We start from the raw sequence: 138,923 nt of genomic DNA on the forward strand, positions 1-138,923 counted from the left end.
ATCCGGCCAGAAGATGGTCGGGCCCTCGTGCTGCTTCAATAGTGGTAGTAAGCGCTTCTGTAGGCACTCCTTAAGGTAAACCTGCCCGTTTACCGTGCCGGTCATCACGAAGGGGGCGCTCCGCTTTCCGCAAGAGCAGATCGCTTGCCACACCATGTACTTTTTGGCAAACTTGGATAGTTTCTGCTTGCGAATCTCCTCCGGAACGCTGAATTTGTCCTCTCCGGAGAAGAACAACAGGCCCGGCAGCTGACGAAAGTCCGCTTTGACGTAGGTTTCGTCGTCCATTACCAGGCAATGCGGCTTCGTCAGCATTTCGGTGTACAGCTTCCGGGCTCACGTCTTCCCCACCATGTTTTGCCTTTCGTCGCGGTTAGGAGCCTTCTGAACCTTGTATGTACGCAGGCCCTCCCGCTGCTTGGTCCGCTGGACGAATGAACTTGACAAATTCAGCTTATTGGCGACATCCCGGACCGAAATTCTCGGATCACGTCTAAACTGCTTAACTACGCGCTTGTGATCTTTTTCACTGACGGAGCATCCATTTTTGCCGTTCTTCACCTTCCGGTCGATGGTTAGGTTCTCGAAGTATCGGTTTAGTACTCTGCTGACCGTGGATTGGACGATTCCCAGCATCTTACCGATGTCCCGATGTGACAACTCCGGATTCTCGAAATGAGTGCACAGGATTAATTCACGACGCTCTTTTTCGTTCGACGACATTTTTCCAAATTTACGAAAAATTGACAGTGAAGCATGGCCAACGTGATCTATACACTCTTATCTGATTATAAGCGAAAGCTGAAGATATAATTCCTAAAAATTAAATTTCTACAGCGTTTTTTCCGTGATGCAATTTGATGTGACACACCCTTTACTTGAAGGTCTTAGGCTACGGTAATATTGGATCGGAATACATACGAAAATTTTATTGTACGGAAACCGACGGAAAGAAACATACTAGGTTCGAGTGGTCCACGCTATCCCATCCCATTAAGCATTTCTGTAGGTAGAACCGATTTTGCTTCAGCACTATGATTTGTCAAGAGATAGGCAATAGGCAAAAATCGAAGATGAACCAAAATACGTGTAAGAAAAGCAGTTGTCAAAAATTAACTAAACATTCAAAATAGCCGTACTTGCCAGCATAAGTGAGACATGAGTACCAACATAATGCCACAAAAAATCTAGAATCGAATATACGTAAACCGCGTAAATTCGAAAGTCGCGTTACTTTTTGAACAGACCTCGTACACCAGTGGTTAGATAATGTGAAAGTCATGACCAAAACAAAAGAACAAAAATATAATCGGATAATCGAGTTTCTACTGTATCTTGTTCAGGTGAAGGTGGAAGCTAGCCACAAATGGCTGCCACAATGGAGCTCATTTCTTTCATCTCCCTCACTCACCCCTCGCCCTAAAATCAATAATTTTGCGAAACAGTGTGAAGAAAATGATCGTTTTCGCACACTTCCCATCAAGTAATATCAACCAAACTCTAATCGATTACTCACAAAATATAAAATTTTCATCTGCCGTCGCACTGTATAGTGAAAACGTCGGAAAACTCGAGCTAGTGCTCTAAAAGTAAAATTTTCATTTTCCAATATCCACAAGGGTTTTGTTTGTATTGGTGAAATAAAATGTTATTCCTGAGTCATGGCGTTTCATGTCATAAAAATCAATAGAATAAAATTGTGTCGTGAAAACACTTATTATTTTTACGTTTAATGGGTCTATAATGTAAGTCTTAGCAACTTTAACATTGGTTAAGCAAACTGTATTGCAGAGCTCGGAACACTGCCACGGCTGCCTATGCTTCCAAAAATAGTAAACGGAAAAGTATTACATTCAATCAAAATGCCTCGGCGTGAAAACAATATGATCAACGAAGGAAAATATTAAGGAATTATGAACATCGAGTTATTATGCGGAAGAACTTGTTAATACCAAAAAAGCCCCAATTCACATGTGCTATAAATTTGCTCGCGTATGATTAGAATTTTACTTCATATTTGCACATTCTATATATATTTATATTTGCAATTGTTCATCGGAACACATCGTTCATACATTTTACTTTAGTATTAAATTGTTATTTTTTTCAAATGTTTTCTATGACTCATGTCAGTGAAGCGCCACACAGTCTGATAAGTGAATCGATCTATTAACGTGTGCTTTTCTCTTCTCTCACAAACACTATTACCCCATTTTTACAAGTGGTTATACCTATACTACTACAATGAACTTTTTGAACCGAATAAATTGAATTCATTTAAAATAGTAGAGTAGAGAGTAGGTTACATTATAATTATATCTGTACCTACCAATTTCAAAACCGGAGGTAGCAAATTTTCAAAAAGATTCACATCTTACGCTACTGGACAATAAATAAACAAACAAACAAACAAATTTCAAATCTAGTTTTAGGGGGAAATTTTTAACCTTATTTGAATAAGCACTAGTTATATCATACATTATTTGATTTGAATTTGATTTTTATGCACTAACCTTTGAGAGGAGCGAGTTTTAAAAACTACATAGTAATATTTAAAATATCTTAGATTTGCACTATTTTTATGTTTTTTGAGATATCTCTAAACATGCTTAACCAAACATCAATGCCTAAAAGTTCGGCTGAAAAGTTCATACGGTTGACGTCTAGATGGCTCCTCTTGCAAAAATCTACTTGACAATCAAAAAAGCACCATCTTTCAATGGATACGTGTCAAAATTTGACAATGATCGGTCAATTGGTTTGTGAGTTACTGCATTGAGAGTGAAGCAACTTTTGTTATTGTGAAAAAAATGGAAAAATCACAAATCAATGGAAACGATGGCAAAATTGCATGAATTGGGCTTCGAATTGTTTTTGCATCCACCGTATTCTCCAGATCTGGGCCCGAGCGACTATGTTTTGCGAACAGAAGAGAATGCTCACTGGCAGAGAATTTAAGACCGATGATGAAGTGATTACCGAAACTGAGGCCTATTCTGGAAAAACCGAAAAAGTACTATAAAATGGTATCGAAAAGTTGCAATATGCAATATTGCGCTGTATCGCTCTCGAAGATTATGTTGAATAATAAAATTGAATTTTGCAAAAAAAAAATTTACTATGTTACCTTATAAACTTTTCAACCGAACTGTTATATACCATTGAATGGATAATTAAACATTTGTTTGAGGAGTCGTTGGTAGACATAGGTTTCATTTTGTAATTTGTGAGAAACAAGAATTTGAAAAACAGGTATTTTAAAGCGTTGTCACGTCACAAAAACGAAACATTTTTTGAGTTTATCAGATGAACCTAAGTTCAAACATTTCTATACTTGGGTTTCTCTGAGCAAACAGTGAGGGTCAACAAACCACAAACCACGACTTCCGGTTTGCTGATAATAGTATTGAATTACAAAATAAATATGAAAAACCCATACGATTTGGGTATTGGTTGCAGATGTCTTACCAGCGGAAGACGAATATCGTATTCCGATCTCATTTTCATTCAAAACGGATCTAAAAGACCGGAAACGGTGTGAAATCCTTCAATACGATCGTGACTGGTAGTGTTGGCATATATCCATGGGTACGCGAAGAAGAATGGAAAAAGAGATTAAAGTTTGATAGTAAGCAGATAGGATTCAAGCGAGAGGGAGATAACACTTGAGTGGTAAGTACTTAGTCTTAGAGCGACGCGTGTGGAGTTAGACAGAGAAAGTGCACATACAAATGTACACGCAAACGTCAACGGTCAAAGTCAAAGACATCTTCAACACGCAAACATAAACGCCCTTGCAAACGGATGTATACAAAGAGTTTATCAAAAGATTCTGATAGCAAAATCAAATGTGTTCCCCCTGTAGTAAGCGCCACTCGATGAACCGGGCTTGTTCAAGCCACAGATGGCAAGCGCCAGAGTAAACGTGTTAAACAATCACGGTGTAAAAACTGGGGGTCGGTTTAGGACAACCCCGACTTTTCCCAAATATGCCATGTACTATAGATAAAAGGTAGATTCAATTTATATATCTTATTTTGATGAACATACCAGAAGCAATTAAAATTGTCTTGTTTCGCAATATTTCACAATCTAAATGAACATTGAACTCATTTTGCATACAGGTCAAAAATATTTCTTTTCTGTTTTTGAAGCAATTAAAACGCAAAACGGCACTAAAACGCTAGAAAGAGACACTACTAAAAAAACGGTAGAAAGCACCGTTCTTGAGATACGAAGCGGGGTAGCTTCAGGACCACCGGTCGCGTTAGGACCACCTTCCTCTATAGGACAGACTTTTGGAAGAGGAAAGGGAGATCTCAGAGGAAAGTAAGAAGTATTCAGAGTAATAAAAACATGAAAATTTAGCTTGCTACAATACGGTGAGATTCTCATTTAATACAACTTATTGATTGTGTGACGTGACAACGCTTTGTGGAGACTATTTTTTCGCATAGAGCGCGTTGTCACACCACAAAATGCATGCCGATTTTTGCAAAGTTTTTGGAATTTTTTGAAAAACTGAATATACAGGAATCCACGTTCATCTTTTTCTTTCACAAATCATAGAACAAAGTTCATTTGTATGTTTTGGAACGGAACTGAAAATACAACATTAATGTTCGAAAGTCGGAAGCCGCAAGAAGACAGGTGTTGTCACGACACAAAAGTATTGGGCTGGCAACAAGCGAATTCAACTGTAAAATATTCTTCATCTGAAGATTCCATTAGGAAATTTTCTCAATTTAACTTTTAAATCGTTTACTATTTTGAAATCGTGTGATTTATATTAGACTGTCAAAAAAGTCCTGCGGTATTTCCGCGAGGTGTCGTTGTAAGCGCGTAGTTCTTGTTGTATTCATTGTATCGAGTCATACTATAGCTTGTTGGAAAGGTATTTTTTTGCGCGCTATAAAATAGTCCTTGACAGTGTTTTGTTTGGTTAAGTCGTTCGTGAGTTATAGTGTCGCAAATATGGAGCGAAATAAAGAGAAAATCCGACATATTTTACAGTACTACTATGACAAAGGCAAAAATGGGGGGTCTTCGCAGCCACTTGGTTACGCGTTCGCTTACTAAGCGATCGATCGTGAGTTCAAACTCAGGGCCCCCCAATTGACCATCTTTGTGTTGTTATAGAATAACTACATCCACGCAACCATCATCAGCTATGGAGATCGATCCACGGTGGAACAAAGATCAATTCATCCATACAACTGCTCTGCTCTGCAAGAAACATCGGGCTGCTGTTCTATAAATAACCCAACAATGATCAATATCAACTGTCTCCGCTGTCCGGTCTGCTGAACAATGGAAGAACAGATAGAATACCCTTACGCCTAAATGGCTACTACAGTGTAATTTACCATAATGTAATGGAACAGAAAACCTTACGCCTAAATGGCTACTACTAACTACTGTGTAATTTACAATTTATAGAAACATAAACATATGTACATGTACACGATAAAAACCCGGCTCTGTTACATATAAAATGCTAATGAGCCTGATAAATAAATAAATGGGATAAAAAAAAAGGTGAAAATGCATCTCAAGCTGCCAATAAAATTCGTGCAGTTTATGGACCCGATACAGTTTCCATTTCCACCGCACAACGATGATTTCAACGTTTTCGTTCTGGTGTAGAGGTCGTCGAAGATGCGCCACGCTCCGGAAGGCCTGTCGTCGAAAATTGCGACAAAATCGCTGAATTAGTCGAGAAAGACCGGCATAGTAGCAGCCGTAGCATCGTCCAAGAGCTGGGGATAAGTCATCAAACCGTTATTAACCATTTGAAGAAGCTTGGATTCACAAAGAAGCTCGATGTATGGGTGCCACACACGTTGACGTAAAATAACATCTTTGACCGTAACGACGCATGTGAATCGCTGCTGAATCGCAACAAAATCGACCCGTTTCTGAAGCGGATGGTGACTGGCGATGAATAGTGGGTCACTTACGACAACGTGAAGCGCAAACGGTCGCGGTCGAAGCCCGCTGAAGCGGCTCAGACGGTGGCCAAGCCCTCATTAACGGCCAGGAAGGTTCTGCTGTGTGTTTGGTGGGATTGTCAAGGAATAATCTATGATGAGCTGCTTCCCTATGGCCAAACGCTCAATTCGGACCTGTACTGCCAACAACTGGACCGCTTGAAGGTAGCACTCATGAAGAAGAGGCCATCTTTGATAAACAGAGGCCGCATTGCCTTCCATCAGGACAACGCCAGGCTACACACTTCTTTGGTGACGCGCCAGAAGCTCCGGGAGCTCGGATGGGAGGTTCTTTTGCGTCCGCCGTATAGTCCGGACCTTGCACCAAATGACTACCACCTGTTTTTGTCCATGGCGAACGAGCTAGGTAGTCAGAAGTTAGCCACAAAAGAGGCCTGTGAAAATTGGCTATCCGAGTTTTTTGCCAATAAGGAAGCGAGCTTCTATAATAGGGGTATTATGAAGTTGGCATCTCGTTGGGAACAAGTCATCGAACAAAACGGCGCATATTTGACTTAAAACAGATTGATTATGAACAAATGAAAATTCAAAAAAAATACCGCAGGACTTTTTTGACAGCATATTAGGAAAACGAAAAAAAACTGATTTTAGTGAGCCAAAACGTTGTCACATCACGCTGGGATGGGTCAGTTGTTTACTTCTCACGATTGCATGCGATTCGTAAGGCCACATTTTCGCACAAATCTTTATCTAGTATAACCACAACCTTAGGCCGCGGTTGCATTGGATATGAATTCGTACGTGAGTGCAGCCATATGGTCAAAAGCTGAAATAGGGCCTGGCAACTGGTTTGTTCTTTACTCTTCAGGGTTGCCGAACAACGCGAGAATAAACCTCAGAAATATTATAACATTAAGAAACCTGCGAATTTTTTAAAGATTTCTGAAGATTATTTTTCCACGCTCATAACAAATGTTTGTCGAATCATATATTTTCTGAATAGTATCATTTGGAATACAAAAATGTTGAATATTCTGCAATTGTTTATTGCTTTATTAATTAAATTGTATTTTTCTGTTTTTTTTTTGTCATTTTTTTTTATCCAAAATATATATTTTTATTAGGCTCATATGGCGTCAGCCTAACGGGGCCGGGAGTTCAATATTTTGACAATGTTTGCTTACAACTATGTTAGTAATATGTAACCGATTACTCGCGGTTGGCTCGAGGTTAGTATCACAAGTGTTCTCATAATTGGGATGTTGCAGTCTTCAGTGCTCTGTACGTGTGCCCGACACGGGATACTTCCTATTGGGATGCAGCTGACCATTAATCAGCAACGCCCCTTTAGTCTGCACCCCATATCTAGCGTGGTGCGTCTTTCTCGACTCGAGGAATCCAGGATAGAATGATCACTAGCCGGCGCAATCATCAGCTCGTGTAGAGTTGTCATGAGCGGTACAACCTTTGGCTCTTGTTGAATCATCAGTGGACTGCACAACCTTCGACCCGTGTATCTGTAAAGAGTGTGTGTATGTATTGCCGCGACTAAGTAAAAGTTTATAGATCGGATAGGAGGGATATGAAACAGGGACACAACGAAGGAAACATCATTAAAAGTTGACATCGGCGTTTCTGAGGAACAGGTATAGATGGAGCAGAAGATCAGGATCACGGCTACCTAAGATATCCTGGACGGGGATATCCGATTGTCTGCCTCTGGAGAGCTGAGAGCGGCCAGCATGGAACCGGATACACGACCAGACAACATGCTCGATGTCGTGGTAGCCATCGCCACAATCACATAGATTGCTTGCAGCGAGCCCAATGCGATAAAGATGCGCGTTTAGGTTGTAGTGATTGGACATAAGCCGAGATATCACGCGAATGAAATCACGACTTATAATCAATCCCTTGAACCATGCACTCGTCGAGACCTTAGGGATAATCGTGTGTAACCAACGACCGAACTCATCTTCACTCCACATGCGCTGCCAACTTTCGAGCGTGTGCTGTCGAGGAATGTGGAAAAATTAATTATAAGTAATTTGCCTATCAAAAAGTGTGCCTTCTGAAGCGCCCACCTTAGCTAGCGAGTCCGCTTTCTCGTTCCCCGGTATCGAGCAATGAGAGGGAACCCATGCTAAGGTAATCTTGAATAATTTTTCGACCAAAACACTCAATAGATGTCTTATGCTTGTTAGGAAATAAGATGAGCGTTTATCAACTTTCATTGAGCGGATTGCCTCTATTGAGCTGAGACTGTCTGAAAAAATTAAATAATGGTCGATGGGCAATGTTTCAATGATCCCTAGTGTGTAGTATATCGCACCCAGTTCAGCGACATACACGGAACAAGGATTTTTGAGTTTGAAAGAGGCACTGGAATTTTCATTGAAGATGCCGAAGCCAGTGGACCCGTTTATGTATGAACCGTCAGTAAAGAACATTTTATCAGATCTAACTTTCCCATATTTTGCCGAAAATATCGGCGGAATAGAATCGGAGCGTAGGTGATCTGGGATTTCATGGATTTGTTGTCGCATGGACAGATCAAAAATGACAGAAGAATTGCAAAAGTATGGGAAGCAAACTTGGTTGGAGATGCCTGGTGAAGGGTGCACGTCGTGGGTAAGGTACTCATGGTATAAAGACATAAAACTTGACTGAGGAGTCAGTTGGAGTAGATTTTCGATCACCAATGGATTCATGATCTTGCAACGGATGAGAAATCTGTAGGATAATTCTGTGAACCGAAGAGTAAGTGGGGTTACTCCTGTCAAGACATCGAGACTCATCGTATGTGTCGAATTCAAACACCCCATGGCTATACGCAAGCAACGATCCTCTCCAGCTTGAGAATATGAATCCTGGCAGCCGATCGGAAGCAAAAACTGCCATATTCTAACACTGATAATATCGTTGTTTTGTACACCTGAATGAGGTCTCCTGGATGGGCGCCCCACCATGTTCCGGTTATTGTTTGGAGAAAATTGATTCTTTGCTGGCATTTCTGTTTCAGATTGTGTCTTCCCCAGGTACATTTAGAATCAAAATATACACCCAGGTATTTGAAAAACTTAGAGTGCATGATCGTTTTGCCGGATAGGTGAAGCTGGAATTGGGCGGGTTCGTGCTTCCTAGAAAAAACGACCATTTCAGTTTTCTCCGTAGAGAATTCGATACCCAGCTTAAGGGCCCACGTGAACAGATTGTTCAGGGTATCTTGCAACGACTTTTGCAGAACGACGGGATTAGTACCCGTGATGGAAATGACTCCATCGTCTGCAAGTTGTCTCAGCGTGCAGTCTCTAGTTAGACAATCATCCATATCATTGACTCTAGTTAGACAATCATCCATATCATTGACGTAAAAACTGTACAAGAGGGGGCTTAGGCAGGAGCCGGTAGGCCCATAAAACTGTAACGAAAAGATTTCGAGCTGCCATGAGAGAAAATCATGTGCTTTTCTGACAGTAAATTGTACAGGAAATTATTGAGAATTGGTGAAAGTCCACGATTATGAAACTTCTCTGAGAGAATTTCCATGGAAACTGAATCAAATGCCCCTTTGATATCGAGAAAAACGGAAGCCATTTGTTGTTTGCGAGCAAATGCGATTTGGATTTCAGAAGATAGCAGCGCGAGACAATCATTCGTCCCTTTACCTCGGCGGAAGCCAAAGGTAAAGGGACGAATCGTGATGATAAAATTCTTTACTCTTGATGGAGATTATGTTCAAACGTAAAGTGAAAAAAAGAAAGTTATTTTTCTCTGACAGTCTAGGAGCTTTTTACCCCAATCTCATACTATTTGGGCTATGGTATACAACAGCCAAAGTAACAATAGAACTATCGAAAATATATATTTCTTACGATAAATACAGATTAATCGCTATATTATTTCTATCTTATGACTAATAGGTAAGTTCAATAACTTGAAGAAAATTGCTAATTCTCACTTTGGCTTTGTGTAAAATTTACGTAACGCGCGAAGGGGATCGGGGATGCGTTATTTATCACTTGTTGGGTATGTCTTGTCATTCATAATGGTGAGGGGGTTCAAAAACGGTATTTTAACGTTATGTGATTTATGTATCATGCCTCTCACAAAATAACATTGCACCAAACTGTACAAAATCATGCCTTCATATCTAGGCTCTACCTATGAAAAAAAAATCATTTCATGAAAAATTGAAATAGCTTTAAAACGTCAGATTACCATCAATTTAATTATAACCTCTCGTATCGAAAAATCACCAGAAAATTACCGCGTCACAGGATTACCCGTTGATTTTTTCCCGTTCCGCCTTATGACCCTGTGCAGATTAGTCGCACCAATGTTCCATCGATGAAACGGAATAATAGACAGCCTTCGTGTCCTCTCTCACGCTGATTGAATTAACACTTTGGTTGTGCATACTTGTCGCGTCGTTTCCCTCACTCTCGCCCCAGCAGGCCCTCACCAGTAGCTGCGACCATACCAGCGATAGATTCGATTATGCTGATCCTTTTACGGCACTGTGAACGTTTCACGGATAACAAAAGCAAATTTAATAGCACTTCGTCGAGTAGCATATTTTCACTCACCCCTTTTTCTTACGGATACACAACAGAGCACTTTCGGAGGGGTGAGAACATTCTGAGACACACACAGGACTTGTGGTGTACGGTTTTCGAGTACACATAATGATGGGTTCATTTGCAGCGTTATTGTCGCGTCTTTGTCACAATCTTTGAAGATTTGGACCCTCCTGTGGAGAGGCGAGAAATCCCCTCGCAAATTACGACGAATCTCTAAAGGATCGTTTGTAAACATTTAGATTAGAAGAAATGATACGTGACGAAATCACAGTATTGTTTTTATTTTTCTTTTGTTACTATGATTTTGTCATTTGTTATTTCTGTGTTATATACATTTGCTGTTTTTTCGCTACTCTTTTGTTTACACCCATCTCTAATATTCATACAATTTCCCACCAATAATTAGTACGGAAGTTCATCTTCGCCTTAATCTCACCCTCAAATAGCGTGTTTGATTACACCGAGCGTCAAAAGTACAAGAGCAAACACAAATATTTGCGCAACAAATTCAATCGATGTTCGACAAAAGCTGAACAAATAACATGAGTTTTCCACCAGAGCGAGGGAAGCGTTGGAAATCTGATACCTAGACGATAGCATCCTTTTCTTGTCCCTTGCTTGAAACAACCCGAGCACGCACGGTCGGCGGCAGATTCCGACCACATTAAATGATAGACTAAAACCGAAACGGGGATCTCCGTGGCATCATTTAATCCAAATTAATATCAATCTAGGGATTAGAACTGCACATTACGCCCACGTTTTCCCCCTCACAATCAGCTCATTGATGATACAACTTCAGAAGGCATTTGATATCTGTGGAAAATGAACGTTAATTTCTTATAATAACGTTTTTGTGAAACATAAAATAATTGAACGTAGAAAAAGTTCGGATAAGATCATGGTTGATAACTTCAAAGCATGGCCAAACAAGGTGTTGCTGTGTGTATGCTGGGATTGGAGCGAGTCGTCCGTTATGAGGTTTTACCACATGGGCTAACGGTCAATTCAGAGTTCTACTGTACTACTCTACTTTACTATAGATTACACGAATCGATCAGAAAAAAACGGCCGGAACTGATGAACAGAAAAAGTGTTGTATTCCATCAAGACAACGCGAAACTACACTCATCTTTGATAACGCATCGACGATCGAGAAATCTTGTTTGGGAAGTTTTGATGCATCTGCCGTATAGCGCGGACCTCACGTCGCCTGACTACCATTTGTTTCGATCTCTGAAGAATTCTCTCGATGGAAAAACATTGGCCGATATAAGAGTTTTTTTTTTTTATCCCATTTATTTATATTTAAGGCTCATTAGCATTTTAGCCGTAACAGAGCCGAATTTTAATCGTGTACATGTCACATGGTTATCATATCTATAAATTAGCACATTACACAGTTGCCATTCGCCAGTATTCCTTCTATACCATTACATATGGTACATTCACACAGTAGCCATTTAGGCGTAAGGGTATTCTTTCTGTTCTTCCATTATCCAGTTGGACCACCGGACAGCGGAGACAGTTGTTTGATCATTGTAGAGTTATTTATAGAACAGTAGCCCGATGTGTCTGGCAGAGCAGAGCAGTTGTATGGATGAATCGATCTTATTTCGACCGTGGATCGATCTCCATCGCTAATGATTGTTGCGTGGACGTAGCTATTCTGTAACAACACAAAGATGGTCAATGAGGGCCCTGAGTTATGAACTCACGATCGATCGCTTACTAAGCGAACGCGCAACCAATGTGGCTACGGAGACCCCCAGATATAAGAGTTGTCGAGAACCACTTGAAAAAGTTTTCCATCGAAAAGTCACAGAAGTTCTACATGGATGGACCTATGAAATTTACATAAAAATGATATGTTATAAACAATAATGACTAATATAACTTATGCATAAAAAAATGGACTAGCTTCGGATGGCGATGAAAACAAAAAAAAAAACTACAGAAGATAATGCAAATGAAACAATGGATCGTTTATCAAGCCTTCTACACCCAAAATTAATTTTCTAGCACATGTTTTGTCATCCCGATTTATTACATTAAATGAACCTAAAAACAACAAAAACTGTCATGACTCTCAGAAAACCATAACCCATCGATATATGGATATTTGTGTGTGTACGTGCGTGCTTCATAACCCGTACGTAAAAATAGTTCATCTCCGCTAAGCTGAAACCCCATTTGTATCTGTTCCCGTGTGCATTGGCCCTGTAAAGATGCAACAATCGCTATTTTTTATGCTTTGATTGCCGATTGTTTTGTGTTGCAAATCATGCAGTCGTAATGATAAATATTAGGTTGGGGAAAAAGAAATGTCGTATATTGTCAATATATGGCAAAACTTAAACATATCTTGTTTTGTACTTATCACATCGGGTCACATCGGGTAAATAGCCGTATATGTTTAAAGACGACAATCTGTGCTATAAATGTCGTTTTGACAGTGTTGTGATTGTCCTTTTCAGTCTCAAGTTATAGCGCGTCAAAGATGGAGTCCACCAAGCAAGAAATTCGCCATATTTTACTTTTTACTACCTGCGAGGTAAAACTGCAACGAAGGCGACCGAAAAAAATCGTGTAGTTTATGGACCCGATACTGTAACGATTCGCTCAGCACAGCGTTGGTTTGATCGATTTCGTTCTGGTGTAGTGGCTGTCGAAGATACACCCCGTACTGGTAGGCCAATCGTCGTGGAAACCGATAAAATCGTTGAAATCATCCAAGTAGACCGGCATGTGAGCACTCGCTCGATTGGCCAGGAACTGGGCATAGACCATAAAACCGTTTGGAACCATTTGCAGAAGATTGGATTCCAAAAAAAGCTAGATGTATGGGTGCCACACGAGTTGACACTAAAAAATCTTTTAGACGAATCAAAGCCTGCGATGCATTACTGAAACGGAACGAACTCGACCCATTTTTGAAGAAGATAGTGACTGGTGATGAAAAGTGAATCACGTACGACAACCTAAAGTGAAAAAAGTCGTGGTCGAAGCGCGGTTAGCCGGCCCAAACCATCGCCAAACCCGGATTGACGGCCTGGAAGGTTTTGCTGTGTGTTTGGTGGGATTGGAAGGGAATCATCCACTATGAGTTGCTCAACTATGGCCAGACCCTCAACTCGGTTCTCTACTGTAGGCAGCTTGACCGTTTGAAGCAAGCGATTGACCAGAAGCGGCCAGAAATGATCAATATTAAATAAAGCGTCAAATTTCGATCAGAAATACGACATTTCTTTTTCCCCAACCCAATATAAACAAGGAGGGAAATATTTACTCTATGGTATTAGTAATAAATCTCTACTGAGGCAAATAATCAGCATTTTTCCAAGCAGTTAACATTGTTTGTATTCTGTCATCAATGCATTGAACTGACGCTATGGTGAAGCAGATGTTAAGGTTGTGTACCAAAAAATTATTTGGGGAATACCAAGTTATTCAATAAGTTATATTAAGTTATTAATTTATTCTGGTTCACGTGCCAGTCGCAAAACTGCTTACAACTAGGATTGCATTTGCGCTTATCTTGATCATAATGAAGCAGTCTACTCTTTGCAAGGTTGTAGAGTTTATTTTGTTTATTTAGTCACCAATAAAGTAAATGTCGTTCTGGAATTTTGTCCGTGACTTGGTTTCGCTTGCCAGCAGCAAACCTTTCTCCACTCCAGCTGCGCTTATCTCGAGAAAAAGTATTGTTCTGCGAGCACAAGAATGAATTATCAAACAATTAATGAATTAAACCACAGCGTAGTTCTACGTCAACAATGCGGTCGTGTTTTGAACACAACCTCCTATATATTTTGTTTAATAAAACAAAAACGGTTTTGGATACCAATGAAATTCTTTATTCATGTGAAAGTACATTTGATGCCATTATGTATGGAACTCGATTTCTTTTGCATGGCCACCACGGCTTGCAGAAGTCTGGACACTGAACCTAATTTTCGACGGTTTTCAAGCATAAATCGACCGATACTGCTGCAATTTCACGTTCGATATTCGTACGAAGTTCATCAATCGTCGCTGGCTTGTTGGCAACTTGACGTAGCCCCACAGGAAATAGTCTAATGGCGTCAAATCGCACGACCGAGGTGACCAATTGACCGGGCCATTTCGTGAGATAACATGCTCACCAAACTTGGTTCAATTAATCGATTGTTAAATTCGCTGTGTGGCTTCGCCGTAATTTCTTCGGGATGCAACGGTGACTCATGGAGTACGTGTGGATTGCTGCCTGACCAATAACGCATATTTTGCTTATTGACGTAGCCATTCAACCAGTAATGATCTTCATCGCTGAAGATTATTTTTCGATGAAAATCCGGACCATTTACAAGCTGTTGCTCAGCCCAATTCACGAACATACGACGTTTCTAGTGGTCAAGCGGCTTCAGTTCTTGCGTCAATTTGATCTTGTAAGGATGCATGTCAAGATCTTTTCGCAAAATTCGCCACAACGACGTCACAGAGATGCCCAACGCTTGAGAACGACGTGTGAGAGAATGATTTGGGTCTTCCTCAATTGATGCGCTAGCGGCAGCAATATTCTCGACGCAACGGGCACTTTTTTGTCTCACTGGCACGGGAACATTTTGTACTGTGCCTGTGGATTCAATTTTTCTCTACTAGACGCTCGATTGTTGTTCTGGCAGGACGATTATGACGACCATAAATTGGACATAGCGCTCTTAAAGTTGAGGCCATTGACTCCGAATTTCGGTAGTAAATTTTAATAATCTCGACACGTTGTTGGATCGTATATCTTTCCATTATGAAAAGGCAAACCTTACTGAAGAGAAATGTCAATCGAGCGAGAAAAAATATGGCGTTGTTTACTGTCCATATCGGTCTACTATAGTAGCGTCCCTATTGAAATACCTGTTAGATAAATTTACCATCACTATAATATTTGACAGCATATGTAGTCTACGTTGGTTTGATGGAATGAATATATAAATAAATAAATGAAATAAATAAAATTCAATAATTATCCAGCTAGCTTTTTTTTTTGTTTTAATTAGTATTCAGTAACATTGAGTATTGCTCTACATAGATTGACGATTAATAAATAAATAAATAAATAATAAGGGCAATGCAAACAAGCATAAAAAATGCAACTGTTTAAACTATCATTACATTTTTACTACAATATGTATGCACTAGCGCTAAATACCTTCAACATCGTATTATAACTTTGCCAAACAATGATAATAAAGCTCAAATTATGGCTAAAAATTAGACATATGAATTCAATACAGACATTCATACAGCGTGCTTCCGTGGTCGAGTGGTTAGCGTCACACCTAACATGCCGGGGGTTCGGGTTCGATTCCCTTATAACTTATAGAAATGACACAAGTAATACTACGTTGAGACGGCGAAGTTCCTCTAGGAACGTTGGTGCCATTTAAGAAGAAGAAGAAGAAGATCTATACAGATTTTCTGGAGAATAACTAAGATAAAATGATTTTTTTAGGTCGAAAACACAGATTTTATTATGGCAACCCTGCCACTCAGTGTCGCATTAGAGGCAATTGTGATCTGTAATTGGACATATCAACAAACACAATACAATGTAAGAAAACAAGTTAAAACAGGAAAATTACTGGAAATCTAACAAATAACCATTAAAAAATTTGCAAAATACACAATCTAGGTTGAAAACACTAATAAAAATTTATCGTGTCGTAGAAACTTGCACAAAAGATGTTCACAAAAATGTCCGATTAGAGGACCAAATGTCCAACTTTTCGTGTCACATTACAGGTCTGTCCAATTAGAGGGAAATCATTATATTATTTCTTCTGATTTGATATTTCAGAAAATAAAGAGAGATACACCCTGATGGGAACATTATGAAAACAAGCTTTCGTACAAAACGAGCTTTATGTCGCAGGGGTGTCGCGCAAAGCAGATCTGCATGAGCTTTCCCATCGGACAGCGATTCGTCGACTGCGAGGAAATAAAGACTCGATGAAAATCAGCTGTCAGCTGTTTGCATCTCTCTCGTCCGATCTACTGTTTAGCTTTGCCTCTCTTTCTTCACTTACGTTTAGCTGACGGACTGCTTCATAATTTATTTTTCTCGCTATCCATTTTGAAAAGCAAAAGTTTTACGTGTTTTGTTACTCCCAAAAAATCAAAGATTTTCCTCGGAAAAGTGAGGAATAGTGATTTTAATTTAGTGCTGAAAGTAAGTTAACTGATGTGAGAGTATTTTCCGATAGTCAGTTTGTTCGATAACGCAAATTAATGGGACTTTTTCCACTGGAAAGGTCTTTTTTCCTCTTCGTTTGTGCATTCTTTTGTGGTGCTTCCTGCATCATTCGTCGTTATGTATGTGTCCGTTCTGTTTTGTTTTTCGTGCCGTTTCCCTTACACTCACTGGTTGCGTATAGGTAAATAGTAGCATTCAAGGCAGAAGGCAGGAGAAGCGCCATCTGCGTCTTTTATTTGTTGGAAACCGTGCGTTGGTCGAAATGAATGGACGATTTTTACATTACAGACGTATCAAAACAGATACTCAGTGCTGCTAGTAATTGTAATGAATAGCAATTAAAAGAGTGATAGTGAGTGGGTAATTGGTAGTACACGGTTTGCATTAGTTTGATCTCCGGGTTCAAACAGATGTTTCTCCGATAGAAACGAATATAAGATTTCGCTTGAATTACTCCTACTCCAGCTTTATTTTGTGAATATCAAACATTGGTATGACGATTGTGCGATGCAATTCAGTAACAACCTATCATTGTGCGGTAATTATCTTATAATACATCTCTACACTTTCACTTGGCATCACTAGTTCTGTTCGAAAGTAATTATTTCCTGTGAAGTGTGTTTTGTTTTCGTCTGTGCGCTGTGTGGAAAAACAAAAACATTTGATGCTCGAACCGTGCCATGAATGAGAAGAAAATTTGTTCGCCATTGTCTGCATTAAGCGTGTCGAATAATATATTCTGAATTTCATATTGGCTGGATTGGACTTAAGTTTGCCATGTACTGATGAATGAACAGATAACCTATTGCTAGAACGTCACCTTACGCCACAAACACTATTTCAGAACACTGAAATTAAGTTGAACCGCAAATAACTGGTCGCTGGCATAGTGTTTACAAATAAATAATTTCGTCTCTGATTTGTCATCGACTAGTTGTCGGCATCGTCATCGTCATCGGCTATTTGATGGTGAAATGTGTGAGCGAACAAAGACCTTTTTTGGTTGATGCTGAAAGCCTCGAGCGTCTGGAGAACGAATTGAACAGCTAGCTGAGGGGATCGCTTGGATGAAGCAATAATCAGCGTGTTTGTCGTAAGTACACCGAGAATTAGCAGATGGAATTAATGTCGACAAAATGAGCAGAAGAAATGCTCACTCGTTGATATTTTGTTCGGAACGTGCAGGTCGGCTCGTGATTCAGGCCAAGCAGAGAGAGCACTCGCTTTTGCGCTGTTCCCTGCGATCGCTCCGTTACGATTCGGTTTGTTTTGTTTGGTTTCGGATGGGAGAAATGACATGGATTTATTTAGTTTAGATCAGACAGAAGGCCATATAGTTTTAGTGTGATGCATTTGATTATATAAATCGGTTCATCTTTTTTTTGAATTTTTTAAATATGTTTATCATGTTTGTTTCTTGGTAGTATCTAGGGAATACTTAAGTCCTATCTAAGTTAAGTATGGAAAGAATTCAAGGATTAATATCCTTCATTGTTGTTATCTGTCGCTTTAATTTATGATCATCTCAGACTTCAAATTTTTTATAAGTTTTCTAATCCTACGATATTTAATGTTGAAACTTACGATTCAAAGATCCTCTGGATTTGCATTGCCCGCGATATCTTCAGACAAATCTTTTTTTTTTATCGGACACCAAACAACTAATATAAATTAATATTTCTGAAAATCTTAATTCTATCGGATTGCCGACTCGGTCTTACACCGATTGTTGCTACAGCTCAAAGAACTCAGGCGTCGTGGGCTTTCAATATCCACCATATGGTCTTCAAGATATCATCCAGGTACCTCTCCTTGTTTTCGCCTGCAGTTCTTGCGTATGAACGCCACCGGAACGCCATTTTTATTGTGGACCTGATTTTTCGTTATGTAATTTATTCTGCGCGCCAAATCGGGTGGCAGTTGCCCCAACCCTACCATTTTTTTTAATCCTTATGTTTGACATGACCTACATATGATGGTAGCCACTCAAAGTAAAAACAAAAAAATGTGAATATGTCATATAGGGTTGGGGAAAAAGAAATGTCGTATTTCTGATCGAAATTTGACACTTTATTTAACATACTTAAAATTATCCAATTTAAGTCAAATATGCACCGTTTTGTTCGCAAACTTGTTGCCATTTAGAAGGCAACTTCATTATCCCCCCCTCCTTATTTGCAAAAAACTCAGACAGCCTCTTTTGAGGCCAACTTAGTATCACCAAGAGCGTTTTGCATGGACCGGAAGAGATGATAATCACTTGGAGCCAGGTCCGTACTATACGGTGGGTGCAATAGGACATCTCATCCGAGGCGGGTCATCAAAGATGTGTGAGGCCGAGTGTTGTCCTGGTGGAAAACAACACAGTAGAGAATCGAGTTGAGGGTCTGGCCATAGTTGAGCAGCTCATAGTGGATGATTCCCTTCCAATGCCACCAAACACACAGCAAAACCTTCCTGGCCGTCAATCCGGGTTTGGCGATGGTTTGGTTTGGGTTTTTCGCTTCAGGTTGTCGTACGTGAGCCACTTTTCATCACCAGTCGCCATCTTTTTCAAAAATGGGTCGAGTTCGTTCCGTTTCAGCAGTGCATCGCAGGCGTTGATTCGGTCTAAAAGATTTTTTTGTGTCAACTCGTGTGCCACCCATGCATCCAGCTTTTTTTTGGGATCCAATCTTCTGCAAATGGTTCCAAACGGTTTTGTAGTCTATACTCAGTTCCTGGCCAATCGAGCGAGTGCTCAAATGCCGGTCTACTTGGATAATTTCAACTATTTTATCGGTTTCCACGACGATTGGCCTACCAGTACGGGGTGTATCTTCGACAGCCACTACACCAGAACGAAATCGATCAAACCAACGCTGTGCTTTGTGAATCGTTACAATATCGGGTCCATAAACTACACGATTTTTTTCGGCCGCCTTCGTTGCAGTTTTACCTCGCAGGTAGTAAAAACGTGAAATATGGCGAATTTCTTGCTTGGTGGACTCCATCTTTGACGCGCTATAATTTGAGACTGAAAAAGACAATCACAACACTGTCAAAACGACACTTGTAGCACAGATTGTCGTCTTTAAATAGCCGTATAGTATGACCCGATGCGATAAGTACAACACAAGATATGTTTAAATGTTGCCATATATTGACAATATACGACATTTCTTTTTCCCCAACCCAATACAGGTAATCTTCGATATAACGTACATTTCACTTTCAAAATTGTACGTTGTATCGAATTGTACGTTATATCGAAGCATAATAAAGTACTCACAAACGTAGTCTATAATACATTATTGTGTTGCTGTTTTAGTCAAGTTAATGAATAACTTCAATCAGAAGACGAAGCCAGCCTTTCTCATGATGTTTCCCTTCGTACTGTTGATTAAAGCTTGATTCATTTAGAATCTGGAATCACAAAACCAGCTGTATTTCGAGATTGATTGAAGGTACAAAACTTGTTTTAGCATCACAATACAGATAATTAATTGTTTTATCAGAAAAAAAAATTGAAAAAAAAATTTCCTTTACACTTTGAAAAGGTGTACGTTATATCGAGGTAAAATGTACGTTATATCGAGTGACGTTATATCGAGGGTACGTTATAACGAGGGTACGTTATATCGAAGTTTCCCTGTATTATGAACAATGTTGTGAATCAGATCCAATCTCTTCAAGTGATGTAGCATCACTGTAAATAAATAACAATGTAATATTTTGACCATTTTTTTTTAATCGAAAGAAAGATGTTTGATTAACCCAATGACGGCCAAGTTTAAAAAAATTGTTTGACAAAAACAATTGGTGTAATTTCGATTATTGGCGCTAAAGAAACCTCAATGTTCATTAATTTTTTTTTCTCATTTTCCGGTAAATTACTGTTAGAAAAATCGAACAAGCACACTGCGAACAAAAAGTCACTTTAATTAGTAAGCTATCATTTGTTCAGGCTGTCGACCTGTAAAAACTTTCAAAGTCAGGGAATTTCGTCAAAAATCTGAAAAAAATTAAATTCCGGAAATTAAAATGTTGATTATTGCATTAATTAGAAAGTTAATGATACCAAAAAATGTATTCGACTCGTTTGACTCTATAGGTTATTCAGTAGATGTTATCTGCATTTTCTCTAGTTGAATTTAGTCCTTTCGAAGGGCACAAAAAAGACGATTTTTACATTCGCGCTGTTTTTGTTGGTATTTGGCAGATACAGAACATCGCAAAATTAAGTATACACCCCGTGTTGGTTTGTCATTCTTGAGTTTTTCGGCGCTAAGAAGTAAATAATTAAAAGCGATTCATATTCATCGTAAAATTTATCCTTGGGATGTAGTTTTAGTGTTAAAAAACAAACATAAACAAAAAAAATCTTCAATCCAGACGTTCCAAAGCACAGCCAGCACAGCCTGCAAGCGCCGAGCCGAGATGTTTGGTCACTGTAAACGGAATGCTCTCCCAGATCTCATTAATCGTCGTTTCGAGTTTTGCTTCGTTCCTTGGATTTTTTTTATTTTAATTTTTAGACATTTCTTGATTCCTCACTATAGATGCACAATAGTGTTCAAATCCGGAGATTGCGGAGGTGTTTTGTGTTGATTAGGACATTATAGAGTAGACACTCTCCTACGATGAGATCAGTTTGCTTCGGGTCATTATCCTGTTGGAAGTAGTAATCACGAAAGAGACCAAATTTCTGCACGGGACACTGTAGGTTATCGCCGAATCGCTGTTCCTCTTCCAGAAGTCGCAATCGTACCATACATTATCTGGCTGCCGCCGCCGTGTTCTACTATGGGAAACAAATGCTGAATCGGGAGCACCGAACTCCTTAGCAGTGTTGCCACATTTTTATCTGTACCAGAAGGGTAAACAATCTTTCTCATCTGTACTTTTTCTTTAAAAAATCTGTACTATTGGCAGTAGATGAAAATCATAAAGTATGAAATAATACCCATTTACCAGAAAATATTCTATTTACTTACTAACTTCATATCTAGATTTACTTACTACAAATACATGCATGAGGGACAAATCTGTTCTCCACATCAAGCTTCACAAATATGTTTTGTTTCGACTCTACTCTCCGTAGCTTCGCTTTGACTAGAACTGCTTCGGCAGTCGCCGCCAACAAAAAGTGACTTGACTAGAAAATGAATTGACTAGCGTTGACTAACGAGGATGACTGGTGAACTAGTCTAGTCAGTGGTTATTTTTATTGACGCGACTAATGAATACAAATCTGCCTCTTCATTCAACTGACTTCAATCCACACTTCCATTTCTCCCTGACACTAATTTTATACCCGCGTACGAATCTTTTTTTTTTTACGTCCATATAAAGAGGAACGAAAACATGATTTTCTGATGCAAAAAAGAAGTTTCCCCATCAATGGACGGTTTATTGTCTACCCATCGTGAACTCAAACCAACGAACTTAGAGATTTATCAAGTAGACTATAGAGGTCCTCGCGTTAGTACAGGGTTTTCCAACTTCAAATTCCGAAAGTAAATTGAAATAAAACACACTTAGAATTCGAATTTCGATGAAACTTTTATTTCAAATCAAGTTTGGTTTATGCCATTATGTGTGAAATACAACATCATTCAAATGTCCACCTAGGGCTTCCTCGCACACCTTAATCCGGAACAGGCAATTTTCGATGACTTTTCGGCACATATGGGGCGGTATCTCGGTCATCACTTCACAAATGTTGTCTTTCAAATGTTCAAGAGTTTGCGGAGAGTTGGTATAGACACGGTCTTTCGCATAACCCTACAAAAAAAATAGTCTAGCGGGTTCAAATGCAAAATTCGCCACAATGATGTGTTTGACAAGCCCAATTGCTGAGCACGACGTGGAATCGAAACATTCGGGTCATTCTCCACACTGGCAGCAACAGCAGCAATATTTTCGGCCGAACGCACATTACGATGATGCACAGGTTTCACAATATCCGCTACGGATCCAGTTTGTTCGAATTTACGCACTACATTAGCGATTGTGTGCTCTGTAGGCTGTCCATGACGATCAAAATCCGTCCGTAATGCTCGAAAAACTTTTGCCGGTTTTTCATCATTTTTATAGTATAAATTAACACGTTGTGCGATGCTTAAACGATCCATATTGTAAAATGGCAGACATTCAACTAACGATATGACGCTTTGGTTGACAGCTATGTCAAACGGTTGTCAGCGCAGGGCTGTATACTTTCGGAAGCCCGAAATGGAAAACCCTGTATTAGTAAATAGCGTACAAAATAGCGCACACACACTGTACGCTATTTTATACGGGTGAGTAATTTTCGTGTTCGATACAAAATAATCCAGCTCACCTGTAGCGTACGTCAAACCACGTTGAACTCAAACATCGATGCATGCACACGTACATGGGAGAGAGAAAGAGAGGAACGAATTCGTTCTGGGGGAAGTCACTTCAGAATGCAATGAAGACAAAAGGGAGATAGCGAATAAACGCCCGACTGACTGTTTAGTCGTTTTGGCGGAGAAACTGCGTGAAGAAGCCAAAAGTCATTACTAACTGAATACGGATATAGTCAGTCAGATAGTCAACTGACTATCCTCAGTTGACTATGACTATGCAGAGCCCTGATACTGACGAAAAAAAAAGATATTTCACATGCGGGAAAAATCAGTACCAATCTATATTTTTTGACGAAAATCTGTAATCTGTACCAAAAATAACAAAAAAATCTGTACCTTTCCAGAAAAATCTGTACGTGTGGCAACACTGCTCCTTAGGTCTGTAAACATATGCCTTAGCAAACTGTAGTCGTTTTTTCATATTCATCTTTAAGATGAAAGGCTTTTTACGGACAACACGACCTCTCAGATTGTTCCTGTATGCTACTCTCCGGACAGGTCTGCCAATGCACCATTGACAGGTCTGCCAATGGTGCCGGCTACTTCGGTAGTCAATTTAGTTGTTGGTTTCAGGGTTCTTCCGAAATATTCGCACAATTACTCGTTCATCATCAGAAAACAAGACACGTTTGTGTTTTCTACTCGGGAGATTTTCCATGGTTCCTTCTATTTCCTGCAATGTCTTTCCACGACAATTCATACTTATGATCATTGTACGTGTAACAATATCCATTTATTTTCTCTAACTTGCCATTTTGATAGAAACTTTTTAAAACATCAATAAACAACAAAAGCCAACACTGCCCAAATAGTGGTTGAGTGTTGACACCAAACACTGACGAAAAAAGTACGCTAATTCGCAAAGAATTTAAAACATCGGTCACTCACAATTTTGTCTGTCAGTAATAGGTCTCAGCGCTATATTTACATTTACCCTTCAAAATCTAGAAGATGTGAATGTCACAAAATGAAAAATATAGACTAGGGTTCATTATCTCAAACAGAGTAGAATGTGGTGTCATCAGGTAGTCGGAGCATTGGTGTAGAAATCATAACACCATAATCTATCATAACAAACAGAATCGTAATGAACAATCTTTTGAATATCATATATATTGCCAATGCTATAACGTTACAAAATGTTCTTCAAACATCAAAGTGAATGTTTTCGATTAGGCTTTATTTATGATCAGGCAACGTTCATAACCAAATATTCAAACTATCAAAAGATTATGCCGATGTAAACTATTGTAACTTACTCATGTAAGTACATTCACTCTTGTACATGAGGAATGACTGAAGGTATGATGTTTTTGTATGAACATGTTCAGGTAGATTTTTGAACTTTCCTATGCATCGTTTGTACTTCGTCGGCAACCCAACGATTTACATAAGCTTCTGCTTCTCTTCGTTTCTCTCGAACACCCAAATTCAGTGAACAAAATGGTTGTGTTCATGTTTAATGTATCCTTACCTTTATGGGTGTGAGAGATGCCGATCGGCAAAACGACCAGTCCATTTTGCTACGATACACTCCTTGTAATATCGGTTAAATGTCCAGCCAAACACACCACACATAAAGGCAACGAGCAAGCGAAACTGTGTGGGTGTTACGGCTGGACGGGATAGATGTACATAAACAAAAACAGAAATCCTAAGCGTCCAAAGCATAGCATATGATTTTTGTTGTTTGTTTGTGATGCGGAATTGACTCGTTGGTCGGAGGTGATTACAGCCTTACAACAACGAATACACAGATACCTTGTAAGTTTCTTTAGGAAGTAACCTCGAGCGAGGTCAGTCGGCGTTTGGAAGTTTGTTTTGAATGCGTGTGTTGATGCGGGAGTAAATGGACGAGTTAGTGATACCAACGGTCACCATTCGTGTTGAGCTGATTTTACTCTAATCTGTATGTTTTTGTTGTGTGCTCAGTATCGCCATGTGCTATGTTTGAGACTTAATCTTTAAGGGATTCTTAATGTTTCGAAATCGTATTCCTTCAGTATGTGGTTTGTTCTGTATAGATAATAAACTTTGTTCTTTATTTCTACCATTTCCGCAGATAATCAGGTACCACAGGGCACACCGATAAAGAGAGAAAAGCAAATCTATGAACGTACGAATACATGCATGTATTTCTTAATGACAGAACTGTACATATAGTGATAATGTGAGAAATAGTGAAAAGAAAGAGGAAAAGACAACACCAACCTCGGAGCAAGAAGGGATAGCACCAAGGGCTTCGTCATCTCCTTTTCCCACTGCATCGTTTTCCTTGTTGAACAGTGCTTTTCACCGTGCGGGAGATAGCCGACAGAAGTATTCCAAGCTTTGCTGGAGTTAGAAGTGCTTCTCAACAGCGATTTTGATTGTTGATTTTTGTGATAAACTAGTGTGTTAAGCAATACGCATTGCCGAGCATTTTACCGTATCTTCAGCGATTGTTGTCGACATCTTGCAGTGCAGCTGGACTACAATAATACTAAATGCATCGATTCGAACTTGGTTGTTGCTACTAACGTAGGCCTATTGACTAAATCATATTTCAACTGACACAGGAACGCTAAGCAGCAATCATGCTATTCGTTTTTCACGTTGAAACCGGTCGAATGCTGACCTTCGAGATGGGCCGTGCGATGGGAGAGTAAGTACAAATAGCGCATCACTATATCATTCGATGGTACTTTGAACGGGAAAACATATTTAATTACAGAGCACGTTGCCTAAAACAAGCCATCCATCGGGAACACGGCCTCCCGTACGAAAGCATTGTGCTGCTGATCAGTGGGGGCGAACTGTTACGAGATTCTAGCCGCGTGTGCAATTTCTCCTGTGGCACAGACACGAACCCAATCTACATGTTCAGTACCAGCCCGTCGGATTCCAAGGATCAGCCTCATCAACCCTGGCCGAGTATAGAATCAGGTAAGCGCACAGTGCGTGGGTCGTCTCTCAAATTTGGAATACATGAAAGCATTTCCACTAACATCGAAAATTAAATTGTGTGATATTCTCTTGAAATTGAAGAAACGGAGCGCGAAAGCTCACCTTAATCAGAATGTTCAACATGTTTTGAAAGTGACATGAATTATCACTCCTCTCTACCAATCGTGAATTTAAACCCTTGGGGCTGGCAACTTCTATTGGATCTGTAGTAGCCATTTTGTTACAAGCCAGCAATGCAATACGCCACACTTTCACTTTTGAACCATCAAATTCTTTCGTTTGTTTTGCATATTTGGTTCGCTGGTTCAAGAAGCTTATTTTCATTTTCTTGATTCATAAATAGCGTACCAGTTATTGATGACTGACACGACGACATCTTAGTAATAACAGTAACAAGTTATCGGTTACTACCAACATGTTAAAGTTTTATTAACTTTTATAAATAATCAAACAGTGCAAGGTAGCGGTTAAATGAAGGCCGACGAGGATTCGTATCGACCTCTCTGTGAGTTCTTCCTCTTCCTAATTTGTCGTTGGTAAACATTTGAGCTGATCATGCTCAAGATGTAGCTTAAATAAACATTTATATAATACTGAATTCTTGAGTAAAAGTCGGATTTTGGTTAGAAACAGCTAGTTCGTTAGTCATTAATTTCGATAAGCATTTGTTTTCGGTTGTATTTTTCTAGTAACATAAAATGGTGCCCGTGTTGCCCTAATGATTGGAGGGAATTTGTTAAAATTTGCCTACCAAACGACCTCATCGAAATCAAACAAAATGTATGCAATTTATGATTGTTTCGTTAAGAAACAAATGACGTCTGTATACTCGACCCTCCGTTTTCCAGATATGACAACACTCAAGTTTGCGAATGTGATCTAGTCAAACATATTAACTCTTTGCAGTCGTTTGTCTGTTCTCAGTTTGTTTATTCAGCAATGTATCTGTTCACACACACGACGCCACACCTGAAAAATTTCTCTATTGAAAGAAAAATTTTAACGCTTTCGCGTGAGTTCTGTTACAATACTAAAAAATTTATTCAAAAGTTTCACAATATATACATGGTTCCTTAAACTAAGATTGACGAGGAACATCTCCTCTCTCTCTCTTGAAAACCGATAACATATCGGTTTCGTTTAGATCATCTACCTTCCTTGTCCCTTCTTCTAGCGTATGGTAACGTGCAGTCTGAGACGGCTGCACTACCCTAAGAAAATACCTTAAGTTTATAGCACCTCGTCGGTGCGCCTATCTTATTCTTGGATTTCCCCTTTCCATCCTTCGCTCTAAATAACATCCTTTTATTTTATTACACCCTGCTGGTGTATCTGGCTGAGCGCAGCTAGGGATGGAAAAGGGTAATAAAAATGCATCCTAAATGATGCATGCATTAAATTGTTTACCGGACGCTATTTAAATATTCGTCCATTCTGAATTTATGACCGGCAATAATTTCGAACTACAAGCGTTTTCTAGCCTAACAAAACACTTGAGCTCTTACATCTTTTAATTGCCTTACATTGGTCCTTTCTAAACGTTTCTATACCTCGCTTGGAGGTCTTTTCTAAATATAATCTCAAATATTGCTTATCTTATGGATCTGTAACTCGATCCGCGATAAGCCTCAGCTGTCCGTAACATTCCGGACTCCGTAAATCTACTACATAGATTTACTCAATTATAGACAACTATCACGGTTTAAAATAATAGGAATATTTCTTGATTCTTCCTGAACTCTATTTAGCCGTATCATGTCTAATAACGAAGGCGGATCATCATTTCTTCTATTATTTTGTCTATTACTTCTTCTCTTTAATTTTATGTATACGTAAATTCCTACTATTATAATCATTGAAATAACAGTTATGGTACCTCCAAATGTATATACGTGTTTCTTTTTTATAAAATCGTCTTCAGGTATTACTGTATCCTTTATATCTACCTTTTCATATGGATTTCTACTCGAGATAGTTGTATTCAAATTTTCATTTATGTTTGGTTTTTCTAGTACATATGGTAGTTTCTGAATAGGTTTAAAAAATATTCTAGCTTCCCCGTTATGTCCAGATATTTGGGCATAACGAATAGTTTTTTCTGTTAGGATCTTACAATCTGGGAACAGTTCTATGATCGCGTTCTTATAAGGCGGTGACATGGCTACATTATTACAATGGATTATTATCTTGCTAGGGTCGCTCGTTGTGTACAATATAGAGTTGATCTTATTCAATTTTGTTAACATGGTGTATGGTTCTTCCATCATCTTTGTTGAGCATTTTTGTTTTATCGTTTCATGAAGTAATGCTCCAGCTATGCAATCTGGAACTCTGGTTAATTCTGGCTGATTTACCACATAATGACTTTCATTAAGCTTTATTAAATTTCCATCTGGGTAAAAAAATTCATGTTTATTATTAATTGCTATTACATGGTGATCTATTTTTATAACACTTCCATTTTCAGGAATAGGGATTACATTGAATACTTCGAAGTTTTCCTTATTAATAATTACATTTTCCATTATTATATTTACTGTTCCATTTTCAATTTTAATGTTGTATTTAACTGCAAGTGGGTCTCTAAGGATTGAGTATCCTTCTGGTAATTGCTTCTTTATATTTTGAATTGCCTTTTGCATTTCATTTTCGGCTAAAGGGTGAGTCTTAATTATCCTGTATTTTCGAGTTATGCCATCAATCAATTGCAAAGCTAACGTTGTGGTCTCAAAACATTTTCTTGCGAATATATTAGTTCTTTCTTCGGAATACTTTCCCTTCAAAGATAACATTCCTTCATTTAGTCTACGAATTCTTACGCTTAATTCATCTCCCATATTTTTGCTTCTTTGATTCAATAGTCTCATGGTTTGTGAGATATCATGAAGTTTTTGCTCTTCGTGAATACGCAAAGACTGTACTTCGTCTTCCACATCATTACTCCCAAATAACAGATCTTTCAAAAACCCAAGTATTCCACGACTCCTTTTTGATCGTGATAAAAAATTTATTTCTTGTTTTGCATTGTTACATTGTCGTTCTATCGACATTACAAGTTCTGTCAAAGCGCTGTCTTGAGTTACATTCCCCATGAACTTCAAGGTTCTTTCTAAGTTCGAATGAATAGAGTCTAGCATAGAAATATCGTCGTTAGGAATTAAGTTGGATACAATATTTGTCCTCCAAATTCCTCGCTTTACTATACATGACCCAACATGATCAAACATTAAACCCCCTTCCTCAATAGGCTGGATGTTGACGGCATTTGTCAAATTTACCAGTACTAGAATTGCCATTGCGGTTACGATAGCCTTTTGTATCGTGCCGGTATATGGTCTTATTTTACCTATGACTTTCTTTTTTGTTTGTGGCTTCGGTTTCAATTTTGACGCCAGCTCTTTTACATGCTCGATGTTAACCGTTTTTCTTACTCCCCATTCTTGAGGATTTCGCGGTCCCTTAATTTCCTCTTTACTCCCTGGGGCACTTTTAATTACTCCAACAAAGTTAAGAGGTGGTGAGGAAATAGTGGTATCTTTTGAGCTCTCGATTTCATTGTTCTTACTTACATCTAATACTGCTAATTTTACAGCTGGTCTAGTAATTTCACCTTTAATTGTTTCCACGGTAGCGGATCTAACTTGCCCATCCATATTAGTTGTTGTTCTTATCACCTTGCCCTTATGCCATTTACCTTTCTTTTCTTCATCGGCAAAAACCACGATATCCCCTACCTTTATAGGTTTAGTCTTCTCCAACCATTTATTTCTTTTAGTTAGGGTTGGGAGGTATTCTTTTATCCACCGATTCCAATATCCCTTAACAATTGATTGCGCTCTTTTCCAGTGTTGACGAGTTGCTTCTGCTTTGGAAACGTCGTCGATCGTAATGACAGCTTCACCAGCGCAACCTAACAGAAAGTGATTAGGAGTTAAAACCTCATCGTCTTCTGTATCTAAAGGAATATGCGTTAACGGGCGATTGTTAATGAGGAATTCAACTTCGGTTAGTATGGTTCTAAGTTCATACTCTGGTATGGTTTCTTGTTTTTGAGGTAAAAGGCTTTTAACTTCTCTCACCATTCTTTCCCATACTCCACCGAAATGCGGTGAAGCGGGAGGATTAAAATGCCATTTGACTCCGTCGTCTGATAGCCTTCTAAGAATTTTCTCAAATTCGTTTCTTGCTCCAATGAAATTAGTTCCATTGTCGCTGAACAACTCTTGCACTTTACCTCTACGATATTGTAAATTTCGGAAACATATAATAAAAGAGTCTGAGCTCATATCTTGTGCTAATTCGAGATGTACTGCTCTTGTTGTCATACAAGTAAACAAACATCCCCAACGTTTTTCAGTGCGTCTTCCAATAGACACGCCATAAGGGCCGAAATAATCTGTGCCTGTATACGTGAATGGCTTACAATATGGTGTAGTTCTAGAACGTGGTAGGGCTGCCATCATTGGAGGAATTGGCTCCGCAGACATATTTTTACAAAATTGGCACTTCCTTCTAACTGTCTTAATAGCAACTCTGATGTTTGTTATCCAGAATTTTTGTCGCACTGCCGCTATGGCAGTCTCCAGGTTTTTATGTCGATATTTTTCGTGATAATGACGTAATATCAAAGTGCTCACATAATGCTTGTAGGACAGAATGATAGGTGTTCTGGCTGAAGTTGGTAAACAGTTAGCGTTCTCAATACGTCCCTTTGATCTCATTATTCCATCCGTGCAAATTTCCGGGCTAAGTGCTCGAATTTCACTTCCCTTATGAATTTTCATTTTATTTTGTAAGAGTTCCATTTCTTTGGGATATGACTCCCATTGAGCCTTATATATTAAAACGAGCTCAGCATAATCCAGGTCCTCCTTGTCAATATTTTTATTGAAGCTTTGGTTCCTGCATTTTGATTTCAGCCAATCGATATATTTGAATGCAATTGCAACAGAACGCTTCAATCTCACAAAATCCGAACACCAATTTATGTGAATGCTTTTCAGACCACTAAACTCTTTCGATTGAATAGTGTGCAGTGGTCTTAATTCTTCGTCAGTGTCGCTTCTCTGAACTTCATTTGGCCAGTTTTCTTCATTATCATATAAGAACTGTGGGCCTGTAAACCAGATTGAATTACTATTTGATAATTTCGTAGCTTCATCCGCTGGATTATTCCTACTATTCACCCATTTCCACTGGTTTACGTATGTGGTTTCTAATATTTCTCCTATCCGTAAGGCAACAAACTGTTTGTACTTGCGTGGTTCTGAACGAATCCATGCTAATACAGTTTTGGAATCTGACCAAAATACTACTCTATCTATTGATAGACGTAGCTCGTTTTTTACTGTCTTAGCCAATCTGCTTCCTAATACAGCGGCTTGTAATTCGAGTCGTGGTATGGAAAGCATTTTAGTTGGTGCGACTCTTGCCTTGGCAGCCACGATATTGACATCAATGTGTGACTCATATACACTCCTTAAGTATACTGCTGCTGCATAAGCATTCTCAGATGCATCAACGAAGACATGTAGTTCTCGTTCTTTTGGGTGAGAAGAATTGGCATATGAACGTGGTATTCTTATTGCTCTTGCTTCTTCCAGTTTTGTGTGCCAGTTCTCCCATTTTTTCTTTAGTGCTGGGTTTAATTGTTCATCCCATGTTATTCCACTTTTCCAGAGCTCCTGCATTAGAATTCGAGATTGAATTGTTATATGTGATAATAAACCAAGTGGATCGTAAACACTCATGCTTTGTGAAAGCAGTTTTCGTTTCGTAAACTCCTGTGTAACAGGAATATCCACCTTGTAGCGAATAAAATCCTTTTTTGTATCCCAATACACTCCGAGTACTTTTTCATATGATTCCTCAAATTTTCCTAATAAGTCTTCTTTAACTTCCGTTCTATTTTCTTCCGGGATTTGTCCCAATAGCTCATTACTGTTGGATATAAAATTTCTGATATTGAAGTGCCCATATTTGTGAATGGTAATAACTTCGTTCACAATTTTTGAGGCATTTTCTAAATCGTCGAAACTATCTAGGTAGTCATCCACGTAATGGTTGTTTTGAATGGCCTCTACTGCCTGAAGATGACTTTCTCTGAATTTCTCAGCATTTGTGTTTTTAACAAACTGTGCGCATGCGGGCGAGCAGGTAGCTCCAAAGGTCATCACTTGCATCACATACACGTCGGGATCTTCGTCAAAGTTTTCCCTAAATAAAAACCTTTGGGCATTTTGATCTTCCTTTCTTATTTTAACTTGATGAAACATTTCTTTGATGTCTCCAGTTATCGCAAATTTTCCTTCTCTAAATCGTATTAACACTCCAAATAGCGACGTCGTTGCATCCGGGCCTTGTAATAAATTCGTGTTTAGGGACTCTCCCTTAACCTTAGCAGCGGCATCAAAAACAAGCCGTGGCTTTATGGGCTGTTTATTTAGGTTCACAACTGTAAAGTGCGGTAAGTAAAATATTTTTGGATCACGTTGCTGCTGTTCTGTGGGAGTGAGTTTTCTAGCGTATCCCTTGGTTTCATATTCCTTTATTTTCTCAACATACCATTTACGTAGACATTGATTTTTACGCATTTTTGATTCTTGACCACGTAGTCTGTTCATGGCTGATTGATAGCTATGCGGAAATTGTACATCCTCCTGTTTCCAAAGCAGCCCAATTTCATAACTTCCTTCTTCATATTTCAAAGTGGAATTCATGATATCAATCGATCTTTTTTCATCGTTAGACATCAAGGTTTTTACAGGTACTTTTATCCCGAAATCTTCTAGGCTAAAATAATTTTCCATCATTTTATTGAAATAATCTGATGAATCAATTTCGTCGTTCATCAGCACGTGTCCTTTCAATTTTTTATGTTCGTTAGTTTGCCCGAACAAAACCCATCCGAGTTTAGTGTTCTGTGCGACTGGTTCATTAAATTTACCTGATCGCGTCTCCCTACCGCTTATCAAAAACGAATGCGGTAAACCTAACAGTATTTTTGGCATAGCATTTTCATATCCTTCGAGAGTTATATCTTCTAAGTGATTGTATTCTCGTCGTAATTCATGAATATTCATTGACTGTGAGGGAAGAGATAATTCCGACACAGTCCTCAAATTATGTATGTTATAACGTTGATTATTGCATCCTTGTATACTTAGGGAAATTTCTTCACTATCTAGTTCTTGCTGAGTTTCGCCATTAGTCCAAACCAGCGTTAAGGGGTTGTTACGCCCTTGTGTTCCAAGTTTATTTTTAATATCAGCGTGAATCAAACTTACTGATGACCCAGGGTCTAAAAATGCGAAAGTTTTAATTTCCTTTTTTCCGCAGCCCAATGTAACTGGAAGGATTTGATACAGTATTTTGTTCTCTTTATTTACATGACAATTAACGCTTTCTGTATTATTAAGGTTAGCATCTCTCTGAGTTGCTCTATGCAGTAATGCGTGGTGTCTAAGTTTGCATCCATCGATTCCACAAGGCTTTGCGATCCTGCAATCTTTTGCCATGTGGTTTGTATAATTACAACATGCTAAACATAGCCTGTGTTTAAAAATAAAATCACTCCTTTGTTGAACGTTCATATTTTTAAAAATTGAACATTCTGATGTCTTATGCTCGTTTCGGCATGCGAAACACTTTGGTAGGCGCTTCGGCCTATATTTTTGTTCCTTTACAGCATGTGTATTCAGATATCCGCTCTTATGAGGTTTTTCTTTCCTCTCCGACTGTAGCATCGTGGCCAACTCTTCTTGAGGTTTTAACCAATTATAAAGGTCCTCTAGCGTCGGTATAAATGGATCAATTATATCTCTTGTTTTCTTTGTATCGGCTACAAACTTGATCCATTGATGATGCAAGTCGTTTGGAAGTTTTAAAACTAAATCACGAATCAATCTAGGATCATTGAGATATTCATCGTGTTTTAGTATTTTTATATTTGTCACGAAACAATCAAGCGATGTTACAAAATCAATCATTGTTTGGGGTGATCCAAAATGTGGATTCCTCGCATTTAGCATTTCCTTCAATAAATTCGAATAAATGGTTTCGGGATTTCCGAACCGTAGATTTAGTTTTTCCATTATTTTTGGAACATTAGCTTTATCGATTAAAAGAGCGCTCACTAATTTCAGCGCGTCTCCTTTGAGATATTTCTGTAAACGATTTATATTTTCTAAATCGGAAAAGTTTCCTTGAAGGGTAGTTTCTTCGAACGTTATTTTAAATCTAGGCCATATCTTATATGACCCATCAAAATAGGGGAGGTCTAAGAGAGATTGCCGGTGTAACAGTCTATTTGAATCAGGGGTTTCTTCTCTACCCTCGTTCTTAATTTTAAGAGTTTCTACTAGAGCCCGCATAGATTCTCTATGGATATTCATCATCTCTTCTATTGGTGTTGGTTGTGTTTTTTGAAGTCTTAACAATTCGTTCTCTATGGTCTTGCATTTGGGGCATATCCATCTTTCTGTTTGTTTAGGTTTTTTATTTAGGCCTGCGCATGTCAAATGGAACCATCGGTCACATTCATCGCACGCGACTAAATCGTCCCTAGAATCAGGCTCATTGCACAAGCGGCAATTGCCATTCTTATTCCTAATGAATTGATAAGACATGACTAAACTAAAATGGAAAAATCACACCTTTTTTGTTGATCCGGTCCTATCTCCGTCTTTCCGTGTTGGTGCTTGGGCGATTCTCTCCTTGTCCTGGGAGGCCTTCTGGCTCGGATGTTGTTGTCACCTCTGGTGGTGCTACTGCTGGTGCTGCTGCGTCTACTGCTGCTTAAGGTTTTTGCTGGTTAATTCACTTATATTTGTCTCCGTTTGAAAGGAACACTTTTGGCATCCACTGCCGGTTTCTTAATCAATTCACAATGTTTATTTCGGTTGAAAGAAACACTTTTGGCATCCACTGCCGATTGAAGAGTTCGCAAATTATCTTTGAAAAAGACTTTTTATTCGCGATTAACACTGTTGGCATCCACTGCCGATAAATTTTCGCGAATTATCACTTCTCGCATCCACTGCTGAGAAGAGTTCGCGAGTTAACTTTGAAAAAGACTTTTTATTCGCGATTAACACTGTTGGCATCCACTGCCGATAAATTTTCGCGAATTATCACTTCTCGCATCCACTGCCGAGAAGAGTTTCACTTTTGGCATCCACTGCTATTTGAAGAGTTCGCGAATTAACTTTGAAAAAGACTTTTTATTCGCGATTAACACTGTTGGCATCCACTGCCGATGAATAGTTCGCGAATTAACTTTGAAAAAGACTTTTTATTCGCGATTAACACTGTTGGCATCCACTGCCGATAAATTTTCGCGAATTATCACTTCTCGCATCCACTGCCGAGAAGAGTTTCACTTTTGGCATCCACTGCTATTTGAAGAGTTCGCGAATTAACTTTGAAAAAGACTTTTTATTCGCGATTAACACTGTTGGCATCCACTGCCGATAAATTTTCGCGAATTATCACTTCTCGCATCCACTGTCGAGAAGAGTTCGCGAGTTTCACTTTTTTCCACTTTGGAAATCTTCACTGCTCCTCTCTGGAGCCACCATGAAAAATTTCTCTATTGAAAGAAAAATTTTAACGCTTTCGCGTGAGTTCTGTTACAATACTAAAAAATTTATTCAAAAGTTTCACAATATATACATGGTTCCTTAAACTAAGATTGACGAGGAACATCTCCTCTCTCTCTCTTGAAAACCGATAACATATCGGTTTCGTTTAGATCATCTACCTTCCTTGTCCCTTCTTCTAGCGTATGGTAACGTGCAGTCTGAGACGGCTGCACTACCCTAAGAAAATACCTTAAGTTTATAGCACCTCGTCGGTGCGCCTATCTTATTCTTGGATTTCCCCTTTCCATCCTTCGCTCTAAATAACATCCTTTTATTTTATTACACCCTGCTGGTGTATCTGGCTGAGCGCAGCTAGGGATGGAAAAGGGTAATAAAAATGCATCCTAAATGATGCATGCATTAAATTGTTTACCGGACGCTATTTAAATATTCGTCCATTCTGAATTTATGACCGGCAATAATTTCGAACTACAAGCGTTTTCTAGCCTAACAAAACACTTGAGCTCTTACATCTTTTAATTGCCTTACATTGGTCCTTTCTAAACGTTTCTATACCTCGCTTGGAGGTCTTTTCTAAATATAATCTCAAATATTGCTTATCTTATGGATCTGTAACTCGATCCGCGATAAGCCTCAGCTGTCCGTAACAACACCGATAATTTTTCTATTTTATGTAGTCGAAAATCAGGACTGCATATTGGGGACTGTTTCGGTAGATACCACACGAAAGAGAATTACTTCATGCATTTTTGAGACATTTGGCATCGAAAAAAAAATTCATTGGTACCCTAACGTATGGTACTTTTTTTTATTCTTTATTTGAATGGCTTTCAGCCTCCTGGGCTGGCTCGCCTCTTTATCGATGGCATTGCCGCAAGGTTTGAGATCAAATTATTGCACATAAAATTATTACATAAAAGTTGGACTTCAAGTGACACAAAAATAAAACCATATAAGCACATATAAAACCTTTTTCAAAACATAATTCGGTAAAAAAAAACTTGCTGTTTGCTTGTTGAGCCAGATGACAAGGATGTTCTCGAACCATGGGTCCAGGCCAATGGAGAGGAAGCCGTGCCGTTGAAGATGCCAAAGTATTCTTATGCCCCTTCATCGTGGAGAGGAAGGAACAAGGATCTTCTTGACTGATCAATTGTTCACACACTAAATCTTGAAAAATAGTTCGGCATTTTTTAAGTAGCAGAAAAGCGCTGCTATTCCCGCTGAATCGTCCTCAAGACATCTTGTATACTCCCGCTGATTCCATGGAGATTTCGCAGATCATCATATTTGGGGCAACCACACTGGAGTTGTGAGCTTGGCAGTGGTCGCAGAGTAGATGGAAAGGTTCTCTGTTGAATCCATGTGAGGCCGAGCAGTGACCGGTCCACAGTCTGGACAGGATTCGTTGTTCTCTCATTCTTTTCTCGTTGTTGAACCTGACAGTCGGGTGCTTTATCTGAGAAACTGCCCTCTCTCTGCTAACCACCTCTCGGTCCAAAAGGTGCGAAAAGAGTTGGTGATCCTCAACTTCACGTCGTCCAGCGGCACCTCCCCAGTGAAAAACGGTCCGGTTTGATCGATTCCGACAAATCGGTCGCCCGCTTCATTCCCTGCGATGCCGTTGTATCCGAGGACCCACATGAGCAGTGTCGGGCAATAGGTACTTCCTGATGGCCTGATGGATGTTTGAACCTGGTCGCACCGATGGCATCAATGGCGCTCGCAGAATCGGAGACGACAACAACGGCTTGGAAGATGAAATTGTGGTTGCCTCGAAGATGCCCGCCACCTCGGCCAAGACCTGGCAGATATCTGTTTATGGCCGGAAATTAGACTATTATTACTATCGCTTACCCCAAATCCAACTCCTTTTTGCCTCGTATCCCGGAAAAAAACAAAGTCTCTGAGTCTCGATTTATGACAATTTTTTTTCGAGATGACAGTAAATCTCTACGCTTCATGCAATATTAAGTTATTTGACATCATTTTTTTCGAAAACACCATTTTGTGACCAATATTCTTCAGAATTTTTCCATACTTGACGATTGTCGAATGTCGAATTCGAACAAAAATTCATTTTTTCGAAAGTAGATAATATGAAATCAAATGTTCAAATCTTTTTATGCAATGCAACTAACGGATTATTTACACATTTTCATTATTCGGACAACGACTTCGATTTCTGAAGTGTAGTGACGGTTCTCCAAAATCAATAAACTGCTCTTCTAATGAAAAGGTTCGGATCATGCCCGCGATTGACTCATGTTGATCAAACGATGAACGATGCGAAGGCGTTTGCAGCAGAAACGAGGACCGTAGAATTCTCCTGGGAGCGCGAAAGTTCTCCCTCTCCAGCAAGGCGTATCAATTTCACCACATAGAAGATTGCCAACAAAGGTGGTATGTTGAATACGCTTACGTCGCTCAAGTGTATCCATTTTCAGTAAGCGAAATCTAGCTGAAGGTTCCGCGGGTCACGCCAAGGCAGATGCCTGATTGCTCTACGGCTGAACCACTTTTGAATCTATTCAACCCTGATAACTCCAAATGTGCTGGATGCGTTGTTACAGATACGTTTTCAATAATTGGTCGAACAAGAGAACAGTAGAGTGATTTCAGGCAGTAGGGATCAATGAAGTGCCTACAGAATCTTGAATTGAACCGCAACTGACGATTGACCTTAGTGATCAGCGCAGATTAGTGTGCGACGAAGATGAGTTTATGGTCGAGAGCTAGGACCACGTCGTTGACCCGACTGTCTCTCTCTAAAATGAAATCATCGATCATGTAGTCGAATATAATTGGGTGTCTTTTTCGATAGAAACTCATGATCACACACTTAGTTATGTTGATGGTTAGTTTATTCAGGCGGCACCAATTCACGAACTGCTCGAGCAAACCAAGAAACCAAAAAACCATGAATTATTAATACAGTAATCGTTCGCTAACTGTTCCTGGTTTAACTGGTCTGCGTTTTAACTGGGCTAACGTTAACTGGTCCTTAGACAAAGAAGGCAGAATTTTGTAAACAATCGACGCCATATTCAAATGGAAGATTTTCTGTGAGGGGCATTCGAATATCATTTTGAAAATTAATATTATTTTCGCATGACAGAAACATTGATTAAATTACAGAAAAATAGTTTCCTCAATTTATATTTCTTATCTGTTGTCACACTCAATGCGAAACTTCCATTGGAATCTTTTTGTTAATCCTATTACATGAACAACGCGAATCAATCCATTCATTGAAGTTCCCCTCGATTTTATTTGACGTATAACATGCCGGACCAGTTAAAACGCAAATGTCGATAACTGGTCCTCCCTTTTCGCCCAGTGAATGTTTGCTGTACTTTCTAATATAATAAGCTGCTGGAAAAAATCACATAGATATTGAAACACGAATTTCATGTATCGCTGTTCATAAATGCACATGAAAAACCTTATTAATAAAATCGTCCCTATAGAAATATCAATCGATCGATCGCCTTTTTTTTATTTCGTTCATTCAATTTAGCTGAAACCGATAGAAAGTCATCATTTTACAGGGCATTCTTAACCTCAAGTTTAAATAGCTAGCGATATTACTATTGTCTAGAACACTGCCTGGAGTGAGCCTGGAGGCCCATCAAACATAGGCAGCTTCACAGCTATCCATGTCCTACCATTGATATCATTAGAATAGATAGGAGATTTTCTAATCTGTAAGGATTTTTTTCAATTACTGAGGAAAGAAAATGTGCTTCTTTTTGAAAAATTTGGAGATTGTATGTTTGAAAATATGCTACTCAACCGACAGTGCCGTGTGCAATAACTAGGACTAGGACTAGGACTCAACCTAGGTTCATAAAGTATCATGGTTTTTAGAAGGGAAGCATGTTGGAACACATGCGCAGGCCCTTGTTGAATTAAGGCGGGTTAATCGGGTCTCCTTTTTTTTGGAGCAGATTAATCAATGGAATACAGTAGTATACGAGAGCTAGTTGCGGCATTGGCATTTGCATCATTTGATCTAGAAGTTCATCCTTTTTCATAGTTTCTAAGAAGCGTCTCTGCGAAAAACGCATACTTGTTGTAATAAGTTAATTCGGTGTATTCGTGAAGCTCAATGTAGTGAATTGGGTAAAGGTCACGAGTAGCGGAAGATGGTGTTTACACCGTTCCACAAAAGCGGATAGGGCTCCGGCTATGATGTTCTGAATGTCTTGCGTAACAGTGGTCGCGAACACGATTATTTTCATTAAAGGTGCATTCATTTGACATAATCCTGTGGTACTATATTTATCTAGCAATCGAATTGAGGTTGTGCTAATTGAAGAAGCTGAATGATCGGGAAGCAAAAAGTTTCTTTGGTCTCTAATCCAACTAACGCATGCATTAAAAAATGAACTAATTTCGAATGGCGATTAAAATCAAATTACAAAAAATAATTCAATGAACCAGATTTTCTGGAACCGGAGTTGGCCGGAATCTTAGCGGAATCTTAGCATTGGCCGATGATAAGTTTGTCGGCATGTTCTCCACTTCTTTCGCAGCATTGGCGATCAGCTGCTTCTTCGTTTTGGCCACGAAATTATTGTAGTAGATTCTTCGTTTGAGGTTCCCCCAATCTTTTTTATTGATCGTAGTTGGGGGATGTTAGGAAGATGATCGTCTATGGTATGACGTTAATCTTCAGCCGGTCCATCTTCTCCAGTGATCTCTCGGCAAGCCCCGAAGAAAAGAACAGCGTTTTGGACATTCTCTTCCCGCTGATCGTCAGCCACCGAAGGACCATCTTCGGGAACTTGGCGTGGGAGATATATTTGACGCAGAGCATTACAATTTCACTTCAATTGACACATCGTCACTCAATAATGAGCCTATCGCCTTTTTCGCCACGCAAACACTAGTAAGTTGAAAATAGCGCTATTCTCTCTCCATGCTCAATAAAGAGAATATCACTTCACCATCGTACACTCTTGTTTCATTTCACGTTCATTTCTTTCATTTCTCACACTGAAGCGAAGTTATCAAAACGTAAAATGAAAGGTTCTTATACCGAATGAAAGTGTCTTATTTGGAATGAAAATTTTGCTCGAACCGTACTCACTGAAACTGATGAAAATGACGATGTGAAAGAATATACAGTATGCCAACAGGCGTAATCAGTTATCGGCGCAGGTTGTATGATTGATATGTCCTCATATGCCTCTTTAAATTCCACTTTTTTTAAAGACGGTCCGGAAAAAATTAGTTTGGAAAAATGAAATCGGATGAAACTATTGTCCAGGTATTGTCCTTTCAAATGCTAAACTAAAAGTGACATATAGCCCATTCAAATGATAATAAATGGGGCAGTTTCAATCGTCAAGTTAAAGCGTGTGCTTTCCAATTTAAAGGAAACGACGGCAGAAGGAAAACGAAATTGAACAATCGATGTTTAAGTATGCGTAGTGAATACACACAATCGAAATTAAAATTGACTGAAGAGAAAGAAAGAAGTAAAAACGTCTATATATTTTAGTTTCAAAATTGGCAAGTCCTGATTTGACGTCTTCGCTTACCACCTTGGTGGGGTACGTAAAGTACTCGGTCCCCTGCCACTCGTTGCCGTCCAACGTCCAGTAAGTCGCGTCATCAATTGTGACCACGACGTCGCGCTTCGCCGGACAGATCACTTCATCAACACCTTCTATCTGAGTATTGCCAACTGCTCAGATACGGCCTGTCTCGATTGACGCTTTCGCATCAAAATGTCCATTCTGGCCAGGTGCTTCTTCTCCGTTCGGACGGTTGCTCCGACTTTTTGGCCCAATACGCGAAACGATAAGTCATTGCTCTCGGTCTTCCTTTTTAGTTTCTGCTGCATTTTACGGGTGCACAGCACCATAGGGCGGCCGAAATCAGTTGCCCTTATCCGGCGGACAAGAGGTGCCTCACGATATCCAACTGCTTCGCTGCCAGTACGAACAAAGCATCGAGCGTAGATGCCTCACTGTTTTCGCCATGGCTGCTGCGAATCAGCAGGTAAGGGCGTCGATGCATTTTTAGAAGGCATAATGAACGTTGGATTTAAGGAAAATTTAGTCCATTGAATTATGTATTGTAGTTTTTCCATCGTCATCCGAAATTAATTTTCGTTGCTAACTGCTTTACGATTGTCCGCGTTCGTTTAATTTTTCGCCTAACTGCACGGCGTATTGAAATGAATAGTCTAGTCTTATTTTCTCACAAAAGTGATAGAGAGCAGATGAGTGTACTGATCGAAAGATCTTATAAGATAACTTTTGTATCCCATGCAATGCTCAATTCCTTTCAATTAGAAGGCGGATTCCCGTGGACCACAAAATAGGTATTTTTTCATTGATGAGTTGCAATGAACTCTACTTGATTTTTTGAAATTAACCGTATGAAAATGAATAACAAATAAGGTCGAACTATAGATTTATGCATATCGTTCCGAAGGCCCAATTAAACTTTTTTTGATGCTATATTCGACATCAGAAATCGATAGGAATATAGAAAACGAAAGAAAAATATTAGTTAACGAGATTAATAGAATCATTCCAGTCAACAGCAAGTGAAGTTAATGAAAAAATATTTGAAACGAGTTTGTTCGGATCGAAGAAAGAAACTTCCTTGTTAATCGACCTTTATTTTTTCAGCCGATCAAAGCTGTAATTTATTTTATGGTTTATCAAAAATTACATTTAAAATACTATTTTTCCTTACGATTAGTGTTTCTTTTAATTCTTTATTCCTCTTCCTTCTTTCTTCCTTCCTCTATTTACTCTGTACGTGCGGACCGACAATTTGTGTCATACGTTTGCTCCAAATAATTCTCCGTGCGAAATGTTAAATTCCTGTTTGTTGTACCTGTGTCATAAATATTGTTTCAAAGCATGTAAATTTCAATAGAATTTATGCTTACAAGATGTCTATGTGTAATCTCCTGAATTCTATTATTTTCGTATCTAATTCAGCTCTATAGAAACACTTTCTTCTCATAAATTTCCTACTACCAATAACTTTCCACTTTTGTAGTATTTCTTTATTTTCTTCTTCTGGCAACTCCATCTCTCATTCTCAACCTCTCTTCTATCTCTGTCAACCTTGTTTTTTTTACAATCTTCACTTCACATACCGTGCGGTAGTAGATCTGCAGTGTTCCCAACAGAGTTCGAGTTTCCAAATTTCACACCTTTTCACACTGTGTTCAGAAGAATAGTATTCTGATTTTCGTAGTGTGATCAGAGAGCTTGTCTCACGGTAACAGGATTTCATTGTAACAATGCACTCGGGTTCAAATATTGCCTTATAGCGAATTCGTTTTTAAAACTGAGTCAGTGCCAAACTGACTCTGTAATAAAAAAACGTTTTCAGTTTCACGAAAGCGGTGTTTTGTTGGTGTGCGTTATATAGTCTGATTTGTTTATATTCGCGACGATAAATGTACAGTGTCGACGTCTAATGGCGATATTAATGCTTGGGAGGTAAATTATTCTCTATCAGATCAGCAGGGCCAAGTGCAGTGTAAAAATATAAAAGTTTGAATGAATGTTTTCACTTCATATTGTTTTATTACTTAAAACATGTAGTTCTGACACTTACTTAACCATTTGTCGATGCATTTCCTGGTTTTTCCACAAATAATTACTATTATAATATAAAATCATCATTAGCCGCAGTTTTCGTTCAATATGTTTCTGTGATATCGAAAAAAAACCTCTTATTTCATCACATGAAATAAATATTCGATACGTTAAAGTAAATTTTCATTCATAATTTTGATTTTGAAAGCAGGTTTATTCCACCTGAATATCCATCATTATTTTCGCCTCCCAATGAAAGCACACGTAGCTTAATGCCGTCTGCTCGAATATACTTTCAAAATCAGAATCCGAATTGGATTACGATTCCAATAATACAAAAGCAAAAGCAGCAGGTTTTTCATCTTCATAGTTTTTATTTTTAGATTTTCCAAAATATACTCGGAACTTGACAGTTCGGTATAGTTGTATTGGTGAACCCGAGTGCCAACCCGTGAAACATCTCAGTGCGAAACTAACAGCTTTCGGGGCGAACCAGTGCGACATTGAGTGCGAAACTGACTGAATAAAAAAACGTTTTGACAGCAGTTAGTGCGGCACTGAGGTTGAAACTGAACAAAAACGAATTCGCTATTAGAGAAACAGAATTTCGAATCAATACGAAACAAAGAAACAATGTTTAATAAATTAATTCGAGTACAGTAGAACCTCGATTATGCGAGTTTCCTAGTAATTCTATAAACCTTTCCGAAATTTGTCAGTGAGTGATAAAGTCTTGCTCTTTTGTTTTGGTCATGGCTTTCACATTATCTGATCACTGATGTGCACAACCTTACAAATGGATAGTTCAATAATTTCTGTATTAATAAAACATAGTTTTCATGCTAAAACATATTTTTTTTCGTGTTTGTACCTGATTTTTAGCCCTTTATTGCGTTATCATCGATTTTCGTTATACGAGTTGATCTAGCCCGACTATTTCGCGGATAATTGGGGTTCTGCTGTCCTTATGGGCGACAATAACCCGCTGCTTGTGGGAATGAATTGTTTATGAATTTAGACAGCCTTTCGTTGAACAACAATTTTCAGATTATGGGACGTCTGTTGAACGATTATTTCTGTTCTATTTCTCCGTAGACAACGAACTGAAGGCTCAGGTGGATAGATGCCTGGATCTGCCAGCCGAATACAACACGGTTGTGAGACGAGCCCAACTCGCACATAAGTTTAACGAGATGGCAAAGGAGGAAGTGAAGATCTGTGTGCAACTGGTTTACGAGCAGCATCTGCAGCAGCAAGGATGGGCTGCTATCGTGGCCAACATGGAAGACGTTGTGGCGGAGTTTCAAGAACGGTTCGCTGTTTTCGAGCGAAGCTACGAAGAGCACAAGGAACAGTACAGTGAACAGGGCGATTTTTTACCTTCGTACGTGTGTTGTGCTTTGTTCTTGTGTGATGTTTTTATTTATCGTTTTCATCATTCGTCCACAGATTTGGCGATGTCCTAGAAAAGCTCGCCGATATTCCGATTCTGTCGACATTGATGAAGAATGCAGACTCGCGTCCATTTGGTGCGTTCGATGAACTGTGTGCATCCGCTGGCAAACTGAACATGTCGACCGGAAGCAATAATTCGAGCAAAAATGAAGCAACGAGCACTAGCGTTGGTAGTGGTGGCGCTGCCCCAGTGCCAGAAGCATCAGCGAGTGCTGGATGTAGTGAACAAACTTCAGAATCGGCGGAAGGAGCTGCGGCGGATGTCAAAGAATCGGTTTTATCCGAAAACGACAAAGTAAAGTGTATCTCCTTGCTAGATTGGCTCTCGGCGTCTGAAGGACAGAAAACTATAAAGCGTATCGCGCAGGAATGTCATCATAGCTTGGATCAACTCGAAAAATTTACCATGCCTGCGCTAAGAGAAAACGTCAAAAAGGCAGTCGAATTATCTCAAAGGGTAACAGCAGTAATCATTGGATTGAATGTACATTGGTTTCATGTCTTCTTTAATTTCACAGGAAGATATGAAGGAAATTAAAGGTCTCGGGCAGCGGCTAGGCGGACTTGACCAATTGATGGTTGAAGTGAAGCAGTACGAAAGAGAACAAGCTGTCTTGGCTCAATCGTTTCAGCAAAATCAGATCCGAGCGGGTAGTCTGGGAGACATATCAATTCTACCGGATTTATGTGCTACCCATCGTAGTCAGCTAGTGGTACTGTTACAGAATCAGAGAAATTTGCGCGATATTCGTCGTCGCTGTACGAAAGCGAAGGATGAATTGTGTGCCAACTTAGTTCAACGGCTTCGGTATTTATGAATGTGTTTAAATAACGCCACAGGTTAATTTATTATTTTTTATATAGCAGATACATTATGCACGTGGAAACTAAAGTGTTCGAGCTAGACAACAGTTTGCTGTTCTACCACTCCTGTCTGAAGCGACTGCAAAGATATCTGGGGATTATTGAACAAATTCAAATAGCACCTTGCTTGTACGTTAGTGCTGTTACGGAAGTGGTTCGTCGAAGGATGTTCTCTGGTTCTTTCCTAAAAGTAGGTTCCCCGTAAAATTTCCTCTTACACTGTTTTTTTCTCTCGATATATTCCATTGTTTCATTTCATTTGCAGTGGGCTTCGGATTTAGCGAGCCGTCTAATGACAATACACAATGATGAAGTTGTGCGGCGACATAACTTTACCACACAGTTCGAGGGCCACTTTTTGAACACACTTTTCCCCGGTCTGGAGGACATGCCACCACAATATGCAATTCCGGCGCCGTCAGTTTTTGATTCTAGTCTACCGAGTTTGGACAAGCAAGGTTAGCTGCTTCGATGGAATTGATAAACATAAATTGATTATTTCAATCGCTCGAAATATGCTTTTCAGACCTTGAAGAACTTTCACGTTTCCTACCTGAGCTCACGGAGAAGATCCAGTTACCAAATCTAGATTCTGTGATAGATTTTTTTTCATCTAGATCAGTAGAGCCTAATCAGAGCAAAACCAGTGAGCTAAAGTCGGGGGAAAACGTGGGACAAACTGAAAGTGAAAATGCGCTCGGCTCAGAAAGTGCAACAGCACATCAACAGACGAAAGAGTATGACGAAACAAATGAAAAGTTGAATTTCAACCCTAACCATTTATCATTCTTGTTTGTAGTGGTGGTGAATCGGAAACCGATACTGAAGAGTTTGAAGATGTGGGACCAAGTACGACGGATCGTCGTCATCGTGGCCGCGTGAAGGTGGAGTCCTGCAGTATGGCAACCTCTACTGAACAAGTGCAGCAAGCGTGCGCCGAAACATTGACAGAGGTGCGATCAAACAAAAATACTACCACTACTAATCTTATAACACTTACTAACACGTCACTAAGAAACGTTAGCGTTGATAAAATTGCTGAGGAACCGATTAATGATCGGGTTGCAACAATACTATCTTGCGACACACCAATGGCGCAAAATACTATTAGCGATAATGATAATGTTGATGTGCGGCAGTCTTCGAGAGAAGCGGTTCCGCGTGATATATTTCAACGCAGTGGTAGTGTTTTGCCATCGTCGCATAGCTCTGGTAGCACTTGCGCTGATGATGATCATGATCGGAGAAGTAAGCTCACCCCACAAACTCTACCGCTCGGTTCTACGTCACCTGTCCGTACGACGTCTACGTCGACGGAACGGTCCAATTCGCAGGATCGATTGGTAAACGCTGGTTGTGACGATGAGTTTATCAATTCAGAATTTTACATTGACGAATCGCTACCGTCGAGCGCTACCAGTGCTGCGGCCGAACAGTATCAACGGCAGCTGCAGTTGCAGCAGTGTCTGATTAAACAGAACATCGCCGACAGTCTGAGCAAGTGCCATCGGACGGGCAGCTATGATGAGGAAACCGTCATTCTGCTGCTACAGGTACTTTACACATATTCTTTAGCAACAAGATATTGGTATACACAAAAGGTTTCTTTTTGTTGCATTGAGCTACGGATGCACGTTTTGCAACATATTTTATTTATTTATGCTCTCAACTGAGCAAAGAGGGATTTATGTTTTGTAGTTATACGTACTTTTTAGTCTTCTCGTATCTAATTGCAGATAATCCTAAATTTACGATGGTCCGAAAATCATTTGCGTTCTCTTCAAATATAGCGCATCTCTTTATAAGAAACTACATTTATGTATGGAAATATGAAGAAAAATTGCAGAGAATTAGGAGTTTTGATATAGCTCAAATTTTATATTTTCTCTCTTCCGCTTTATTCTTTCTTTTATATTACCACTTATCGTTTACACAATGAAACTCATCATAAGACATTTTTTGCTAATCATTACTAAAATAAACCCTTTCACAAAGGCAGTGTGCTCCGTCGGAGTATACTGTTGAACGGGGCACTGCGCCGAAAAGTATGCATATCGCGCGGGTGTGATCGATGTGCAGTATTACCCTGATGTCGTCTATAGACGACGCTCGTACACACAGCTCATCGCGCGAATGTAGTCTATAGACGAACATAGAATCAAATTGCCAGATAATCGACGGAAAGCTACTGTCATTGCGCGCCTTTTCAGTATATGTCAAAAAGTTGAAGCGCAATCAACATAATTTTTAGCCACTTCGAATACGTCGAATTTCGTACCAACGAGAGTGTTTTTGTGGGGAATGTTACGTCCTTTACTTCTATATGAAGAAAAAACTGCGGAGAGTCATCACATTTTGGTGGAAGTTTATGATGACCATGCTCCAACTGAGCAAACGTGTCAGACGTGGTTTGCACGATTTAAAAGCGGTAATTATGACTTGGAAGACGAAGAACGTTCCGGACCGCCAAAAAAGTTTGAAGATGAAGAATTGGAGGTTTTACTCGATCAAGATCCGTTACAAACATGCAAATACACTTGGAAAGATACGACATTGGGTGCCGTATGAATTGAAGTCATGACGCGTCGACAACTGCTCCAACGGTATAAAAGGAAGGGTTTTTTGCATCGAGTCGTTACTGGCGATGAAAAGTGAGTCCATTACGATAATCCTAAACGACGGGCAAGCAAATTGTGATCCTGTCCGAACGTGTTAGTGTTGATACCTTAGAAACACACACCAGTGAAAATGATTCCAAAAGAAGAGATGGTGAATATGGATAGATTAATCCTTTTGCGTGATCGCGCGAAAGCAAAATCATGCGCATTCGAAGCGCAGTTGACGTAGTAGTGAACATAACGCCATGGTGATCGTGCATTCGCAAAATTAAAAAAATGAGTGGGTTATATCTATGATATAACCGCAAGGTTCACGTGGAACTACCTTAGCTTAGCAATCATTCGTTTGTATTGATTAAATTCTTGATTGAATGAAACAGTTTCCAAATTCAATTGAGTTCAATATATTTGCTCTGTGAGTGAAAAAAATGAACAAATGCCGTGTAAAGTCAATTCATTTATTGTGATTGATTGTTCTTCGTTACAAGAAAATTTAATGACGGACCTTTTACGTTTAGTATGATGACTAGAACAAAATATATGTACGGAAGAATTATCAAACGTTTGATGAACCAGCCTAAGGCTGAAAATCTTTCCAATAAAGACAAAAAAAATATCAAACGATTATTTTATTTTACATTTCCCTCTGAAGTTTACATCCCAAAAGTGTACATACTTCTCGAATCTCGAATTTGCTTGAAACTGGGAAGTTCATTCGCTTCTAGTTGCATTTATTTGCAGAGTCGATTTCCCCAGAAACCTCGGTTTTGAAGTCTGTGTTAGGGAAACACATTTCAATCGGAACAAAAATACCCCCGATTTGTATGAATTCGCAATGCCGATTTCCCCACGCTTCATGGATTTGAAGTTTGTGTTAGGGAAACACATTCCAGTCGGAACAAAAATACCCCCGACTTGCATGAATTTGAAATACCGATTTCTCCAGGCACCTTGGTTTAGAAATCTCTATTAGGGAACACATTTCGGTGGGAACAAAAGCTCCCCCTACTTTCGTGTGTTCTTTTTCTTCTTTTTGGCTTTAAGAGGGTTTAAACTTTTCAGTTCACTCGCCTCTAGGCTCTTTCGTGTGTTTGCAATGCCGATTTCGCTGCTTGGTTTTAAAGTCTGTGTTAGGGAACATTTTTCGATGAGAACAAAAGTCCCCCTACTTTCATGTATTTGCAATGCCGATTTGCTTGGCTGCTTGGTTTTGATGGCTGTGTTAGGGAAACCGTAAATCGGGCCAATCAAAACGATGCAGTTAGGGCGTTTAGATAACGCCTAATATTTTACAGTTATTCAATTGTTTATCTAATGAAAAACAACATTTTGTTAGTTGCGATAGATGCGTAGAAATATTCCCTATCAAGTGATGCAAACATCTCTCCTATCCAGTACGAAATGTTCGAGCTATAAGCATTCGAAATCTTTAATTTTTTCCTGCATGTTCTGTGTTTAGGTTTTCCCTCCATATATTCCGGTTAGACGTAGTCCCACGTCAAAACATTTTCTAGAGTGTGTAGCCCTTCATCATCGAATATATGCTATTTGTCCCGAAGAGAAATTCAAAGAACACGATGAGTGGTACATTGATTTTGAGGCACACTATTACGAGACATGTGTTCTGGTGGAGCGAATGACACAAACGATTCGCCCGATTCCAGTTTTGCATTGCCAGCAAGTTGAATTTCCACCAATCGATAACCCCCACATTGTTCAGCAGCAACCGGATTCCACATCAACAGACGAAATGAGCCTGAGACTTTTTCGCGTTTTTATGCAGCGGCTTTTCACGATATACATTTTCTCATCGATATTGGAGCAGATGCTATGAATCCAACCGAAGTGCCAGTAATGAACAACGATACCAGAAGGATGTGGAAGGCATCTATTCCAGAAGTTGTGATTTCAACCTATGCCGATACTATTAATTAATGTTATGTCACCCCTGGAGGCGAATGAACTGCAAAGTTTAAAGCCTCTTAAAAACAAAGAAACGTGAAACGTGTTATGTCATCCCTGAATGCCATGAAGGTCCATCATGTGATTATGCAGTTAAACCAACCGATTCAGTAAGAAACCTAACAACGTGATGAAAGGTGCACATTAGGGTGGCAATGGATGTATGGAAAAAAAATCATCATCGAATTTAGAAAAACTCGAAGCGCTCAAGGTTTTGATTTTTTCATCCTCGAAAATTTTCCAAGAGGGGAAAGGAAATTAGGAAAATCGATCTTTTTTTTCGATGCCAAATGTCTTAAAAATGCATGAAACCTCGAGATCTGATGTCATCTTAAAAAAAATTTTGGCCCAAAATCGACCTTTTGGGACTTAGTCTGAGAGGCAATGAAGGTATGAAAAAAAAATCGAATTCAAAGAAACGACCATGTACATTTTGTTTATTGGTCCAAAAAATGATCGGTGCAAAGTCAGCTCAAACGGACATGATTGAGGGGTGCCTCAAAGCGCTCAAAGTTTTGATTTTTCATCCTCGAAAATCTTTCAAGGGGGGCGGGGTAAAGGAAATTAGGAAAATCGAAATTTTTTTCGATGCCGAATGTTTTTGAAATTTGACTGTTTTTTGCTGCCACCCTAGTGCACATACCGAAATGTTTGCTGTCAATGCCAAGCCGTCCGGTAACTTGTGTGTTGGTGCGCACCCCAACTATAAATGTGGAGTACTTCGTATGATATCCGTTCCTAAACGGCAATCCAAAATCCGAAAGCTGAGATTTGACTGCAGCTCTTCACGAACTTGCCAAAAGTGTCAAGGTAGGCACTACACATTGTTCCATTTCAATGAATCGCCAAATTCCTATATTCCAATACCGTCAATTATTCCTGTTAGCAAATCCAATCCTTTTCCAGCTGATGTGATTCCTATATCCCATGTTTCCCCACTTGCCACCTCTTGCTGTGTTATCAATGCTCCCCGCCTTGGAAATAGCCGTTTAATGACAACTGTTACTAATGTTTTAGACAGTGAAGCCGACATCCAGCCAGACCATGCTTTTTTTTTGATTATTTGTTCCAAGCTCATCTAGTGTCGATTGCACTTGATCACATCCCAGATGACAGTTTTCCACAATGGATATCAGCCCTGGTGCCATACACGAGACTACTACAATCAACTGTAGGCAACCTAATGCGAAATGCGGAACCTTTTGTTTGACACATCTTCACCACGAAAGATAATTTGGAAGTTCATCCAACCCCATGTCCCTGTTATGGCTCATGAAGATATGTCCAAAAACTGATTCCATTGTTTCTTTATCTAATTATTACCAGGTCTGTACCCTCTATCTATGTCAAAACTTGCTCCACTTCCACGTTGCATTCCGGTCAATGCATCACAAATAAGCCTGGGGGGAGTATGTTCGCAACCAAAGCGCGAAGTTTGAGCAAATGTTCCCTAATTCCAAATTACATCCTTTTCCCATACAAATCACTCCCTTCCTTCTGAAATGCAGTGTGGGGTGCATAACACTACTACAAACAGCCGCAAAACTTGATACACAGCATAAAATGTAACGAATACAAACGAAGTGTGAAGTGCATAATAATCGATACCTACCAACGCCAAGCATTCGATTCCATATCCAACCATTGCAAGTGACGCATCGCTAATGAATCCATCCCGTGTTTAGTATTTTTTTCCAAGTGTTTTAATTCTTCAGTGCAAGCCACATCCAAACGGTCTCCCTAAAACCAAATTCCAGTGTTCCTGAGCTATCAACATCCAGGCCTTCTTCAGCTGAAGGATCCGCCTTTCCTCAATGGTGTGAACCACCAGTAACCATTTTTACAGAATAAAGCTTCAATTTTTGCTTCAATACATAAAATGTTATAGAATGTTCCGCCCTTTACTCCTTTCCCCCGTTACGTAATTTGTGCATGACGTCTAACAACATTTGTATGTAATTGTAGAACTTATGCGAATTGAATTTTTCGAAAAAAAACTTAGAGAAAAGGGAAGGGGTGTCTGACCACAGTGAAAACGTTTAGTGCTCCCTAAAACCTCCACATGCCAAATTTGGCTCGATTTGCTTGATTAGTTCTTCAATAATGCAGAAATTTGTGTTTCATTTGTATGGCATCCTCCCCTTAAAGAGGGGGAGGAGTGTCGAACCACCATAGAAACGTTCATCGATCCCTAAAACCACATATGCCAAGTTTGATTCCATTTACTTGATTAGATCTCGTGTTATTCAGCACAACCACCAACCAACCTTCATTTCTTAGAGATTCCTTAGAGAGGGGGAGTGGTTTCGAACTATCATAAGAACCTTCCCCGACCCCAAAAACCCCTACATACCAGTTTTCATGTCGATCGGTTCAGTAGTTTCCGAGTCCATAAGAGTCAGAAAGACAGACAGACAGACAGGAATCGAATTTTATATACTCAGATTTCTCTGTTTGTTTTATTTCAGTTATCGGACAGGCAAACGATGAGAAAGAGCGAAATCATTCCTATTGCGAGCGATAAACTTTTAAGTTTCGTATATTACAAACCTATCCATATTCCCCCACTATATGTTCATATTATCCTCATCGAGAAAAATGTTCTGTTTTAATTTCAGTGAAAAGGATTGAAAAACGCTTTTTTGTGAAACATTTGGCCGATTATTTCGAAAAACAGTATATTGGATTGTAGGAAACTACATTTCAATTTTGGGGAACATGAATTTCCATAGATATAATTGAAGTTTTTCCTAACATGTCCGTATCACCCCCATCCCACCTCTACTGGATTTTTCAAACGCTCTTCCAAATGAAATTTCAAGATGTTTGAAACAACAATCTTGTTTTTTTTAACAATAATGTTTCGACACTTTCGTTGAAATTGTGAAGGGTGATACTTTTTCGAGCATATCGGCTGGTATCTCACCGATAACACATATGATGTTGCACTAGAAGCTTGAATCGATGCTAGTTTATCGGCACGAACAAAAGATTCGACATACTTCAACAAAAAAATTGTCCAACGGCGTCAAATCGCACGATCTAGGCTGCCTTTTAACTGGATCAAAAAGAGAGATAAATTGCTCACCAAATTCATTACGAAATAGGACCATCGTTTTGGGTGCTGTGTGACATGTGGCGCCGTCTTGTTGAAATTAAATGTCAACTTGATATAACTGGTGTATTTTGTACAATACCACCATTCACAATAACGGCGTTGTTCTCATCTTCATCTTTGGAGAAGTACAGGCCAATGATTCCTCCGGACCACAAACCGCACAAAACAATTTATTTTTCGGGATGCATTGGCAACATTTGTGTTGCTTGTTGCTGCTCATCGGACCAAATACAGCAATTTTGCGTATGAACGTATCATCCGTTCAACCGAATATGTGTTTCATAAACGAAAAAAATTTTTTTTGGCAGAGCATTGATTTCGGTAATAAAATTCAATGATTTGTAAGCGTTGTTCGTTTTGTAAAGCTTTCCATAATGAAATGGCAATGAAAACTACAAATCATTAATTTCGACAAATGACACGAATCGCGTGTGATCTGAAAAAAACACTTGTTATTTTTCGCGATACATCATCCGAGTGTTGGGGGCCCGATTTTATTGTGCTTAAGACCTTCCAATAAAGCTGTCGTAAGTGTTAATACAGGAAGTAATGCGAACGACTACATACAAACGTTCACGGATACGATCTTCGTAACGATCAAATTTGATGATTTCACAATTTTCGAACCTAACTTGGTTGGATTTCCGACCAATTACATTCAATAATATAACTGCTGGTTTATCTAGTGTTGACAGTTTTTGGTGATGTGTTATACCCAGAAATTCAAATAAATTTTAAATACACAACTGAGGGAGGAAAGCAAAAAATTATCATCTTATGTGATGCTTGTTTACGCGAACATGTCCCCTCTAATCAAACAAATCTAAATTTGCTGACTGCTCTAGCTCTAAATCAATCTCATTCTTTTTCTAGGAAAATCTCGGCACCACACGTATCGAGGTGGAGAAGTTGAGCGGTATTTTGCGGAACATGGACCAGCTCTCACAGTCGTCGATCGCATTCTTGCGCGAGCAGTTAGCCGCACTCAAGGCAGAGAACGTGGCGAGCAAGGCCGAGTTTCGAAACCAGCTGGAATCCATCAACAAATCCTGGTCTGCGATACAGGACGAGTGTCGAAACCGAGAACGCGAAATGATTCAACAGCTCACCGTTGACCACGAGCTGGAGATGAACGATCTTAAAAAAAGTATCCATCAAAAGGACGACGAGATTCAATCGCTTCGATCGGACAACACCACGATGAAGGCGAGCCTGATTGAAACGGTGTCCAAGTATGAGAGCGAGGAAAAGGAGCTGAACGATAAGATCGATGAAATGAAGGAAGAGATCCGCAAATTGACAAATCAAGTTGAAGATGCGCAGGTCGATCAAAAGAAGGCAATTCAGGAGGCGGTTGACCAGCTTGAGCACAAGCACAAAAACGATATTGAATCGCTACGTTGTCGATACAAGTTAATGACAAGTATGGATCGTTCCCCGTCTGACACAAGCCTGGAGAAGATTGAAAGGCCCGATGTGATCGACATTGCCAGCCACGAGCAGTTGATGGCTCAGGTGAGGGAAGATTTCAACGATGAGAAGGAACTCGCAATTAAAACTGCCGTAGATCAGGAGCGACAGCGATGGGAAGCCACACTGAAGATCCAGGAGCAGCGTTCGATGGCTAGTAGTTCGCCGGGGGTATCTTCTGGTAGCCATGAATGCTACAAAAGAATTCTCGAGGAGAAAGAGCGTCAGCTGGATGAGCTGCGCGAAAAAGAAGCTCTTTTAGTTAGGGAGAATCAACGGTGCAAAGAAACGATTCAATTATTGTCGGAACTGGAAGTGTCTGCCGGTCAGGTCAATATGAAGTATCGAATCGATGATTTGGAGCTCGAGAAGGAAAACTTGAAGAAAGAATTGGATAAACTTCAGAACAAAGTTGGAGCAATATCAATTCAGACTTGTGCAAAGGGGGATGCTGTGTTAATCGTTTACAATGCTACCTATGAGCAATATACTATAGTGCAGGTAATTGATTTTTTATGAGTTTATTGACGAATTTCACGCCAACTCGTTCTAGGAGTTGGTACCACCGTCTCAGAGAGCAGTGCAACGTTGAGGGTGTAAAGACATTGGTCATTTAAGATACTTTGCATATTTGAACTATTCAAAAAATAATTAGACTACCTTTTGAAAAGGGCTAAAGTTTTTTTTCTTATTTTTTTACATAAATCATGACTCAAAAACTATAATACCTACACAATTTTTATCAAAAAATTAAATGTAGCAAATTGTTTAAATTTTCATCCAAAAGTAGGCTGACCAAACGTACCAATTTGAACGGGACATTTAAATAGATGCTGTATCAGCAACTAAAATTGCTGTTAATTTTGCTGATTTTATTAGAATTCTTCAAGATGAAAAGGAAGAAGAAATTAAAGTGTTCTCAAAAAATATATAGAGATTTGTGTCCAAGACCGCATTGTTCACGCAGGACTACAAAATTTTTATATACAATTCGCTAGTTTACCACTTTGACTGGAGGGCCGGTGCTATGCCGCTGTGTTTGTACGGAGATCCCATTTCCAATTACTATAATAGTTTGATCGGGTGAACATCGGGGCTTCGTCATCAGCGCATTTTCTGGAAAAACAATTGGTCAGTGATTTCAAAACAAAGAGCCTTCAGTCGACATTTTGACATTTCCCGATCAGAATCGGTTTCCTACGCATGAAGCAATTCGAACGTGGTTAACTCGTGAGACTGTTACAGGAAGCACTCTACAATATCTACTAAATCATATTAACTCAGGGTCCAAAAGGACGTGATCATGTCAGTCAGTTGAATCGTTTGTTTGATAAATCGCACAAGTCCATTTGACGCGCTCGCATGAAAACGACTAAACACTATTTTTCTCAACCTCGTTCTCGTATTTGTTGCTATCAGGTTTGACTATCACCGCCAAAACATATTAAGTGGAACCACTTTTTCATCAATGTGACATTTTAAGCTCAAATCTAACGTTTGAAAGTTGGTGGACTTAGGGGTTTCTCAAACAAACGAGAAATCAGTGGTTAATTTATCAGTTTGAAGTGATTCAATTCAATTTCATGCACTCTTAATGCTCATAATGTTCATACCAAGTATGAATGGGATTGTTTATAACGCGGCTCATATACGTTCAATATTATGGCGCAATATATAATTGTTCGTCTAGGGGCTTCAATATTGTCCCTAGACGAACCATTATATTGCACAAACAAAAATATTCAATATTATTGATCAATAATACGTAAGTATCCCGTTTTTCTTCCTGAATTATTTTTTGAATTTTAAGGGCTATTAATATATATTTTATTTGTGAATTTTAATAAAAAAGTTTTTGAGAAGAAGGCATTTCAATTTTTAAAATATTTGTTTCCACTATAATTTAAAAAAATAGGCATTTTCTATGAAAATTCAAACAATTTCCTACATTGTATTCATTGACAAATTTTTTTGTAGTTTTTCAATTATAATATTTGATAAAAAAATAAGAAAAAACTTTTCAGAAAGTCTAATTTTTTTCAATATTTCAAGTATGCAAAGTTGCTTAAATGACCAATGTCTTTGCACAGGGTGTCGACTACCCTGAAAAACCTTGAAAATCAGGGAATATCAGGGAATTCAAACGTAGAATTTGGATTATTGCAGTAATTTGAAAGTCAATTATACAAAAAATGTATTTGACTAGTTTCACTCTCTGTAGGTTTTTCAGTATTTTGTTTGCTTTTGCCTGTAGATGAACTTAGTTCTTCCGAAGGTTAAACAGCACAAAAATAGACAGCTTTTACATTCGAGCTGTTTTTGCTAGCATTTGGCATGTTCGTGTAAGCAGAAAGAGAGGTACGGTAAAATCATAAAACTGTTTTGCATTCTTTCCCGACTGTTCACTGGAGCGAAGGTTTGGAGTTTTTGGCAATTTTCATCGTTTTTTTTATAAAAAAAATGATTTCTATGTTACAGAAAATCTTACTATCTATATTACTATTTTCTGTAACATAGCAAGCATAATAGTACTAAGTACGAAATGGTAGACAAAACTACTCTCCGAGGCATTTCGTCATGGTACTGTTACGCATTCACGTCAAAGTTTCAAACCAGACACCTCCAGGTTGTATTGCAACTGATCATATACTTATGCAATCAGTACTCGGAGTTCAGCTTCAGCCAATTTCTTCCTTTTTCTTCTTCGAAAACTATCCATAAACTCATACTTAAAAAACACACTATGAAATCTGATATCCTGTCGTTTCTAGAAAGACTTATGTGTCACAAATTACAACGCATCGCTAAAAATACATGGTTGAGAAGAATTATGGCAGCCAGAAAGCTGTGAAGATCTAACTAGGGTGTGATAGAATGAGCTTTATGATGATGTTTGGCTTTGCCACGTATTCTAAATATGAGCTCGATGGAACTTTGTAAGCTATACTGGTTGCGGATGGGCTGGACTTTCAAAATGAAGAAGAAACACTATTGAGTTTGGGTAGCTTCGGATTGCATATTTTACACGGTTCATTAACTCCTTTCCGTATTATTTAATACGTCACACATCAAGTGATTTCACTACTCTGCTGAGCTTTCTAGCGCTCTATGTTATGCAAGTACACCACGAGTGAGATTCGATGTTGAACGGGAAAGAGTTAAAGGATGGATGGATTCAAAAAGCTCGCTAAAATTTTACGACAGACAAATCTTGAAATTTCTTCCGGGATGCGAAGTACTAGTTTTAGAGCTTATGAAGCGTTGATGCATTGTTTCTGATAGCAAAAATAACTAGGATACGATTCGAAAAGCTATCAACTAATGGATATTGATGGATTTTCGATGTATCAGTTGAGCTCCAACAGACTTAGCTCTGAAACAATATTACCATCAAGAACAGCAACAAGTTTGCTGATTATGATCCGAAAAATTAACGTCTGGAGCATGTTTGGAAAGGATAGGTTTACGGAACTTTTTACCAAAAATGGTCTTCTGTCTCTCGTTTGAGAACCCTAACGTTGAGAGTGCCTTTCCATTAATACCGAATATTTTTCATGAAAACATGTGTGACGAAACGGTTGTGCTATGCGACAAGTTTATGATGCTATGCTTCACTTTGGAAGGATAGTATGAATAAAAATGTGAAGCTAGTTAATTCAACGAGTTGAAAATGCTCATTCTCTTTATCCAGAAGATAAGAAAAGTCAGAAGAAAGAAACTTTTACGTCAGATGAATCAAAGTTAATGAAGCGGCTACGGAAAGCAGAGGCGAAATCTTTAATGGTGAAACGAATAAAATTTTGAAAAATGCACAGAAGAGAGCCGATAGATTGAAAGAAAAAATATTTCTTCAAAATGGTACCAGGTTCATAAAATTGATACGAATCAAAATGAAAATGACTCATTCTGCACTAGTATTTAAGGCTCCTTCAGTCGTCGTTTAACTCAATTAAATCACATTACAAACATTAATTCATTGGAAGATGGCGACAAACCTTCTTTAATTTCATTGTTTAGGATAACTTAACATTTTAGGAACTACTGCTAAAGTACGAGTGGAAAATTTGATTATTAGTCTACATCTGGGATTTTTCTAAAAAATTGCTGGAAAATCAGGGACTATCAGGGATTTTTTTTTTGGTTTTGAGTCGACACCCTGTTACACCCACAACGTTTCACTGTAATCTGAGATATTGCTGCCAATGACTAGTCGAGTTGGCACGAAATTCGACTATTGGATCTTTGTAATAATACCATGAATCATGCCATATATTTCAGAACGCGCCGTGCTTGTATTTCCTTCACGCAGAAAGCTATCAAGCGTTAAATCTTCCACCACTCGAGCCGGGCATGGTGCCAAAGATTCTACACACTATGGGTATAGTAGTGAATAAAGACTACTGTCATGCACGCAAGGATAAAAATCGATACAAGGTATCACAGGGAACCCGTTTCTATCGAGTGTCGGTGAAGGCATTGCCAAGCAGCAGTGGCAGCGTGAGTAGTACCTCTGCCAGCAGCAGTGCATCGAAGAGTTTCGATAACGATAAGTCATCAAAGAAGAGCAAAGGTAAACTGTTCGGAAGCAGGTGGAGAAACCCATGACTCATTGCATATCTCGCCCACAGATAAAATGTCAGAATCAAGTCGAACTTCTTCAACACTAACCAATCAGAGCGCCTCCGGTCATCTCATCGATTCGTTCGCACAAACAGAACATATGGCCTCATCGGTGACCGAGGGCACACTGATTCTTACCAGTACAAGTCAAGATATGACCGACTCCGGCGTTGCTGAGCAACAGAAGAGTTATAAGGAGCGCACGACCAGTGCAACGGACGAGGAGGACATCACATACAGCAGAATCACAAGTTCCTGTGCGGATGAAAGTGATTTACAATGTCGGCTCCGCAATCAAAGCGTGTGTGAAGAAGTTCAGGAAGATTTGATTGATTCACCGCAACAGGAAACAATCACTAGCAGCACTACGGTAAATTTCTTCTTGTGATAAGCAGCAAACGCGATCAAACCTTTCCTTTCCACACATACATACATCTGCATGGTAACATTTCTCACAGACATACATTGCAACTAGCTATAGATATGCTTTGTTCCCAGCAACTGCAGAAAGATCGCTCCCATTAGCTTACACAGCCATTGCTTTCTTGTTATACATTATTAACAAATCATCTCTGTTGCAAATCATGGTTGATTGTGACTCATCACGTGTCCTCTTTCTATACTTCTGTATTCATTGTTTTACTCATAGTGCTTAGAAGTACCGTCGTATGAGGCTACTTTGGACACTTTGTTTTCACTTTGAGATTCAACTTGGAAGTGTACGTATCTACACAAAATACAAGCTAATCTTGACACTTTTAAAAATCGATTGAATCTAACAGAATAAATGAAATATTTTGTACCATCTTTAATCATTTGTCTGGAACTTTGAATGGTCTGAGTAGATATAAGCATCAAATATCAAATAAACCTAATTTTATATAAGAAACATCGACCGAAACGAATTCAAAACACTTTCGGTGGCACTTTTTTATTTGTTCAAAATGGACAACCGAAGACATCGTTACGCCTTTAAAAGTTTTGATGATGAGCCATCCGAATAACTGCATTCTTAGAACCCTCGCAAGAGGCACTCCATCATTGTCTTGCTGCTTCTACAAGGGAAATCTCTTGGTTGTGACCTAATCGAGTCATTTTATTTTTTCGATTATTTGCCTTTCGATAGTTTGGTTCATTTTTGAACTCAGTAAAAAAGTGCACAAACACAGCCTTGAAATATGACAGAAGACGGAAGAATAGGTAGTTTTTGTTTAAATAAAAAAAATGAAAGCAGATTCCATACTGCTTCTGAAAATGCTACTGAAATGCGATATATTTTTTATGTTTATCAACTTGTCGTATGAATTGTAATAACAATGCTTCTGGAAATGCTTCACGAAACATTAAGTTTTTTATGGCGTCAAAATGGTGTCAAAAATATTATTTTAGTAAAATGTCAAAAACATACAGATTCAAAGAGTATTTCTGTTAGAAAACATAGAAAAAAGTGTCAAAAACAGCCTCGTGATTCAAAAGAAGTCCCACACGGCGGTACCATTTAACAATTTTTAGGCAAATTAGACGCATTATTTTATAGTTAACGATGTGTTCAATATTCGTTATGCTCTTACTGATCGTGCGAACGAAACTCCACTTCGATAGAGCTTTCTGCTTCATTACATTCTTTTTTCTTTGTCCTTTTTGGTGATCTCCTTGCTCGATGTCACCATCGATTATACCACACACAAACTGACACGAATCGAAACAAATGAAATCACAGCTGATGCTGTTTAGAGCTTTCCTCCTGCTGAACGATGACGAGTGTTGAAGGCAGTGGGAGCAAATTTTGCGGAGACGCGAAGATTTGTTTTGCGCTTGTATATTTTTCTTCCAAGATTACTAGGCAAATAGCGAATAGTACACTAGAGAAACTGAAATGACAAACTCGGTGAATTAAGGGAAAGGACTTAATATTTTTATGCTATATTTAGACAATTCGGATACGAAATACAAAAAAATCAAACAAAACAAAAACAAAACATATGCGAATAAAGTTTGATTGTTAAAAAGCGACAAAATTGTGTTATTCATTTCAAAAGTCCTTTTGCTTAATACTGTCTCATTTGCGCTGCATGGCTTCCATTAGTCCCGTTCTGGATTTGCATCGTTTTTTGTATGTTCACAATTTTGTTTGTTAAGCTTCTTGCATGATTAACCAAACAAATGCAAACTACCTTTCTAACCAAGCACGAGTGGGAAGAACTATGAATTTGACAACAACAAAATCGATCATATACACATTTATCCTAATTCGAAAGCTGTCCGATTACATCTGAAACGCATAAGGAAAAATAATCAATTCTAATACAATCTAAAACATGGTTTATATTTTGGGGACTATATTCAATGATCTTTTAGCAAAGGTTTAGTGGGAACCTGAATAATGCGGCGGGTTAGGTAGGACTTCCATACCAACATGTGCTCGAATGTTATTATGTTGCAAATAACTATGGGCCTGATCACGATTTCGTTTTCACCGTGAAGTGGCGTTCGTGATCAAGCCCTATATTGTGCCTTCCGTTTTATTGTGAACGTTCGTCTTTCAATGCTCAATTTCGTCTGATACTGATCACTTGTGTTCTAGTCGGGTTTAATGTTCTAGCAGTGCGAGTTCGAGTTAGAAGTTCGTCTCCGGCATTCGAATGAAATGATGACTGCATTGTTGTTCTAATTGTGGTTTCCTCGAATTGTTGGGTGCTCATGATAAGTTTTATATGCTACAGTCGAAAACCTGAATGTTTCGCTATACCATTGCACAATGGCCCAGAAGATGCATTTAAGTGGAAATTAGCGTTTAGAGTTCGACAGTTATTCTCTAGACAAAAACTGTCTAAGACAAAGTTGTCACATATGATAGAGCGCTCATTTTTATGTTATCAAAAATAGGGTGACCAAAATATTCGATGAAATAAAAAATCTAACTTTCTTATCTTTAGAGATAGAGGTAAACATAGTTCGACAATATTGTAGTCCCAGTTATTTGAGACATCTTTGCAGAACAAAGTTTTTCTCTATCTATCAAAATAATCGATATAGCGCCTTTTTTCTATGTTACGTTAGGGTCACCATGAAAAAAACTATTTTTTCGTTCTAACATTTATATTTCAAATTCTACATCCAAACTGTCTTCGAAAGACTTTTAGAGCTTACTAATACAAACATTTTTTGATGCAGAACTTGTCGATATCTCAACTTCACTCAAAGTTATTGATATTTCTTCCCAAAAATTGTCATTCTTTCTGGGGCAAACGTAAACAAAGTATTAGGCTGTCAAAAAAGTCCTGCGGTATTTTTTTTGAATTTTCATTTGTTCATAAAATTAGTTACAATCATCTGTTTTAAGTCAAATATGCGCCGTTTTGTTCGATGACTTGTTCCCAACGAAATGCCAACTTCATAGCACCCCTGTTATAGAAGCTCGCTTCCTTATTGGCAGAAAACTCGGATAGCCAATTTTCACAGGCCTCTTTTGTGGCTAACTTCTGACTACCTAGCTCGTTCGCCATGGACAAAAACAGGTGGTAGTCACTTGGTGCAAGGTCCGGACTATACGGCGGATGCAAAAGAACCTCCCATCCGAGCTCCCGGAGCTTCTGGCGCGTCACCAAAGAAGTGTGTGGCCTGGCGTTGTCCTGATGGAAGACAATGCGGCCTCTGTTTATCAAAGATGGCCTCTTCTTCATGACTACTACCTTCAAGCGGTCCAGTTGTTGGCAGTACAGGTCCGAATTGAGCGTTTGGCCATAGGGAAGCAGCTCATAATAGATTATTCCTTGACAATCCCACCAAACACACAGCAGAACCTTCCTGGCCGTTAATGAGGGCTTGGCCACCGTCTGAGCCGCTTCAGCGGGCTTCGACCACGACCGTTTGCGCTTCACGTTGTCGTAAGCGACCCACTTTTCATCGCCAGTCACCATCCGCTTCAGAAACGGGTCGATTTTGTTGCGATTCAGCAGCGATTCACATGCGTCGATACGGTCAAAGATGTTTTTTTGCGTCAACGTGTGTGGCACCCATACATCGAGCTTCTTTATGAATCCAAGCTTCTTCAAATGGGTCATAACGGTTTGATGACTATCCCCAGCTCTTGGCCGATGCTACGGCTGCTACTATGCCGGTCTTTCTTGGCTAATTCAGCGATTTTGTCGCAATTTTCGACGACAGGCCTTCCGGAGCGTGGCGCATCCTCGACGACCTCTACACCAGAACGAAAACGTTGAAACCATCGTTGTGTGGTGGAAATGGAAACTGTATAAGGTCCATAAACTGCACAAATTTCATTGGCAGCTTGAGATGCATTTTTGCCTTTGTCATAGTAGTACTGTAAAATATGTCGGATTTTCTCTTTATTTTGCTCCATATTTGCGAAACTATAACTCACGAACGACTTAACCAAACAAAACACTGCCAAGCGCGCCAAGACTATATTATAGCGCGCAAACATACCTTTCCAACAAGCTATAGTATGACTCGATACAATGAATACAACTAGAACTACGCGCTTACAACGACACCTCGCGGAAATACCGCAGGACTTTTTTGACAGCCTAATATACTGGCGGCATTTGAAAGAGCATATTTCACTCTACATGATGTGTGATTTTCAAAACTATGTTATTTTTCGTGTTTGAGTAAATTAAAATGGAAATCATGAGTTTTTGGGTAAAAAACCATCAATAATTTTGAGTAGCATTACGATATAGACAAGTTCTGCATCGCATAATGTTGGTATCGATAAGCTCTAAAAGTCGTACGAAGACAGTTTTGATGTAGAATTTGAAACTGTTAATATTATTAATGTTAAAATGAACTTACATAAAATTACATGATTAAATTAATATTAAAAATAAATGTTAAAGCAGAAAAAACACGTTTTTACATGGTCACCCTAATGCAACTTAGAAACAAGTGCTAAATCGTTTATTTTAAAAGCTTTGTTCTACAAAGTTATTTAAAATAACTGGGGCTACAACATTGTTGAACTATGTTTATCTCTATCTATAAAGATAAGAAAGTTATATTTTTCATTTCATCGACCATTTTGGTCACCCTATTTCTGATAACATAAAAATGAGCGCTCTATCATATGTAACAACTTTGTCTAAGATAGTTTTTGTCTAAACAATAAATATCTCCCACAAAGTTGTTTTAGCGCTTTCTATCTGAGTTGCATTAGGGTAACTATGAAAAAACGGTTTTTTTCTTTTATATTTAAAATTCTACATCAAAATGGTCTTCGTACGACTTTTAAGCGGTCCTTACACGATCATTCGTATTGACATTAGTTCAACAGAATGACATTGAAAATTATCGTGTAATTGAAATAATGACGAAAATCCGGATTTTCTGATATTGGTTCATCATTGCTGAAACAGGGCAGGGCACGTTCATTTTATTAATAACGGTTGATAAAATAAGGTGCCCTGAGTTCATTTTCTCGATAACGATTGATAAAGTAAAGTGGGCTGAGTTCATTTTAGAACAACAAAGTACGGTGCCGACATCTAGGAACGTTTTGGACGAGTGAAGCAACCAGAAGCCATTATATTAACTGTGGAAAGAAGCAGCTTGAAACCATCAAAAGATCAATGAAAATAAATGCTGATAGTATTTTGAATTCTCAAAATATGCTATTCTAAACATGTTTAAACCATTTCTGAAGGACATAAATATAAATAAATATTCTGTTTTATGGTCTGAAAAGTTTTCTTCAAGCAGTTGAAGAGTCTTGAACGAAAATTAATGCTGTCGGTTTTTAATTATAATCTCAAAAATTTGATTCACCCTTATAATCAAATTTTTGAGATTATAATTAAAAACCGACAGCATTAATTTTCGTTCAAGACTCTTCAACTGCTCGAAGAAAACTTTTCAGACCATAAAACAGAATATTTATTTGATACAGAAAAGAAGATTTTCATTGATAATTTTCATTTCGAAAACGTGTTAATTTCTTCCACGGAGGTGAGTGCAAGATTTGCTGCTCTCCTACAAATTATCTGAAACTGCTTCCTTGTTGTGAATCATTGTACATATCCAGTTACCCTGGTATGCTCTGAAGGTTCACGCATTAGTATTAGTGAATAAGCTGCAACATATTTTGTGCAGTAACATCGTAATTCTGCGAACTCTTTTTATTTGTGTGCGTAATTTTGGTATAACATATAAAAATTGAATCATACCTATTAAATTGGAGATCATAATAATACTTCAGGAAAGTAATTACGATGTAATTTTGTTGTGAGATATAAAAATTCAAGCATACCTGTTAAACTAAATACCATAACAATACTGTAGGAAAGTAATGACAAAGGAAATTATTGTGTAGGGTTGAGGATTAATGATAATGTGGATTGAAGTGAATCTCGAATGAATATCATTACTGGTAATGTCAGTACGGATGATCGTGTGAGGGCCGCTTTAGAGCTTATCAATATCAACATTTTGCGATGCAGAACATGTCAATATCTTAATCTTGCTCAAAGTTATTGATGGATTTTTATCCAAAAACTCATGATTTCAATTTTTATTTAGTTAAACACAAAAAATAACATAGTCTTGAAAATCACATATTATATAAAGTGAAATCTGTTCTTTCAAATTCCGTCAACAAACATTTGTTATGTTTGCCCCAGAAAGAATGACAAACAAATGAAAAGAGCGTGTTTTTTGGGAAGAAATATCAATAACTTTGAGTGAAGTTGAGATATTGACAAGTTTTGCATCGAAAAATGTTTCTATTAGTAAGTTTTAAAAGTCTTTCGAAGACAGTTTGTAAGTAAAATTTGAAATATAAAAGTTAGAGCAAAAAACAGTTTTTTTATGGTGACCCTAACGTAACTTAGAAAAAAGGCGCTATATCGGTTATTTCAAGAGATAGAGAAAAACTTTGTTCTACAAAGATGTCTCAAATAATTGAAGCTACAACATTGTCAAACTATGTTTACCTCTATCTATAAAGATAAGAAAGTTAGATTTTTTATTTTATCGACAATTTTGGTCACCCTATTATTGACAACATAAAAACGAGTGCTCTATCATGAGTAACAACTTTGTCTAAAGAATAACTGTCAAGCTCTAAATGCTAATTTCCACTTAAATGCATCTCCTGGGCCATTGTGCGTTGGGTTAGATCAGTGGTACTCAACCTTTTTTTTCAGAGGGGCCACAAACACGTGTTAGTGCTAGTGTCGTGGGCTGCATAAAAAATAAAGAGTAAGTGTTGTGTCCAAGACACGACCGCATTTTTAACGTAGAACTACGAATTTCGCGTAGCAATTAACATTGAGCAGACTTTCGAAAAAAAAGTTTAGAACTAACATATACTGTTGTTTTCTCGCTGTCTAGTTGAACTGAAATACTTACCTTCTCAGATACTTACCTTCTCGAGTAGTTTGAAAATTCCGCCTGTGAATGACGGATCTCTGAAGTAGCATGTCCGAGGGGTAACCTGAAACTATTGAAAACCAGAGCAGAGGGTCCAAAGCTCCTAAAGAGGTGGTTGTAATAACTGTTATCCATGGTTGTTGTTCAAAGGAAGAAATGAATAAACTCCTAATCACATCACTCATCACAGTGAATCCTGATCCTTTCCTCCCCCACTAACAACTGTTCCTTCCTTGATAAACACTAAACACTAGGGAACCACGCTATAGAGGCGATCCTTCTGGCCTTCGGCGGCGAATATCATACTTACATTCCTTTCTTTCCCCTGGTGACTGTAAGGACGTGGCCGACGTCGTTATTGACTGTTTAAAGCTCGATTCACCGAAACTTACACAATGAGAATGACTTGCTACTCCCAAGCGTCATTCGGTTTGTTTTTTTGTGCAATTTCACTGGTTCAGGTCAATCACGCAATCTCAAGCTCTGTCTAGATCAACTGAAATACTGAAACACTGAACTTACTGAATATCTTAGTGTGGTTTCAGTATCTCAGCAAAACGACAGCAACCGCTGCGGAACAATTTTTCACCTTCAGTTTTCCTTCAAAAAACGCAGCTCTTACCGCTGAAAAATATGTTCTTCACATCCGGCCTGAAATGCGTTGCACTTTTAAGCTAGAAACAAAGTTCGAATTCACGAAAATTAATTGATCGTTCGGAAAAAGTCATCAATGGGGAGTGGTGTACAAATTACATAACGCTATAAATCCGGATTTTGGACAAAATAGTTTGAAATAAAGTAACGCCAGATGGGTCAATCAAAAGAGCCCGTCGGATCACATGCAGCGTGGGCGTGGTTTAAGTATGGCTGGTTTAGATCAATGAGGTACATACAGGCCCCTGGCATTCGCATTGAACCCCTATTGAACTGACTGGAGCCACCATATCGTGTTTCCCCCCGGACATTCTCAGCTTGTGTTCCCCTTGTTACCCTGAGACGTGCTTCTCACTGACAGTTTCGATTGAGACTCTTTCTAACGACATGGAGTTTCCACATTTCCGTCCTACCGTCATACATAACGGAGCCGATATATATATATATATATATATATATATATATATATATATAAAAAAATATATATATATATATATATATATATATATATATATATATATATAAAAATATATATATATATATATATATATATATATATATATATATATATATATATATATATATATATATATATATATATATATATAAGGAGAAGTAGTAGGCGAAGTACGAGGGTCGTTCAAAAAATAAGTTTCAGTGCCTCAGAAATCACGGAAAAATAAAGTTAGGACAAAAAAAAGGTGATTTTTGTAATCTACGTTTTATTTTCTATTTTTCTACATAATCGCCGTAACGTTCGAGGCATTTTTCATAGCGTGGCACGAGTTTTTCTATTGCGACCGCGAAGTGCGTAGCGTCCAACTTTTTGAAGTACGATGTAACTACGTCACGAATTTCTTCAGTGTTATCGAATCGTTGACCGCCGAACGCCTGTTTCATCACCGGGAATAAGTGATAGTCGCTAGGGGCGAGGTCTGGGGAGTAAGGAGGATATACCTATTCCTACCACAGCGGGTCAAGTGATCCTTTATGAATAGTTGGTAAATAACGACTCGATAAATTGTGTATTACATAGTTTTGTTGAGCAACGTTACATACCACATTTCTCCTGTATATTTCGACATTTTTAGGATAACAATTATTAGCAAAATAATGAAATTATAATTAACACGAAAAATAGCACTATAGCTTGGAATGGTTACTGTTAGCCCGCTTGGATAGTCAGCAATACAATTAATTCTAATCATTCACTATTTATTCACAAATACAACAAAATATATAAAGCAATAGCAAAAATGTGTAATGCAATGGTTTTGTATCACAACCACACATATAAATCTTTCTGATATCATATGAATGTTTGCACGGGTCAAATGACCCGAATGTTCTGTAAAAAATCATCAGCTCTCCAGAAAAAATATATAAAAAATATAGCGCCTTTGGACCGAGACCGTGAAATCTATAAAAAACAATACTGGTAGCAGTATTGCTGGAAATAGCTTCAAAGCTAAAACAAGTTAGTTGAATCTTCAAATATTGATATCAATCGCCACAAATGTTTGTTCGTGCACCATTCGAGAACAGATTGTCCATTTCGAGCTGTCTATTTTGTTGTGTTATTAGTCGAATTGAAATTCGCTTCGTGTTACGATGAATTGAGCCGAAAATGACAATGAGGAAACTATCCATTCACTGTCCATAAATAATTTTCATTATTTTATCCACGAAGAACGCAGGAGACAAAAAGGTTACAGCATAGCTCATTTCACTTTGGTATCATTTATTGTGATATTCACCACCCATCGACTAATTACCATACTTCTACCATCACCGCTCGATTCTCTTATTGGCGGGGTAAACAAACAATACTCAATTATCAAACTAAACGGTCACCAATGTTATTATCAAAGAGTTTAACAATGGAATTTGTCAAACCTATCCAAAACAATGTGCAACAAATATCCTAACGTAATCTATGCGTACGTCAACTATGCGATCGTGTGTCTGGCGCAACCCTTCTGTAACTTTTTTTAGTTTATAGCAAAAAAATAAGAATCTAAATACATTGCAGTTCGTAGGTACTAAATATTCATTAAATTAACCGATGGCACTGGCCTTGGTATAAAGTCTGATTCCACGTTAATATTGATGAAAACTGCACACAGTTTGTCTGCAGTGTGGTCACTACTGGTATTACTTACAAAACAGACTATGAATAGATTGATAACGGTTTTGACAGAATTGTATAGAATGGGTTTTGACCCTTTAATGCACGATGATGTATATGTATATCAGTGTTTTCTTCCTTAGAGAAATGCGGGGCAAAGGTGCGCTTTGGCCATTTTGAAGCATACGAGCATAAAATTTCGACAACAGTGTACTCGTTTGATACATTATTACACCAGCAGCTCACACATATAAAAAAAGATACATTTCATGAAAGTGGCAAAAAGTTATGTGGTAAAAAGTGTTTTGCGATGTTTTGATCTAATTTTTCCAGTTTTGGAGATGACGATTTACTTGCCTAATACAACTGAAAAGTTCGAAACTACACTGTCAAGGAAACCTTCATTCTATAGTAGATGATAGTGCGTATGCGTTTTTGTGAAAAAGTTCAAGAGCGTTTTTTAAAAATTCGATTAGTTCAAACCTTGCTTGTGGGGCAAAGGTGCGCAGTGGCTGTGGGGTATAAGCTCGCACTAGCGTTTTGCTCTGAAAAAAATGTTTTCAAGATGAAAACTGATTTGAAGAAATACACTCCAAAAATGCTCGCATGGCCCGACAGAGGCTCCGGGAGTCTCGAAGTGTCAGATTGCGGAAGACCTTGGTATTTCTGAATCAGCTCTGAGGAAGAGTCTATCTATTTCTGCTGGAATGTGTCAGCGAGTACCTAGTGCGGTTCAGATAGGTATTTAAAAGTGAGCAGTCTGAGGATCTGCAGGCCACTGGACAAAGTTTTCTATGGTATGACTCTCAAAGATTTACGGCGCATTGCGTTCGATTTTTCGGAAGCCAACAACCTTCAGCACAAATTCAACAAAGTTGTAAAACTAGCAGGAAGAGATTGGGCTTCTAGATTCATGTGGAACCACCGCCTGTCTCTTCGAACCCAACAACAGCGCAACGAAGCAACAGTGCTCCAAGGCAAAGCGTCGGAATCCTCAGAACCGAAATCCAAGATGAGAAATAAAAATAAACAATTGCTCAAAACTAATTCAAAATGAATTTCAAATGAAAAATATTTTTATTTTCACCATGCATTCAATTCAATAACGGTTATGTTTCGTTTATGTTTATGTTTTCACAATGAACTTGAAATCAATATTGTTTTTTTTTCAACAATGAGTTTCAAATAAATCAAGTGAAGGTTACTATGTTTTTATAAACTTGATCTATATAAAAAAAATGATTTGGTGTCTGTTCCTCACGATTTAACTCAAGACCGGAGCCACGGATTTAAACAGTCAGTATCAGTATTGATGCGTCTTAGTCTGCATCAGGTTTATATGTCAAAAAAGAAATTATATACCGCGAGTATTACGTACATAAAAATAATTTCTGTGAGAACTTGAGTGTTCGAAATGATTTATATCAATATATCAATTGTGGGTGGGACGAAGTTCGCTGGGTCAGTTAGTTCATTAATAAAACCGAATTCTGTTTCAAATGTTGGACATTTTCGGATATCTTATATTGTCAGTCTCCTTCCTCCCAAAAATTTCCCCGTGATATGTTCGACTATAACTCCCACTTTTCTCCATCCATAAAAAACACAGAACACCCCCCTCCTGCCTACTGGACGGTGCCTACACTCTCTAGTAATGATGCTTCTCCCGCTTCTGATGATAAAGCATTTATTTTTGGTATAAGTTATCTCAGAAGTTTAAATCAATAAGTGCGCACCTTTGCCCCCACTATGGGGCAAAGGTGCGCATTTGTCCTTTTTGTATTAAAAAATGTATCTGCCCAATTACAAACACAACTCGAGAAATGCTTGTACTACGTTTCGAAGGTAATATATATAGTTACAATTTGGTAAGCAAACGGAATTTTATTAGCTTTTATTTCAAGAGTTATTGGACGACAACAGTTAGGTGCGCACCATTGCCCCGCATTATTTTACTCAATTCCTAAACGGTAATTCAAATACAGCGTTTTTTATTTTTAATATGTAATTAAAAAGGAAGAATCATGCATTTAAGGGTTAAGAAAGAAAGATAACAAGCAATTTTCGACCAAAGATGGTGCGATAAAGCTTCACATTCGTAGATGGTAAATTTTGCGCAATTTATGACAGAAAATATCATTCAAAAGACCATGCATTCGTGGATACGTGAGCACTAAAATTCTATTTTACGGTACACAGTTTCTACTGCAGTTGCAGGTTTAGTGGCTTGTATTCTGACCTCAAGTTCAATAAGAGTCTATGGTTTGTTGGTTTTATTCTTAGACTTAAAATAGTCCCAAAGAAAATATTCTAACAGTGTTAAATTATACTATCTCGATGGTCTGTTGTGAGGGCCACTTCACGATGCTATAGAATGTCGAAATTCACACTCCACTTTCAGTTTTTAAGCATGTAATTGTGATTCATCAATCACTTGTGGGTTTCGATAATATCGAAATAAAAAAAAATCGAAGCCCAGATTCCAGTTTGAAGGTTCAGCGGCATCTGGAATCAATTAGACCAAAGCAAATCCTCAAACCTGTAGGACCAATTCACCCCACAGAAACGTTTCCATGTCACCTCACCCAACATGCAAAAATTAAAATGTAATTACTGCCATTTATTGTTATCAAACTTACTGTTTCGCTGCATCAAATTGTTCCTCTTCCTTAGGCGAACAGAACTTTACTGCACAATACACGAAAAGTCTCTTTAATCAGCGTGAAAAACCTTAAAACCACGATAGGAAAACCCACATTTTTTGACAAAGTGCTCGCTGTGTTCATGCTACCGTTTCCTTCCACCTGTCGAATTTTACCAAAGTTTTTTTTTACGTTAGGTGCATACGGCTCAACAATAATAGGAGATGACATTATAAAAAAATCAAGTTGAGCCGTACTTTTTGAGATAAAGGGGTGGTCCAAATCAACCCGTATATCCAACTCACCCCGTGTTACCCTACTGGACAAGTAAAAACATACCGATTCTAAATTGGGAGACGATAGGGAAAATTCAATTGGTTTTATAGAATTTTGACAGAGTGTTGGAACTATTTTTCATCGTTTTGGAATTTTTTACCATTGTATATTTTCTAACAAAAACCAAAAATACTGGTAAGTGTACAGAATAAGTAACGCAAGGTTTCATAACCATTACCAACATCTCATCAGTAACTAACCGAAGCCTCACCCTACTCACCTTACTCACGACCGGCTTCCATATCATACTCCCATTCAACAGGCCCGGCTGCCAGGTACAACACCATCGCACAGTCTTGGTTCGTCTGCGTCGGCACCGATCGAGTCAGTGGGTGGTGGTGATGGGGTCGACATGGTCGATGGCGCCGTTTCCACCGTGCTCCTTAGTACCAGCACCGGTAGTATTGAGGTTGACACCAGCAACCTAGCCGCCGACGAAATCACCAAAATCACCGTAGATGGTAGCGGCACGCTAGTAGCGCCCTCGAGCTACCCCCAGTCAGATGATGTAAGCGATTCGGCCGACTCGGAGTATCGTTCGCTCGAGAATAAGGACGATGACAGCGATGCGCTAAACTGTGGTCTCGAGAATGAACACTTTTGAGGACAGGACACTGTGTTTGATTAGCTCGTTGCTGATTTATTGCCGCGCTTTGGAGCGGTGAAACATTTCCGAAGAAGTGATACACATGCTAACACAACTAGATTTGTAATTAATTATTGTTGCACAATATCACACCGTATTTTTTTTCGCTTCGACTTTATTTTTGAACTAATGGGTGAGTTACTTTCATTCGATAAATAATGATAACACGTGTGAAGTGTTGACAATTTGATTTGTGGAGTGGCTTCAGCATCCGGAAGGATGAACAACTCGGGGGAAACAATTTGAATATTGTCTAACCGTGGTGTCAAAAACGAAACGTCCTTTTTTTCGCTGTAAATCCAAACCAGTGATCATCATAGTATATAATCAACGTATTTTTCTTTGATTTCACAAATAACATTCATCAAATCTAATGGTTTGTCTTCCTATTCAAGGTGTCCCCTTCCTCTTTTGGGTCGCTCGTACTCCATTATTTGATGCTTCCAAAATGTAAGTTGGCTTAATTGTGTGTATGTTTTTTTCGCATTTTGCTTTAGTCTGAATGACATTTAATACGATTGCCGCTTTGAAATCTTGAGAGTTTGATTTTCCGTCAATTTGAATCTACATATCGTAGATTTTTCTGTTGGCAAAGAATTTCTACACTGTATAAGAGTTGATTTCCAGTAACAAATTTTATGTCATCGAATGGTTGTTACTCTTACTCAAATTGCTTGGTTTCATGGATCCTTGCCTGTGTGCTTTGTAGTCATGCAATACTACTGTTTATGCAAATTTCTTCTAAGCAGGTACACTGATGGGCACAAAAAAAATCCACCCCTATTCGAAATCAAAATGTTCCAATATCAAATTTTGTTTTCACACTTTTCGATATTCCAGTCAAAAGTACGTAACTACGTAAAGTAGACCATTTTTCCATTTCACTTTCGTTGATTTATTTATTAGAAAAACCAAAAATGACTTGTTGTAAATGAGTTCTTTTAGGGTATGACATAAAAAAACAATCCACTTCATGGTTTATATAAAAAATAATAATAAAAACAAATGAAAACAATTCAAAGTCAAAGTCAGTCTGACCCCCTTTGCCCTCGTTAACCAGCTGACAACGTTTTGGCATTCTCTCCATGAGGTTCCGGGGGTGCTGGGGGATCAGCTCGTCCCAAGCCTTCTTCAATGCAGCAAAATGGTTTCGCTAGTTCGTAACGTCAGTTTTGTCCAACTTGTTGTCCAAAATCGCCGATAAATTCTCAATACGGTTCAAGTCGGGACTTTGGGGTGGTTTGATCCGGGCCGATCGGAAGAATATTTCTGTTTTGTTCGCAGTATGCTTCGGGTCATTATCTCGATGGAAGGTGTAGTTATCATTCAGCCCCATTTTCAGCATGAATTCTTCCCGGTTCTCGTACAAAATGTCGATGTCGTTGATCTGCGCTAAGTTTCCCACCCCAGTCCACGAGGAGCAGCCTCACACCATGGTGCTTCCATTCACCTGGTACCTTTGAACCAATATGTTCAGCTAGAGGCTAAAAAAAGCGCTCTAAAGCTTAAAAGATGGAAAAAAAAATACTAGACGGGGACAAAACTGGTCACTTGAGCATCTTGAATCTTTTACCCTTTGGACCAGCCTCAGAGATGAACAATGATTGGATGGAACCTAGGACCAATTATGACATTCCATACAGAGTGATCGAACATTCTCGCTCAGTATGCGATGAAGGTGCCCCAACGTTCGTAATGGTTCAATCATGTTCTACACTGATGGGTCGAAATTGGGAATCACAACAGGTGCTGGAGTGTATGGTCCCAGAACAAAAATCTGTGTGGCTATGGGAAACTGGCCAACAGTTTTTCAGGCAGAAATAGCTGCAATAATAGAATGTCTAAAGTATAAACATGCTAACAATTGCATATTCTCTGACAGTCAAGTGGCACTTAAAGCTCTAAATGCCTTCAAGTGCTCTCCTAAAATTGTCTGGGAATGCATTTCCCTTTTACGGCAATAAAGTCAGATAAGTTCGGTACAATTGTACTGAATTCCTGGCCATAGAGGGCAACGAGCGAGCAGAAGAACTTGCCAGGAACGGCTCAAACTCACCATTCACCAGAACCATTCTGTGGACTCTCCGACTGTGTGTTGAAAAGCGAGCTGAAAAAATGGGAAGACCGGGAAGTGACAGCCAATTGGATGGCTGCAAAACTTAAACAGGCGAAAAAATTTATTACGCCGAGTATTAAAATTATTCAACAGCTGCTAAGCCTTAATAAGAAAGACTTAAGCACATTCACTGGTCTTGTAACAGGACACTGCCCGAGTAAATACCATCTTAAGAACATAGGTTTAGCACAAGATGATATATGTCGCTTTTGTAATGCCGAAAGCGAAACCTCGTAACATTTGCTCTGTAACTGCGGAGCTTTAACTAGACGCAGACTTCAACACCTTGATAAAGCTATTCTGGAGCCCAAGGAAATTTGGTCTGCGTCGCCGATCAGGATTATAAATTTTATCAAACAGATTATTCCTGATTGGCACCTATCACGCTATAGCTTTCAGTATACTCCTTCATCAATAAGTAGTAGATAAGCTTGAAGTGTAGTATAAAAAAGGGGTATACCACAATAGTTCAAAATAATGGACGCAGTGGTTCACACCCAACAGGGGAACAAAATGTGCTTCCATCATCGTGCTTCATAGTCGGTTGTGGATGCCGGTCCTGCAGGCCCTCGTTGCTATTCCGCCACACTCAGAGTCGCCTTCTATTGTTAAACAGTTTGACCAACCAAATAACGCGATTCCAGAACTCCAGCGGTTTGTTGACTTTTTTATGTCATACCCGAAAAGTACCCATTCAGGAACAAGCGTAATTTTTTGTTTTTCTAAAAAATGAATCAACGATACTGAGATGACAAAATTGTATACTATTTACTTATTTTTACGTCGTATTGACTGGAACATCAAAAGGTTTGAAATAACTTTTGATATTGAAATACTTTGATTTCAAATGGGGGCGGATTTTTATTCTGCGCCCATCAGTGTAACTGAATTTATCAGTGAACCTCAACATTCCGGTTTTGAAATTTTTTGTATTTTTTTTGTATAGTTTCCACATCGCCATGTCATTATCATTCTTCATTACATTTAGATCAGCTGTACATCTTTGATTACGAAGTGTCAGTGTCGATATCTGGTGGCTCCATACGTATTTGTGATGTTAACTATTTTCAATCAAATTAGCAGCTCCAAAGGCTATTTTAAATAGTAACACAGTGTGTCATATAAAATACATACTTGATGCGGAAAAGTTAATTTCCATTCATAATTTTTATTTTTGAAGTGAGTTTATTCTACTTGAAAATCCATTATCATATTCGCTTCACTAATAAAAAGAAATAATAGGGGGTTGTATCCAAAACACGACTGCTTAGGATTACGCTATCGTTGTATTTAATTTGCTTGCTTATCATTTCTGATATTAATGAAAAACCCAACGAAACAACTCTTTAGTAGAATATTTTGGATAACCTGAAAAGGGTTAATGGCTTGCGTTACTTTGTAGAAGCAATTCGAAATACCGTACTCGAAAAGAAATGCCACAGACAAAAAAAAACCTTTTAAGTCAGATGTTTTTAAAACTCTCAGGGAAGAAATAAACACATATTAGCAATTATCCTGCGAAGTTGGTTTGTTCAACCTTCTCTCCTACACAAAATGACCGCACATTGGATTTAACGCTACCCATAAAATTATGTGTAACACTTGTGCCTTCTCTCTTATACACATTCATAATGGGCGAAGTTCTGGCGAATTTGATGGATTTGTCTCCTTCGGGACAAAAACAACAACGTTGGCTTCGTACCACTCCATCACCGTTTTCGCATAATGGCACTATGCCAGATCCGATCAAAACAGAGTGTCACTTTCGTGGGAAGGAAGGAGGAAGGGCAGCAGGCGCTTCTGGAGGCATTCTTCTTTATACAGGGTCTTTCAGATTAAACGCTAACGCAACAAATTTTAATAACTTCTACAAAACTGAACCGATTTATATTTTTGAAAAACGAAAATAAAGCTTATTTTAGGACATTTTCGATGTGACCACCCCTTTTTTCGATTTCTCATTGTCTGCTGGACGAACCAGACGGAAAAATTGATCTTCTTGGCCACGCCCTGAATCGAAAGGTTTGGATTGTGCTTGAAGTAATCCCTCAACTTCCTTGCCCTCACAGTGTCGGTCGTCTTCGCTTTTCTTTCGCTATCAGCTCCCGGCTGAGAGGTCTCATTGAACGATTTTACCACGCAGGACATGGTCGAATGGTCGATTGTCAACTGTTTCGTGATCCACATGTGGAACTGGCCTGGATTTTCCACAACCGCACCTATAATTTATTTTCGAATCTCTTCTTGCTTGGAAGCCATCTCGGTAACTTCTTGATGGATTGTGACGAAATATTGTAGATGTGAACATTACACTCTGAACTAATTGTACCTAAAATTTCATAAATTTTTATCCATGCTATGAAAACTTATACGCAAAAGAATGTGTTGAATTTTTTTCGAGCACAATCATCAGCAACAGTGACTGTGTCTTGTCTTTGCGAGAACAATACACGAACTGGTTGTATGTCGCAATGTATTACTTTATGTCAATGCATGCATTGCACCGAGTATTTGTCGCGCTCCGGCGGTCTCTTTTGCATTTGACACACACACACTCGACCACATGCGATTAAATATTTATTCCACCAGCACCCATCGTAATTCCACATCCCTTAACCACTTCGATATATTTTTGGTAACCCATAAAACAACAAAAATCGCAAATATTTGCAAGAACAAGCGTCATGCTTTATGTTGTTCAGTGTTGTCCCAGTGGTTTCGCACCTACAGACATCATCCGTGCATAGCCATCCATCCAGCACCAAACAAGCGTCCCACAGAGAACGCACACGGTAACATACAGATGCATTGATAAAAATGGAACATCGCGAGAATGACCGTTTATGAGAAAACGTTTCTCGAATTCTCGGTAAAAACCGTTGACAAAGCTAGGAGATTGTTGCATCGGAGCGGGACCGATGCGCCCGAGCGCAAATGCAAATGACGCCTAAAAGTACCGAAGGTGCGATATTCATGCTTAAAGGATATGAACAAATTAAATGTTTCGCGCCAACAAAAACAAGCAACACACACAAAGCGAAACATTGGTGGCTTAAAGCAACTTAATATACATACAGTTATAATAATTTCGCACTCTTATCTTTTTGGTGAGGTGCAGTTGCAGTTGTATTGCGTAAATGCCATTCCTGGTGGAGACAGTATTGCGACTGGAACGCGAAACTAAAACACACTGAGCATTCCGGCAGGAGAATTATTTCCCTTCTGAGCCGACAATGATGACCCAGGTTTATTTTTCCCTACATAATGTGGTGAAAAACATTATGATTACGCCTACTTTGCCTTGGCTTGGCTCGATGTGTTGATTGCAATGCCAGATGCACAGCGAGTATGTATTCGCTCGCGTCCACAGCTCGAGGAGACACGAAGATGACACAAAACGAGCAGAATAAGTGATGTTCGCTGTTTTGGGCTTAGAAAGAGACTGAAAATTTTCCTTAGAGGAGATGCAATATTCATACGCTAACGACAGCGTACTTACTTACAAGGGTGGAGTTATGTTGCAGATATTCTCTTTTCGTTATCTCCTTCGTTGTTTCTATTTTCGCGGATGCATAAGCTGCCCGTTGTTGACAGCACGGTTAGGTAAGCACTCCAATGGACAGAATAAATGTATAGGAAAATAAGAAGGCTTCCAATTTTCATTAATTTAAACTATTCACAAACTATGGGATTATAATGTAGATCATATCAACATTATTAGAGAATTTGCGATTCGATTGGTATGCAAATCGTCAACATCCGTTCGCAGCAAAAATAGTTATTAACGTTAACTTTATTTCATAAAAACGTGACCTGTTTTCTGATTTGGAACCCTTAATGAAAGACGTAGTTCTACGTCAAAACGAAGCGCAATGCGATTTGTTTTCATTTATCGAATGACATGTGCCACCCAATAACATCGAATATTCTGTTACACCTAAAAATGTCGTTTCAATAAACAACAGGCTTTGTTTAATTCATACCAAAACCTATTGTTTATTAAAATAACATTTGCCCTATTTTCCATACAATTACACATACACGGTGCATGAATGAATGAAGTAATCGTTCCCGGTCTTTGATGCGCCATAAATCAGAGACCAATAAAGAGACTTATAAAGCGCAGTGCACAATTTCCGCATCTAATACTGAGTGAAGAGAAGCTGTTTTCGTTTTCCATTTCAGTATTTTACTAAAGACCGGCGCTATGACTAATCGAACGAATCCATTCGTTTCAGCTCACTGAGAATCATTTTTAGGAAACACCCTGTCGCCAATAGAATGGCTGCTAAACTACTGAGAGGCATCCATGCAAAGTCTGTAGAAGCCCGCTAGAGCAAAGGTACAATACGCGTGTTGTATTGCAGAAAGCAGATTAGTTTAGTTTATTTTTGCAAACAAAAAAAAAACTACTCAACAATACCACCCAGTTTAATACTACATCACTTCCTACAATAATAATATCGAATTGCTCTAGACTTTTCTAAACTTCTGCTTGACACCTACAAAAAAAACCAATACTAAAATATGGCACTTGGTGATAATCAGCTATAGTAGTAAGGATATACTTTAAGAAGAACTGATAAAATTGAGCAAACCAAGAAACAAAATCTCGTTTTACTGATGAACAATTTTTTTCTCGTCTAAGCATAGATTAAAGTGAAGAGAAGAAAAAAACAAACAAAAAATGATCGAGAACCTACGTCTCAACTGGCGTTACTATTTATTCTAAGCTATGGATAATAAACAACAGGATATTTAATGAGCAAAAAAAAAATTAGTAACAAGAATGCGAGCGAATAAAACGAAAAAGGGGTTTGTTTTGAAAGTGAATGAACGGTTATGCACTTAGCGTAGGGAATAGACGTGAATTATTAATCAAAATAAGAAAAAAGGTGATAATTGTTATTTAAAATAATTCAAGGGAAACCGAGATGAAGAAGAAGAGCCGCGCTTTCGACGTTTATTAATGGTAGTGGAGAATTATCAAAACACAACAAAGAGTACATCTTTTCACAATAATGTAAAAGTATGATAGACTTTATACTTGATAAGAGTGGCACACAGAATGGCTGATACTGGATCAGATGGCGTATAAAAGAATACAAATAATAATAACGATAATAGATAGTTTTATTCTGATTGTGGGAATTCAATGTACAGCGAAATTGTTTCTAAAATATTTTCTCATTGCGAGATTTATATTCGGATGTCTTGTAAATTATCGAACGATGCTAATTAGAACATCTAGTGTTCGCGGATATTGTGGTTCGGATGTAAAATTATGTTTCGAACTGAGTATGTAGGTAAATAAAACAGAAACAAATCACAATCTCGAATGCTTCGAAAGAAATTTCCAACCCTTTTACTCCTCTTTCTTCTTCTTCATTGGATTCACATTAGGGTAATCATTGTGGCCAGGGCCCGAAATCTTCGAAGTTGAAAAACGAAGATCGACTCTTAGTAGCTTCGCTTCGACTATGACTACTTCGGCATTCGCCATCAACAGAAAGTGAATTGACTAGAAAATGAATTGACGAGCGTTGAGAGCGAGGATGAACTGTTCTCGTCAATACTGATTCTGATTGACGTGACTAATGAATACAAATCTGCCTCTATATTCAATTGATTTCAATCCACATTTCTACTTCCCTCCCACGAATCTCTTTACTTGCGTACACAATCTTATTTTTACGTGCATATAAAGTGAAACGAAAACGAAACGAAAATTTCTGATGCCAAAAAACACCATTAATGGACGGTTTATTGTCTATCCACCGTGAACTCAAACCAACGAACTTAGACAATTATCAGGTATGCTATAAATGTCTTCGTGTTAGTATTAGTAAATAGCGTGCAAAATAGCGTGCAGTTTGGGAGGAATCCTAAACAAAATTTTAATTCACTTTGTTCCAGAGTACAACTTTGTGAAAAAAAAAACATTCAGAAAAACGGGTTTATATCAACAAAATTCACCAATTGTTAGTGGTTATGAACACAACATTGCACGCTATTTATACGTTTGAGTAATTTTCGTATACGATACAAAAAATCTAGCTCACCTGTAGTATATGTCAAACCATATCACTAATTACGGTTTCTAAACACCGTTTAAGTGTCACACAGTACCATTGTTTCTCGCTTAAGCGAAGCCAAGCTAGTGCTTACGAAAGAAGTAAAAAAATCGTCTCTGTGGTACTCCATCTCACTTCGTTAGTGTGCGAGAATGGCAAAGAGATGCGAAGCTAACCCTTGCTTTACAGCATCTGCTCGGAGCAGCAGAATCGCCTGTTGGAAATGCGACAAGCCGTACCATCTCAAGTGCGCCGGAGTCTCAGGCAACCAGCAGAAGATAATTCGCGATTGCTCCGGTGCAGAATGGCTGTGCGTACACTGTCGCAACTCCAAAGACAGCATCGATCAGCAATCTACAGTGTTAACCCAAATAAACGAACGCCTCTCGTCCATCACTCGGCTTATTTATGCACAAGTTGATGTAACTCGCTCCCTCTGTCGTGCATACGGCCAAAATCTGCCACGCTCGAGCTGCTGTAACCACATCGGGCCTCGGTCAAATGATGTACAACTTGACTCGCGCAACTTTGAGGAAGAAATTAATAACATGCAGCTTGAATTCAGCAAAGTGTTTGATTCATTCCTCGTCGATACTGATCGCCCTGCTGATGTCATCGCAAGCAAGCGTAATAGAACGAGCAGCAGCTCTCCTGCTCATTTTGCACCTCCCAGGATAAGTAAAAGGATCAGAACTGATGCCTCTGTCAACACATCGGATCAGACCATCGTAAATCGAGCTTCTGCGAACTTTCCATCTAGTATAGCCGAGTCTGGCAAACATCAACCTACCGGTTCTTCAATACTCAAGAGGCTCTCCAATTCAGCTCCTGTTCTATTTTCATCACGTACAAAAACCACCACGCCTGGAACTCGGAATAACAACTCAGTTCAGCCGATTTTGTCCACTGTCAATGGTAAGACTCCTGCTAGTATATGTCCGGCCGTAGCCAGGCAAGATACTACACCACTGATTTGTGATTCCATTATGCAGACATCACCTGTACCAGCTCCCCCGCCAATTGTTACCAACCATGTGAAAGAAAAGAGACCTGCCAAAGACGATCGACGTGAATGGATTGGTGCTATTTCGTCAGCGTCATCACAGTCTCGCAATATTTATAGCCAACGCCCAGTGGCCTCAACGAGTTCAACTGTTCCAGCATCCACCACACAACTACCCAAATCAAGACGTCAGCAGATCATATTGAGTGATCACCACCCTACACCTCAATCGACGAGAACTCAAGGGTTAGTAGTTAGCTCTGGAAATTCATCTTTTATCACGAATATTGCGAAAACCGTACCCACGACAACCCCTCCTCCGCTTTTCGTTGCTCCTCCAGCGAAACGCGTGAACTGGTTTTATATCTCTCGTTTCCTGCCTCACGAAACATGTGAGAACATAATTTTATATGTTTCTAAAAAATGCAATTGTGAACCAAACCTGGTTAGGTGCCACAAACTACTACGTCAGAATAGAGAGGATAGTAGACCGATAACCTTCCTGTCATTCAAATTGAACGTGCCTGAATCGTTGGAAGGCTTTGTCTGTTCCAAGAACTTTTGGCCTGCTGGTATTTCGATCAATCCTTTTTTAGAATGATCAGCAACTCGGGCTCGTCGCAACCCCACCACTCCTCTAACACAAAACCAACACAAATTCCAAGAAGAATATCAACAACTTCCAATCGGATCTCCTGCTCGATTGCTACCACCAACCATCCTAGAAATGCAGCATGCAGCAGCTCTCCCTCGAAGAGCCCCTCGTCCAACACCGCAATACGTAAATCCACCGAGAACCTCGCTCGTGTAGATCAACTCTTGCTTTACTATCAGAACGTCGGCGGCATGAACAGTACTATTGCAGACTATTACCTAGCCTGTCCCGATGCCTCTTATGATGTGTTCGCATTCACAGAAACGTGGCTCAACAATAATACATTGTCACAACAAATTTTCGGTTCTGCGTATACGATGTATCGCTTAGATCGATCCATTGAAAATAGTAGTAAACTTATTGGCGGTGGAGTTTTGTTGGCAGTAAACTCAAAATTCGTATCACGAGAAATTTTCCATCCAGCCGGCCGTTCTGTTGAGCAAATATGGGCAGCTATTTCGTTGTATAATCGAACGATGTACCTTGGTGTCGTTTACATTCCTCCTGATCGTACCAATGACTCGGTGGTTATTAATCAGCATATTTCGACTATTCACTGGATCACAGAACAAATGGAGATGAATGACAGTATCCTCTTGCTGGGTGATTTCAACATGCCTGGCATCGCTTGGTCTTTAAGTGCATCGAAATATCTATATCCAGATTATTCCAATTCATCTGTAAATTCATTTACAGAGTATCTGCTAGATTGCCTTAGCACCGCCGGTTTATGTCAAATGAATAGCATCCTCAACGACAACAACCGTATTCTTGACCTATGTTTTAGTAGTGTAGAGATCATTTTCAAGACGGAAGTGATTGAAGCTCCTGCCCCTTTGGTGAAACAATGCCGTCATCATCCACCACTACTGATCTCTGTATCCATTAGTCCGCCGCTTGTTTTCGATCACACTACGGAGTTAATTCATTACAACTATCGCAAGGCCGACTTTTCGTCAATGAACCGTTTCTTTCTAAGCATAGATTGGAATGAAATTTTGAACGATAATGACATAGACAAAGCGTCATCATCCATGTCAAATGTGTTGGTTTACGCAATTGAGCAGTTCGTTCCCAAAAGGATGACTAGTAAAACGCCCTTTCCACCGTGGACAAATCGTAATTTGAAACGACTAAAGTCAATTAAAAAATCCAACCTGAAAAATTTTTCTCAATATCGCTGTGACTATTGGAAAAACCGGTATTCAGTTTCGAACAAAAATTACAAACGATTGAGCAATGCGTTGTATGATGCTTATAAAAATCGTACACAAATGAATTTGCGTGTCAACCCAAGAGGTTTCTGGAGTTATGTTGACAGCCAGAGGAAAGAGATTGGTTTGCCTACTACGATGATGCGCGATAATGATGTGGCTACCACCAGAGAAGGTATCTGCGAGTTGTTCCGGAAACAATTTAGCGGAGTCTTTGTCGACGAAAAACTTACTTGCGATCAAGTATCTGCAGCTATGAACAACGTACCCAGCCTGTCATCTGTCAGATATTATCCCGCGATCAATGCAGCTATTGTACACGATGCCTGTAAAAAATTGAAAAAATCTTCAAATTACGGACCCGATAGTATCCCGTCTGTCGTCTTGAAGATGTGTTCTAGCAGCCTCTCGATACCGTTGAGTAACTTATTCCGCCGCTCCATTCTCTGCGGAAGATTTCCGAATCTATGGAAAAAATCATTTGTCTTCCCAGTATTTAAAAAGGGTTGCAAAAAAGACGTCAGAAACTACAGAGGAATTGCTTCCCTATGCGCTATCTCCAAGCTATTCGAGATAATAATTCTGGAATTCATATCGCATGCGTGCAACAACTACATCGCAGAAGAACAACATGGTTTCATGCCCAAAAGATCAACTGTCACTAATCTCGTTCTATATACATCGTACATTATCCGCTTTTTGGAATCGAGAAAACAAATTGATGCGGTATATACAGATTTCTCTGCTGCGTTTGATATTATCAACCACGACATCGCAGTAGCCAAGCTTCATCGTCTTGGTTTCAACGGTCCACTTTTGAAATGGCTCCACTCCTACCGCCTACTGACCGCGTTATGTCAGTGAAAATAGGCGACACAATATCCACTCCTCTTCGGGTAACATCTGGTGTTCCTCAGGGCAGTCACCTTGGTCCTTACCTGTTTTTACTGTATCTCAACGATATAAATTTCAGTTTGAAGTGTCTCAAACTCTCGTATGCAGATGACTTCAAATTGTTCCTCCCAGTAAACTGCATCGGAGATGCTGAGATTTTACAACAGCAACTCAACATCTTCGCCGAATGGTGTGCAAACAACAGGATGCTTTTGAATCCATCAAAGTGTTCGGTAATATCGTTCTCACGCAAGCGTTCGTCGATAATCTTCGAATATAAGCTGCATGGTGTTAAATTGGATCGTGTCAGTACCATTAAGGACCTCGGCGTTATGCTGGATTCGAAACTCACTTTTCGCGACCACGTATCCTATATCATCGCTAAAGCGTCCAGAACACTTGGATTTATCTTCCGCGTCACAAAGCGATTCAAGGACGTGCATTGTATCAAGACTCTCTATTGCTCGTTGGTTCGTTCGATTCTAGAGTATGCTTGTGTGGTGTGGTCGCCGTACTACCAGAATAGTGTTCATCGAATTGAGTCGATCCAGCGGAAATTCATCCGATTCGCACTACGCAATTTACCATGGAATGACCCAATAAATCTTCCTAGCTACGAGGATCGATGCAAACTAATAGGGATTAACTCATTAGTTTCACGGAGAAACGTTGCCAAGGCCCTATTTACTTCGGACTTAATTACCGCTAGAATCGACTGTCCTGAGCTTCTCCGGTTAATCAACTTTAATGTTAATCGTCGTAACTTGCGTTCTCGTCATTTTCTCTACATCTCCTCAACACGAACAAATTACGGATACCATGAACCTGTGACTAGTATGTGCCGTTTGTTTAACCGTTGTAGCTCCTGTTTTGACTGTCATCTTTCACGTTCGTCCCTCAAAAAATTGTATGTTATTGCTCTTACATAATTTGAAATTTCTTATGTATTAGTTTTAGTAGGCTTAGTGAAAAATAGTTTTAGTTTTAGTTTTTTATATCATACATTAGGGCATGTGTAGCCTGTTGTATTTGTGAATTAAATAAAATAAAATAAAACATGTTGAACTCAAACAACGATACATTGACCCAGAAAATGGGTTACTAAAAAAAGCTACCAAATCATTGGTAATGTAAACATTAGTAGAATATACATATTTTCTGTAAATATTACCAACTTATGTAAAATGAATGTCTTATGCAATACACATCCCTATCAACGATTCGTACATTTTACTATGCGGTATCGGTAAATTTGACGAATGTCATTACTGGGAACCGCGAAGAATATGTAAACATTACATTACTAACCAACTTACCGAGCTGATAATTGATTTGAGCGGAACTACTTTTCTATATTGATTTCTTCATAGAAGAAGGTCGAATTAACCCAGATTCAGGACAGGTGAGTGATGTTCTTGAAAATCAATTCTATTTATGTTCTACTAGTTGACCTGTCAAACTTCGTCCCGCCTAAAGTTTATTTTTCGTTATCAAATTCACGTTTTCTTACTAAGCGCATGCTAATCTACCCTTTAAAATTACTTTTTACTATAAAATTCCTAGTACTTTTACCAAAACTCGTCATTGTTATATCAGATTATTCTCAGACACAATTCTTGTTCAAGATTTTTCAACCACTTGCAAATAACATGTATCAACACATTCGGCGATCCATTTTTGTTTATATAGATAGAAGAAGATCTAGAAGTACGTTTTATCGCATTGAAATCCATTTCGACTTTCGAACAAAGATTTCGTTAGTTCTTGAGTATTGCAGAAATTTGTGTTTCATTTGTATGGCAGACCCCCCCCCCTAAGAGAGGGGAGAGGAGTGTCTAATCATCATATAAACATTTATTGTACCATAAAACCTCCACATGCCGAATTTGACTCGATTTGCTTGATATGTTCTCCAGTTATGCAGAAATGTGTTTTTCATTTGTATGGCAGCCCCCTTTAAAAAAGGAGGGAGGAGTGTCAATTCGCCATAGAAACGTTTCGTGTTTCCTAAAATCTCCACATAGCAAATTTGGCTCGAGGTATGCAGAATTGTGTGTTTCGTTAGTAGGGTAGACCCCCCCCATTAATACATATTGGACATATTGGATAGCCAAACAATGATTCGTGCCCGTCTGCTGCGCACAAAAACGAGCCCCGCTGAGTCCTAATTCTACCGCTATGCTGTCGGATTTGGTCACGGGTAACTTCATAAACGATTTGCTAATGATTGTAATCGGTGGTTCGATCAATTGGATGTTTTCAGAATCGTCAAGACGAAAGTTCCGTTCGCACTGACGCTGCGCTCCAACTCAATGTTGCAACGGGGCATAGAGTTGGCCTCACTTAATGTCGCTTGGGCTTCTTCAGCTTCGTGGTATTTCCCCAATTTGTTTGGCTGATAAGTATTTACACGCTGGTCCTGGGAGGAATAATGGTGCGAATTGTCTATCGTCTATCGTAGCTGTTTGCAGTAATCATAGTGTATTTTTTCCTAATTTGTAGCCGCGGATCAGAATCAATCGATGCAGGATCAGATGTCGAGCGCTGCACTAGCCGTGCCACAAGTTTATATGCAATGTAATGTTGGTTATATCGCATTTTAGTTCAATAAATTACTAAAACTGTATACGATAATTCAATATTTACTAAATGAATCAATTACAATACATACATAAAGGTTGGGTTTACATAACATGTGTAGAGTACACCCAAACTACCGTTGGCTGAAAACATTTCATCTTTGGCAGAAATAATGCCATTTCGTGTGCTGGAGGGTCAAATGCGCAAATAATGAGCTGTTTTAAAAGCTTAAACAAAGGTTTGTATGTATGCGAGCAGACATCCCTTTCTGTTTTCTTTTCTCATTTCATTTGGGATTGTGCCAAATACAAAGTCCATACGACGTCAAAGCCGGCTGGAATGCAAAGATATTTCACACAACCGCGTTATCCATATAGCTGCCAGCGTTGATATATAAAAGCGTGATAATATTACATCTCATCATAAAATGAAGTTGGAAAGTGTTTTCTAAGAGCATAAAGAAGAACATGAACGAGAATATATCTTTCTCTGTCTGGGCCGTGTATTTGGCAAACTATACGAAAAGCTTTCATATGTTTTCATTTAAATGTGTCTCATGTTTCGCTTACTCATATTGGCTCTAGCATATATATTATACAAATGATATACACTTATTGGGGAGTAGAACATTTTCTGTTATTTTTCGGCTCATTTGATGAAACAAATCGAGATGCCATAATATGCGCTAAAAATTAACTTTGGGTGTATATATTAAACCAGCGTTGGACCGACAGCTTATACTGGGTTATACTGGCCGGTTTGACATTTGTTTACCAATGTTATCTCGCAACATGTACTAACAATTCGTATTGCAAAAATTGACTAATCATTAATAATATTTACCAAAAATTCTTCATATATACCAACTTTTCCTTAGAGTGTGCTCCCGTGAGGAATTCATTATACGACTTCGTTATAGGTAAAACAAATTTCAACATTTCGTCAACTTTGCAAGCGCTTCTACGAAAGAAAATTGGGAGATTTGTTAGTAGATTAGTAGAGAAATGGGGCTCTGCAAACAAATGGAGGATCGATTTCCAAATAAAAAAGATGCATGGCTGAAATTGTAATTCCTTCAGAAACTGGTAAATATAATATTTTCTTATTATGGATGGTTCTTTGAAAATATTTTATAGATTACAATATTTTTAGTTATTTAGGGACTGTGGCACCGAGTAGTAAAAATGGTTCATCTCTAGGAGGGAAAAAAAATTACGAAGAATGTAAAAAAAATCTTAATTTTGAACACTGCCCCATTGCCCCACCCCCCTTTTGGTTTTTTGGTGAAATAGAGTTAAAAAATGAACGTAGCGTATCCGAAAATCCCAATCTACCAAAAATTGGATTTTTAGCTAAAAAATCTGAGTTTGGCCACCTATAATTTTCTCAGGGACCACTGTGTGTCGAACCGACAAGTTGCATACGTGATCTGTTATTGCATTGAAAGATACACATCTAATTGAAACACCCTATATTTAAGTTCATTCATAATTTTCTAGAATAGAGCGACACGCTTTGTATCGCTGTTGGTCATCAGAGCATGATCTGTGTTTTTACCGCTAACAGAATGAACAATCTCCCAAGAGAACTGCTTTCAGCATAAAATCCGAGAAGCATAAATTGAGAGTGAGTTACTCTCTCGAGCAGTACCACGAGATGTTGGGAATGTTGTTCCAGATGATCATCGAACTTTGGGTAGGATGGATACATTCTTCTGCGAGTGTAGATCTGCATGAGGTGCATCTATCCATTGCTCTGCTAGTTTGGCGTATTGTGCTGTCGTTTTCGTTTTCGTGGAGCATCAGGTAGTACAAGTTGAAGGGGTCAAGAAGAGGTCCTCGCTTCGAACCGATATCGAAACTCGTTGGTTGGGATTCGCACGAATAAGAGGGAAAAAATAAGCGAAAATGGCAAATCGAGATGTATTGATAGACGGCAAGTGAAACAAGTTGAAATACTTAATGGAAGGCGTGGAGAAGATATAAAAATTAAGTTCAGCGAAAGTGTACGTTGCAGGAAAAGAACCATTTAATGAGATGTTTGAGAATATGGATTCTTCGTTTCCTCACGTAGAGCAATGAAGATCGTTTAATTCGTTTAATTAACGTGTGCTTTGTTTGGTGTTTGGTTTTTCAGCGCATTGTTTTTGACAGAGATGAAGTTATGTATTTTTCATTGCCATTTCATTATGGACGAAGATACACAACCAACAACGCTTACAAATCATTGAAAATTATTATCAAAATCAATGCTCTGTTTGAAATGTGTTTCTTTATTGTTTCGTCGATCTTTAGCGATGAAGCACATTTTTGGATGAACGTATAGGTTAAGCTACCCGTCAGAACGTGGAACGAAATAGACAGAAGAGGAGACAGCAAACCCAACTCTTCCGGGAAAAGAAGCGCCACCAGGAAGGGGAGGAGTGTGAAGAACTCGAACAGCTGTACCGTTCTCATGAGACGCGAAAGTTCTACCAGAAACTTAATGCATCCCGAAAAGGCTTCGTGCCGCGAGCAGAAATGTGTCGGAATAAGGATGGGAGTATACTGACGAACGAACGTGATGTGACCGAAAGGTGGAGGCAGCACTTCCATGAACACCTGAATGGCGTACAGGCAGAGGACCAAAATGACGATGGAAGCGATTACGTTGGTGCAGTAAATAATGAAGATGTACCACCCCCAACGATAGGCGAAGTAAGGAATGCTATTAAAAAGTTGAAGAACAACAAATCAACTGGCAAAGATGGCATCGGAGCGTAACTTATCAACATGGGCCCGGAAAAATTGGTTAGTTATCTGCATCGGCTGATTGTCAGAATTTGGGAAACAGAACAACTACCGCAAGAGTGGAAAGATGGGGTTATTTGCCCTATCTTCAAGAAAGGGGACAAACTAGACTGTGAAAACTTTCGTGCAATCACCAACCTGAATGCCGTCTCCAAAGTGCTTTCCAAAATCATCTTCCGTCGTCTATCGCCACTGACAAACAGATTCGTGGGAGGTTATCAGGCCGGCTTCATCGAAGGTCGGTCTACTACTGACCAAATCTCCACCTTGCGGCAGATTCTCCAGAAATGCCGTGAGTACAGAGTCCCCACGCACCATCTATTCATCGACTTTAAAGCCGCATACGATTCAATAACACGAAAAGAGCTATGGAGCATCATGGACGAAAACGGTTTCCCCGTGAAGCTGACAAGACTGATTAAGGCTACGATGGATGGAATACAGTGCTGTGTGCGAATTTCGGGTGGATTATCTGATCCATTCGAGTCCCGCAGAGGGCTTCGACAAGGTGATGGTCTCTCTTGCCTACTGTTCAACATTGCGCTAGAGAGTGTTTTGAGACGAGCGGCGTTTAACTTGCGTGGTACGATTTTCAATAGATCCAGTCAATTTATCTGCTTCGCTGATGACGTAGACATTGTCGGCAGAACATTTGAGATGGTAGCTGAACATTACACCAGACTTAAGCACGAAGCAGAGAGAATTGGACTGAAAATCGATGCGTCTAAAACCAAATACATGCTGGCTTTCGGATCCGAGCACGACAGGACCCGATTAGCTAGTAGTGTAATGATCGACGGCGATGAGTTCGAGGTAGTGTCTACCTTGGCTTAATGGTAACGTCTGACAATGATACCAGCCACGAGATCCGGAGACGCATCATCAATGGCAGTTATACCTACTATAGTCTCCACAAACACCTAAGGTCAAACAGACTTAGCAGTCGTGCGAAATGTTTCCTGTACAAAACGCTCATAAGACCGGTTGTCCTCTACGGGCACGAGACGTGGACCATACTCGAAGAGGACCTGTGAGCACTCGGAGTCTTTGAACGCCGGGTGTTAAGAACCATCTTCGGCGGTGTACAGGAGGACGGCGTATGGAGGCGAAGGATGAACCACGAGCTCACGCGACTCACCGGCGAACCCAGTATCCAGAAAGTGATCAAAGCTGGAGGGATACGCTGGGCAGGACATGTTGCAAGAATGTCGGACAACTATCCTGCAAAAATGGTGTTCATCGGGAATCCGGCTGGTACGAGACGACGAGGATCACAACGAGCAAGGTGGTTGGACCAAGTGGAGCATGACATGGTGAGCACGGGGTGCCCGCGGAATTGGAGGGAGATAGCCACGAACCAAGTTAATTGGAGAAAAATTGTGAATCAGGCCATGTTGTAAATACGTTGAGCCAAAATAAATAAATAAATAGGTTAATCAGAAAAATTGTTGTATTTGGATATGCACCCACAAGCAATACAAATTATGTCAATGTATCCCGGAAAATGTATTGTTTGGTGCGGTTCGTGGTTCGAATCGATGGTACGTACTTTTTTAAAGATGAAGATGAGAAAACGTTACTATCAATGGTGATAGCTATCGTGCGATGATTTTCATCTTTTTATTGCCAAAAATACACGAGATAAATAAGGTTGATATGAGGAATTGCGCAATGAAACTCTCGTTTTGGACCAGTGCGTGGGACGCCTAGATCGTATGGTTTGACGCCGTTGGACTATTTTTGTGGGGGTATCTGATATCGCTTGTTTATGTCTGTTGGCACGATCACAGCCCCGGCAACTAGGCCCACAGCGCCTTCACTGTAATCGACTTATCGAAGGTTGGTTCGCTCCATCAACGGTAGGTTCGCTGTCGCTGATAGAGCGAACCAATGCATGAACAATACCTCAATTGATCTTCTGCCACTAGAAAATTATATTGTTCTGATAGCAAATTGAAAATTGTACCTTAATCTTAATTTCTCTAAAATCTATATTTGTAAGTAGCCTATAAGTATATGAATTTATTGCCTATTTACTTACATTCTATTCTTAAAGTACAGCTAAAATTATATCTATCTAAAGCGAAAAAAAGTGAATTTGACTAGCAACAAAAATTTGAACTTCGGGTAGGTTAGAAAGCCACTAAAATAATTAGAGAACTTGAACTAAAACAATCTGTATTCCTACAGAACAGGATTTATTACTAATTGAAACCGCAGCCTGAAACAATCAGGATCGAACATAGCACTATTTGATGTAAGTTAATCCAATGAATTCCTCGCAACCAATGTTTACAATCGAATTAATTTTAGCTTTAAGCAATACAGTAAATAAAATTGCTGAAAAGAATAGTGCTCGTTTGTTGACCGCAACAAACTTAAAGATCAAATATCGAAATGGACGTGAATCGATTGGATGGTACCCCAAATCCCCGACCAGAGCACAGCTGCGTCGCATGTGAGCGACCAGATTCAGCGGAGAACCTTGTCGCCTGCGATAAATGTAGTTCGTGGTGGCATTATACCTGCGCTGGGGTCACAGATTCGGTGGAGCACAAAGAATGGACATGCTCGGGATGTCTTCCCGTACCAACAATAGCAACATCGGTACGATCACTCACGTCAAGTCGCAGAGCGAATCTCCAGGTGAAGCGACTAGCGGAAAAGCAAGAAATTGAACGGAAGCAACTTGAATTGGAGAAGAAGCAACTGGAACTTCAGAAGAAGCACACGCAGGAGAAATTCGATCTGGAAGAGTCGTTAGCGGAAGAAGAAGACAACCGAAGTGTAAGAAGCCGAGTGAACGAGATTGAGTCTCGAAAGAAGCAGGTCTCTGCATGGGTTGATCAGCACGCACCCGCAAAACACCTACTAGTCGTACCATCCTCCGATCCTGTAGCAGCGCTTACTGGAGTTTCACAGCCCACGCTGTCGTGTAACAACAATCCCGCAAATTTCCAGCAAACAGACAACGCAGTGTCGTTTGATCCTGGCATGATGTCAGGGCTTCAATTGCTACAACAACAGCTGGAACAGTGTCAGCAGAAGTCAGAACCGACACTTGAGCAGATCAAGATGCTTGAGACGCAACTGCAAAGCTTTCGAATACAGTTACAAGAGCGAAAACAATCCACTCCACTCTCACACCCTACTCTGACTACATCTAAAGGTGCTATTCCGAAGACAAATCACTTCGTTGATCGAAATACTTGAGACAGGGTCCTTCTCACTACAACCGTACCAATGATGGTACCATCGGAACAATATCCTATCAGTAAACCGGTCCCAACCGAGCAGCCGCGTATCAGTCATGCGCGCTCGAATCCTCCACCTGTGCCGGTCCCAATCGAGCAGTAGCGTACTCATCAAGCGCGCTCGTCAATCCAACTCGCGTCATTTTCTAACGAACAGCCACGTTCTCATAACGTGTCATCGAGTTTCTTCCCACATGTATCGGTTCCACGTGAGCAGCCGTTAGCGCACGAGACGCCCGTGAATACTTCTGCGAGTGCACCGCTACCATTCGAGCAGCCGCCCAACTATCCTGCGCACTCGAATCGAGCTGCTGCGCCAGCAAACGAAGTGCTTCATCGACCATCCCCGGAACAATTAGCTGCAAGACAGGTTATGCCACGTGATCTACCCGAGTTCACGGGCGATCCAGAGGAGTGGCCGATATTCTTCAGTAGTTTTAGTAACTCCACAGCCGCTTGCGGGTTTAGCAACGTAGAAAACCTGGCTCGTTTGCAACGTTGCCTGAAAGGTAGCGCTCTAAAATCAGTGCGATATTACCTTCTGTCGCCTGATTCTGTCCCGGAAGTGATAAATACACTCCGAACCTTGTATGGTCGGCCCGAGATTATTATAAATAAATTAATTCGAACCGTGCGTGAAACACCTGCTCCCAAATCTGAGAGGCTTGACTCGTTGATAGATTTCGGGATGTCCGTCAGAAACTTGACACAACATCTTATTGCAGCAGGACAGCAAGCGCATCTGGTGAACCCAGCGCTGCTCCAAGAACTGGTTGAAAAATTACCAGCCAACGTAAAGCTACAGTGGGCGCAGCATCTTTCATTCATTCCTCATGCGAGTTTGCAAAACTTCAGCAACTTCATGTCAGCGATCGTCGAATCGGTCAGCAAAGTCATCGTTATTACTGGCGGGGAATACTCAGCGAAGCATGAGAAATCTCGAACCAAAGACAAAAGTTATGTCCATGCCCACGTCGAAAACTCAGCATCAGATAGTGCCGCGAAAGAAAAAGCGGATCAGGGTAAAGTTTGCTTGTTCTGCGGGAAAGCTGGTCATCGATTGAAAGATTGTACGAAATTCCGACATCTACCGGTGGACGATCGATGGAAAAGTATCCAGTCGCTGAAGGTTTGTCGAACTTGTCTCAATCCGCACGGACGGCGAACATGTCGCAATTCGAGTCAATGTGGGATCGACGGTTGTCAATATCGGCATCATCGATTGCTACACAACAAAGTGGAAACAGTGGCCAAGAAGACCCCGGGAACCTCTCGTGTAGAAGATCACGCACATCACCATCACGAACAATCCATTCTCTTTCGCATTATTCCCATAACGATTCATGGAAATTCAAAGTCTGTCACAGCGTTTGCCTTCTTGGACGAAGGTTCTTCTGCAACGCTTGCTGAACGTAGCTTGGTTGAAGAACTTGGGGTGGAAGGTCCCAACGTCCCGCTTTGCCTTAAATGGTCCGCTAACATGACGAGAACCGAAGATGAGTCGCAGATAGTTTCGCTTGAGGTGTCCGAAATAGATCGAAACAATCGATTCCACCTGGTGAACGTACGCACAGTGGAAAGTTTGAATTTACCATCGCAAACGCTGTGCTTCGAAAAGCTTCTAGAGGATCATCCGCACCTGAAAGGACTTCCGGTTCGTAGCTACGAGAATGTAACACCAAAACTGCTAATCGGACTCCGAAACCTGAAATTGGCGGTGCCGTTGAAAATCAAGAAAGGTGAAAGCGGAGTCATAGCGACCAAAACTCGCCTAGGATGGTGTGTCTATGGTAGTCTGAATGCCAAGACAACGAAGCAAGACTACGAAGAACCTAACTACCACGTATGTGAATGCCAATCCGAAGAAAAGCTGGAACGACTGGTCAAAGATTACTTCAATGTGGAGGACTGTGGGGTGAGCAATGTGGAAATTGTGGAATCCACCACAGATGTAAGAGCATGACAAATCATGGAGGGGACGACGCGAAGAATAGGTAACCGTTTTGAAACGGGCCTGCTTTGGAGGACGGATTATGTAGAGCTTCCCGATAGCTTTCCGATGGCCCTACGCCGTCTACAGTGTCTCGAGAGACGCATGGATAAAGACCTCGTTCTCAAAGAAAACATCCACCGACAAGTACAGGAATACCAGGATAAAGGGTTTGCACATCTAGCAACGGCGGACGAGTTAGCCGACGCAGATCCGAGACGAACCTGGTATCTTCCGTTAGGGGTGGTTTGCGATCCGAAGAAACCGGAGAAGGTGCGGCTAATATGGGACGCCGCAGCGAAGGTCGATGGAATTTCTTTGAACTCCTTACTATTGTCCGGTCCTGACCTTCTCGTATCACTGATTTCGGTTCAATTTCATTTCCGCCAGTACCCGGTGGCAGTGAGTGGAGACATCAAAGAGATGTTCCACCAGACGAGAGTTATCAAGCAAGACCGATCCTCTCAGAGATTTTTATTCCGCAGCAACACCAACGTCGAACCTAGTATTTATATAATGGACGTACTAACGTTCGGCGCGACCAGCTCTCCTGCATCAGCCCAATTCGTTAAGAATCGGAATGCGGAAGAGTTTGCAGGCAAGTTCCCGAGGGCAGCCTCTGCCATTCGTAGCAGGCACTACGTCGATGATTACCTTGACAGCTTCGAGACGAACGAGGAGGCGAAGAAGGTATCCAGCGAGGTGAAATGGGTCCATGCGCAAGGAGGATTTGAAATCCGGAATTGGTCATCAAACCGAAAGGCAGTGCTGGACCACTTGGGGCAATCTCCGAATCAAGCAACGAAAGACTTGTCATTGAGGTCGCAATCGGAGCGCGTGTTAGGGATGCTGTGGCATACCGAAGAGGACAGTGTACTTTTTTCTACGATCTTCAGGGAGGAAATTGCGGCACTGATCGGAACGGGAACGAGACCGACGAAACGTCAGGTGCTGAAATGTATAATGAGCCTTTTTGACCCGTTAGGCCTGCTGGCGTGTGTGCTGGTACACGGGAAAATAATGATGCAGAAGATTTGGCGTAGCGGCATCAAATGGGATGAGTTTGTCGTGGACGAAATGGATTAGCCTGTTGGATGAAGTCAACGATGTTCGGATTCCAAGGTGCTACTTCGAGAATGCGAGCACTGAGCTGTACCGTTCGTTGGAGGCCCATGTGTTCGTCGACGCAATCGTTATGGAACAGCGAAATGCGCTCTAGTGTCAGCCAAAACGAAGGTGGCTCCTCTTCGATATGTCTCCATCCCTCGATTGGAGCTGATGGCCGCGGTATTGGGAACCCGGTTGCTGGTATTTGTGCGTTCTAATCATTCCATCCGAATCAACCGCGTCATCTACTGGTCGGACTCCGAAGTGACTCTGGCTTGGATCCGGTCAGAACATCGAAGATATCGCCCTTTCGTAGCCTGTCGCGTTGGAGAAATTCTTTCATCGTCAAACGTAAACGATTGGAGATACGTTCCGAGCAAACTTAACGTCTCAGATGAGGCTACCAAGTGGGGTAATGGACCGTGCCTCAGCGCATCAGGCCGCTGGTTCAATGGCCCAACATTTCTGCAACTGCCAGAGGAGGAGTGGCCTATGCCGAAGAGATCGCTCGCAACTACTGATGAAGAATTGCGAGCATGTCATCTGCATCAAGAAGTGCTCATCCTGCGTACTCCGATAGTATACGAACGCTTCTCCAACTGGAACCGATTGCTGCACGCAACGGCATATGTAATAAGGTTCGGAACTTTTCGCAATCAGAAAGGCACAAAAGGTAGCATATCGTTGACTCACGAGGAATTGAAGGCAGCCGAGATATTGCTTTGGAAACTGATTCAGTCTGAGGTTTATCCAGATGAGTTGACTATTCTTACTAAAAATAAGACAGTACCGATCTGTGAACGACTGATCTTAGAGAAGTCAAGCACTCTTCGGATGCTTACACCGATGCTTGATGATGAGGGAGTTCTCCGAGTCGACAGTCGCATTTCCGCGGCACAAGGAGTAGCGGAAGATGTGAAGTTCCCAGTGATACTACCGAGAAAACACCACGTCACCAACCTTATCGTCGATAATTTCCATAGGAAGCTTCTCCATGGAAACTCCGAAACGGTGGTCAACGAAATCCGCCAGCGATTCTACATTGCACATCTGCGCACAGTAGTTCGAGGCATCGAGAAGCGGTGTCAATGGTGCAAGGTGATGAAAGCTAAGCCTTCAACTCCAAGGATGGGTCCTATTCCGGAAGCACGCTTGTCGCCTGGAGTTCGCCCATTTACTTATATCGGCATCGACTACTTTGGGCCAATCCTGGTGAAAGTAAACAGATCCGCAGCAAAACGGTGGGTGTGTCAGATTACGTGTCTCACAATTCGTGCAGTACACGTTGAAGTTGCGTATGATTTATCGACGAAGAGCTGTATCGCCTGTATACGTCGCTTCATCTGTCGCAGAGGGTCACCGAAAGAAATATACTCCGACAATGGCCGGAACTTTACCGGAGCGGAACGAATTCTGCAAGACCAAATCGAGCGAATCGAGCAGGATGCAGCTACGACGTTTACCAACACCGAGACAAAATGGTTATTCATTCCGCCTTCCTGTCCCCACATGGGGGGATCGTGGGAGCGCATGGTACGTTCCATCAAGAACGCCATGAAAAGCATTCCCCAAGATGACAAACTCGACGACGAAGGACTACAAACTGTATTGGTAGAGGCTGAAGGAATTGTCAACTCGCGCCCGCTCACGTACCTACCACTGGACTCAGCAGAGCGAGAAGCATTCACTCCAAACCACTTCATCTTGGGAAGCTCATCTGGAGTAGTGCAGCCAATAACAAAGTTAAAAGACTCTGCTAATGAGCTTAATGCATCCTGGAACCTGGTCCAGAAACGTATCGACCATTTCTGGAGGCGATGGGTTCGGGAATACTTACCCACACTCACCAAACGCACTAAATGGGTTGAAGAGACGAAGCCTGTCCAACCCGGAGACTTGGTCATTGTGATCGACGACAGTAGACGAAATGGGTGGATACGTGGACGAATAGTAGAAGTGACTCCGGGCAGCGATGGACGAATCCGGCAGGCGTTGGTTCAAACATCTAGTGGACTGTTTCGGAGACCTGTCTCAAAGCTGGCGGTGCTGGCTGTAGATGGACTTGGTGAGATTGATGGTTCCATTCATTCTCACGGGGAGGGGAATGTTGGCACGATCACAGCCCCGGCAACTAGGCCCACAGCGCCTTCACTGTAATCGACTTATCGAAGGTTGGTTCGCTCCATCAACGGTAGGTTCGCTGTCGCTGATAGAGCGAACCAATGCATAAACAATACCTCAATTGATCTTCTGCCACTAGAAAATTATATTGTTCTGATAGCAAATTGAAAATTGTACCTTAATCTTAATTTCTCTAAAATCTATATTTGTAAGTAGCCTATAAGTATATGAATTTATTGCCTATTTACTTACATTCTATTCTTAAAGTACAGCTAAAATTATATCTATCTAAAGCGAAAAAAAGTGAATTTGACTAGCAACAAAAATTTGAACTTCGGGTAGGTTAGAAAGCCACTAAAATAATTAGAGAACTTGAACTAAAACAATCTGTATTCCTACAGAACAGGATTTATTACTAAATGAAACCGCAGCCTGAAACAATCAGGATCGAACATAGCACTATTTGATGTAAGTTAATCCAATGAATTCCTCGCAACCAATGTTTACAATCGAATTAATTTTAGCTTTAAGCAATACAGTAAATAAAATTGCTGAAAAGAATAGTGCTCGTTTGTTGACCGCAACAATGTCGATCAACGAGCATCGATTCAATCACTAGACGACAACAAAAACGTGTTATCGGTGAGATACCAGCCGATGTGCTCGAAAAAGTAACTCAAAATTGGACCTCACGTCAGGGTTACCATATCTACAGAATAATCTGTATTTCTACAGATTTTTTCGATTTTATGAGACCAAGAATCTGTAGATACAGATTACAGATTTTTTGGGTTTTATACAGAATATACAGATTTTTTTTCAAAAATCCAATAATAGTTACGGCTGGATGTTATTAATATTTTTCCCATCTCGCCCATTTCCGTTGGTGTGAAGCGAAAATGGCAATGGATTCTCAGGTGGAATAGCGCGCTTTGAAATTTAAAAAAAATATGAATGAAAACTTACTTCTCTGTATCAAACATGTATTCCATGTGACGGAAAAACATGTTATTTGCAAGTGAATCTAGTATCTTGATCGAAAATTATTTCTGAAAATATGAGTTTTGGAACAAGTACTAGAAAATTTATAGTAAAAGGAAATTGTAATGGGCCATTTAGGAGATAAATCAATGAAGAGCTCTGCGGTTGAACCCACAAACGTTCGCTTATTGAAAAAAACGTGAATGTTCGAAGAATTCAAATCAAAAAATCAATTTTGGACGGAACGAAGTTCGTCAGGTCAGCTAGTAATAAATAAATCACACTGTTTATCTTGTCTTACATTAGCACAGAGAATGCAAAATATAAAAGGACGCTCTCATTTACCCCTATTCTGTATTTTGATTGATTCGAAATATTTCGAACGACTTGATAAAATTCTATTCTGTATTCCGTTCGAGTTGTTTTTGCATTTCGTTCGATTTGTTTTCCTTCGAGCATCAATTGGGCAAAACGTTTGAAATAGGGAATGCGAAATTGTAACACGAACGAAATGCAAATTTGGTGGAATGCAGAATCGAGGTGATTGTCGTGAAACTTCAATTGCTCAATGTTTTCTGGTATATTTGAAAAAAAAATCTAAAAGAAAGATCGAGTCGTCTTGACGCAGGATTACGTTTTCGATATATAAGGAGTGCATATAAAAAAAATCATTTTTGTGTGTTTCATGCTCAGACATTTCATGACGGTTTCATGATTTATGATGATTTTGTACCAATTGATTTGGACATTCCCTAACAATTTATTGCAATGCAAATATAAAATTTCTTATAGCTGATATGTCAAAATAGTGTTGAAAATAAAGCATCTAATTCCCAATATATTCGCGTAGACCGCAAGGCGTCTCCCTAACACGGACTAGAAAATCGGTTTATTCGAATTAGAAAAACACATTGCGGTCTAGACATTTATAGTAATCATTTTTATAATCATGCTGAATTCGCCCACAACAACCTAAACAAAGAAATTAAACGAAGTTTGAACCGTTTAAACGATTTGATGACCAAACATATTCTACTGTTTTTTGAACTACGTTATGTTATTGATTGTTGAATTTAATAAAACAAACTGAAACACCTGAACTCACTCAGATTAATTCGGAGGCCAGAACACTTAATCTTACTCTATTTAGCAAAATATGCCAAGAATAATACATCAATGGAAAATTATATCGAAACCTGTCCGTATCCTAAGCATTAGCTTCATAGTATCTTTCTGTCCCCTTTTCAAGCGTCCTCCAGTTTTTGAATTGTTTCCTCATTATGCTACCTTTTTATCACAACCATAACATTTTTGTGTGGCTTCACGTGGACACCATCAGCATCGTCTAATCAATAATAACTCTGACAATCAATGATGCTAAAGCTAACATCATGCTTCAAAATAGGACTTATAAATTCAATACAGATTTCAATACAGATTTTTTGAGAAAAAACTAAGATAAAAAGCATTTTTCAGACCAAAAACACATATTTTATTATGGCAACCCTGCCTCACGTATGGATCACCTAAAACTTAATCGTGGCCAACATTTGCGTGAAATAATCGTCAAAAAAAAAACAAATGGAAAGGATTGACTTTTAACTTCTATTAAAAAAAATTATATATTTTTTTTCTTTTTCCCTTCGTTTTTTTTCTGTAAATCGAAAATCAAACGCTGGAAAGATCACCTTTTATATTGGAAAGTTGCTCAGTTGTTTAGTTGGAAAGCTTAAAGTTTAACATGTTGGGCCCCACTTCGGTCCCAAGGGGCTGGCACTGAGTTTTCCGTATTCTTCGCACCGGTCTCATTGGACCAGAGATTAGAATTTTTGTATATAATAGTAATAAAAATTGTGTTATACAACGACAGTGTCAGTAAGTCGCATTTTCCTTATGTTACTTGTAATCATACTTTTTAATGTTATACTTTTGTTTTACATTTTGTGTCATTCTAACCAACCCTGATGCATGTTTACATAATTTTTGGAAACTAGAATTCTTTGCATAGATTTTGTTCCCGTTTTACTTCTTAGTTTTGTTTCGTTCAAATCGTATTCTGAAAACAATCGTTCAACGGTCTTCGAGGGATGCGGCAGAATCAGAAATGTTTCTCAATTTTTGAAAAGCAAAACTATTGTCATATCTTTCTAGTGATAAAATTTTCCCCCCAAAAGGAAGAAGAATTCTTGCGTTCGTTTACAGTGTAGGCAGTGAAATCCAAGGCTCGGATTTCGCTAATCTCATTATATATATTAGGAATATTTAGAGGACTTTGTAGAAGAGCCAAATACGCCACCCAGAATTAGTGGGAAAACACAATACCGTACTCCTGTGTGCTTGTACCAGATGGATAGATATAGATAGGAAAAGACAATAAACATCATAAATGTCGGAGCATAGAAGGATTCTCATAACTGGAAGAAAATTCAAAATTTAGGGGAGTAGGAATTTGAACGAAAAAACGGAAAAAAACAAAAAGCCTGGAAAAAACTGTAAAACTCAAAAAAAAAAGATTTTTTGCTTTTGGCTGTTTCGCTGGCATGCCTGAAAAAACTGACAAGATTCAGGAAAGATCTGCAGTGGACTCTTCTTTTGGAGAGTGTCGGCACCAGTGCGGACGACAGGAACAGAGTTAAAAAATGATTTTTAGAAAAGTCCATTATTAATACGCATAGATCGACGTGGGCCAGATGAAAAGTTCATTGTCGGTTCGCTAGCTCGGTCGGAGTTCAACGTGTTAATAATTTTTCGAGTAAAATTAACCATAAACATAGCCATTTCAGAACTATCATGAAAGCGAAATTGATTGATCAGACATATCCGTTTCCATGTGTTTCTGGCCGGTTGCCGTCGGCGTAAGGTTAACGAGCTTGTTGTAATTGCATGCGCTGATTACAAACTGACTTACACTTGGCCACAGTGCCTAGGGCATGAGAGAGTCGGACAGAGACTTGTGCCTCGAAAAGCTCAATCTCACGGAGTGTCTAAATTAATTCATTAGCTAATAACAGTAATATATACAAAGTGTTATACTCCATCTCTGAGGTGTCTCAGAGATGGGGTCCGGGAGACAGGCGGCAATTTGTTGATTAATAACTGCAGTCCTTCACTCGGCTCAATGCAAACCTTCATAAAAATGCTCGCTCAGGCATGAACGGCGAATGCAGATGCATTGGCTATGCGCTGTCAAGGCTCACATTTTATGCGCACGCATCAGCCCGATTGTAAGTAACCTGGTGGGGTGCTAATGACGGAGTTATGTCCTCTCGTTCTCGCTTTCTCCTGTTGGAGTTACCTTCTTCCGACCGGCTGCCGATTATGGGGCTCTTGCCATCATGGTATTCATAACGAAAATGATTGCGTGCGCGTGGTGTATTCATGCATGAAGCGACGCAGCGACTTCAATATATGATCCCATTGCTGAGTGTCAACTAGTTTGATTGTGAATTATTTTGGGTTGTGCTTCCTGAAACTGTTTTTTTGCATAGCAGCTCGGTACGTTTTCAGAATACAATATAATTATCACATAATTTTAATAAATTTTATCACCGTATTAAAATTGAAGAACTATTGGAGACTATTTTTTGGAAGACAATAAAATCAAATTTCAGTGTGTGAAATTTTTTCTATCCACGTCAATGTTTTCTGAATTCATCCTACGAAATGTTTTGTGCCATCGAATACTTTTACGTTTGAGACCAAAAAGCGTTGGCTCCTTGAATTTTTTTTCCCCAAAATATATATTTTATTAAGGCACATGTGACGTTAGCCTGACGGGGCCGGGAGTCCAATATTTTGACAATTTTTGTCTTACAACTATGTTAGTAATATGTAACCGATTACTCGCGGTTGGCTCGAGGTTAGTATTACAAGTGTTCTCATAATTGGTATGTTGCAGTCTTCGATGCTCTGTACGTGTGCCCGACATGGGATACTTCCTATTGGGATGCAGCTGACCATTAATCAGCAACGCCCCCCTAGTCTGTACCCCATATCTAACGTGGTGCGTCTTTCTCGACTCGAGGAATCCAGGATAGAATGGTCACTAGCCGGCGCAATCATCAGCTCGTGTAGAGTTGTCATGAGCGGTACAATCTTTGACTCTTGTTGAATGATCAGTGGACTGCACAACCTTTGGCCCGTGCATCTGTAAAGAGTGTGTGTATGTATTGCCGCGACTAAGTAAAAGTTTATCGATCGGATAGGAGGGATATGAAACGGGGACAAAACGAAGGAAACATCATTAAACGTTGACATCGGCGTTTCTGAGGAACAGGTATAATTGAAGCAGAAGATCAGGATCCCGGCTACCTAAGATATCCCGGACGGGGATATCCGATTGTCTGCCTTGTGCTCTCAGTGCTCTAGAGAGCTGAGAGCGAGCAGCATGGAACCGGATACATGACCAGACAACATGCTCGATGTCGTGGTAGCCATCGCCACAATCACAAAGATTGTTTGCTGCGAGCCCAATGCGATAGAGATGCGCGTTTAGGTTGTAGTGATTGGACATAAGTCGAGATATCACGCGAATGAAATCACGACCTACATTCAATCCCTTGAACCATGCACTCGTCGAGACCTTAGGGATAATCGTGTGTAACCAACGACCGAACTCATCACCACTCCACATGCGCTGCCAACTTACGAGCGTATACTGACGAGGAATGTGGAAAAATTCATTATAAGCAATTTGCCTTTCAAAAAGTGTGCCTTCTAAAGCGCCACCTTAGCTAGCGAGTCCGCTTTCTCATTCCCCGGAATCGAGCAATGAGAGGGAACCCATGCTAAGGTAATCTTGAATAATTTTTCGACCAAAACACTCAATAGTTGTCTTATTCTTGTTAGGACATAAGATGAGCGTTTATCAACTTTCATTGAGCGGATTGCCTCTATTGAGCTGAGACTGTCTGAAAAAATAAAATAGTGGTCGATGGGCAATGTTTCAATGATCCCTAATGCGTAATATATCGCACCCAGTTCAGCGACATACACGGAACAAGGATCTTTGAGTTTGAAAGAGGCACTGGAATTTTCATTGAAGATGCCGAAGCCAGTGAACCCGTTTATGAATGAACCGTCAGTAAAGAACATTTTATCAGATCCAACTTTCCCATATTCTGCCGAAAATATCGGCGGAATAGAATCGGAGCGTAGGTGATCTGGGATTCCATGGATTTTTTGTCGCATGGACAGATCAAAAATGACAGAGGAATTGCAGAAGTAAGGGAAGCAAACTTGGTTGGAGATGCCTGGTGAAGGGTGCACGTCGTGGGTAAGGTACTCATGGTATAAAGACATATAACTTGACTGAGGAGTCAGTTGGAGTAGATTTTCGAAGTTATCAATCACCAATGGATTCATGATCTTGCAACGGATGAGAAATCTGTAGAGTGTGTGGCTCCTTGAATTGTTGTTCTTGATTTTGGAAAATACAGGTACAGACCTTCGACTTATTCGTCAGAACAGCTGTCCGAAAGATCTTTTTCGCGACGTAAGTATGTTATCATATATACCAGGGGTGGCCAAACTTTTAGGCATTACGGGCGACTAATTGTTGTTAGGCTGCGGTCTACCAACGTTGACTTTTTAAAAAAAAAGTCAGCAGAAAATGAATGTAGTACTAGACAATGTAACAAAATTTTAACCCTCCTGTACTCGCGCGCAAATTACTCGTATACTCGCACACGGTGTCACAGACTGTGCGTGTCTTTGTAATTTTGCTATTGTGTATTTTAAGGCGTTATTTATACTTATTTTAAACAAAACAAAATGCAGTAAATCTAATTGGACATACCGAGGCACCACTCAGTGTCGCATCAGAGACGATTGTGACCTGTAATTAGACATATCAACATTCACAACACAATGTAAAAAAAAGCAAACAAAACAGGAAAATCATTGAAATAACCATTAGAAAAGTGCACAAAATACATAACCTAGTTAAATTATTAAAAAACAGTTGAAAACGCTCCGAAAAATTCATCGTGTTGTAGAAACTTGCACAAAGGATGTTTCAAAAATGTCCAATTGAAGGATGAAATATCCAATCATTCGTATCGCAGTACAGGTCTGTCAAATTAGCTAGACGTCCATTTAAAGGCAAATCACTGTATAACTAAATGAAAAAATCCCAAAATTTTTTTTCTCTTCAACGTCATTCAGTTTCAATAGTCATTTAAATCAGCTTCCTCAAAACAAAATTTTTCATTCTCGGTCTGTGAGCCCGAGACTGTGAAAGAGTTAAATAATGGAAAACATAGGTCATACTAATAAATATTCAATGATAAATTATTCTATAAAATAAAGACTATTATTGGTTACTAAATAATTGATAAGTAATACTTTAATACTTATTGTAATAGTAATACTTATTGTTACATCAATCAATATCGTTGATTTTTTGTTTCAAATTGTCAAATGTCAACATACAAAGCAAATACGAGGGTCGTTCAAAAATACGTTTTAGTGCCGGGAATAAGTGATAGTCGCTAGGGGCGAGGTCTGGGGAGTAAGGAGGATGCTCGAACAAAGTCCATTTGATTTTTTCCAATTGCTCTTGAGTTACGCGAGCAAGATGGGGCCGCGAATTATCGTGGATGAGAAACACTCCTTTCGTCAATAAACCTGGTCTTTTGTTCTTAATCGCGGTTCTTAATCGGTCCAAAACTTCACAATAGTGAACGACCCTCGTATATTCCATAACAACACACCCAAGATGATATATTCCTCAATTAACTAGAAGTAGAAAAACTATCTTTCAGAAATATTGGTCCCTATTATGTAAATTGAATCGAACGGTCGATTCGATCCCTAAAACTATCACACCGAACAAAGTTTCGTATTCTGTAAATTGATAGAATATTATCGAATCGAGTTCACTGTCGAATGTCGACGAATTGCATATTTTGAACCCTTACCGAAATGTTTCTTGAAGCAAAACATCAGTAATGCAACAAGCAAACCAAACAGCGCGATAAATTATTTCGACAGCTTTCACCCGACTGTAAAATAGAGCTGACGACCAAAATTCTGTTCAAAGAGAATTACATGATAAGGTCCAATGTTTAATTTTAGAAATTTATAATTTCTCATTCATCACCGTAGTTCTATTCATGACTATTTTTTTTTTTTGAATAATGTGCACAATTAATTTACATTACTTGTCATAGTTTTATTATTAACTCTTTGTGGTCGTTTGTTTGCTCTCAGCCACCACAGCAAGAAACCATGCTAGCAGAGAAGATAAGTGGAACTTGAGAGAAAAAAGTGGCAACGATTTGTGGCAAGAAAATGTAAACAGTGAAAAAATTGACAGATAGTTTACGCTCTAAAAATTGAACATAATGTTAGATGTCTCTGAAAGGGCGAGAGACATATATATAAGGTGGGAGGCTCGTATATAATGTTATTAATGTTAGCATCATCATGATAAATTAGAGATGAACCAGCCTTTGGCTGAAAATCTCTTTAATAAAGAAAGAAAGAAAAAAAAAATCATGATAAACACGGCGAATGGGATAGAAATTACGAACTGAAATTGAATAAAATATACATATAGACGCTAAAACGCTGTGGATAGATATTATAATGCATTTTTATCGGTTTATGTATAATGCATTATCAAAATAAATCCAGATGTATTGTAATCATAACTTGCTGTGCTATTCATAACAACATTTATGATCGTATTCCACCAATGATGACAAATGTGTAATTAACGAATGAAGCTTCGCTTCATCGCTTCATCGGAATAAATTGAATAATACAATAATTATACGACTAAATAATGTAGGTAGGCTTAAAAAACACCATAAAAATATGATTTCTGAATATTTTTATTTTCAGTTTTGAGTGCACCCCATAAAAAGCTATTTTTATTTTTTTAAATACCCTCTGTTGGTATTGTATCTAGAATTTACAAGGTAATAAAACGTTAACGTCAATTAGTTTCTAGTAATCAGTTTTTTAGTTGCAGGGGAAATTAACACCAAACTATATTTTTTTAGTTTGGTGTTAATATATAGATTCCATGCCAAACCAACATAGTGGTTCTCAGATTTTCGTGTAAATTGGTAGTTTTTTTCCTTTTCGTTAAATATTAGATCCCATTCCATTTTGAGGTGATTCTCCTTCTTTCCAAAAATATTTTTTTTAGATTCATATCTTTTGAACTACTAAACCGATTCAGATGATCGACATATCAAATTTGCCAGTTAGCCAGTTTTTTTTTAAATACTATACTTGCAAAAAAAATTATTTTGTTTTCTTGATTATTGATCGTAATTGTTCTTTATAGTTTTCATTCAAGGGCGCTGTTTTTTATATTTTTTCTCGAAAGCTGAGGATTTTTTAGATAACATATCCAAAAATGTGTTCTTCGTTTTTAAATTATGATTTTTCAAAATTAACCGATGGTTCAAAAAATCATTTTTCTCCTTTTTCCCAAAAATGACGTTTTTTAAAAATTCATAACTTTTATCTACTGAATCGATTCATATAATCGACATAGTTAATTTAAGTCAATAATTTCACACGTGCAAAATTTTTTTTTTATGAAAAACAGATACAAGTATCAATCACGAAAACAAAAATAATTTTTACGCGAGTGCAATATTTTGCCAAAATTTATTTTACGTTTTATTATTTCTCGACAACTCTGAATTCTTGGCTTTAATTTGATATATCGATCATCTGAATCGCTCTAGCAGTTCAAATGTTATGAATTTTTGAAAATAGGAAAAAGGGGAAGAAATGAATATTCCGAACTATCGGTTAACTCTAAAAAAATATAACTCAAAAAAGAAAAAAGAATATATCTAATTTTGAGTAAAAAATATAAATGTGTAAAAAAATCCTCAGTTTTCAAGAAAAAATATAGAAAAATATAGCGCCGTTGGTCCCGAAACCATGTAAACTATAAAAACGGATACAATCAAGAATTACGAAAACAAAATTCAAATTTCTTGGAAGTTTGATATTTTTCCTAAAAGACTAGCTCATTTACTTCAATTTGATGTATCGATCATCTGAATCGGCTTAGTGGTTCAAAAGTTATGAGTTTATGATAAAAGTCATTTTGAGAAAAAGTGAAAAAATCGAATCACCCAAAAAAATAATAATACAGGTTCAATGTTTTACCATAACGAAAACAAGCTACCAATTTTCCGAAAATCTGAAAACCAATATATCAGTTTGGCATGGAATGGCTGAAGTAATACTGCAATAGTTCACAAATTTCAAAGTTCGCGTTTTTCTTGTTGTTTTTCATGTTTTTTAGTGCCGCCATAATAATAATTAGAATTACTGCATTTGGAGTGATGCTAGAAAATATCATTAACTTCCTTGAATAGTGGATGTGATATAATTCACTTTATATATGTATATATATATTGATAAATGTTTTCAAATGAATACATTTGTCAAACAAACTGCAAAACTAAACACTTTTATACTGTGCCTTCATTTTTTGAGTTTAACGTTCAAAGACCCTTCAATAAAAATGGCATTTGAACAACATAGTAAAACTGACATACAATTATGACAGATGATTGCTTTTTGATTGGCGCGTGCTCCAACTGGTGAACCGCCAATTAAAAGGCACTCCAACTAAAAAAACGCCAATAAGCAAATGGTACTGTAAAACTGTGAAAAATATATAAGAAATATACAATTTTAAGTTACTGCTTAGCATGTTTGCGGATAACGGAAAGATAGGATATGTTGGTTTGAAAGTTAAGAATTGGAAAAAAATATAAAATTCATGTGAATGGAGACAACTTTCTTCTTCTTCTTCTTCTTTTTGGCTTTAAGAGGGTTTAAACTTTTCAGTTCATTCGCCTCTAGCTCTGAGAAGAGCCTTTGAGAACCAGTCTTGAGGAGGCTGGTGAAAAAGAAGAAAAACCACATTCAGCAGACCTGTCTGTTTAGTTGTAAAACCGGGTGAAGGTAGGAAGGAATCCTATGCTATGTAAGATGTTTAATATAGGCTGTAAAGAAATTGTATTGTTATTAATTAGTACCAAAGCGGCGACGAAGCATCGTAGAATCAAGCTCTAGAACAAAGGGAAAGGGAAGGAGTGGGGGGGGGGTTGGTTGAAAAGGAAGGGATGATGAGGAAAAGGGTGGGAGGAGACAACTTTTGTGTACAGCACATGCCACTAGGGCCTTTTGCTGATTAAGTAAGTAAGATTTCTTACAAAACGTCATAACTTTACAACCATTGAGTCGATTTCAAAAATCGTCATATCAAATGAAATCTTATTCTTTTATGAATCAACTTTAATCTGTCATTCACACAAACTCAAAAATTAAATACTTCAGAAAAACTTTAATTTTAACGCTTAGAGAATTTGCGACTTAATTTTCCACAATTCGCTCTTTCACACCAAATTTTTATCTTGTCGCAATTTTAAACCTCTCAAATTGAATTGTTAAAATGATAGGTCAAAGAACGAAAAGCAGGAAAAATTAACAAATAATGGAGGGTAAATAATAAAGCAATATTAATCATGGATTTTTAATAACCATCTCAGAAAAATATTGAAAAAAAACATTCCTTTTTAAATTTCTCTTTCAAATTTTGATTTTGAAAACTGCACTGAATAGTTAAATAAGAGCAATATTAATATTTGAATAAACTTATGTAATTATAAACATGTTTATATAAACCTTCCCATCTTCTCATTCTTCATTAAAGACCTTACGTCAAGACAGCTAGAAATCCATACACTCTCAAATCAAGTGTGCCTGAAAAAAATATATTCTTCACGTAAACAAGCGATGAAAATGTGGACACTTTTTAGTCAGTGAATTGTATGGAGTTCCACTGCTGTTATGCTAGTCTTATATTTTACTCAACCAAGTATCAGTTTATGCTTTTCCTAAACGAGTTAGTTTTTGTGTTCACGCACCTTCCAGCGAGCGAAATGCTCTTCTAAGGAAGTGGAAGGAAGGACTCGGTTAGAATTCAAACTTCATGAGAGACTTGCATTCGCGGTCTTCGAAGGCGAAGTTTTCTTCAAAAATTAAGTTTATATTAAATTTCGTAACCCTATGCCGGATGTTTCCAGCATTTTCAATTGGGCATCGAACAAATTATATGTATGGAGAAAACATTGTTTAAATTGTTCCTAGTGACAATATTTTTTTTTTGCTTTATTACAAGTTATTGTCGTACAACTTGATGTGTTAACATTAAATAACTAACCATCTGAATGAAAACATTAAAATAGAAACTTCAATGAAGAAATATCTACTCGTACAACTAATATGGCAAAAGATGGAGGGATATTTATCCCATTGCGTTTGGAGGTGTCACTATTCTAGACCAGCTGGTGGGCGCCTTGGAATACCTACGCGGGCGACCGGTAGACCACGGACTACCGTTTGGCCATCCCTGATATATACAGTAGAATTTGACTAACATTTTTCGCGCTTCTTCATCCGATGTACCGTTCTGAATCATATTTCGGACAGCATCATATTTCGGACACTTTGTAATAATATCTTGAAATGCTCAATGTCCTGATGATATAACTGTGAAATTAATATCACAATTGATTCTTTAGATTATCCACTTGGTTTCACTATAATTTTATATTAGATTTACTTTTAAATTATAACATAGTACGCAAAAATCTAACAGCACTACTCATTATTGTTTGTTTTTGACGTTCGCCTAGCGTGAGCAGGTAGAATATAACCGTTTATTAATCGTTCAATTTCTCTCGTGTTTCATCCCTGATCATCATCGTTATCAGTTAACTATTATTGCTTGGTAAGTGTTTAATAGTTGATTATAAAACATAATGAAGTATAATGTAATTTTTCTTCAAAAAATTATAAAATAAAATGTCCGAAATTTGATTCGATTTTTTTTCCGACGATTCATATTTCGGACAATTAAAATTAGTGATACTTCAAAGTGTGTTTTCAGGTTTATTATGGACGCGAAGCGGAAATACAACAAGGACAAAGTTGAAGACGCTTTGGATGCCATTCGAGCAGGATCATCTATCCGTACTGCTGCAACCCAAAATCCAAAATCCTCAGAATCAGTGTTGGCCAACATGCAAAGCGAGATATATAAATATATACTAGTAATATTGTACCTAATATCAATAAACATCATGTTAAAAAATAGTAATAGAATATATTTTTTAAAGGACAAACGAAACAGATGAAAATCAAAACAGGCTCTACTGCGGTTAAGAGGGGACCCCGGTCAGGAAGGTCGGAAAAATCAAATTTCCTTTTTTTTTTGCATTTTTGGAAAGCTCATGCCCTCAGAAATTTCGTCCTAAAACTATTTTTCGATATTCGATTTCGTTGGAATGTCACAGTCAAAAGTGTGAGATCACCTTAAGGGGTACAGTATTGTACGAATTTTTGAACGCGTTTTTCTTGAAACCATGTTTTTTCAGCTGGTGATATCGATATCTCAGGAATTAATCGACCGATTTAGCCATTTTGTAATATTTTGAATTTTCAAAAACCCCTGTGTAACGCTTTAGGTGTTGTCCTGAAGTTTCAAATTATTCTTAGGAATTCGTTCTGCGATACGCCATTGCTTCAGAACCGATATCACCATCAAGGTACCGATTATTCGTTCACTCAAAAAATGGAAAAAACATCTTCAAATATACCTTAAACAAAAACCAAAATACCCGAACACTTCATTTTTCTCATGTTTGATCATTTTATTGCATTAGTAATTGTACAGAAATACAAGTTGAGCTCAAAACCCCAAGAAACCGTTATGCAAACATAGTGTCCGAAATTTGATTTTTTTCATAAATAGTGTCCGAAATTTGATTCTTATCCGCTTCAATTGAAAAATATTTTTATTCAATAATTGTTGGTGTTTTTAATCAAATAGGCACCAAAGTAGAAAGCTTAAAAGCTTATTGAACTAATTTAGTAAAAATATCAACCAAATAGTACTTGTGCATGAAGTTTAGATCTGTTTTCTGCATCAAATGCCTTAAGCGTCCGAAATATGATTCACAACGGTACTTCATAAGTCACTAGACAAAAAATGATTAGTCTCAGTTGTTTATGTAGTACCAATTCTAACGAATATACGTAACTATTATTCGATGGGGCTCTGTTCTGCTGCACAGTCTATCATTAACATATCTGTTTCCGTTGTTTTTGTCTATACAACAGTTGAGTACCGCGATTCCAGTTATACTCACAGAATCAAAACGTGTTTTGGAATTCTATCTTCCACGTTATTGGAAAAGTCAATGAAAACCTGCAATTTAGAAATAGTTCACCCATTCGTCACTGATTTATGAACGTTAATATCAGTGTATTTGAAAATAAAAAAAAATTATATAAAAAATATTGTTTGTTTTTGGATGTTTTACGATATGCGACTACTTTCTAGTCGAATTTCCGACTATTTTCTTTTTATACGATGAATATCTTTCAGGACTGAGACTGCGAATGCTCTTGATGCGGATAAACTACTGTAAATCATGAAAAAAGACAATTTTATTTATATTTATTTAAAACATTTGAATTCCTGATTTGACACAGGTGCGCTGAATTAGAGCATTCAAATAAGTGGACAAACCAAGATCATATTTTCGTCTGAACAAACCAACATCATTTATCTTACGTTTTATTTTTATTCATTAAATTCTGATTGTAACACCAAAAGTTGAGGTCGCTTGAGGAAAAATTCGAGGGGTTGTATCCGAGATACGACCGCTTAGGACGTAGGACTACGCAATATTTTTTCTATTGAAATTTGTTGGTTTATCATTTCGGATATTATTGGCGAATACGTCGAAATTTCATAAATAACTCTTTAGTAAAAAGTTACGCGTACCCAGAAAAGGTTTAATGGCTTGCGTGGTTTTGTAGAATCATTTCGATAAGCATTTGCGAGTACAATACACTAATCGGTCATATGTCGCAATTTGTTTCTTTATATCAATGCACGCATTGCACTGAGTATTTCACGAGAGGCATCTTCCGTGCATCGCCATTCAACATGCATCAAACACGCGTCTAACAGATGCACAGCGATAAAAATGAAACATCGCGAGAATGACCCTTTATGAAAAATCGTTTCTGGACTCTCGGTCAAAACCGTCAAAAAAGCTAGGAGCTTGTTGCATCAGAACAGAGCCGATGCGCACGAGAGCAAAAACGAATGGCAACTTAAGGTATCGTAGGTGTGCTATTCACATGTACAGGAAATGAACAAGTTCTAAGTTTCGCGCAACGGAAACAGGCAACACACAAAGCCAATCACTGATGGCTAGAAGCGACCTATAATCATTTGCACTCTTCTCCAGTTTCGCCTGCTTTACCATGGCTCGGATGGTTGTGTTAATTGCAATGCCAGATGCGCTTCAAGTGAAATATTCGCTAGCGTTCAGAGCTCGAGGGGAAACATAACACACAGTACGAGCAGAATAAGGGACCTTTGTTGTTTCGGGCACGGAAAGATTCTGGGAATTTTCCTCAGAGAAGATGCAATACTTATACGCTTGCGACAGCTCATTTACTATGCAAGGGTGGAGTTTACACCGCAAATATTCTCTTCTCGCTATCCCCCTTCGTTGTTTCTATTCTAGCGGCTGCATAAGTTGCTCGTTATTGACAGCTCTGTTCGGGAAAGCACACAAATGGACAGAACAAATGTATGGGGAAATAGGAATGCTTCCAATTTTCATTATTTTAAACCATATTCAGACTATGGGATTGTAATTAACCGCATATAAAACAAATCTTAGAAAATTTCCGAGTCGATTGGTTTGTAAATCGTTCAAATTCATTTCATAAAATCGAGACCTGTTTTCTGATTAGGCATCCTTTATGTAAGACGTAGTCCTACGTCAAAAAGAGACAACAAAAACGTATGTTTGATCTTAGACCCTATTAGCAGTCGTGATCCTAACCACAACATAGTAGATGTGAAACCATACCCAGTTCATGAATAAAACAGTTGCTGCTCATTCAAGCGTATAAAGTGCACCCGTTTCTACCTTTCTGTCACAATTTATTCATTCATATCAGCATTTTTTATTGATCCTCCCTCAGAATTGTCTCTTCCTCATGATCGCGTGGCACGGCATTGACCTGTTCGCTGCAAGCTACCGAGTTTAGCAGTAAAAAAAATGTATTATTTGTATACTCATGTAAATAATCCTCAAAGAGGCGCTCTTTTTTAACCCATTTCCACGGAGTGTTACACCACACCCAGTTCTTGTACTCGAATATGGAGACGATCTTCGAGTTCGTTTTCTCCGATGCATACCAAGGGCCTGGTCCCAGTTAACATTGCATGCAGCGGAACGGTTTGTGATTATCGGTGCGATCTACATGAAAAATACATACATTTAAAATATATTGTCATTATGCCGTATCTTGTTGAGGGGGCATTTCTTTTCCTTTTCTACCTTTGCAATAATGCGTTTGTGTTTTTTTTCGTTCCTCATCCCGTGGGTTCTCGGGTTTACCGGGTTATGAAGTGCGAAATACATGAGAGTCCCGACACCTGTTTTATGGCTCGGAGTAGTTTTTTTGCACTACGAGGTATTTGCATATTAACAGCAGACGAATAAGTTTTTGCTTTCCATTTTGATATAATGAAACTACGAGTTTTTCGGTCACAAATAAAAGGAATAGAATAGATTTCTCATTTTTTGTGGGAACAAATTATTATGTAGATATATATATACAATAAATATAATTCCAAAATGAAACGTCGGCATATGTTACAAGATTTGGGTGTTCGCATAATTTGAACTGCTAAAAACTCTCGCAATCCAGTCGCTTGCCGTCATTTTCTAGGCGATTTTCATAGGGGTATAATATATAATCACCTATTAAATAACACTCCACTAGGGAATCGTTAAAACTAATTGATTAACATTCTCTTTTTGATGAGTATTTTTTTCACTAGTGCTTCGTATCTAGGAATGACTTTCCCGAATGTTTGAGTATATACTTTGCCGAGCCAATTTTGGTGTAAATGCACTTTATTCCTCGAATTTTCAATTCTTTTCAAATTTTCCAACAACAAATGTACAATCATAAACAATTTTGGATAATTGTCTCAAAAGCTTTAAGACCGTAATTCGATGATTTGACGCCTCGGTAGTCGTTACGAAATGGGACGTTTATTAACCTTCCTATACTCGCGTAATCAATGATTAAATGACTAATATATTACTAATATATATTTTCTGGGGTTTTTTCATTAAATTATATCTTTACCAATACCAATTACGCCTAAAAAATACATTAGGCGTCGTGCACAAATTACGTAACGCTAAAATGAGGTTTTTGGACACCTCCCCCCCTATGTAGCAACGAACGCAACGCAAGACGAACCCCCCTCCCCCTCATGTTACGTAACGCTAATCTGTACACAAAGTCAAAGTCGTTTGAAAAATTTATAGCTTTTTTCAAGTAATGAGAATATCAACGTAAAAATCAGGTATCTGCTCAGGTCGGAATCAAATGTTTAGACGAAAGTTCTTTATATGCGAGTAGTGACTTCGGAAGAATTTTCGACAAGTTCATAGAATTTAGAACAAACAGAGATGGAAAATTAATGCTCACATCTGTTGGGATTGGTGCTTTCAAATAATCTGGCCTTTAGCTGAGAAGACCATGAACTGGTAGAAATTAATGTTGATTTATACAAACATAACTACCCCTTCGTTCAATGCGGCAGTTCCTGCCGTTACATTTCACTACCTGCAAAAAGGTCTTGGGAGGTCTTGGGAGGTCTTTACGTGACGAGCAAACAACTCGACTTGATATTGTACTAATTCCGCTTCGTCGATTTGGGAGTTTGCGGACTTAATAGGGGAAAGTCGGGAAAGACGGACACCCCTGTATTATTAATAAAATACATTTTTATTTTAAATTTCAATGATATACAAACTTGCAATATAGTGTATCAATACCTGTGACACTAGCTGTGTACACTTAGCTGGCCTTCTGTTAAATTTATCAATAAAAACAACAAATAATCTATAGAGAGCAGCTCGATGTATATTTTCGTCTGCAGAAGATAAGGTTCTCATTGTTTACGATTAATTTTTTGACGTATTTTTCGCTACATGAGTGTTTTACCATCACTTCTCTTCCAATTTATCGAATCAGCGGTGGAGTTTTATCATTTTTAATCCAGAAATATTTATGAAAACAAAATACTAATTGATTATCTCCTCCTTCTTTGTTTAACAGATGCCGACTAACTACGTTTCCAAGTGCAACCAGATATCATGGACGAATAAGCAAAATTATACAAATTGCAAGCCTTTTAGGTGTTTTTAGTCTAGCATTTTTGTTCGATCATTTTTAAGGCCTATTTGAAGACCACCAAAACTTATCAAGTACATAAACTTGAATTTTCAGATAGTGGTCATCTTTCCCACCCCAGGTCTTTCCCGCCAAGGGTCCGTCTTTCCCGATTCAATCTCATTTTTTTAAAAGTCGGACACATTCATTTTGCAAAATTTCTGTCTCAGAGACAAATTTTATTATAAAAAGAGACCTAGACTATCGATTTGTGGTGAGATAGCTATATATTTTTTTGTGAAGTTCATGAAAAAATCAACGTTTACTTATGGTATCCGTCTTTACCATCCTTCCCCTATATTCTGCTTTGACGGGATATCCATCGATCACTAGGTTATTCCACAAATCAGCTAACGATTCCCCTGCACACTAAATATGTTTTATTTCCAATTCCGGGTGCCTTGTTTAGAGTTTTTATCCAAGTGAGATCCTTCATGATCACGAGGAAGTATTGAACCTGCCGGAAAAGAGAGACAATCCAACCCAGTTGAATGCACTGCGTGCTAGAGAATATGTAGCAACTAATATTGCATCAAAATTCAAATTCTTTTTAAAACGAGGGTTCTCGTCTGGTCCTCCATCCACATTAATTATGGTTCTGGCTTGATTATTCTTCGGTATCGAATAATCTCGAATTCAGGCAGCTCGCACATACTTTGAAAATCGATCCCATGAGGAAATGCGTTCGAAGAACAGTGCCTTCCTGAACAAACTGCAGCGTATATTGGAACACTGCATAGAACAACTTCAGCAAGATCGAAGTGCCCTAGCTTTATTTTGCATCCTGCGATAACAGACGGAATAAGCTTATGTCTTCCAGCCATGACAAAATCATGGTTCGGTAGATTAACGCAATATTCGAGATGCATCAAGCCTGCTTACTGCCCATTACAACACGTGCTTTATCATCTTGGCTCAGGAAACACACCTCTTTTGGTCTCAGAATCGAAGCTACGAGCGCGTGAATTTATTCAGGAATAAAAATTGAATTTTGTTACGTAACGATAACGGCAAGCCCCCCCCCCCCTTCCCCCTTATGTCACATTAAGTAACGAAACCTCCATCTCGATCATTTCCAGTGTCAGGTTCTATGTGATATTCACTCCGAAAGGAAGCAGTGATATGATAATTGATGAGGGAAATTAGGCCACCGTAAATTCTTAAGCTTGCGGTCATGACTACTGTTATTTATGTTATTATCAACTCACGAAGTTTTTACGCTCTCTTTTAATTCATAAACAACGCGAACAGAAACTGAAAATGGCAATGATCGTGATCTGACAGACGAGGCAAACGGAAACACAAGAAGCATAGAAATTGACGGAAGTAGATTGTTCATATGATATTGTTCTAGTCGATTTTTGTTGCGGAATTTTTTAATTTCACGAAGAGCTTGTAAGATACGATATTACGATACGATACGAGAATTGCGCGCAAGCGCAGATAAGTAATGCACCATAGTTCTATTTCATCTAATCTCTACCGGTTTAATGTTGCCTAAGTGAGTGTAATGCTGATGAATGCAATCTTAGGTTATTGTCGAGTAGCTAAGCCGTAAAGTGGCAAAGTGGTCATTACGTACGTTAAGCTTTCACCAGTGTTGCCACATTTTAATCTGTACCAGAGGGTTTGAAAGGCTTTCTCATCTGTACTTTTTCGTCCAGAAATCTGTACCATCGAAAATATTCGCTGTAGAAATTTATCATGAAAAAATACTCATTCATTTACTACAAATACTACATTTACATTTACAAGTCTTTCGTGTGTTTTATAATACTTATACATAGTTTTCCTGAATCTAGATTGGGTACTATCATTAACTGAAATTTAGAAAATCGCTTCAAGCGATACTGCGGCGTAAAAGTCGTCATGTACCTTTATGTTGCTTTGTTCGAGTGTAAGAAATTTCACACACGAAAAAAAACTGTACCAATCTGTGCTTTTTGACGAAAATCTGTATTATGTACCGTATAAAATCTGTACCAAAAATAACGAAAAAATCTGTACCTTTCCAGATGAATCTGTACGTGTGGCAACACTGCTTGCAACGTTGGTAATAATCATCTTCAAACTAACTTAATTTTGGGTGTTTGAAAAAAATGTTCTTACTTCTCTCTGTTTCAAAGTTTCGGATATGTTACAAAGATTCGGTTATGTTCCGGGATTCAAACAATGGTCGTGCGTCAATTTTTGTTTCGCTAAAGATCACATCTGAATCGCTATTAAATTGATGGAAAAATTGTAGAACTACGGAATTATATTCTTCAATTCACTTGTTTGGCACTTTGGATTTTATTTTACAATGCATCGAAATTTTTAGCTGTGCGTGTATATGTGTGTGAAATAAGCATTAGCCATGAACGATATCGGCCCGTTGTGCTGAGCTTGTTAGTTCACTCGCAACTGTGGTTTCATACCATTTCATTTTTATTTTTCGGCTCTAGCCTTGAGAAGAGCCCTTGTGGAAAGAAACTCTACTCCATACTTCGTCTGCACCTACCTTGAGAATGACAATCCACTCTCGCTCGAGGCTCTCCGGCAACGATGTTGCCTCGGTGGTCACCAAACGAGAAGTGGCTTCAAAGAGAGTGATGTTGAATTAAGGGGGTATTCTAGTGTAGAGACACGAATTTCGGACGTTTTTTCGAACTCCGTAAAAATAAAACAAAGAATATTTTTACTATCCATTATATCATTATTCGTTTATCTATCTTTCAACAATAAAACAAAAATAGGACGGAAAAAAAATATTCATAATTAGAATAGTTACATGCTGGTGAAGTGAGGGTGTTCAAAAAAAAGTTGTGCCATGGCGTACACGATTCCAGTCCTTCTGGTTATCTGAAACAAAAAAATCGAACAGATTCTGAATCAGTAAAGATGTCGCTATGGCATGAACCTCGGACAAGTCAAAAACATGGGTTTTAACAAAATGGCGGCCGTTTGAAAACAAAAATGCTGTTTAAAACGTTTTTTTTTTGCGTTTACCGATTTTTTAAAAATAGTAAAATTAAAAAGTTATAATTTTTTATTGGTTCATGCGATAGAGAGATGTATGCAGATTATTTTCATATAAATTTGACATAAATCGGTTCAGTAGAACTTGAGATATCGTGTACGCCAGTTAGAAAAAAACTAGTTCCGAGAGAAACGCGTTTGAAGTTCATTGTGATGGCCGTAACAGGTTAGATACCACATCACTAAGATGGCTCTAACTAGGTAAATAATAGGATTTTCGATAAGTCCTTTCTAGAGTATATTCTTAAATGCCTAAACTACAGAAATATGGTAAAAAAAAATTTCGATTTTTTCAGATTTCTAGACTAGAATACCCCCTTAAAGAGTCTTTACACTTTTCAGTTCATTCGCCTCTAATATATGGCTTCAAATCGCGGATGGCTTATTCATACCAAAAACGTTGAAAACGGACAGAAACGAATGTATTGATTGCTCGTTATTGATGGTACGGGTATGGGTAGCACACAAATCAGCAGAACAAATGTATGGGAAAATGATAATGCTTCCAGCTTTCATTAATTTAAACTGTTTAGGGATTAGTGAATTGTGATGTATAGCATATCAAACAAATCTTAAAGAATTTCCGATTCTATTGGTGTGCAAATCATCACAATTTGTTCGCTGTGAAAATAGTTATTACCGTTAACTTTATTTCATGAAAAGGAGACATGTTTTCTGATTTGACACCCTTCCTGAAAGACGTACTTATACGTCAAAAGTGTATTGAAGCTGGGGGAAATCTTTTGAGTAATAGGATCAACAAATATTGAAATGATCCGTTCAAAAGTTTAATTTCACTACCTGTCCCGAAACAGAATTGACACATTGTGTATGTTTTCAATAAAATACAATAAACCATTTTTGGTAGTACCCTATAATTTTCACACTGTTGATCTTAACACTGAGAATATATGGAATCAGTAACAAGTTGCCACCGCTGTAGTGTTCCGCTGTGGTCTGATTGATGATTGCTCCCGGTTTGCGAGAAAACTTTCAACACTCGACGCTCGGATTCATTTTTCCCCGGAGACAGATAACATATTTTTCTCTCCATAACCGTAAAACTGGAGCAGTGGAGACAAATAACATTTGCCCAAAGTGCGATGGTACACTAGTGGTACCTCAACACGTAAAATGAATTGAGTTTGATAAAAAGTTGAACGGTTGGTGAGATAATCGTAAAGCCCGCAAGAGCAGTAAACGCTTGAATAATACAGCTGGCAGAATCAAGATATGGTAAAAAGACGAGAATAAGTGGGAGAAAGAATTTTTTTAAACAGAATATGCAGTATCATTGAAGGGTATTTATTGTCGAATTACGTATCTTATAAATGCCATAATTTATACATTTCTACCCAACGATAATTCCAAAAGCTCGATGACGCCGTAGCTTGCAACTCGTGGTTCCTTCATAATTTTCATTTCTGGATTTGGATGGGCATAGCGTGGAATCAAGAACGAAAGTGTGGTCCAATTAAACGGAAGGCAACCGAGCAAATACTAGTATTATAGAGATAACGCATATCGTAGAATCCTGGATGTAATGTTGTCCCGCCGATGTTATTGAATACAATGGAAATCAAATGCCGATTGTGGCCGCAGTTTCTGCGCTGTTTTCTGACCTTCACTTTATGCAAGGAAGAATAATGCAATTGAGATGTTCACACAGAGAAACCCTGTGTAACTGTGACGGTATCGTTAAGACATTACCCGATATTTATTTCCTATTGTGAATGGCCTCATATACGCTATGCCGGTGGTTATGTCATTCATCCGGTGGAAACTCGGAAAGAACCTATGAAATGAATGTAATCAATCTGTACGATCAGTGGTGTATTTTCTTGCATAAAGGGTGTGTCACATCAAATTGCATCACGGAAAAAAACACTGTAGAAATTTAATTTTTAGGAATTATATCTTCAGCTGTCGCTTATAATCAGATAAGAGTGTATAGATCACGTTGGCCATGCTTCACTGTAATTTTTTCGTATATTTGGAAAAATGTCGTCGAACGAAAAAGAGCGTCGTGAATTAATCCTGTGCACTCATTTCGAGAATCCGGAGTTGTCACATCGGGACATCGGTAAGATGCTGGGAATCGTCCAATCAGCAGAGTCACGGTCAGCAGAGTACTAAAACGATACTTCGAGAACCTAACCATCGACCGGAAGGTGAAGAACGGCAAAAATGGATGCTCCGTCAATGAAAAAGATCACAAGCGCGTAGTTAAGCAGTTTAGACGTGATCCGAGAAGTTCGGAAGATTTATGTGATTGGTACTTATTGACTCGAAAAATTGTTTCAATGGCTTACAAATGCTTTGAAAACAGGCTATTGAAATCACAGTTATTAGTTATGATTAGTTATGGAAATGGTCTCGCTCGCTCGCTTAAACATTATGCTCTTGTATTATTTGTGCTAGGTATTTTCGAGGAGTGCTCCCGTGGCCGAGTGGTTAACGTCCCACACTATCATGCCGGGGGTTCGGGTTCGATTCCCGTTCTGGCCGGGGGATTTTTCGTCAAAGAAAATTTTCCCGGCTTGCACTGTGGTCACGCGTATTCTAGAGCTTGCCACTCCAGAGTACATTTGAGGCGTGTTATTCGGCATAGGAATCTCAAACAAGTATTACTAATAAAAATGATGCAAGTAATGCTACGTTGAGAAGGCAAAAGTTTCACTGGAACGTTAGAGCCATCCAAGAAGAAGAAGATTTTCGAGGAGAAATCGATTTCTCTTTGCGCATTAATAATTCTTTTCCAGCTAAAAATGGATTTTAATCATTTTATGCAAAAGATAAAATGGCTTAGAGTTATATACTTCACTCGAAAACTTGTTTCAATAGCGTAACCTTGCTTTGAAAACAGGCTAATAAAATAACAAATCTGTATATAAACTGGTGCCCGCTCGAAAATACATTTTTTCAAGAACGTAGTATGATATTTGCTGAAACGGACACGGTTTGCTGAGGAGCCCCGAACGACAATGAAGTGTCTTTGCCAAGGCAGGTGGCAGGTCATATAAATCCGAGTGTTGGCTGCGCGTTGCACTAAACTGTTGTGTACGATTCGTTTACGGTTTAAACCGTTACTCTAGAGTGAGTCATTTGCAACAAATTCTTGTGGGTTGCCCGTTTGAACGATTGTATGCATATCGCTCTTGCATCTTCATCAGGAAGATTATGACAAACTGTACGCCAACAACTCTGATGCAGAGACTGATTCCGTTTCGAGGTCGACGTGTGCCAAACATGGTTATGCAAACCTGCAAACTGCAAACAATACATTGATTTATGCTAACTCTTTGTTCATCAGAGGTGTTTTAAACTGGAATATGCTACCATCTGAGTTAAAACGTTCAACATCGGAATCAATTTTTAGGAGAGACTGTTTACGCTACTGGAATAGTTTAGTTAGATTAAATTTTTATTGTATGAGTCTTGTTTATGTTTCATCACAGTATTGCCATCAGAAGTAGTGATTTAAAAAGGTGTTCCTTTATACTCCTGGACAATAAATAAATAAATAAAATAAATAAATAAAATTGTATTGAGTTGCCTTCAAAGGCCCTTCTCAGGGCTAGAGACGAATGAACTGCAATCGTTTAAAGTCTCTATAATTCAAGAAGAAGAAGAAGAAGAAGAAGACTAGGACAAAATCAATTTAGTTGTGATTGCGAAGTTACATGAGGATGGTCTCGTTAGCTTGCCAAGCACTTCTACTTTTTTACTGACTATAAATAACCCATTCGCGATTGCAAATCACAGTCTCAATCCTGCTAGCGAGCAAACAGCATTCTTTTCGAATGCTGAGATGCTGCTGGTTTTGCACGATGCATATGATGAATGGAAGAAAAATCAAATCAAACGAATGTGTGCATTGTTTCATAGTAATGAAGCAAAACTATTGCGCTTGCGATGGCAAGAATGAATGATCAATCAATCATCTTCAAATGTATCTACAAAACCATCCATCGGTTAAGGCCCTCAAAACTCCCTACTGAAGAGTTATTTGAAATTTTTGATGCATTCTGAAATAATATCCGGCTTAATAAGAAGCGAATTGATTTTTATAACTTTTTTCCAGGAAAGAGCTTGCGTGTATTCAGGAATGTGTTTGGACTTATTTGTCAATTTTTTGACATGTGATGTGTGACGTGTACGTCTAACCGGAATATATGGGGGCTGAAATGAAAACCTAAACACAGAACATGCAGGAAAATATGAAAGATTTAATGCTTAAAACTCGAACATTTCTTAACAGATCGGAACGATGTTTGCATCAATTGATAGAAAATATTTCTTCGCACCCATCACAATGAACAAAATGTATTTTGAATGTATTGTAAATTGAAAAACTGAGAAATGTCAAGCGTTATCTAAACGCCCTAACTGCCACGTTTTGAATGGCCCGATTTACGGTTTCCCCAACACAGACTGCAAAATCAAAGTGCCTGGGGGAATCTGTTTCGCTAATACATGCAAGTCGAGGATGTTTTTGTTCACACCGAAATGTCTTTCCCTAACGTACTTCTGAACTGAGGAGCCTGAGAAAATCGTCATTTCAGATACTACAGGCGAGTGAACTTTCAAGTTTAAAGACTCTATAGTATAAAAAGTAGAAATTGAAGTTGTTATTTGATGCAAGCCGGTGGTACTTCTGATTAGCATGTTTTTTTATGGTTTCCGAAATGTGTTGTCCTAACACGGACAATAATAACGCTTTGGCTCGATTATTCAAGACTATTTACATTGTAAGATATGCCTCCATATCTGCTCACTGAATTCGCTTCTTTCGCGATGGAATCCGTAAACTTCCAGGAAGATGGGAAAAAGTAGTGACTACTTTGAACAATTTATTCATTCATTTTATTGTTCAAATAAATGTGTTTTTCATGCAAAAATACTGGAACTTCCTGTTTCGGGACCAATTGGCTGATCGGGAGGAGCTATTTCTGGAGAGTGTATTTGGGTGAAGTTTGATTCGCTTAATCGGAAAGCCCCGATAAGAATCACGATGCGATAGTTGACGTAAGATTACGTTACGATATTTGATGTATGTTGATTTCAAATATCTTTGATCAAGATCATTATCAAAATCTGTTCACGAATGAAGACATTACTTTCTCCCAGTGTCGGATGAATTCTCTTCTGTTGAAACTCAACGTCATATCTGTCATAATGAGTATATTGAACGAATAGAGCATGAACGAATTTCAGAAAGCCTGCATTCAGGCACTTCCATTACTGTCAATAATTTCAAGTGATTATCATGCACGTTGATCTTCATCGCTTGCAGTCAATTTCTATTGAAAACGTGTTTGATTCCCATATTTAGAAACAAAGGAAGGACCAGGAATCCGGAGAAAGCGTTTCGTTGAGCGTTGACCGATGTGCGGTGTTGAGCAGTTGAGCGACGTTTAGCGTTGAACGGCGTTGAGCGTTCCATTTCCGTTTCCGCTTCTTTTTCTTTTTTTATACTGTAATATAATGACTTCCAACACTTTTTGGCTGGCTTGTCACTTCCATTTTTAGAAGAATGTCGGGAGTGAGAATTAAACTCGCGATCTTTAGCGTGAAGGGTATGGTCCGTCTCTTTTTCCAAAATGGCATCGGAACTCGATATTCGACTTCCGCTGTTTAAGCCCTTCCATCCAATATCCATATCCTATGCCCATAGAATTAGGGTTGTTGGCGCACCGAAATAGATATGGTTTCCGTTTTTATTATTTTCCTCTTTATTCCACACAGATTGGAAAAATTATAAAATTCCTAACAATAAAACAATATAGTGTGAATATTTTCTGATTGAACTTAGTTTTTTTGTAACTCACGTTTACTATCTTCACCCGATCAGAATCTGTTGACCTGACGAGCGTTTTCTCGGGTGCCAACTACGTTGATGTTCTGATGTGAAACTCCTAGGTTGATCTACATTTGTAAGCATTTTTAATTCGACATAATTTTCACTAGGTTAAGGCAAATTTTTACCTCTATGATTATTTTAATTTTAAGATTTTAAGATTCATTAGATTTAAGTAGAATTAGGATTTACACTTAGACGCCGCGCTGTATATATAGCTTAGATAGAATATTTTTAATTAGGTTATAATTCACTAGTTTTAAGTATATTTTTTACCGTTTTAGAAAACGTATTTCATTTATCGTAACGTGTATATATATTCTACTATAAGCTTTAGGCACTATGAAAAGATTCTATACGTCCTTTCTAGTCAACTTTTATTCCAACTCTGTCCTTTGTTTTTCTCAGAAACTATTTTCCCTTTCTTCGATTTCTTCTTCTTTTTTTTTTATTGACCACTGCTGACCATTTGGACTAGGCATGTAATATATCGGTCGAGGTACGATTCCTCCTTAAGTTTCGCATGTATGGAAAGTGCTGCCAGTCAGATAGAGGCGCGTACTGATAACACTCCCCCCGGGTACGCCTACTCCCGGTTGGCTTACTGTTCCTCGCGCCGGACATCCAGGACTGCCAGTTTCGATACCGGCCTTTCGTAAATCCCCTTCGCCGTCTGAATTGTGACGGACCGGATGCATCCATCGCATCCGACCTTCGTATGGATGATTCTGCCTTTCGGCCAACAATTTCTGGGTAGCTGAGGATCGACGATGATTACTACGTCACCGATGGCTATAGGTTTGGTGTGTACGAACCATTTTGTTCGTCTGGTGATTTCTGGAAGATAGTCGGTTACCCAACGCCTCCAGAACTGGTTTGCGATGATCTGGGATGTTCGCCAATTCTGCAGCAATGCGGAACCACTGTCGTCTTGAATCGTGAGGGGTTTTGAGCCATCGGATGACCCGAGTATAAAATGATTCGGGGTAAGAGCTGGAGCCGAATCGCTGTCAATCGGAACGTGCGTCAAAGGTCGCGAATTTACGATGCTCTCGATTTCTATAAGTACGTTTCGAAGCACCTCATCTGCTGGTTTGCGGGATGAATGAATGGCCATCATATTAACCTTCACCGTCCGGATTAATCTTTCCCAGCAACCACCCATATGTGGTGCTGCGGGAGGATTAAATATCCAGTCCGTTTCTGAACTGATGAACTCCTCCATAAACTGCTGTTCGTTGATCGCTGCCATCGCTTCCTTTAGCGTACGACTGGCGCCGACAAAGTTCGTACCACGATCGCTGTAGATCTTCCTAGGAGTACCTCTGCGTGCTACAAAGTTACGAAGACCCATTATGCATGAGTTCGTGCTGAGGGTGCAGACCAGTTCGATGTGAATAGCGCGTATTGTCAAACAAGTGATCAGCATTCCCCAGCGCTTCTCTACTCGTCTACCTAGGACTACCTCAATCGGGCCAAAATAATCTATCTCGACATATGTGAATGGACGAGTGAAGGCTGCAAGTCGGGCTGGCGGTAGGTCTGCCATGATTGGAGGGCGAGGCATGGCTGTCTCGTTCTTACAGCGTTGGCAGTTTTTACGGGCCTTAGCGAAGCCGACGCGGATGCGAGGAATATGAAATCGTTGTCTCAGCTCGTTTATGACGGTTTCGTGATTGCAGTGGTGGTATCTGTGGTGGTAGTGCTTCATTATCAGGGCGGTTATGTGATGATCACGGGGTAGTATGATGGGTTTTTTGGCAGCTTCAGTGGCAAACTGACACGCACCAATACTCGTTCTCATCCGAATTACTCCCTGCTCGTCCAGTTGAGGATTCAACTGATACAGTTGGCTGGTTTTCGGTAGTGACTTCGTGGTTACAGTTAAATATGTACTCCTCAGATTAGCTATTTCGTTCGGAAAGCTCTCGAGCTGAGCGATGCGAAACAAGTACTCTTCAGTTTTGTTGAGCTCGACCGCGGAAAGCGGGCCTAACAGAATAGGTTGTTGTTTTATCTTCAGTCGAAGATTGGATATGTATCGGAGAACGAGTGCAACACAATTCCGCAATAATTTCCATTTTGAAAACTTACTGACGCAGGATCAAATCACAATTGATACCGGCTGAGGTTGAGACCGTACGATGTAGAAGCAAGTGGGGGCGAAGTTCAGCAGTGTTTGGCGCTTGCAGAGGAGGTGTACATGGCCACTTTGACTCTGGAAGCCATAAAAAATCTGGACCAGTAAACCATCTGCTCTCCGGAGTGAGGTCAGGCGTTCCGTCCCACTTGGTTCCATCATCAGCCACATTGAGTCGAGTGGGAACCGACAACCGCAGCTTGGAGTTCCAGTCGGGGGATGGAAATAAATTTCAACGGGGCCACTCTTGTTTTCGAGGCAACTATCGAGCATGTCGTGGATCCGTCGGAATCGAAGCGTAAAAAACACACCGCAGCAAATCCCTTTTCGCTAGCGTCAACGAAAGTATGCAGTTGGATGTCTGTACAGCTATTGATGGAATGTGTCCTACTGTAGCAACGTGGCACTCGTACAGTTTCCACTTGGGGAAGGATTTTCGTCCATCGTTGCCATTTCTTGTAGAGATCACCTGTGATATCTTCGTCCCATTGAATGTTTGCGCGCCAAACTTCCTGGAGAAGAATTTTCAAGAAGATGAGGAAGTGAGCCACAAGTCCTAACGGATCGAAGATCGTCATGAGAACGCGAAGCATTTCGCGCTTAGTTGGCGATCGGTGACCGTTGAGGAGAAGTTGATCGTAGCGCTTCCATCCAATTTTGAACATAAATTCATCCGTCTCTGTACGCCACCACATGCCGAGAACTTTTTCCATGGCTACTTCTGGTGAAATGTCTAGGTCCTTTTCCACAGTCGTCTTTTCTTTTAGAGCGGTGAGAACCCGTTTGGAGTTACTTATCCAATTGCGGATCTCAAAGCCGCCCTGCGAGTGGACGTGTCTCACTTCTTCGGCCAAACGAATTGCTTCGCTCTCTTCGTCTACACTGACCAGCATATCGTCCACGTAGTGGCGTTTCGTGATAGCTTCCACGGCTGATTGATGCGTCGCCTTGAACCGTTCTGCGTTGAGGTTTTTGATTTATTGCGCGCAGCTTGGAGAACAGCAGGCACCGAAACTCATGACCTGCAATACATAGACAGACAGTTCACCGCTTCTGTCCAGCCAGAAGAACCTTTGACACTGTTGGTCCTCATGCCATATTGCTACCTGGTGGTACATTTCGCGGATGTCTCCAGTTAATCCAATTCGTCGTTCGCGAAATGAGAGCAAGATCTCAAACAGCGAACAGAGCTGATCGGGACCCTTCAAAAGCGCAGTGGCTGGGCGTCACTGTACGAATCAATGCGATTGCCTGCTAGTTCCTTCCTGACAGGACGGTAGAACCGTGTGCTGTGAAGAAACCCTCGTGGTTGGCGGCACAGCCTTTTGTTCATTGTGAAGCAATTCGTGATGCTTCAATGTGCATCCTGATCTCCCACATAGCTTTGCTTTGCATGTGCCGTTGTGGACACGAAGACATCTACTACAGAGCCCATGCTCTCTAACCGCGGCCCATCGTGAATCCCTGGAAAGTTCCAAGAATTGCTTGCATTTTTCGATCGCTCTACATCTCCCTCTGCATATCTTGCACGATTCGTTGATTACGTGCGTTCTCTCAGCATCCAGCTTCGTTGAAACCGTGAATGGTGTATCACCGGATGTCTCGCTGTGTGCGTTTACAAAGGCATTTCCCTTTTTGGACGCACGAAAATCGCTACGGATTAATTTCGCTTCCTGAGGCGGAATCGCAATCGTGCTAGCAGCCTCGGCCATTGAATATACCCAGTTTCCGAACGCAGCCAAATTAACATTCGGGATAGTTTGTCTGTAGCGAACCCAGTCCAGCTTGATGTTGGGAGGGAGCTTCACGACGAGCTGGTGCAACAATGAGATGTTGTATAAATACTCCTCCAAGCCACATGCGTCAACCGTCGCACAGAAATTTCGGACATTAACAGCGAAATCCACAATCGTGTCGAGTTTATCCTCCCTTATCGCTGGCAAACAATTGATTTTCGAGATCAGAGAGTGTACTATCGACTCCGGCTGTCCAAACAGCATACGCAGTGTATCCATCACACATCGAATGTTTGACGGATGCATAAGTAAGCATTTCACTGCTTCGTACGCCTTGCCCTTCAGGCACCGCTGTAGTCGAATGGTGTTTTCTTCTGATGAGAATCCGCACATTGTCGTGGTACTATTGAAGGTTGACAAAAAAAACGGCCATTCTTCGGGATGGCCCGAGAATGTGGGCAGGTCCCTAGATATTGACTGTCGAGCAGCAAGCTGTTGACTATTCAGCGGGTTATGCTGTCTAGGGAGCTCCGGTAACCCCATGTTGTGCATCAATGTAGGTTGAGGGACATTCTGTGGCCTTGGAACGTACGGAAGTCTATTATCATCAACTGGAGCAGGAATGTTATTGTCTGGTACCGCGATGTCTCGCACAGCATTCGGTGGAACTTCATCCAACCTTCCTTCTTCGAGCATCGTATTGTTTTGTTCCACCCACTCGTTGATTTCACTGCCTCCACCGTACGCTGATCCATCTTGCTCGCTCATTTGTTCGAGGATACTGTATTTTTCCGTAATGAATTCACGTTTGAGAGCATATTCTTCCTCCAATTTCTGTAGTTGAAGTTTAAGGGAACGACGAGAGCCAGTTGACTGCGCTTTTTCCCTAGGTGTTTCGGTAGTTACAACCTCCTTTTGAGGTGGCGCAATCGCCTGGTGTGGTTGTGTGACTGGTGGCGCACCTGCTTGATTTTTCAAGGATGAATTTGGCTTAGACAGCACAGCTGATGAAACAGTTTCCTTTTTAGCAGAACTCCTGGTTACACGTATGTTCTGTTGCGGTGGTATTACTCCTTGTACGTTCGGGTGTTGCTTTCCTGCATTTTTGACACCACTCGTTGTTGCGATTTGCTGATCGGCGGTTGAACTTGTCTGCTGGTTCCCGGTTGCAGCTGCGCATTTGGGACAGCACCAGCACTTGTCTCCAACTTCATCCGTCATACAAATACAACGGTAATGGTACCAATCGTGACAGAGGTTGCACTTAACCATTTCGTTAGTGTCAGGACCTCTACATATTTTGCATGCTCGCCCTGATAGAGTCGTTTCCACATTTTCCGCTGTCGTCACCACATGCACACCATCAATATTTGCTCCACGATTTGTGTGTGCCTTTTCGGGAACAGCATCCGTGACCGGCTTATTTGCATTACGGTTCGACATAATCCAGGTTATTCGACTAAACGAATTTTATAAACTGTTGGCGCACCGAAATAAATATGGTTTCCGTTTTTATTATTTTCCTCTTTATTCCACACAGATTGGAAAAATTATAAAATTCCTAACAATAAAACAATATAGTGTGAATATTTTCTGATTGAACTTAGTTTTTTTGTAACTCACGTTTACTATCTTCACCCGATCAGAATCTGTTGACCTGACGAGCGTTTTCTCGGGTGCCAACTACGTTGATGTTCTGATGTGAAACTCCTAGGTTGATCTACATTTGTAAGCATTTTTAATTAGACATAATTTTCACTAGGTTAAGGCAAATTTTTACCTCTATGATTATTTTAATCTTTAAGATTCATTAGATTTAAGTAGAATTAAGATTCACACTTAGACGCCGCGCTGTATATATAGCTTAGATAGAATATTTTTAATTAGGTTATAGTTCACTAGTTTTAAGTATATTTTTTACCGTTTTAGAAAACGTATTCCATTTATCGTAACGTGTATATATATTCTACTATAAGCTTTAGGCACTATGAAAAGATTCTATACGTCCTTTCTAGTCAACTTTTATTCCAACTCTGTCCTTTGTTTTTCTCAGAAACTATTTTCCCTTTCTTCGATTTCTTCTTCTTTTTTTTTTATTGACCACTGCTGACCATTTGGACTAGGCATGTAATATATCGGTCGAGGTACGATTCCTCCTTAAGTTTCGCATGTATGGAAAGTGCTGCCAGTCAGATAGAGGCGCGTACTGATAACAGGGGTGTATGCCATTTCTGGCCAATCTGGAGTAGATTCAAAAAATATAGCTAGAGTTATACCATACATTCCATTGCCGTAGTCGCCAAAACCAAGAATTTTGTATGATAAATGGCTATCCGCTTTGCAAATTTATTTTGCTAATTTGCAAATTTATTCATTTTCGTCAAACAAATGTAGACTACATACTTATATATTAATGTTACAATGTTTTCTTAAGTTAAATATTATTCCTACGGTACATGTTTCTTTTTAGCTGTTTTTTATTCATTGTTGTGTCAATTCCTTTACCATTAATCGATTTCACTCTCAAAGATGTTGAATTTTATGCTTTGATTTTCATTAGCACGCAATGATATTCAATTTAGACGTTACGAATATCATGGCGAAAATGAATATGCAAATGAAAAATGAACTTCATGGCAAGCTGATGTTGATGTTCATTGCACTGGTGTTCATTGATAGTGTTGTTCCATATTTATCGACTCTCGCTTGAGCAGTAGGTTGTCAATACAAGGCAGGCTGAAATTCGCCGTATTTGAATGCCGTGAACCTGAATATTTTCAGCACTGATCAAGATACGCCGCTGTCGACTACGTGTTAGGGAAACACCTTGCAGAATAACACTTACATATATTTGAACGTCATTCCTCAATCGATAGTTGAAAGAGCCGGACGCTTATTGTTCGCGTCTCTGCTACAAATCGAAGCTGGTGAAGTTTTTTTTCCCCTCCGCCAAAGTGCCTTTGGTTTTTTTTTTCTTTGACCGTTCGTGGCAAGATAAGTGCCGTTAATACCCGGAACAGCGAGGAAGCAGCACCTCTCCGGCAACGCCGGACCGGCGATCTGTGAATTGGTTCCAGCGGTATCGATTTCATCATAGAGAAGTATAATCAACAACAACTTTTGCCGTCACGCTATTGTGTTTACCTCGTAGCGTGCGGCGTTGTATAGCTTCGAATAGGGGTGTTCAAGGTTGTTCGGACACCGCAAATTAGTATTTTGTTTTTTTTTTGGAAGAATTTTTTTTTTGAGATATATATATTTATATATTTTTCTTAAATTTAAATTAATTATTAGTCTAAGTTAATTTTAAGTTGAGTTTTTGAGCGCGCGTGCGTGTGTGTGTGTTTTTTTTTTCATAGACGGTTGCGCACCGTTTGCGCAACCGTTATGACATCTACCGATGCCATTGTTGCGCGGACGCGCTATTATCAATCGACCTCAAAGGGACCATGGGTTGTTTTCTTTCGGCCCAAGGGAAAATCGTTGAGAACTCTTGATATTTCAAGAGATTTGCTGCGTCAATTTTCGGGTGTCTCGATATATAAAGAGAGACCGGATAAACTGCGTGTAGAAGCACTGACTTTTGATGTGGCCAACAAGATTGTTGACCACGAAGTTTTTAACAGGGAATATCACATCTACATCCCTTCTCGAGAGGTGGAGATAGAAGGCGTAGTAACCGACGCGAGTCTGAGTGTCGATGAATTGAAAAAAGCTTCGGGTTCTTTCAAAAACTCGATGATAGGTGATCTTGTAAAGATCCTGGATGTTAGAAACCTGCATTCAGCATCTTTGGAAGAAAACAAAAAAGTTTATAAGCCCTCGCACTCTTTTCGGATTACTTTCGCAGGTTCTGTTCTCCCAAACTATGTGAAAGTAGAAAATATTTTTTTCCCAGTGCGCCTGTTTGTACCACGGGTTTATAATTGTACCAACTGTAAAAAGTTGGGACACTCGTTTAGCCACTGCGGCAACAAATTTCGTTGCGGTAAATGTGGCGAGAAACATAGTGAGGATTCTTGCACACAAACAGTGGAAAAATGTATCCACTGTGGCGAGAATCCTCACCCTCTACAGGAGTGCCCGAGGTGCAAACAGCACTCCGATAAAGTGAAGCGTTCTATCGCTGGACGCTCCAAGCGGACTTATGCTGAAATGCTAAAGACCACATCAGCCGCTCAAGATGAAAACCAATTTTCGGTTTTGTCATCTCAAGAATCGGACTCTGATTCTGATGAGGGTCATACTACGGCTGCACCAGAATCTTCAATAAAGGATGAATTATCAAAAAGAAAGCTCTCTTCACCAACGGTGCACCGTAAGAAACCTAAAGTGACCCTCGGAAGATTGTCTAATTCCAAGGGTAATAGTAATAAAAAAACGAATCCGAAGGCTCCTTCTCAGCCAGTTCCTGGTTGCAGCAAGGATTATACGTCATTACCCAGAGAAGAGAGAAATAAAAACGCTGCTCCTCGAACTTCTCGTAGAAAATTCGCGTCTAATCGAGGATTGATAGCTTTTTCGGACATTGTGGACTTCATACTAAACACGTTAAAAATTCAAGACCCACTCAGAAGCTTTATTTCTGTCTTGCTTCCATCTTTAAAGTCTTATCTTAAGCAATTGACTGCTTCATGGCCCCTCCTTGCATCAATCATATCATTCGATGGATAATTCCCCTAGCGTAGTAGAAGATATGATCAATGTGCTACAATGGAACTGCCGTAGTCTAGTGCCAAAACTAGATTCGTTCAAATTTTTACTTCAAAATTATGATTGTGATATATTTGCCCTCTCTGAAACATGGCTTTCTTCTGACACTGAACTCAACTTCCACGATTTTAACATTATTCGCCTGGATAGAAATGATTCTTATGGAGGAGTACTTTTGGGGATCAAAAAGTGCTACTCTTTCTATAAAATTCCTCTCCCAGCTCTATCAGACGTCGAAATTGTCGCGTGTCAAATAACTGCAAAGAATAAAGAACTTTGCATAGCTTCAGTATACGTTCCTCCAAATACTAACATTAGCCGTAGTCATCTTTGGAATCTAGTCTCGATTCTCTCATCCCCAGTTCTAATTCTGGGTGATATGAACTCTCATGGTACTGGGTGGGGTGATCCTTATGATGACGCCAGAGCGGCTATTTTTTACGATTTATGTGACGATTTCAACTTGACTATCTTGAACACTGGTGAAGCGACACGAATTCCAAAACCTCCGGCTCGAGAAAGTCTTCTCGACCTTTCTTTTTGCTCAAGCTCGTTATCATTAGATTGTCAGTGGAAGGTCATCAATGATCTCCATGGTAGCGATCATTTGCCAATCAGTATATCAATCAAGTGTAGCCCGCAATCCACTGAACCATCTCGAGTTCCATTTGATCTAACAAGGAACATCGACTGGCAAAAATTTGCAACGGCGGTAACAATCGGTGTCGAATCAATAGATAAACTTCCACCATTGGAAGAATATCGATTCTTTGTCGATTTGATGTATAAAAGCTCACTGGAAGCACAAAAAAGAAAAGTTCCAAGTGCTCCGTTTAAAAGAAAACCAGCCACTCCTGGCTGGGACGATGAATGCACAAAATTGTATTTGAAAAAATCTGATGCTTTCAAAGCTTTTCGTAGACATGGAACATCCACACACTTCGAGGAATATTCAAAGCTTGAAATACAGCTGAAACAATTAATTAAAGCAAAAAAACGCGGTTACTGGCGCAATTTCATTGAAGGTCTTTCTCGTGAAACCTCAATACGTACCTTGTGGAGGGTAGCTCGCAACATGCGCAACCGCTCATCTACCAACGAGAGTGAAGAATACTCCAATATTCGATTTCGCGAAAAAGGTCTGTCCAGACTCAGTTCCAGCCCAACATACTCTTCGAGAAACGTCTCCGAGCAGTGGACCTCTGGACGGACCATTCTCAATGCTGGAATTTTCTATGGCTCTTCTTTCATCGAACAACTCTTCACCCGGAAGCGATATGATTAAATTCGTTCTTCTAAAAAATCTTCCCGATATCGCGAAAAGACGCTTGCTAGACTTATTCAATACCCTACTAGAAAACAACATTGTGCCACCCGAATGGAGACAGGTCAAAGTAATAGCAATTCAAAAGCCTGGCAAACCAGCGTCTGACCATAACTCATACCGTCCGATTGCTATGCTCTCGTGCATTAGAAAATTGTTGGAGAAAATGATCCTTCGAAGACTCGATCAATGGATCGAGACAAATAATTTGCTATCAAGTACACAATTTGGGTTTCGCAAGAGCAAAGGAACAAACGATTGTCTAGCGTTGCTTTCTGCAGATATTCAACTGGCCTTTGCGCACAAGGAGCAATTGGCTTCAGTATTCTTGGATATTAAGGGAGCTTTTGATTCGGTTACCATAGAAATTCTGTCAGACAATCTGGACAGATGTGGACTTCCTGGAATTTTGAATAACTTTTTGTACAATTTGTTGTCAGAAAAGCGAATGAACTACACCCTTGGACAACTGATAACTTCCAGAAATAGTTATATGGGTCTACCCCAAGGCTCATGTCTGAGCCCTCTTCTTTATAATTTTTATGTGAAGGATATTGACAGTTGTTTGGCAGAACAATGCACGCTTAGACAGCTTGCAGATGATGGTGTGGTTTCCGTCAGAGGTCTCCATGCCGAAAATTTGCAAAGACCATTGCAAAATTCCTTAGATAACTTGTCTTCTTGGGCAAGGAACTTAGGGATCGAATTCTCGCCGCAGAAAACCGAACTGGTAGTGTTTACTCGAAAGCTGTTCCCAGCCCAATTGCAACTTAAGCTTTTGGGCAGAAGCATTACCCAATCATTGACTTTCAAGTACCTTGGTGTCTGGTTTGATTCAAAATGCACTTGGAATACCCACATTACGTATTTGAAGCAAAAATGTCAAAAGAGGGTCAACTTCCTCCGCTCGATTTGCGGCACGTGGTGGGGAGCTAATCCGGGAGATCTCATAACACTTTATAAAACAACTATTCTATCCATTCTGGAGTATGGCTCTTTCTGCTTTCTCTCAGCAGCTAAAAGTCACCTTCTAAAACTGGAACGAATTCAATATCATTGTCTGCGTATAGCTCTTGGCTGTATGCACTCAACGCATAACATGAGTCTCGAGGTTCTGGCAGGAGTAACTCCTCTACAGGCGTGCACCCGTGGCCGAGTGGTTAGCGTCCCACACTATCATGCCGGGTGTTCGGGTTCGATTCCCGTTCTGGTTGGGGGATTTTTCGTCAAAGAAAATTCTTCCGGCTTGCACTGTGGTCACGCGTATTCTAGAGCTTGCCACTCTAGAGTACATTCAAGGCGTGTTATTCGGCATAGAAATCTCAACCAAGTATTAATGAACGACGCTAGTTAATGAATACGTTGAGACGGCAAAAGTTCCACAGGGAACGTTAACGCCATTCAAGAAGAAGAACTCCTCTACAGAACCGATTCGGGGAACTTTCTCTCAGAATACTGGTGAAATGCGGAGTCACGAACACACTTTTGATTGAAAACTTTGAAAAAATTCTTCATCTAAATATACAATCTCGGTTTATGAGAATTTACCACCACTATATTTCGTCAGATATTTGTCTTCCATCGTTTACTCCAGACCGTGCTCACTTCACCATCAGCAGTTCCTCAATTGAATACGATCTGTCGATGAAACAAGCAATACTTGGAATCTCAGATCAGCTTCGATCAACTTACATTCCCCGTATTTTTAACCGAAAGTACTCAAAAGTCAATTGCATGAAAAGATACTTCACTGATGGGTCTCGCCTCAATGGATCCACTGGCTTCGGTGTTTTCAATGAAAATTCGAGCGCCTTCCGTAAACTGCAGGAACCTTGTTCCGTTTATGTTGCTGAGCTGGCAGCAATCGACTTCGCATTGGGGATGATCTCCAACAAGCCTGCAGACCATTACTTCATTTTCTCGGATAGTCTCAGTTCGCTTGAGGCTCTCCAGTCCATGAGAAATAGTAGGCACACATCTTATTTCCTCACAAAAGTGAGGCTGCAGATGAGTGCACTGATCGAAAGATCTTATAAGATAACCTTTGTATGGGTCCCCTCTCATTGCTCAATTCCTGGCAATGAGAAGGCGGACACTCTAGCAAAGGTGGGTGCCCAGGATGGCGAATTGTTTGATAGACAGATTTCATACGATGATTTTTTCCAATTACTGCGTCAGAGTTCCCTCTTGAGTTGACAAACCGATTGGGACACTGGAAGTCTTGGGCGGTGGTTATATTCAATTATTCCAAATGTTTCTTCGAGAGCGTGGTTCAAAGGTTTGGACGTAAGTCGTGACTTCATTCGTGTAATGAGTAGACTTATGTCCAACCACTACTCGCTAGATGTGCACCTCCACAGAATAAATCTTGTTCAAAACAATGTCTGTCGGTGTGGAAACGGTTACGATGACATCGATCACGCAGTTTGGCAATGTACGGATAATTACGCAGCCAGAGAGTACCTTTTGAATGCCCTTGAGGTCCAAGGAAGACAACCCTATGTTCCTGTTAGAGACGTGTTGGGAACTCGCGACATCTGCTATATGCAGTTGATCTATATGTTTGTGAAACGGTCTAGTATAAGAATTTAATGCTTTTGTGTTTTTTTTCTTTTTCGTTATAAGTTTGTTTGTCTTGTCCCCTCATCTCACCGTCGCCCACCCTCGACAGCTAGTCGAACACCAGATGCTATCCCTGGTCATTATGCACAATGCTACAGTGCGTGCGGCATCCCTCGGTTGAGACAATGATACCTCATATCCATATCCCTAACCTGACCCGTCCCACAAAAATTGTTGCCCCTCTAACCTCGAGTGAACCGCGAGTAATCGGTCGAAACCTACTAAACATAGATT

At 39.3% G+C, this 138,923-nt stretch overlaps 2 protein-coding genes and 1 pseudogene across 10 annotated transcripts; all 3 read left to right on the forward strand.

The window, feature by feature from the left end:
• The first annotated feature begins 16,587 nt into the window (after positions 1 to 16,587).
• LOC129780517 (RB1-inducible coiled-coil protein 1) lies at positions 16,588 to 79,692 on the forward strand. 9 transcript variants are annotated; one of them, XR_008743952.1, is made up of 16 exons: positions 16,588 to 16,739; positions 25,200 to 25,781; positions 25,851 to 26,062; positions 44,358 to 44,646; positions 44,712 to 45,174; positions 45,236 to 45,525; positions 45,582 to 45,771; positions 45,847 to 46,039; positions 46,108 to 46,318; positions 46,381 to 46,534; positions 54,153 to 55,250; positions 59,028 to 59,319; positions 59,378 to 59,739; positions 72,781 to 73,297; positions 73,560 to 73,614; positions 79,519 to 79,692. XR_008743952.1 is itself a non-coding variant. In XM_055788849.1 (15 exons), the coding sequence occupies exons 2-15, from the start codon at positions 25,714 to 25,716 to the stop codon at positions 79,524 to 79,526; spliced, it is 3,885 nt and encodes a 1,294-aa protein (XP_055644824.1). In that variant the 5' UTR covers positions 16,588 to 16,739; positions 25,200 to 25,713; the 3' UTR covers positions 79,527 to 79,692. The 9 variants fall into 9 exon arrangements, 8 of the variants coding, with proteins under 8 accessions (XP_055644824.1, XP_055644826.1, XP_055644823.1 ...); XM_055788849.1 differs by lacking the exon at positions 72,781 to 73,297; XM_055788851.1 differs by lacking the exons at positions 72,781 to 73,297; positions 73,560 to 73,614.
• A 6,687-nt stretch (positions 79,693 to 86,379) lies between these two features.
• On the forward strand, positions 86,380 to 90,462 carry LOC129773607 (uncharacterized; annotated as a pseudogene).
• Positions 90,463 to 97,011: 6,549 nt separating this feature from the next.
• LOC129773608 (uncharacterized) lies at positions 97,012 to 98,997 on the forward strand. Its single transcript, XM_055777245.1, has one exon. It carries the CDS (start codon positions 97,012 to 97,014, stop codon positions 98,995 to 98,997), a length of 1,986 nt encoding a protein of 661 aa, XP_055633220.1.
• The last annotated feature ends 39,926 nt before the right edge of the window (positions 98,998 to 138,923 follow it).

Source organism: Toxorhynchites rutilus, chromosome 3 (genome assembly GCF_029784135.1).
Source record: "Toxorhynchites rutilus septentrionalis strain SRP chromosome 3, ASM2978413v1, whole genome shotgun sequence".
Lineage (NCBI taxonomy): Eukaryota > Metazoa > Arthropoda > Insecta > Diptera > Culicidae > Toxorhynchites > Toxorhynchites rutilus.

Coding starts and splice junctions, on each gene's coding strand:
- LOC129773608 (XM_055777245.1), top strand. CDS start 97,012: ATGGCCGCGGTATTGGGAACCCGGTTGCTGGTATTTGTGCGTTCTAAT.
- LOC129780517 (XM_055788843.1), top strand. CDS start 25,714: ATGCTATTCGTTTTTCACGTTGAAACCGGTCGAATGCTGACCTTCGAG. Junction 25,782..25,850: donor ATGGGCCGTGCGATGGGAGA/GTAAGTACAAAT, acceptor ATTTAATTACAG/AGCACGTTGCCTAAAACAAG. Junction 46,535..54,152: donor GCGCCGAAACATTGACAGAG/GTGCGATCAAAC, acceptor TTCTTTTTCTAG/GAAAATCTCGGCACCACACG.